The sequence below is a fragment of the Lithobates pipiens genome, unplaced genomic scaffold, assembly GCF_037356315.1.
Source record: "Lithobates pipiens isolate NorthernLeopardFrog02 unplaced genomic scaffold, aLitPip1_a1.2 Scaffold_23, whole genome shotgun sequence".
Lineage (NCBI taxonomy): Eukaryota > Metazoa > Chordata > Amphibia > Anura > Ranidae > Lithobates > Lithobates pipiens.
Genome location: NW_027507785.1, coordinates 296949806 through 297093984, shown reverse-complemented (window position 1 = coordinate 297093984; position 144179 = coordinate 296949806).

Genomic DNA, 144179 nt, shown 5'->3' with positions numbered 1-144179 from the left:
ATGACTCAAAATATGGACTCGCTGGAGGTATACAACAAATGTAATTAAATTTACATTTTAGCTACCTTTAAAGATTAATTAGAAAAATATCAATTTTCAGAGTGTTCAAAATACCTGACAATGTATTGGTTTAGCCATGACTATTATTTTGTCAATTTAAGTCAAAGCGTGATGTGTATTTTCAGGAAGCTGGATTGATAAAGCTGACTTAATAGGCTGTCTGGCAGTATTTGAGTGATGCCATCCCTGCACTAGGTGGATTTCATTGGCATTTGTGCTTGTTGGGGTTAGCGGATTTTCCAATGCAATGGCGGGAGCTGCTAATCATAACTCAGTGGCCAACAACAGATTAATGTGTCATTTAGCACTCAGTAAACACACCTGCTCACGCCTGGCATAGTCACCAAGTTATTTAGGATTCAGCAGTGACTCGTAAAGTCATTATTGGCTTGAAGGCCTTTGTCTGCTTTTTCCCTGGACCTATATTCCTTTGTCCATTTACTGCTACTTCCCTTCTAGTTCTCTAAAGTACTCTCCTGCACTTTAACTGACCCCTGGTCTATGATATTCCCGTGGTCCAAGACCATCGCTAAATCTTCTAGGCCAGTGGTCCTCAAACTGTGGATCGTGAGCCAACTGCAGCCCATTGCGTCCCCTTATCCAGCCCTTGGATCCTCCCAATGAAACTAAGGATGGGACACTATTTTTCTTACTGACACTATTAAAGGGGCACTATTTCCCTCGCTGACACCAAGGATGGGGCATCATCCCTTCCACCGACACCAACAATGAGGCACAATACCTCTCACTGATACCAACAATAGGGAACTGTCCCTCCCACTGACACCAAGAATGGAGAACTATTCTTCCTACCAAAACCAAGGAAGGGAATCTATTCCTCCTACTGACACCAATGATAGGGAACTATTTCTCCCACTGATACCAACACTGGGGAACTGTTCTTCCCACTGAAACCAAAGAAAGACGATCTATTCCTCCTACTATTACCAAAGATGGGGGAACTATTCCTCCCACTGATACCAACAATAGGGCACAATTGATACCACACTGATATCAATAATAGCTAATTATTCTTCCCACTGAAACCAAGGAATGGGATCTATTCCTCCTACTGACACCAACATTGGGCAATATTCCTCCCACTGGTACTAACAATGGGGCACAATTCCTCCCACTTATACCAACAATGGGGAACTATCAAGGATGGGGCACTGTTCATTTTGACATCGACAATGACGAATATTCCTCTCAATGACCACAGACACTATGTGGCATTTTCGACTACCACTCACAACAGTGCTCTTAGACCCCTTTCACACCAGGGCGTTTTGCAGGCGCTATAGCGTTAGAAATAGTGCCTGCAATCCGCCCTAAAGAAGCTGCACCATTGTGTGCAGTGTGAAAGCCCTGAGGGCTTTCACACTACAGCGGTGCGCTGGCAGGACGTCAGAAAAAAAGTCCTGCCAGCAGCTTCTTTGGAGCGGTGAAGGAGCGGTGTGTTTTTTTAAATCAATGGGGCAGCGCTGTAATGCCGCCGGCAAAACGCCGCTATTGCGGCGTATTGCCGGTGGTTTTAACCCTTTTACCCCCCGCTAGCGGCCGAAATGTGCCGCAAATCCGCCGCAAATCCGGTGGTAAAACGCCGCTAAAAATAGCGGCGTTTTACCGCCGGTGCTATCAGCGGCATGGTGTGAAAGGGGTCTTAAAGTCTGAGGGACAGTTAAATGGCCCTTTGTTTATAAAGATTGTGGGCCCCTGCTTAAGGCATACAAGCTTTGCCACCCATAGAAACACCCCTCTTCTAGGATCACCCATTTTGCCCAGAGCTTTTTCTTGTTTAAATGGACCTGGTTTAGAAGAGTGTGACAATGCATTAATCAGCTTTTATGAGATATTTTAAATTATGGCTTAGGATGAGGGAAATGTGTGGCCAATAATTTTATAAGAAAAACACTTTGGTGTTGATTTACTAAAACTGGAGAGTCCAAAATCTGGTGCAGCTGTGCATAAAAAAACAACCAGCTTCCATGTTTTTTGTCGAAGCTTAATTGAACAAGCTGAAGTTGGAAGCTGGATGGCTACCATCAGGGGCGGACTGACCATTGGGCCCGTCGGGCACTGCCCGAGGGCCCCATGCCACTAGGGGGCCCCATCAGGGTTGCCAGCTTCAGAAAACCAGGGACAGTATGTAAAAATGTGTGTTTTGTTTTTACATCTGTCTCTGAAATGTCCCTACCGACATCCTTTTGGTCTAAAAATCCTGAGATTATAGCTGCCCCATCTCTCCAGTACCTTCTCATCCAATAGAAACATGTCTGTGTATACTGTGTGATTGTATACTGTGTGTATGTGTTTGTTTCTACTGTGTGGACCCATAATCTCTGATTGCCTGGGGGCCCCATAATCTCCTATTGGGGCCCTATGAGTTGTCAGTCCGCCCCTGGCTACCATGTAGAGCTGCACCGGATTTTGCACTCTCCAGTTTTAGTAAATCAAACCCTTTCCCTCTCCTGTCTAAATACATAGGCGCACTGTGCCTAGTGGATAATCTGGCCCTGACCTAAGCAATTCTATTGGTCAATGGAAAGCCTGATGACATCTACTGTGTCTATCTGTTAGGATGCTACAGTCTTGTCAGAAGCAGATGCATGCTGCTGTTGAAAGAATTGAGCTAAGTAAAGTTGACTTCCTAATTTTAATTGAGGTGCCCTCAATCCTGGGTGGTATAAGCAGTTTCCATAAATTTTTGCCTAAAGTTGCTCCTTACATCCCTACATTTTCTTTTACTTCGTGTTAGAATGTCTGTCTCTGAGCAACCTATATGAGTATAACCCACAGCAAAGCTGACAACTGAAAAGGCCCAGCGAGGACTCTGTGTCTTTAAGAGTGAGCTGTGATGGAAAGAAGGGGAATAATCATTAAATCTGTTGTAGCAGTTGGGTTCTTATTTGTCATAAACAGAAAATTTGAGAAGCCGCAGAAAGTCGAGAGGCCTCCAGCTGTTAAAATTAACCACGCTCACTGATATGAACACACGTACTTAAGCCAAATGGCACCAGCTGTGTGGCCTGGCCAAGCTCTGCTCAAGGCAGCCACTGCTCCTATTGTTCATCTCTTTAGCTCTGATTGTATAGAAACCAGGAGTACCCATAACAGCGTAATGCAGGAGCATCACATAATAACTATAATAAGGAATATATAACAGTCATTCATTAAAACAAAGAACAAAACAAAAGAACTCAAATCAACCACGCAGGTTTTACCTTTTACTGATATGTCTAGTAAGCAAAAATTTGATTTGCTGCTATGGTTATACACACCATCTTTTATTTTGATTTTTTTTACCACAATGGACCTTTGGTATCTTCTAGAGCAGCCTTTTTCAACCAGGGTGTCACAACATTCTGAGGGTACTGTCTAGGTCAGCCTTTCTCAACCTTTTCAACATGGAGGAACCCTTGAAATAGTTCTCCGGTCTTAGGGAACCCCTGCTAAAAATTAGAAATCTACAACTCATGATACATTAGTGTGATGGTCAGTGGGAAGAATGGTCCTTACACTTGTGGTCATTGGGAATACTTACCTCCTTATAGATAGTTAAAAAGATCAGTGGTGTCAGTGGGAACTTATCTGAGAGGCAGAAATTGCCCAATGCTAAAGGAACCCTTAGCAAACTCTGGAGGAACCCTGGTTGAGAATCACTGGTCTAGGTGCTTGAAGGGTGCCATGGCAGAATGCTTAAAAGCATCTTAAACTGCCCAAAAATTGTCAACAAGCCAGCAGATGGATCAATCCTGCCTTTTTTGCTACACAAAGCCACAGGTTTTTTGCTGCATTACAAATTTGAGCAGCATGTGGACCAGCCACCAATGTCTCAACAAGCAATGATGTCATCGGTTGACAAGGAGAACAATGGGGGCCAGCACAGCATCCTTGTTTGCCCCTCCCCTCCATCTCTCCATCAGCCGTGAGGTCATGTTATCTGTGTGCTTCAAAGAAACTGAGGCATAAGAGAAACAATGGCATACTAGTCAGTACTGGGTGCCAAGGTATGCTTGCATTGTAAAAGTAAAACCCTTCTATGTGGGGTTTCCTATGTGTTTGGGTGCTATAGTGTTATATAAAATTATTAGTTTAGTTCTTAATATTTTTTAATGGGGTGCCTCAAGATTGTTCATAATTTTAAAGGGGTGCCTTGACTGAAAAAAAAAGGTTGAGAAACACGGTTCTAGAGCATCCCACACACTCTTATTCTGAGACACTCTTATATAGAAAGAGTGACAGCCACTAGGAAGTTCTCACGTGTTTCTACTGCCTTCCATAACTCCATATTGGCCCATCAATGCAACAAGCAATGTCAATGATGGGACTCAAGGGAGGAAGGAGGAAATGGAGTCAAACACTGTTAAAGCGGAACTAAACTTAAAACGGAGCTCCCGGCTACTGCTCTACTGCGCATTGTGTCAATAGGGGAGAGATTGATGTCAGTAGGGCAGTGGACAGTGTCAGTAGTAGTCATAGGAGAGGAGGGAAGTTGTCAGTGTTACCTGTTTAGACAGAGGGGGCCAGGCAGCAGGGGGAATCTGTGCCACACAAAGTGATTAGGGTGTGCCCAGGCACACGCCGCACACCCCGTGCACACAACTTTGGCAGCCCACCTCTTGTCTAAATGCTACCTATGTGGATATAAATGCTGCAGTATCTTCCTGACACTCATTAAAAGTAGTGGCTTGGACAATCTATAAAACATCTAGTACAGATTATCTTAAATGAGGCTGAAAACGGCAATGGATGGAAGGTAGAGGACGTTGGCTGCCGGAGAATCAAATATAATGACTTCCTCTTGCAAGGAACGTCACGTAGGATTTTCTATTTTTTTTTTCCAGAGATTGGCAGGGTCCCTTTGGAGTATGAGGCTGTACGTTGAACAACCAAGCCTATAAACCTACAAATTCAAGCAACATAAATTCAGCCTTGACCTTTGCCCAAGAACAGATCTTAAGTCTCCATAATTCTGTCCATGTTCCATGTCAGCAGAATCTCCCTTTAATCAAGACAACCGGACGCAACTGGTATGAATTTACTAATAAATATTTTCTTTCGCAGCCTCAGCCAGGCATAAAACACAATGCACATTGTACAAGCATAAAAACGTAATTATGCAGGCAGGGAAGGAAAAGAAAGGACTCTGCTTCTTTACATGTGGTTAGGACTATTCTTGTCTTTTCATGAATCAATGGCACAGCTTTTATGACGATCACTTGGAAAAAAGTCAAATGCGCTATTTTTGTTTAATCCACTACTTGAGAAACTGGTCGTACTGTGAGAATTGTAAAAAATCTTTGTTTTCCGGCCTCTTCTCTCATTTCTCTTTCGAGTGTTGCCAGTTTGTGTTGCCATAGCGATGCAATTTGTGTATCTTGACATTGTGCAGGAGATGCAGGCTGCAAACACACACAGGTGCGCGGGGTACGGAGCCGGGACGGGTTCTTTTTGAAGGAATTCTCTGGGAGATGGAGAACAAATTCTGAATATTTTATATTATGATTATATAATGGAGATCTTTTCACAGACAGATGTATGTACAAGGTTTCGTTTGATGGATAATTCTTTATAACTATGAAATGTTAGAGAGCAAAGGGTGACACTTTGCGGTTGATTTACTAAAACTGGGGAGTGCAAAATCTGATGCAGCTTAGCTTCCAGGGTTGCCACTGTTATTTTTTTTTTTATATTTTTTACGATGCATATCTTTTGTTTCGAAGGCTTATTTATAGCACACACATTTGTGTGCTTAATCGGCGCTTGATTGCCGATTTCATAGAGGAGTATATCTTATATTCCTCTTTCCTTGCAGTTTCCGTAGTGCTTGCGGGCAGGGTCAGGACAAGGGGTGGGCAGGAGGGGTGGCTGCCCTGGGCACAGTGGTTTCATGGGCGGTGGGGGGGCACCCCAAGGAAATAGGGGGAGGGGATTTGTGTTGGAAAGGGGAATTGGGGGGGGGGGGGCAGCAGGGAGTAAGTATTGTTCTAGGAGGGGAAATTTGGGGGGGGTGCTAAAATTTAGGGGGAGAAAGAATGGGGGGAGAAGATTTTTTCTAGGAAGGATTGATTGATTGGGCGCTTTGTGCTGGAAGGGGGGGATTTGCAGTGGGGTTATTGGGAGGGGTAATCTTAGGGGTAGATAATTTGTGCTAGGAGTGATTTTTTGGGGGGCACTTGAATTGGGGGGGTAAGATTTGTGCTGGGAAGGGGGATTTCAGCTGGGTAACATATTTGCACTGGGAGGAGGGGGAATTTATGCTTAGGGGGGTGAAAAAGATTAGTGCTCAGTTTTTTGTTGGGGAGGGGGATTTTTGATGATGCATAATGCACATACACCTTGGGGACGGGGTGGGGCAGTTTGGCATGTTTGCCCTGGGCTCTGGATGACCTTGTCCCAGCACTGCTTGTGGGCATTTGAAGCCCGCAAACACTATCTTCCGGGCTCTGGTGCAGCTGAGCGACCAGCATGCACCGCCTGGTCTTGCGCATGCGCCGCATGTATGACACAGCGCCGTAAACGTCTGACATTGCCACCACAACGGGCTGCGGTGGCGGAAGTGCCTGCCCCCGTTGTGATGGCAACGAAGCCCTTGGTGCTGCCCAGTGACTCCTGTGAAATGATGACAGACATCTCCCAGGAGCACTAGTGAGCACGGGCAGAATGAAATGACGTCAGGCGCCTTGGAGAGGAAGAGGCAGATTACGAGGGACCACCTAGCAACAGACCTAAAAAGGTGAGTAAAAAAAATAAATAAATTCCAAAGGTTGTTATTTTTATTTAATGCAGCTGAATAATGTAAAAAAAAAAAATATGACTGTATCTCTGCTTGAAGTTAGCAGCTCGCACAGTTGCACCAGATTTTGCACTCAGTTTTAGTAAATCAACTCCTTTGTATTACTCTGCAACATGGATGGTCACTCATCACATGCAGGCATACCCCACTTTTAAGTACACAATGGGGTTTATTTACTAAAGCTGGAAAGTGCAAAATCAGGCTCACTTCTGCATAGAAACCAATGAGCCTCTAACCTCAGCTTGTTCAATTAAGCTTTGGTAATAAAACCTGGAAGCTCATTGGTTTCTACGCAGAAGTGAGACTGATTTTGCACTTTCCAGCTTTAGTAAATAAACCCCATTGTGTACTTAAAAGTGGGATATGCCTATACAGTATATTTTCACCAGAATGTCTACATAGAAACCAGAAATTCTTGTAATCCTCCATATTGGTTCTCTTTCAATTTGTTTTAGTTGAAGAGGCTGTAAAGCCAGTTTGGGATAAAGTAGGGTAGGGTTGGAACTTACTTAGGGAATTGTCGGATCTGGCACGGGAATGCTGGTTTTTAGTTTCTGCTACCAGCTTGTCGCTGACCCTTCTCAGTTCTCCGGCTTTCCAATAGTGAACACAAGGCAGAGGACGCAGCAAGGTCACTCTGAGCCGGCGTCACAGCCTAGTGTCATTTAGAGTCACTTTAGTTGTATATTCTTCACTGCTTGTAAGGGTGTGTTGGCAGCACATTCATTTTGAATAGACAATGCATATCACATGTGATATATCGCTAGTTAACACACTGAAAATATGTAAATGGACCCCTAATAGATGTGAATGTTCTACCCTATGCTGTCACGCGAAAAATATGCGTCATTCAGGTGTGGATGCAGCCTAATGTAAACTTTTCTCACCCATAGTTCTGTGGAATTCTAGGGTTCTTCCAGGGTTTTCTTGAGGAGTTAGCAATTTCTGTTCCTTAGATAAGTAACCACTGACACCAATCCTATCTGTAAAGAGGGATTTTTCCCACTAATTATTAACATTAGTGGCATTTTCCCAGTGGCAACCAATGTAAGGAGTACTCTTCCCACTGACCACCAATGTAAGGCACAATCTTCTCCATTGATCACCAATGTAAGGGGACAGTCTTCCAACTGACCACCAATATAAGAGGACATTCTTCCTCTAGTCACCAATGTAAGAGGACATTCTTCCCACTGGTCACCAATGTAAGAGGACATTGTTCCAACCGACCACCAATGTAAGAGGACATTCTTCCCACTGGTCTCCAATGTAAGAGGACATTCTTCCCACTGGTCACCAATGTAAGAGGACATTCTTCCCACTGGTCACCAATGTAAGAGGACATTCTTCCCACTGGTCACCAATGTAAGAGGACATTCTTCCCACTGGTCACCAATGTAAGAGGACATGCTTCCCACTGGTCTCCAATGTAAGAGGACATTCTTTCCACTGGTCTCCAAAGTAAGAGGACATTCTTCCAACTGGTCACCAATGTAAGAGGACATTCTTCCCACTGGTCACCAATGTAAGAGGACATTCTTCCCACTGGTCTCCAATGTAAGAGGACATTCTTTCCATTGGTCTCCAATGTAAGAGGGCATTCTTCCCACTGGTCTCCAATGTAAGAGGACATCCTTCCCAATTTTTCTTTATTAAAAGTCTTGCAATCATTAAGCATAAAATCACAATATATAAATATACATAAACATATACATATTTACATAAATTAAAATAAATATAGCAAAACTGCTCTCAAACCAAAAAAAAAAAAATACTTTACAGCAATAACATAAATCCTATTACGACTCACACCATTACACCAGACATCAAACTTGTGAGGTTAAGAAACAATCCCGCACCTATTATGCATGCAGCCCTTCTTCAAAAAGAAGATACTAACCAACAAAAGCTAAGGGAGTGAAAGAACCAGAAAAAGAAAAGAGCTCCTCACCCAGAGATGGGCAGTTCACCAAAGGCAAGTCTGATATTCCTCCACGCCCTTATCCAGACTGCCCGAGGCTCCCTGCCCTTCTCAAGACCCCGAATTTTCCCAACCTCACCCAGAATATCGTGCACCACCACCTCAACAGAGAGGACTTTCTTCCGCAGGGTAATCTGGCACCGTGCATTCCATGTGAAGTAACGGACAACTATACTAACTAAAAACAGTGTATCCAAATCAAAATCCCAGTGAGTCGGGAATGCCCCATACACCCACTCTGCATAACTCATGCGATAGAAAAAGGGGATGCCTAGAGCCCTCCCCACCCTTTTATACACCTCTATGTTAAAGGGACACTGGAGCAAAAAGTGGTCCATAGACTCCACTTTACCAACACACTCCGCTCTAGGACAATCCCGATCATCCACAGGGCGATGCTTCAAGTTCCCTCTCACATAGAGCCTTCCATGGAAGACGAGCCAGGCTTGATCCCTAAACTTCAAGGGGATTCTTTCTAAATTGATTAAACGCAACCCCTCCCTCATTACAGAGCCTGGGCAATCCCTTAAGGCCAGTGACACACTGAAAGCAGAGCCCAAAATCCTCTTCTCCAGAAGCTTCCTGGGGAGGGACTTGATATCCTCCACTGTCACCTGCCACTGCCGAAGTATTTTCAGACACGGGGCAACATAAGCCGGGAGCTTGCCATGTCGGACTCTCAGACTTTTCACTGGCCCGCCATCTTCCCAGCATCGCAGAAAAGGCCTAAAACAAGATTGAAAAATACCCACCCATCCAGGCGGGTTCTCTGCTAGCATGTTACCAAGATTATACTTTAAAAACAGCAGAGAAAAGAAAACTATTGGGTTGACCATTCCTAGGCCACCCTCCCGCCTAGACAGGTAAGTTACATTGCGTTTGATCAGGTTCAGCCTACTTCCCCATAACAGTTGGAAAAAGCAGCTGTACACCCTTGCATAGAGAGATACTGGCAAGATACAGACGAAGCTGACATATAAAAAAATTGGGACCAGGTACGTTTTGATCAAGTCAACCCTCTCCCTCAATGAAAGCTTCCATTTCTTCCAGCTTGCTACTTTGGCATTGGCACACACCAACCTGCTTTCCCAATTTCGATGACCATAGTCACCAGGACCAAATTTGATGCCCAACACTTTAATTTCCTGCTGGGGCTCTGGGAAGGCATCCGGAAGTTCGAAGCTTTCACCTTCCTCACCCATCCAGAAAACTTCACTCTTTTCATGGTTGACTTTAGAACCAGAAGCCTCCGTGTACTGCTCTATCATAGAGACCACCTCCTGCGCCTCCTCCGTTCCAGAGACAATAACAGACACATCATCGGCATAGGCCACGACCTTCAAAGGTGGCACACCAGCAATGCCCAAAGGCACCCCGCACAAAGATCCACTCTCTAGCCTTCTTATGAAGGGGTCGATTGCGAATACATATAACAGGGGGCTCAGAGGACATCCCTGGCGCACACCAGAGCCAACCTCAAAAGGCCGTCCAACCCAACCATTAACCAGTGGGAAGCTCTCAGCCCCTTTATATAATGTCTTCAGCCAATCTATAAACCTCCCCTGCAGGCCGTATCTACCAAGTAGCAAATACAGGTACTCGTGATTGACTCTATCAAAAGCCTTTGCCTGATCCAATGCCAGCAAGTACTTTCTCCATCCAGCAGCCCTGCATCGCTCCAAAGCCTCCCGGACAGCTAAAACCGCTGAAAAGGTACTTCTACCTTGGACCGAGCAGTGCTGATGACTGGACAACAAATCGCCTGCCACTGACGACAAGCGCCAAAAAAGAATCTTCGCCAAGATCTTTCTATCAACATTGAGAAGACTGATGGGGCGCCAGTTCTCAATCATTGAGGGGTCTTTACCTTTTGACAGAAGAATCACAGCTGATTGCCTCATGGAGGGAGGGAGCGAACCCTCTTCTAGACAGCTGTTATAAACCTCCGCTAAAAAGGGAGCCAGAATGGACTTAAAACACTTGTAGAATTCAGCTGTCAACCCATCTGGCCCAGGCGATTTTTTGGTAGCCAGCTTCTCTATAGCATGAACTACCTCATCCACTGAAATTGGTTCTGTCAAATCCATCAAAGGCAATGTACCATTTCCCAATCCTGGAGTAGAATCCAGAAAGCTTTCCATCTTGTCCCGACAAAGGTCCTTTCTTCCTAGAAGGTCTGCATAATATGATCTGAAGATCTCCAGGATCCCTGATCTAGACTTCACCAGGGAACCCGTACTATCCCTCAGGCCTATGACCGTCTTAACTGCTATGCCTTGCTTACAGTTCTGGTAAGGATCAGGCGAGTGATATTTTCCATAATCCCTCTCCAGAACCAAGGAGGCATGCCGGTCGTATTGACACTTTCTAAGAAGAAACTTCACCTCAGAGATCTCCCCTGGATCTCCTCTATACGAGACAAGACGATCAAGCTTCCTCCGCAAATGCTGGTAGGCAATGTACATACCAAGCTGCTTCTTCTTACTTATGGCCTTGAAAAGTCCAATCGCCCTTTGTTTCACAAGTTCCCACCACTCTGACTTAGTGCTGCAAAAGTCCACAATAGAAACCTGTGCCTGGAAAAAATCCTCAAAGGATTGTCTTACCTCTACGTCTTCCAGGAGAGCCGAATTCAGTTTCCAGGTACCCCTTCCCCTGGGTGGAGTGTCCGAGGCATTCAGAGTCACAGACAGCATACAGTGGTCAGAGAACTCCACCGCCCTCAACTCAGGAGCCGAGAAAGCAGAGTTCTCCTTTAAAAAAAACCTATCTATCCTACTCTGACTATTCCCTCTCTGAAATGTGAATCCCGTGCTGCCAGGGCAGTGCTTAATATGCACATCTACCAGGCCTGCTTGTCTCACCATATCTCTAAGAAAAACGCTATCGTACGCCAGCCTGTCTATGGAGCCTCTCCTGTCTTCAGGCCTAATTATGGTGTTAAAATCACCTCCAAAGACAACCTGCTGGGACGTAAAAAGGAAGGGCTTGATCTCTGTGAGGAGGCATTTCCTGCCCCATATTGACTGCGGTCCATAGATATTAATCAGGCGCAAGTCCTGCCCCCTAACAGAGACGTCCAAGACCATGCATCTCCCAATCTCTACCTCAATTACCCGCCGGCACGTTACCATATCGGTTTTAAAAAGGACCGCAACTCCGCTGCAGGGCTCTGCCGCAAGAGACCAAAAGGAGGGACCGCATCTCCACTCCCTTTTTGCTAGATGGACATCGGCCAAAGTATTGAGCCAGGTCTCCTGCAAAAATAAAATCTCGGCATCAAACTCGCTGAGCAAAAATAAGGCAATATCACGAGCTCTTGCAGATTTCATGCTGGCGACATTAATGGTCGCCACCTTTATCGGAGTGGGAACTGCCATCAGGATGATTGGGGTAGTCGTTTCTTAACCTTTGCCACACTCTCATCACCAGAAACAGCTCTCTTCAAACTATGTGACTCCCCCTCATCCATGGATGATAAAGAAAAAGATAAATCAGACATCCCATCACCTGACAAAACTGAAAAAGGGTTACCAGGAGGATCCCCTCCTGGGTCCGACTCTGAGGAAGAAATTACCACCTTATTTGTCTTCCTCTTCTTCTTTTTCTTCCTCCTAAACGTCTCCCACCCCTCATCATCCGAATCCCCCCCAACAGAGGGTGAGACATGGGATATGGACACCCTTCCATCAGCCCCACCCCCATCCAGCACCCCCACATTCCCCTGACCACGTTTGCGCTGCCGAGGGACAGGCACTGGAGGCTGAGAAGGAAGATCCGCTAAACCTGCCCCCCCAGCAGCTTCCGCTAGTCTGAAGGACCTACGTACAGCAGGAATAGGGACCACCACATGGGGGACAGACTTAGGGACCACATCACTAGAGGGAACAGAATCTGAAACAACAGAAGGAACTGACACAGGAGGGACAGACTCAGGGACCACATTACCAAGGGAAACAGAACCTGAAACAGATGGAACAGACACAGGAGGGACAGACTCAGGGACCACATTACCAGGGGAAACAGAACCTGAAACAGATGGAACAGACACAGGAGGGACAACAACAGTTACAGCGGCCTCATCCTCCTTATCCAGCCTCTGCAGCTCAGCCTCCAATCCTGGCAAGTTATGTAAAGCCTCTGGACACTTACTGTAAGGATGGCCAAGCTGTTGGCACAGATTGCACCGAATTTGGGTACAATCCTTTGCCAAATGGTCCAGACCCTGGCATAGCGAACACTTTTTACGCGTGCAGGTAGAGGCAAAATGGCCCTTTTCACCACATTTATTGCAGACTTTGGGCTGTCCCTGGTAAAATATAGTCAGCCGATCTCTTCCCAGAAAAGCTGAGCAGGGCAGATGTTGGACTACATTGCCCAGCACCCCCAGTTTTAGTGACACCGTCCAGGCCCCTGTCCATATCCCATGTTCATCCAGGACCTTCCGCAGTGGAGTGAGGACCTCACCATATCGGCGTAGCCATACTATCAAATCAGCCTCTGGTATGGATTCATTACGCACCAGGATGGTCACCGATTTTATCAGCGGCTGCCTGGAAATCACTTTTGGCACCAAACCACTCCACTGCGAAAGGCTCCGGCACCTCCTATGTCGCTCCCAAAATAAATCCAACCCCTCAGGTTTTACAAAAGATAAATCAAACTCATAACTTCCCACTGGGCAAATTAAAGCAAAAACATCCACAGCTTTAAACCCCATTTCCAAAATCAACTCAGCCACCCTCCCCCTCACTGGTGGGGTCCCCTCCCCCTCCCACTTGAACTGAACCACATTCCTCCTCCTATACCCACCACCAATCCCACCACCAAACCCCCCTATATTGTGACCACCAATATTTACAGCATTCCCCCCACCCTCCTTGGTGCGACTCCCCACAACAGACGCATAACTCCCCATATTCCTCCCAGCAGAAGAGGCATTTGTTTGTTTGGAGCCTTCTGACACATTTCTAGCAGATATCGATTGTACAGATTTGGCCTGTACAATCGATGAGTCTTTCTTCTGCTGAGCAGAAAGAGAAATGTCATTTTTATCTTGGTCAGCAATATTAACCCCTCCACCACCACCCACCACATTCACTGCCTTATCAATAATATTACTGTCATTATTTCCTGGCACATTCATAGTTCCTGCCGTGTCCTCAGTCACTGCTGTCCCCTTACACACTTCACCTCCCGGCCGACTCTTCTCCTCCATCAGGACAGGACCATCAGCTGAGCCAGGTGAATGTTGTCCTAATACAGCAACAGGTGAATCACTGCAGGAGACTTCCATGGCAGTCTCCACTTCACATGCTGCACTGTGCTGATCCCCTCCCCCACCTGCATCAATCAGCCCAGGTGAAGGAGAAACAGTCTCTCTGGAGCTGGCAGCCATCTTGCTTGTGGAACTACAAGTCTCAGCATTATCCGCAAAATCCAGGCGTGGGGTGCATGATGGAGATCCATCCACATTGCTCTGGTGGGCTGATGACACCTCTGCCAGGGGCTCTCCCTCCATGTCTGCAGAGGGTTTCCCTGTAGCAGGCATCTCCTTCCCTCTCTGTTCCTCAGCCGGGACACCATCCACTACAGCAGGTGGGGCAGACATGTTGGATGAAGGCTGTACAGCGCACTGGGATCCCTCCACCAGTGCTGGCTCTGCCGGTCTGCAATCCCTCTGCTCATCCTCAGGGACCTCCGATGGCTCACCAACAGACCTGTCTGCCCTCAGGGGTGACTCCATCTGTTGGATGAACTGCAGGGTGCCATGTTGACTCTCAACCCCCTGGCTGGTTGCCGCTGGCGATTCCCCAGCCTGACATGGGGGGAGAGGTGCAGAGACAGATGAAGCCGGGTTGTCTGTTACCTGCTGATCCGTAGAACTCACCGATGTCTGGCTGGAAAATCTCCTCTCATTTTTAAACTTTTCAGCAAAAGCTCCGCTTCTGTCCTTCAATTTATTCAAAAATAAAGATTGTTTCTTTACCTTCTCCTCCATCTGCTGCAACTCTGGCTTCATGGCCAAACGTTTCTTACTCCAGGCCTGGAAATACTTGGTCTTGAAGTTTTTATGTTCAGCTTTTAAAGATTTAAGTTTCTCCTCAGCCCTTCCGATTGCCCGAAAACGGTCAACAATCTTCTGTCTGTAGGCATCCACGTTCTCAGCAGGGCCTGGACCCACAGACAGATCCTCCACCTCCTCCTCCTCACTAGGCCCCGTATCATCAGGGGAATCCATCCCAGGGCCTCCCCCAGGATCAGGCATTATTCCTGGGCTGAGCTAGCAGGCAAAGCCCAGGCTTGAAAAAAGGTGTGGTTCTCAGAGAGCTCCTTGGGTGTGTCCTCCTCCTCCTTCCCACTGGTCTCCAATGTAAGAGGATATTCTTTCCACTGGTCTCCAATGTAAGAGGACATTCTTCCCACTGGTCACCAATGTAAGAGGACATTCTTCCCACTTGTCACCAATGTAAGAGGGCATTCTTCCCACTGGTCACCAATGTAAGAGGACATTCTTCCCACTGGTCACCAATGTAAGAGGACATCCTTCCCACTGGTCTCCAATGTAAGAGGACATTCTTTCCACTGGTCTCCAAAGTAAGAGGACATCCTTCCCACTGGTCACCAATGTAAGAGGACATTCTCCCCACTGGTCACCAATGTAAGAGGACATCCTTCCCACTGGTCTCCAATGTAAGAGGACATCCTTCCCACTGGTCACCAATGTAAGAGGACATTCTCCCCACTGGTCACCAATGTAAGAGGACATCCTTCCCACTGGTCACCAATGTAAGAGGACATTCTTCCCACTGGTCTCCAATGTAGGAGGACATTCTTTCCACTGGTCTCCAATGTAAGAGGACATTCTTCCCACTGGTCACCAATGTAAGAGGACATTCTTCCCACTGATCACCAATGTAAGAGGACATTCTTTCCACTGGTCTCCAATGTAAGAGGACATTCTTCCCACTGGTCACCAATGTAAGAGGGCATTCTTCCCACTGGTCTCCAATGTAAGAGGACATTCTTCTCACTGGTCTCCAATGTAAGAGGACATTCTTCCCACTGGTCTCCAATGTAAGAAGACATTCTTCCTACTGACCACCAATATAAGAGGACATTTCTCCCACTGGTCTCCAATGTAAGAGGGCATTTCTCCCACTGGTCATCAATATAAGAGGACATTCTTCCCACTGGTCACCAATGTAAAAGAACATTCTTCTGACTGACGGGGACTCTTCTCACATTGACCTCCGGTTTATGAGGGCCATTCTTCCACTGACAATCAACACTTTCCACCAATGTAAGGGAGCACTTCATAGATCAACAATTTAGGAGAGCACGTCACCACTGCCCACTACAATTTTCACCCCATAATTCTTTTCTGGCAATTAATATTATCATTCTTTTTATTTCATTTTTTTTCCTGGAAAAATGTCATATAGAAGAGTCCCAGGTGTTAATTACATCACATTCCTTATTTTTTCATATAGATACTGTATATGTATTAACTCAGTATTCACATACCGTATATACTCGAGTATAGGCCGACCCGAATATAAGCCGAGGCCCCCAATTTACCACAAAAAAAACTGGGAAACTTATTGACTCGTGTATAAGCCGAGGGTGAAACATGCCTGTCCATCCCTGTGTGTCCGTCCATCCCTGTGTGTGCAGCCTTGTGTGTCCAGCCTACCTGTGTCCCAAGCCTGCGTCCCGAGCCTGTGTGCTTCTGCCATGCCAGGATCGCCGCTCTTCTCGTCTGACAGGCGGCGGCGGCGGCGCCTCGGCGGCCATTCCACTGTTCAAAAGCCGCGCCTCCGTCTGTGATAGGCAGAACACTCAATTTCCCAGCAGTCTGTGTTCCGCCTATCACGGACATCCTCTCATCCTCGTCCGTAGTATGAGGATGAGCGGATGTCCGTGATAGGCGGAACACTGACTGCTGGGAAATTGAGTGTTCTGCCTATCACAGACAGGGAGGCGCGGCTTTTGAATAGTAGAATGGCCGCCGTCTGTCTGCTCGACACGCTGATCGGGCAGGCAGACGGCAATGACTCGAGTATAAGCCGAGGGGGGCACTTTCAGCCTCAAAAAAGAGGCTGAAAATCTCGGCTTATACTTGAGTATATACGGTAAATGCACTGCGAGCAGTAGAGATAGTAATTATTAGCAAGGATTCCCATAAGCTGGCCATATATTGTGATTTGTTTTTCTTTCAGCAGGCAGTTGCTGATCAATGGAAAAATGTTCAGCATGTCCCTTCGAAAAAAAAAGTTGATTAAACAGTCGACTTCTATTGAGTGATGGAGCCCACATGCTAATCTAAATTCGTCTGATTGCTGCCAAACCAGGTGAATTTCAATTGATGTGTGGCCAACTTTACAACTTAAAGTTATTTCATGGTTTCCTCTGTGTTAAAAATGGTACAGAAAGGGTACATTAATGTAAGACCCCTTTCACACTGGGGCGCTTTGCAGGCGCTACATCGCTTAAAATAGCGCCTGCAAAGCGCCCTGAAACAGCCACTGCTGTGTCTCCAATGTGAAAGCCCCGAGGGCATTCACACTGGAGCGGTGCACTGGCAGGACGGTAAAAAAAAGTCCTGTTAGCAGCATCTTTGGAGCGGTGAAGGAGCGGTGTATACACCACTCCTTCACCGCTCCTGCCCATTGAAACCAATGAGGCAGCGCGGCTATACCGCCGGCAAAGTGCTGCTGCAGCAGCGCTTTGCAGTGGTTTTAACCCTTTCTCGGCTGCTAGCAGGGAGGTTAAACCCTCCTGCTAGTGGCCGAATACCACCGCTAAAATGACAGTAAAGGGGCACTAAAAATTTACCGCTGATGCCCCCCGGGGCTCGCTGTGAAAGGGCTCTAAATGCAAGGCAGGAACTGTGGGAGGGGGGAGACATGGGAGCTGAATTGCTGAGTCACTGCTGGGGGAAGGTGGAGCAGGGATGATCTGAGCTGCTGCTGATGAGTCACTGCTGGGGGAGGGGGGGAGAGTAGGGAGAGCTGATCTGCTGAGCCACTGCTGGGAGGATAGAGCAGAGTGAGCTGAGCTTCTGAGCCTCAGCTGGGAGGGGGGAGCCAGGGGAGCTGAGGTAGTGAGCCACTGCTGGGAGGGGGGAGCAGGGAGAGTGCTGCTGAGTCACTGCTGGGAAGGTGAACAAAGACAGATGAGCTGCTGAAAGAATGGCTTAGACGGCTTTAGCACATCTGCTGCAAACTTTAAAGTTGAATGGCTTCAGCCAGCAGCTCCAGAGGCAAGGCCTTGTTTTAAAGCTTATTGTGGGTTTTGTTAACCACTTCAATACCAGACACTTAAACACCTTCCTTTGAATGACAATTGCACGGTCATGCTACAATGTACCCAAATGAAATTTTTATCATTTTTTTTTCTTTTGGTGGTATTTGATCACCTCTACGGTTTTTATTTTTTGCTAAACAAATAAAAAAAGACTGAAAATTTTGAAAAAAAAAAATTTTTTTTGTTTCAGTTTCAAAACTTTGTAAATAAGTATGTTTTCTCCTTCACTGATGGGCACTGATGGAGCTGCACTGACGGGCACTGTTAAGGCGGCACTGATGAGCACCGATGAGGTGGTACCAATGAAGTGGCACTGATGAGGTGGCTTGATGGGCACTGATATGTGGCACTGATAGGTGGCACTGATGGGCACTGATAGGTGGCACTGATGGGTGACACGGATGGGCACTGATATGTGGCACAAATTGACACTGATAGCTGGCATGGATTGGCATGGATAGGTGGCATGGATGGGCATGGATAGGCAGCACGGATGAGCATGGATGGGTACTGATAGGTGGCACGGATGGGAACTGATAGGTGGCATGGATGGGCACTGATAGGTGGCACAGATGGGCACTGATAGGCAGCATTGTATTGTATTATATTGTACTGATGGATGCCAATCAGTGGCAAACAATAATGCATGCCAATCAGTAATGCCCATTGTGGGCACTGATTAGCATCCATTGTGGGCACTGACTGGCATCCCTGTTGGTCTAGGGTGGCATACCTGGTGCTGGGCATCCCTGATGATCTGGTGGCGTCCCTGGTGGTCCAGTGTGGGCATCCTCGGGGGGGGGGGGGGCTGCGCTGATAATCGATCAGCACAGACCCCCCCCTGTAAGAGGAGAAGCCGATCGGCTCTCCTCTACTCGCGTCTGACAGACGTGAGTGAGGAAAAGCCGATCAACGGCTCTTCCTATTTACACTGTGATCAGCCGTGATTGGACACGGCTGATGAGGTTGTAAAGAGTCTCCGTCTGAGACTCTTTACAGAGATCGTAGTTGCCGGGTGTCAGACTGACACTCCGCAACAACGATCGCTGCGATGCGCACCCCCGGGGGCGTGCAGCGGCTTAATATCCTGATCACATCATATGACGTCCGGTCAGGATATTACAACCACTTTGCCGCCGTCATTTTGCTATATGGCGGGCGGCAAGTGGTTAAGAATATGAAAACACAAAATTATAATCACACACATGGGTTGGACTTGATGGACTTGTGTCTTTTTTTCAACCTCATCTACTATGTAACTATTAATGCCCATAGCTTGGCCATGGTCCACTTTAGAAGGTGAAATTCAGATCTGATTTGCTGGGCTTAATCCTCATTTTTCACCATATACAAATGAGGATCTTAGGCAAAAATCATTTGCAGGGTGTAAAATCGAGTGGGATCAATCGCTGTAACTGAAGTCGTAACATTCAGCGCAATGTGTCACTGTCATAGAGAACTGACTTTCCGGCTAAATAAGACTCCAATCCGATGATATGTTGAGGGACTTTATTGCACAATATTTCTTTTTTTTTTAAAAAGCGGATATCTGTCCATGTATGACCAGCCTTTACATAATAGTCCAATTAATTCTGTACGTGGGCCAAAGGCTCCTCATCATTTCTATTACCTATGTGTACGGTCTTCCCAGATATTATTAATCTTGTCGCTCAGCACTCGAAGCTCAATATTTTTCAGCCAACATGTCAGATTAAAGCATGTCTGACAATACAGGAAGCCTGCCGAATGGAATTTGTAAGTATTCAGCCTGAGATCCTGCTTCAATCATTATACGGAGGTACCGGCATGTTGTACAGCTCGCTGCCTATCATACAGCTACAATGTTTCCTCTACCAAGGCTTTTCCAATTACTGTACTGTTACAATTTCGGGATCATAAAGAGAGATGTTCCCTCTGGACCTACTACATACTAGAAAATACTTCAGTGCATAAAATCTCAGCAATGGTCATTCAGACCATGAGAAAGCATGTTTCTCTCCTCAAGGTCACGGCATGATCAAAAAACATAAAAAAATCAGGTGTTTATAGTGTGATGGATCCAGCGGGAACTCTGTTACGAGAGGGTTGGGATTATCTCCGAAGCAAAGCCACACATGCAGATTGAAAGATAAATAGATAAATATTGCCAGAAAAAAATTGTGAACAGAACAAGCAAATTGCTCACTCAAATAGGTTGGTACCCCCTAGGTCAGTGGCATGACAAGCCGTGTCGGGACAAGGTCATCTAGAGCCCAGGGTGAACATGCCAAATTTCCACCCACTAAGATGTATGATTACAGTGGAACCTTGGATTACAAGCATAATCCGTTCCAGGGGAATGCTTGTAATCCAAAGCACTCGTATATCAAAGCGAGCTTCCCAATAGAAGTCAATGAAAACGATGATAATTTGTTCCGCATTGACCTCTATTGCATGCAATACTGCATGTGGCCAGAGGTGGGAGGGGGGCACCGGAGAGCCTCGGAAATACTCAGGGACAGCTCGGCTGAGCTTGGAAAGGCTCGGAAACATTTGAGAACGCAGTATTTCCAAGTGATTCAGAGTATTTATGAACGACTCTGAACCATTCCGAGTGTGTCCCCAAACCTCTGGCCGAATGTGGTACTGGCCAATTCTGCTCGTTTTGTGAGACAACACTCGCATACCGTAAATAAAAGTTTCCTGTCTTCCAAAATGCTCGTTGACCGCGTTACTCGTAAACCAAGGTTCCACTCCCCCCCCCCCCATCTAGCATTAATCTACATGCTTAGCATCTAAGCATAAATCCCCCTTTCTCCCTGTATAAACCCGCCCCTTGTTGAAATACCTCCCCTGGCACTAAACTTTGCCCCCCTTAAAATCTGCCCAGCTCAATCCCTCTCTCTCCCCATATGCCCCAGCTCAATCCCTCTCTCTCCCCACTCCAAATCTCCCCATCTAGCACAAATCCCCCCCCCCCCTATTTTTTCTCCTAGCAACAAATACAGACAATCATTCCTAATAGCACACATCCCGCCCTCCAAAAAAAATTCTGATCTTAGCACAAATCCCCCCCCCCCCAATTTTCTCTCCTAGCAACAAATACTGACAATCATCCCTACTAGCACACAGCCCCCCCCCCCCCCAAAAAAAATGTGTTTACTTTTTTTGCACAAACAAACCCCCCCAAGTTTCCCCTCCTGGCACAAATCATCCGTAACTATTCCCTCTCCGAAACACAAATGCCCCCCAATCACCACTCCTAGCACACCTCCCCAAATTTCCTCTCCTAGAACAATTTTTACCCCCTGCCACCCCCCCAATTCCCTCCCCCAACACAAATCCCCCCAATCTCCTTATGGTGCCTCTTATCTCACATGATACCACAATGGCAAGGGCAGCCACCCCTCCTGCCCACCCCTTGTCTCAGCCCTGATAAGGAGGCGAGGAGCAATGGTGATGAGCAATAAGGTTATAAGTCCAATAGTAAAGTCTCTAGTGGAGTAGCCCCAAGAACACCCACCATACTTATGGCCACCGCTGACTCACAAGTAGAAGCAGACTCTGTAAATGTAGCAGGAAGGAAGAGAGGGAAAGTGCCTTTTAAGTGTAGCAGAAAGGCAGATTTATTGACCAAAAAAAAAAATTGTCAACGCACATGTATAAAAAGAATTCACTCTTCGTATAAAAACCACTGGCATCTGTGTGTGGTGTCCATCTCCCTGCTGTGTAATTGGTACAGAGGACCCGGGGCCGGAACCTGGCTGGTCTCTATTCTACATTCGGAACCACGCTGGAATACAGCGGTATGTCAAGTAAGGGTGATGTCTCAGAGGGAGGGCGTAGCTACGCATTTCTGAGCATGCACACTGGGGTGGCACAGTGGTGTAGTGGTTAGCACTCTCACCTAGCAGTAAAAAAGGCATCGCTGGTTCAAATCCCAACCACAACACTACCTGCCTGGAGTTTGCATGTTCTCCCTGTGCCTGCGTGGGTTTCCTCCAGTTTCCTTCCACAATCCAAAAACATGCAGGTAGGTTAATTGGCTTCTGTCCAAATTTGGCCCTAGTATATGAATGGGGACCTTAGATTGTGAGCTCCTTGAATGCAGGGACCAATGTGAGTGTGCAATGGATAGGGATAATTGTAGACACTCACTCATGATGGACTGGTGTCTTTATTTAACCTTACTAACTATGAAACTCCTTTGTCTTGCCTATTTTTGCTTTTTTGGTATATATCGGATCTGAAGCCAGATCCAGTTTGGAGTGCACTAAACAACTATATACATACAAACAAACAGGGTTCTACTTGCTTTAGATAATTTGTTTAGTTAGGGTCCTTTCAGACAGCGGTAAGCTAACCTTTCTCTGATATATGTAATGTGGTGGATTGCTTTTCAGAGGGCAGTATAGAAGCAGCTAGCAGGCATTTAGGAGCTTCTATTGCTGGCTCCTTATGGCTGTTTTTTTTTTTCCTTTTTTTTTTTCTTTGCAGAATGGCAAAGCCAAGTGTTTAGCTCATTTAGCTGGTAGTTGAAATATACTTTCTATTGATCTCAAGTTTGATAGGCAGTGCCAAATTCTGTAGCCATGTCAGGTTGTAATGTTAGAACTCAGGTGGGTGGTCGGTAAAACCGCAGCTCAGTTTCCTGTTTTTATGTCGTCCCCCCACCAACTGAGTGAAAGAACACTTATGCCACGTACACACGATCGGATTTCTCATCGGAAAAAGATATGACGGCTTTTCCGACGGGATTCCACTCAAGCTTGCCTTGCATACACGCGGTCACGCAAAAGTTCCCTGAAATTACGACCTTAAAGAACACGGTGACTTACAACACTACAACAAGCTGAGAAAATGATGTCAAAATGCTTCCGAGCATGCGTCTAATTGTTTCCGAGCATGCGTAGGAATTTTGCACGTTGGAATTGCCACAGACGATTGCATATTTGGATAGGAACTTTTCCCAACCAAAAAATTGAGAGCATGCTCTCAGTCTTTTGTTGGCTGGAATTCTGCCAGCAAAAGACCGATGGAGCGTACACATGGTTGCATTTTCCGATGAAAAACTCTCATCGGTCTTTTGCGGGCCGAAATTCCGATTGTGTGCATTAGGGATTGATTTACTAAAGGTAAATAGACAGTGCACCCTGCAAGTGCAGTTGCTCCAGAGCTTAGTAAATGAGGTAAGGCTTCATTTTGCAAAAAATAGCCAATCACATGCAAGGAAAAAAAAATGCATATTTTCTTGCACATGATTGGATGATGGAAGTCAGAAGAGCCTCTGCTCATTTAGAGCTCTTTCACACCGAGCCGCTTAGGGCATCAGCGGTAAAGCGGCGCTATTTAAAAAAAAAAATTCTGTTTAGCGTCGTTTTTAGGGGCGCTATTCAGCCACTTGCTAGCGGGGCAGTTTTAACCCCCCTGCTAGCGGTCGAAAAGGGGTTTAATCCGCCTGCAAAATGCCACCGGAGCGGTGTTTTGCCAGCGGTATCGCAGCTCTTCCCAATTGATTTCAATGGGGAGCAGCGGTGGAGGAGCGGTGGAAGAGCGGTGGAGGAGCGGTGGAGGAGCGGTGGAGGAGCGGTGGAAGAGCGGTGGAGGAGCGGTGGAAGAGCGGTGGAGGAGCGGTGGAGGAGCGGTGGAGGAGCGGTGGAGGAGCGGTGGAGGAGCGGTGGAAGAGCGGTCAAGGAGCGGTGGAAGAGCGGTGGAGGAGCGGTGGAGGAGCGGTGGAGGAGCGGTGGAAGAGCGGTGGAGGAGCGGTGCGTTCACCGCTCAGAAGAAGCTGCTGGCAGTACTTTTTCTGGCGCCCTGCCAGCGCACCACTCCAGTGTGAAAGCCCTCGGGCTTTCACACTGGAGTGCATGGAGCAGCTGTTTTAGGGCATTTGGCAGGCACTATTTTTAACGCTATAGAGCCTGCAAAACGCCCTCGGTGTGAAAGGGGTCTTACTAAGCTCTGGAGCAACTACTCTTGCAGTGTGCACAGTCTATTTGCCTTTAGTGAATCAACCCCTCAGACTAAGTATATATATATATATATCTTTTTTTTATTTTTTATTTTTTTATAGAGAAAAAGAAAGAGACGAGTGTTGGTCGAGTGATACTGGCACGCAGCCAAAAGGGTGGATGAAACCTGATGCACTCAAGAATTATCTATACATCCAGGAAAATCAGACACTCCTCCAGTTTTTTCAGGTGCAAAGTAGACAATAGTGGGTTTTATTCTATCAGTGGGAATAAAAGCAACTATTGTTCACTTTGCATTTGAAAATTCAGGAGTGCATTATTTTCCCATATACAGTATATAGTATATATAGATCTGTATATATGTCGTAGGCACACAACACCTCAATGATCTATCTTTACTGTTTGAGAGATAGTTCCAAAAGTACTAATACCACAATGGACAACAGCTTCAAACATGTGCTCCAAAACTGAGCTCCATACAACAAAAGTGAAGCAGAGCAGATCCTCTGCTAAATCAGAGCTGAATATCACTTTTTTGGCATCCGTGTTTATTCAGTGCTTAAAGTGGTTGTAAACCCTTACAACACACTTTCACCTACAGGTAAGCCTATATTAAGGCTTACCTGTAGGTGCTGTAAATATCTCCTAAACCTACATGGTTTAGGAGATATTTACAATGCCCCGTACGAGGATTCCTTCTGCGCATGCACCGATGTATTCGGAGCATGCACACTTTAGAAGGGTCATGGCGCGCCGTTTTCATTAAAGGACATGCCGTGACTGGCGGCTCCCACACGTACGAACAGTCACAGAGCCTCGGAAGGAAGATGGATGCTTCTAGCCGGCGAGAAAATCAGGGACATTGCAGGCTCCTGTGTCAGGTAAGTGACACATAATGGGCTACTATGCAATGTATAGTAGCCCATTATGCTTTGCCTTTGCAGGGAAACAAAGAGGAAGTAAACCAATCAGGGTTTACTTCCGCTTTAATGCTCGGAACCTAATGCTGAAGTTTAGGTATGGTAAATGTGATCTCACATCCAGCTTGGACCAATGTAATTCTGCATGTGTCATACCTGTGGGATCCCCATGGCAGTAGTAGGCACCGCTATTACAGTGATCTCTACTTGCTCCCCAGTGCTGTGCTCATCGGCAGTCCTGCTGCTCACTGAACACAGGAGGTCACCTGCTGGCAGGGCCAGTGTTACCACTAGGCAAACTAGGCAGCTGCCTAGGGCGCACTGCTGCCTAGGTCGCCCGGCCACTGGTGTTCCTACTCTCTTCTCTCTGCAGCAAGCAATTAAGTCTCGGCAGGCAGCCGCCGCTCTGTTCGCACATAGGGGGTTATTTACGAAAGGCAAATCCACTTTGCACTGCAATTGCACTTGAAATTGCACTTGGAAGTGCAGTCACTCTAAATCTAAGGGTTAGATCTGAAATGAGGGGAAGCTCTGCTGATTTTATCATCCAATCATGTGCAAGCTAAAATGCTGTTTTTTATTTTCCTTGCATGTCCCCCTCGGATCTACAGTGACTTTACTACCAAGTGCAATTGCAGTGGAAAGTGGACTTGCCTTTTGTAAATAACCCCCATAGTGTCAGAGGCGCAGCTAAGGTGGAGGACTGTGTCTGTGTCCCGACTCCCAAATGAATGGAAGCAAGCAAACATTCATTGATGGGCACTGGTAGGCTGCGTTAATGGGCGCTGGTGAGGCTGCATTAATGGGCGCTGATGAGGCTGCAGTGATGAGCGTTGGTGAGGCTGCATTAATGGGCGCTGGTGAGGCTGAATTTGATGGGCGCTGGTGAGGCTGGATTTGATGCGTGCTTCATTAAAAAAGTACATGGGCAGGGCAAAGGGGGTGGAGTCATGGGTGGAGTCAGCGGGGGGGGCGGCAAAATGAGGTTTCGCCTAGGGTGTCAAAAATCCTTTCAACAGCCCTGCCTGCTGGTACAGGCATGTGATTGGGTATTCTTTGCAAAGTTAAACTTCTACTCATTTACTAAGCTCTGGAGCAACTGCACTTGCAGAGTGAAACTGCACTTTGCAAAGTGCACAGTCTATTTGCCTTTAGTAAATCAACCATTCATCAAGCCAATGCTGCAGCTGTCCCCTGCTAGCGTTACACTGAGAACAGAGCGATCAAAGACTACTGATCACTCAGTTCTCAGTCTTTAATGAGAAGAGAGACAGTAGCTAACTGTCAGTCACAGGTTCTCCCGCCAGTGCTCACTGGAGCACACAGCTGTGGAGGGGGCAGGAGCAGCTGGCTCAGGTGCTGAGAGGCTGAGCCAACTGCCAGTCAGGCATCTGGGCAGATCCCTACATTATTGTCAGGATCCCTGTAGAACTTGGAACGGCAGAGCCTGGATTGGCTCTGTGATGTCAGTGGACAGTAGGCCTTAGTCTGCTGTTGGCTGAATCTGGGACACAGGAGTGCAGAATGAAATGCACTACTGTTATCCCCAGGAGAAGTATGGCCAAACTTTGAATATATTTCTCCTTTAACCACTTGCCTACTGGGCCATTTCACCCCCTTCCTGTCCAGGCCAATTTTCAGTTTAGCTCTGTCACAATGTGAATGACAATTGCAAATAAGTTATTTCCCTCCTTCACGGATGTGCACTGATGAGGCTGCACCGATGGGCACTGATAGGCTGCACTGATATGCAGCACTGATGAGGAGGCACTGATGAGGAGGCACTGATGAGGAGGCACTGATGAGGAGACACTGATGAGTAGGGATGAGCTTCGAGTTCAAAACAAACTCATGTTTGACTTGAACATTGCCTGTTTGCCTGTTCACCGAACAGTGAACAATTTGGGGTGTTTGCGGCAAATTCGAAAAGCTGCGGAACACCCTATACAAGTCTATGGGAGAAATCTAAGGTGCTAATTTGAAAGGCTAATATGAAAGTTATTGCCATAAAAAGCATTTGGGGACCTGGGTCCTGCCCCAGGGGACATGGATCAATGCAAAAAAAAGTTTTTTCAGGAGCAGTGATTTTAATAATGCTTAAAGTGAAACAATAAAAGTGTAATATTCCTTTAAATTTCTTACCTGGGGGGTGTCTATAGTATGCCTGTGAAGGGGCGCATGTTTCCCATGTTTAGAACTGTCCCTGCACAAAGTGTCATTTCTGCAGGAAAAAAAAGTAATTTAAAATCACTCGCGGCTATAATGAATTGTCGGCTCCCATAATGCAGAGAACACTCATTGAAAGTTATTGATAAAATGTTTTTTTTTAAATGCGTGGGGTTCCCCCCTAATTCAAGTACCAGGCCCTTCAGGTCTGGTATGGATATTAAGGGGAACCCCGCATCAAATTTAAAAAAACTATTACGTGGGATTCCCCCCAAATATCCATATCAGACCCTTCACTGATGAGAAGACACTGAGGAGGAGACACTGATGAGGAAGCACTGGCGAGGAGACACTGATGAGGAGACACTGATGAGGAAGCACTGTCGAGGAGACACTGATGAGGAAGCACTGTCGAGGAGACACTGATGAGGAAGAGACACTGATGAGGAGGCACTGTCGAGGAGGCACTGATGAGGAGGCACTGATGAGGAGACACTGATGAGGAAGCACTGTCGAGAAGACACTGATGAGGAGGCACTGATGAGGAAGAGACACTGATGAGGAAGCACTGTTGAGGGTACACTGATGAGGAGGCACTGATGAGGAGGCACTGATGAGGAGACACTGATGAGGAAGCACTGTCGAGGGGACACTGATGAGGAGGCACTGATGAGGAGGCACTGATGAGGAGGCACTGACGAGGAGACACTGATGAGGAGGCACTTATGAGGAGGCACTGATGAGGAGACACTAATGAGGAGGCACTTATGAGGAGACACTGATGAGGAGGCACTGTCGAGGAGACACTGATGAGGAGGCACTGTCGAGGAGACACTGATAAGGCTGCACTGATATGCAGCACTGACGGCCACTGATTGGCAGAACTGATAGGCACTAGTTGACACTGTTCGGGCTGCACTGATAATCAGGATACTGTTGATCTGTGCCCTGATTACCAGTGTACATGTCCTCTGTCACGCTTGCGGGTTACCGGCTCTCCTCTCCTCACACTGTGATAGCACATGAGGAAAGGAATGCGAATAACTGGCAAGTGTGTTTTCATTGAGATCAGCTGTGATTGGACACAGCTAATCACATGGTAAAGGGCATTTGTGATTGGCCCTTTACCCTGATCACAGAGTGCGCCAGGGGTGTGGGTCTGGGAGGATGGCAATAGACACCCTCCCAGAACTGGACGACCGCGCTGGAGCCGTCATTCGGGTATAGCACAGCCGGCAAGTGGTTAAGGTTTAGAATGCAATACCTGAGTGTGATTGTCAGGGGAAGTGAATAAAAGAAGGGATGTGACCACTCAGGTGTGCTGGGAAATAAATTTGTAATGTAATGGGAAAAAAAAAATGAAAATGTCATTAGATGTTGTTGAAGAGGGAGGGAGGGACCAGAGAAGGCATAATATAAACCGATTAAACTTCAGCTTTAAATGTTATTCAGTTAGTGTTTTACATTACAACTGTCTAATTAATATGCATGTTCAGATAAAGCATGCTGATCCTCATAGAGCATTCTACTATTTTCCTAGGCTGAGTCCTAATGCACTGAATTATTATAGCAGATAGCTGCAGATTACAATGGAACCATATCAGCTCCCATGGCTCTCCGCATAACACCAACAACAACCATAAGAATACATTTGAAATAAACCATCAGAAATTGTTTTGTCCGCAGAATACGCGTCGATTGCGGTTAATCACTAAAAACTGTTTCACATCAATAAGAGATGCTAAAGAGAGGGCGGCCGACCAACATGTGTAGATTGAACCCAGGAGCGAATTTCATGGTCTGTTGATTCACCGGGTAATATAGAAAGTCTCGTTACATGGAAAAATATACCTCTTACAGATGTAAAATTAATTCTCCCTCCGTAAAACAACAGAACTGGGATTGTGTTTTCAGATAATCATTTTTTTTTCTTTTTTTCTTCCCGAGAAGAAGCACCAGCCTCGAACTCGGAGCTCATCTGGAGTGTTGAACGCAGAACGGCAAAAGTAGAAATTATTCACAGTTCATTTGCCACAGGTTTGTGTTGCTGCCACAGCTGAGGATATCGGTCAAGGGGAACAAAAAAAAAATACAAGTAAGGATAGGCAAGAAATAAGATTATTAACGTGGAACTGAACTTACAAAGTGAAGATTTGCTGTGTTGTACGAAACATCTAGAAATGGGAATTATGGGCAAACAGTACCCTGAAAAATATACCCTTTGTCAGGATTTCCTCCTGAAAAATAGCAGTGCGCTCTCTATTGTGCACATATGCCTAGACCAGCCATTCTCAGCAAGGGTTCCGTGGAACCATGGGGTTCCTCCAGAGGTTGCTAGGGGTTCCTTGAGCTGTGGCTGATGAACCAACTATTTGATGACGTCTACAGAGTTCAAGGTTCAGCACCACTTAGCAAAGCCAACAGTGTGACACAAAATATTTTTTTAGCTGTCTTTAATGGGGGCATTCTGAACACCACTTTAAGGGGGACATTCCGGGTTCAATCCCCGGCATCTCCAGCCTTCGCTTTAAAAAGAGATCAGTTGGGGAGATTGCAACTAATTTCAAAAACCCTGCTGACAGCTTTGCTGGGTACTGTCAAAATGAGTGGCTGTAGTAAGGAACAATCAGCAAGGAAGGCTTTTAGGGGATGTAGCTCAGTGATAGAGCGTACGCTTTGCATGTGTGAGGCCCTGAGTTGAATCCCTGGCATCTCCAGCCTTCGCTTTAAACAGAGATCAGTTGGGGTGATTGCAACTAACGGGGACGTTCTTCTTATTGACTTCCAATGTAAGTAGCATGTTCCTATTGAGCCCTGATGATTTGGTTTAAGGAAGGGTTCCTGGAGACATGAGAACTCTTTTTGGGGTTCCTCTAGGGTTAAAAGGTTGAGAAAGCCTGGCCTAGACAGATAAAATATTATAGCCAAGGCTTTTTTTCAGCGGGAACGTGGAGGAACACAGTTTGGCCACCTCTACCACTGAATGCCTGTAATGGCAAGAGGTGCTGGAGCATGCATGTTGGTCTATTGTTACTAGACATGTGCTATTCGCGTTGTATCGAATTAGTTTTTTAACTAATTTCAACAAATGTTTTGAATTCGGATTCATCTGAATTACGAAAAACCCCGTTTAACCATTTTTTTCTGAATAGTCATAAGCCCAAAAATTCGCAAATTGAAAAATTCAGAAATTCAGAATTTGAAAATCTCGAAACATCTGAAATAATAACTAACTATTAAATTATAGGTATTGGAATTTCCTTTTAAATTTGGCTGTTAGGATACTGATGATCAGTGTACATGTCCCCTGTCACACTTGACGGTTACCGGCTCTCCTCTCCTCACGCTGTGACAGCACATGAGGAGAGGAATGCAAATAACTGGCAAGTGTGTTTTTATTGAGATCAGCTGTGATTGGACACAGGTGATTACAGGGTAAAAGGCTGCTGTGATTGGCCCTTTACCCTGATCACAGAGTGTGCCAGGGGTGTGGTTCTGGGAGGATGTCAATAGAGGGGGGAAATGTAAAGGCTAAAAGAAAACTAAAAAAAAAAATTAAAAAAAAATGCATTTTCCTAAAAATACAAATAAATAAATAAAAAGAGAGTAAAGCACATTACTTTAGGTTTTTATTGAGCAAAATTGAGAGCTTTCAATCTGGTGAAATTTTGCTGATGGCGAAATTAGTAATTGCTTGGCGAACTCATCCCAGATACAGAGGGAAATATGTACAAAATGACTGGACATCCCCTCTAAATATGAGTCCCGATTGGCACGCAGCAGCCTCAATTTTTCTATATTTTTCCCTTCAGTTACTATAAACTAGTCCTAAAGCGCCTCTTGGCCGCAACATGCAGTACGGTATATATAGGCACTTTTGTCATGCGATGGAGGTTTTCATTTGCATAATGATTATGTGCGAAGAATGTCACGTAGTAGAATTTCCATAAACAGTTATGTAATGTATTCCTCCTACACATCTTTACATCCAGAAACAATAAAGCAACAAAGGAAACACAATCTTAATATTGGGCTATTTTTTTATTTTTTTTTCCATTTTGGCAGGAGGAGACGGAGCGTGGTTTCCTTTGTGTATGAGCAAAGCTGTTCTCGAAGCGTACCCAGCCCAATAATAAACTCTCACAAGCTCTAGAAGTGTCAGAAGGAGAAGTTAAAGCCAGAGGGCTCCGGTGCAAGATCTGAACAAGGGCCACCTCATATCTCATAGAACAACGTATGACTGTCCTATTCAGCCCCTGGGATGGTAATTTTTAATAAAATGAGGCTGTTTCTTCTTCAGTAAACCTAATATGTCTTCTAGAAACTCAACAGAGTATGACAAAATGGCAAAAAAAAAAAAAAAGGAAAGACAAGAACTGCTTGATTCAGTTTAAAATGTAATATCAGCACACAGCTGGTTATTAAAGAGAACACCGGTGCCCCAAATATGTCCAAGTGGCCTCTCTGCATGCTGTAAATAGACACATGCTGTAGATTTTCTTATTAATCGCAATTTGGATCAAAATTTTGTTATTCAGAGAATCGGGTGAATCTATAGCAACAAATTTCAAGAAATACAAAATAAATTATAAACAACAAAGTTCAATTGTTTCATACAGATGTTTGAAGCATCCAAAGTAACCAATGATTTGTGAATAGCTGATGTTAAGAAGTGGGCAGCCGCTGCGTCCTTAACAGCTAAGACTTATCTGCTGTCATCAGGGTTCCCCGCTGACAGCGGAATGTAAACAAAAGAAGAGCCAGTGTTAGAAAATGAAAAAAATATAAAAACAGCGTACAACCCCCCCCCCCCCCATCCATACCTGGTATGGATTTTAAGGGGGACTGCACGGCAAAAAAATGGCATGCCCCCCCTAAAAAAAAAAATCCATACCAGGCCCTTATCTGGGCATGCAGCTTGGCAAGCCAGGAAAGGGAGGGATGAGCGAGTGTCCTCCCTGGACTATATCAGGCCACATGCCCTCACCCCCCCCCCCAATGGGGTTGCTTTTTGGGGGGGCAACCTCTTTTCTGCAACCCTGGCCCATTGGTTGTGGGGGTACTCTCTCTGTCTCTCTCTCTCTGTCTCTATCTCTGTCTCTTTCTGTCTCTCTCTCTCCCTCTGTCTTTATCTATCTCTCTCAATCTCTGTCACTCTCTTTCTGTCTGTCTCCCTCTATCTCTGTCTCTTTTCCTCGCTCTCTCTGTCTCTTTCTGTCTGTGTATCTCTCTCTCTCTCTCTCTGTCTCTATCTCTCTGTCTGTCTCTCTCTTTCTATCTATCACTGTCTGTCTCAATCGCTCTCTCAGTCTCTCTCTGTCTGTGTATCTCTCTATCTCTCTGTCTGTCTCTCTCTTTCTATCTATCACTGTCTGTCTCAATCGCTCTCTCAGTCTCTCTCTGTCTGTGTATCTCTCTATCTCTCTGTCTGTCTCTCTCTTTCTATCTATCTCTGTCTGTCTCAATCACTCTCTCAGTCTTTCTCTGTCTGTGTATCTCTCTTTCGCTCTCTGTCTCTCTCTATCTCTCTACATCTCTCTCTCTCTGTCTTTCTTTCTATCTATCTCTGTCTCTTTTTCTCTCTCTCTCTCTGTCTCTCTCTATCTCTGTCTCTTTCTGTCTCTCTCTCTGTCTTTATCTATCTCTTTCTCTCTCAATCTCTGTCTCTCTCTTTCTGTCTGTCTCTCTCTGTCTCTCTTCCTCTCTCTCTCTCTCTCTCTCTCTCTCTCTCTCTCTCTCTGTCTCTTTCTGTCTGTGTATCTCTCTTTCTCTTTCTGTCTCTCTCTATCTCTCTCCATCTCTCTCTCTCTGTCTCTCTCTATCTCTGCCATGTCTCAATCACTCTCTCGGTCTTTCTCTGTCTGTGTATCTCTCTTTCTCTCTCTGTCTCTCTCTTTTTATTTATCTGTGTCTCTCTCTCTCTCTGTCTCAGTCTCTCTCTCTCTCTCTCTCGCTCTGTCTCTCTGTCTCTCTCTCTCTCTCTCTCTCTCTCTCTCTCTCTTCCCTCCCTGTCTCTCTCTCTCCCTGACTCTCTCTCTCTCTGTCTCTCTCCCTGGCTCTGTCTCTCTATCTCTGTCTCTCTCTTTGTCTCCCCCTCTCTCTCTCTCGCTCTCTCTCTCTCTCTCCCTCTCTCTGTCTCTCTCTCTCCCTGTCTCTGTCTCTCCCTGGCTCTGGCTCTCTCTCTCTTTCTCTCTCTCTCTCGCTCTCTCTCCCTCTCTATCTCTCAGTCTATTTGCCTCTAGTCAATCTACCCCATTGCCTTCTTACACTTCAAAAGTTTGGAAAATCATCCTGTACTGCTTTTAGCTGAAATTGTGTTGGAGTTTGCAAAGAGTACCCAATCACATGCAAGAAAAATAGTTAGGGTTTACATCTATATTTCATGCAAGATTCCTTTTCAGTAGACTTCCTTCCTACAGGTAGATCCTTGAAACATAAGTGCTTGATATAAGATTGTACATGCTGCAAAGTTAAGAGCAGAGAAGCAGCGCTTAGCAGACGTGGCCCTAGCAGCGGAAACACACAAACCATCACATGATAAGTATTTTATTGGGAATGTCTCTGTATGATCCCATTGACAGCTGCCCCGGTGACAGCTGTAGCCGGACACGGGTTAAACAAAGCCCATTGATTATCATGGTGACAGTCATGCTGCTTGACCCGAGGTTTTATAAAACATTTACACTGATTTTTTCTATTTAATTATTCACCATTGGGCCAAACATGGATACTGATCCATGGTATTGAAAGTCCACTTTGCATCAGGTTGGGCTTCTAAACATGTTTCATCTCTGCTGGAAAAAAAAAAGGATATTTGAAACTAATGATCGCACCTACTAAACAAACTAAGCTGACCACTTAATTCAGCTGCTTGGCTGTCATGATCATCCTTGGGATTCCGTTTCTGAGTTACCAAGTATGCAGATCAGGACTTGTGACTCCACGCTGACATTTTTGATCTGCACACCTATTCCAAGTCAGGGACTTTGGAAATATTGAAGCCAGAGGCAGCCAGAAAACTAGTATTTTTACATTCATTTCGGCATTTTCTATATATTTACCATCCAAGTAGAAGACAGTTTAATGCTAATAATGATAGATAGATAGATAGATAGATAGATAGATAGATAGATAGATAGATAGATAGATAGATAGATAGATAGATAGATGGAATAGAGAGATGTCAATATTTTGTGTGGCCACCATTATTTTCCAGCACTGCCTTGGGCATGGAGTCCCCCAGGTTGCCACTGGAGTCCTCTTCCACTCCTCCATGATGACATCACAGAGCTGGTAGGTGTTAGAGACCTTGCGCTCCACCACCTTCTGTTTGAGGATGCCCCATAGACAGGGCCGATCCTAGGGTCACAGGTGCCTGGGTGCAGAAATATTTCTGGCGCCCCCACATGGGTGTGGTCATCTTACTAACTCCTCCCCTTTACAAATGTTTCTATGGCAACGACTCAAACACAGTGATGCTCCAATAAGGAGTCTTCATTACCCTGGAATGCTCCCATGATCGCTTAACAATAAACAGAAACAGGAAGAGAAGCAAAGTACTCTATTGGGACTGCAATGTAATGCATACTAGCACATTATGCCATTACCTTACAGTTTTTTTGTTTTGTTTTTTTATTAAGTGCTGTGGTTTTCTACTGCTTTAGGCTGGATTCACACTGAATGCCGATGCGGCTCACAGCAGGGGCCTGGTGCGTTCTGGTTCACCGCTCCAGGTCTGATTTCAGCCCGAATTTTGGGCTGAATCTGGACCTGAAATGGACCAAAAGACGCATAGGGCTCCTGTGCAAATGCGCACTGGAGCCGCTGCGGAGATATGTGAACCAGCTCCATAGAGATAGGTGGGGAGGCAATCCAGCTGGTAATGAGAGAGACAGTGCAGGGTCCCAGTGTGAGGAATTCATTCCCACGCATCAGCAGCCACTGAAAACAGAACTAAAAGAACCCTTGCTAGACGGGCTGCCTTATACACGCACTGGTGTTGTGGACACACAAAGAGAGAATGAGAGATGGGAGAACTCAGGCGCTCCCACCTCTGAGGCACCTGGGTGCGGTACACCCCATGGACCCTTCCAGGATCGTCCCCGCCCACAGATTCTCAAGAGAGTGAAGGTCAGGAGACATGCTTGGCCACTGCTAGTCCATCACCTTTACCCTCAGCTTCTTTAGCAAGGCAGTGGTCATCTTGGAGGTGTGTTTGGGGTCGTTATCATGTTGGAATACTGCCCGGAGGCCCAGTTTCTGAAGGGAGGGGATCATGCTCTCCTTCATTATGTCACAGTACATGTTGGCATTCATGGTTCCTTCAATGAACTGTAGCTCCCCCATGCCAGCAGCACACATGCAGCCCCAGACAATGACACTCCCACCACCATGCTTGACTGTTGTCTTTGTACTCCTCACCTGGTTGCCACCACACACGCTTGACACCATCTGAACCAAATACGTTCATCTTGGTCTCATCAGACCACAGGACATGGTTCCCGTAATCCATGTCCTTAGTCTGCTTGTCTTCAGAAAACCATTTGTGGGCTTTCTTGTGCATCATCTTTAGAAGAGGCTTCCTTCTGGAATGACAGCCATGCACACCAATTTCATTGAAGTGTGCGGTGTATGGTCTGAGCACTGACAGGCTGACCCGCACCCCTTCAACCTCTGCAGCAACGCTGGCAGCACTCATATGTCCATTTCCCAAAGACAACCTCTGACTATAATGCTGAGCACGTGCACTCAGCTTCTTTGGTTGGCCATGGCGAGGCCTGTTCTGAGTGAAACCTGTCCTGTTAAACCGCTGTATGGTTTTGGCCACCGTGCAGCAGCTTAGTTCCAGGGTCTTGGCAATCTTCTTATAGCCTAGGCCAGTGATGGCGAACCTTGGCACCCCAGATGTTTTGGAACTACATTTCCCATGATGCTCCACTATACTGCAGAGTGCATGAGCATCATGGGAAATGTAGTTCCAAAACATCTGGGGTGCCAAGGTTCACCATCACTGGCCTAGGCCATCTTTAGATTGAGCAACAGTTCTTATTTTCAGATCCTCATAGAGTTTTTTGCCATGAGGTGCCATGTCGAACTTCCAGTGACCGGTATGAGACAGTGTCCTCACTGTTGTTGCCAGCAGTTTAGACAAGGCTGTGTGTTGAGTTATTTTGAGGGGACAGGAAATTTACACTGTTATACAAGCTGTATACTCACTACTTTACATTGTAGCAAAGTGTAATTTCTTCAGTGTTGTCACATGAAAATATATAATAAAATATTTACAAAAATGTGAGGGGTGTACTCACTTTAGTGATATACTGTATATAGATAGGTTAACAGATAGGTAAAATAGGTAAGTTAGGTAATTAGCAAAAGGAATGATAGAAACAGAATGACAGAAAAAGAGAGAAAATTATACATACAGTAGATAGATAGATAGATAGATAGATAGATAGATAGATAGATAGATAGATAGATAGATAGATAGATAGATAGATAGATTCAAGTATATGTACAATTAAAGTGGTTGTAAACCACTTTAATTGTAGTTGTAAAAAAAAAAAAAAATTAACTGTAGTTTAGTTGTAAAAAAAAAAAACAACCTGTGTCGCATACTAGCTCATTATGAAATACTTACCTTAGATAGATGCTGTTGCAGCAGTCCCCGCACACCGATGTGACCGGTGTCATGTCTCCCAGAGTTATTTCCGGGTTCTCGAGCTCTGGCAATGTGATTGGCTAGAACCGCAAGGACGTCACCCCTGCGCATGCGTGCGGGTGCTGCCCATGATGGCACAGCTACTGAAGAAACGGCATGAGCGAGTCATTTCTTCAGTGTGTATGTGCTGATGATGCCGGCACATGCAGATATAGTGAATATCTCCTAAATGGTGCAAGCTTATTATAGGCTTACCTGTGGGTAAAAGTGTTAGTAAAGGGTTTACAACCATTTTGATAGACAATATATTGATACTGAATGAATAGAGAGAACCATAAGGATGGATAGATTTATAGATAGATAGATACATACATACATACTGTAGATGAAATTAATAGACAAATAATTAATTAAAGGAAAATAGAGAGAGGGGGGGAGAGAGAGAGAGAGATAGAGAGAGAGAGAGAAAGAGAGAGAGAGAGAGAGAGAGAGAGAGAGAGAGAGAAATTATAAATACAAGTGATAATGGGATTTTTATATACAGCTTACCTGTAAAATCCTTTTCTTGAGAGTACATCACGGGACACAGAAGCTTCATTACATAGTGGGTTATATAGGCACCTCCTCCCCTATATAACCCCTCCCATCTGGGAGGCACCTCAGTTTTGTAGCAAAGCAATAAGAAACCACGTAAAACCCAAGAGGGGCGGGAGCCCTGTGTCCCGTGATGTACTCTCAAGAAAAGGATTTTACAGGTAAGCTGTATATAAAAATCCCATTTTCTTGATCATACATCACGGGACACAGGAGCTTCATTACATAGTGGGATGTCCCATAGCAATGCTCAGATTGAGGGGAGGGAGACACAGATCATAAATATAGGCCACCAGGGACCGGAGGACCTAAACTGCAGCCTGCAGTACACTGCGCCCGAAGGCGGTATCCTCTTGCCCTCTGACATCCACCTGATAGAATCTGGTGAATGTGTGGACTAATGACCAAGTCGCAGCCTTACAGATCTGAGCCAGGGAGGCCTGGTGATGCACTGCCCAAGAAGCACTAACAGTCCTAGTAGAGTGCTCTTTCACCCGAAAAGGAAGAATCTTCCCCTTTAAACCATAGGCCTGAGAGATAACTTGCCTGATCCACCTTGAGAGAGTGGATTTTGACGCCGCCTGGCCCTTTCTAGGGCCTTCCGGCAGAATAAATAAACAATCAGTTTTCCTTATCTGAGAAGTTGCTTGAAGATAACTACTGATTGCTCTAACCACATCTAAAGTGTGTAAAGATTCTTCTTCTGTGGACTGAGGATACGGAAAAAAGGATGGTAGGATTACATCCTGATTCAAATGGAAACCCGAAACCACCTTAGGTAGAAAGGACCTGTTGGGACGCATGACCACCCGGTCCTTATGGATAATTAAATACGACTCCTTACTGGAAAGAGCTGCCAACTCTGATACTCTTCTAGCCGTAGATATGGCTACTAAGAAGACCAGCTTTTTAGTCAGGAGAGCTAAAGAAGCCAGGTGCAAAGGTTCAAATGGTTGCCCCTGTAAGGCCAAGAGAACCAAATTCAGATCCCATGGGCATACCGGAGGTTTAACTGGCGGTTTTGTCCACATAGCCCCCTGGATAAAAGCCCGTACTAAGGAATGTGATGCAAGCGGTTTTTGAAAAAATACCGACAGGGCCGAAATCTGCACTTTGATAGTGCTTATGGCCAAATTCATTTCTAGGCCTGACTGGAGAAAGGCCAAGATTCTGTTAATGACATACTTTCTAGGATGCCATTTCCTGAGTTCACACCAGGAAACATATGTCCTCCAGATCTTGTAATAAACAAGTCTGGAGGCCGGCTTTCTGGCATTGACCAGAGTAGAAAGGACTGGCCCCGAAAGGCCACGGTCTCTCAGAATGTGGGTCTCAGCAGCCAAACCGTCAAATTCAGACTGCGTAAAGCAGGATGGTAGATTGGACCTTGTGAGAGCAGATCTGGCCGGAGAGGGAGAGGCCTACTGCCAACTTCATGATTTCTGCGTACCATGGTCGCCTGGGCCAAGCCGAGGCCACCAAAATGACCGACTTTGTCTCCCTCTTGACCCTTCCCAGGAACCGCGACAGAAGCGGGCTCGGGGGGAAGGCATAGATCAGATTGTACTGATCCCAGGGAACTGTCAGAGCATCTGACCCCTGAGCAAGTGCATCTCTTGTCCTTGACACAAACTTGTCCAGCTTCCTGTTGAACCTGGAAGCAAACAGATCTAGGTCTGGAGTACCCCACTTGTGACATATGTTCTGAAACACGTCGGGGTGCAGAGCCCATTCTCCTGGGCACAACTGCTGGTGGCTGAGAAAATCCGCCTGCCAATTCTCCACTCCTGGGATGAAGACTGCAGAAAGACACGGAACATGCTTTTCTGCCCAGACAAGTATGCGATTCACCTCTTTTTGGGCCACCAGACTTCTGGTACCGCCCTGGTGATTGATATAAGCCACTGCGGTGGCATTGTCGGACTGAACCCGAACTGGGAAACCTCGCAGCCTGTAAGACCACTCTATGAGTGCCATGTAAACTGCCCGGATCTCTAAGATATTTATGGGCAGTAGATTCTCGGTTGCAGACCATTTCCCCTGCGAGCATGTTTCCTCCAATACAGCTCCCCAGCCTGTCAGGCTGGCATCTGTTGTGATAATCTTCCATGAGAGAGGAAGAAAGGTTTTGCCCTTCAGCAAATTCTTGGTTTGTAACCACCAGACAAGACTCTTGCGTGTCCCTGGGGATAGACGCATAGGAAGATCCAGAGATTGGGGCTTCCTGTTCCAAGCCGCAAGGATGCATCCTTGTAGAGGCCTTGAATGGAACTGGGCGAATGGGACGGCCTCGAAGGAGGCGACCATCTTCCCTAACAGTCTCATGCACAACCGAATGGAGGAAGATCTTCTGCCCAGAATCAGGCGCACCAGATCCCCAATGGCCAAGGCTTTTAGCCTTGGAAGAAACACCCTGCCCTGAGCGGTGTCGATGATCATACCTAGGTATTCCAACCTGGTAGTCGGTTGTAGGGACGATTTTTCTAGGTTTATAATCCAACCTAGGCGTTCTAGGTGTTCTAGCGTTTTGGTGACGCTGCGACTTAGGAACGCTGCAGTTTTCTCCATGAGAAGCAAGTCGTCTAGATAAGCCATGACGGCTATGCCCTGAGCTCTTAAGATTGCTAAGAGAGGGTCTAGAATCTTTGTGAAGACTCGAGGGGCTGTAGCAAGCCCGAACGGCAAGGCCACAAATTGAAAATGGCGCCGCTCTACCGCGAACCTTAGAAAATTTTGGTGTGCGGGAAAAATTGGCACATGGAGATATGCATCCTTGATATCTATTGATGCCATTAATTCTCCTCCTTGCAGGGAGGAGACCACAGTGCGGATTGACTGCATTCGGAAGGACCGGATGTGTAAAAACCGGTTCAGGTCTTTCAGATCCAAGATAAGTCTGACACTTCCATTTGGTTTTGGAACGGTGAAGAGATTTGAGTAAAAACCCGAACCCTGATCTTTCGGGTTCACTTCTACTATCACACCCTGGGATAGTAACTGATCTAAGGCCAGAAATAGCGGTTTTTGCTTTACTGGATCCCTGGGGATCCTTGACCTTAGGAAACGAGAAGGTGGAATCTCCTGAAACTCTAGCTTGTAGCGCAGAGATACTGAAGAGATCACCCACTTGTCCTGGATCTCTTCCCGCCAGGCGCCTGCAAACTGCAGGAGCCTTCCCCCCACTCTGCCGAGCGGGGGCGCCCCTTCACAAGGAAGTTTTTGGGCTCTGCTTGGCAGGCTTTCGCCCCCAAGTCTTTTTCTGTCCCTGGGCTCGGCCTTGAGCCTTTCTAGTAGAGGAGGACTGAAAAGGCCGTCGCCACTGTTTAGAGCTTGATGCTTCGGGAGAGAGAGCACGCCTGAATGAAGGACGCTTGCTCTTTTTGACTGGAAGGAGAGTAGATTTTCCTCCTGAAATATTTTGGACGAACTTATCTAGTTCTTCTCCAAACAAACGCTCCCCTTTAAACGGGAACCCAGTCAAATGCTTCTTGCATGACAGCTCAGCTGCCCAATTCTTTAGCCATAGGGCCCTTCGCATGTGAACCAACATGAGAGACAAACGTGATGCTTGTTGGACGGAATCCAAAATCGCATCAATTATGAAACACAGAATGTGAGGCAATTCTGTTTAATTTTCTACTTCCTCACTGGGAAGGAGCCCAAGCATCTGTTTAACCTGTTCCTTGAGGAACTGACACAACCCCACGGCTGCGACTGTAGGTTGCACCACAGTGCCAGCCATGGAAAAGGAGGCTTTTAATAAGGTTTCCAGCTTTTTATCAGTTGGATCCTTGAATACCTGCGCATTATCCAAAGGACAAGTTAGGTTCTTATTCACACAAGAAACAGCCGCATTGACAGATGGGACCCCCCACTTCTTGGTGAAACTTTCCTCCACAGGATAATGCATAGAAAACCTTTTAGGAGGAGCAAACAGTTTATCGGGATGTCCCCAATCCTCATACATCAATTTATCCATTAAAGGATGAATTGGGAAGGAATAGGCAGTCTGTGGGGCTTTCCTGACTCCCAGGGAAGAAACAGAGGACGTAGCGACTTCAGCAGCAGGCATTCTGAATGTGGTACGCACCAATTCAGTATAATACTGCACCTGTTTTCTGAGCGCCTGGGAGGAGGGGACTATCTCCTCTTCCTCTGACTCATCCGACTGCTCATGATCCCTATCCAAAGATAGGAATCCCTCCTCATTTTCAGAAGAATCATCTGAGAGAGGGATATCAGAAGAGGGAGGGGATCTACCCCTTTTCCTGCTATCTTTTAGGGAAGCAGAAATAAAATTCATGATTCTCCCTTCAAAACCCTCCAATGTAGCCCTAAGGGATTCCTCAGTGACATAAACCGGGGCTGCGACATTAGGAGAGGCTGCAAAACCCGACAGGGGCACTGACTCGTCTTGAGAGGCTGGCTCCAGTCTTGCAGGGGGGGATGGTAATTTACAGGCACTTTTGGAACCCCTGGACCTAGGCGGTGATTTACCAGTGCCCTTATTACCTCCCCCTGAGACCCTCTTACGAGGAGACATAGTACTAGGCTACAAAGCAGAGGTACTAGTACAAGTGCAATCACTGTTGTGCTTAAAGTCTCACAATAATATATATGCTTAAATTGCACAACCTGATGCTGAGTAGGTGTCTAAGGTTTGCCTGGATCCAATCCCCACGGATGCTTACTGCCCACAGCTCCTGTGTCTCCAATTACAGCCCCCTGACGCTCTGGGCTTTTAAAACTGCCGCCTGGTGCCTGCGCAGTACAGCGCCGTGCACACTGACGTGCACGGCTCGCAACCACACCCCCCTCCTCCATTAGGCCGGGAGCGCGCCCGGCGCGCGTGCACGCGCCCGCGCGCGTGCACGAGGACCGCGGAATCCAGGGGGGGAAGGAGAACCCAAAAACGGAGCTGCGTGGGACCCCTGAACTGTTTACCTTATTTGTGGCAGGGACTGCAATGGAGACGTGAGTTAGCTGGAGAATCAGGCTTTCACTGAGCGTGTGTATCGAAAAGGCATGTAAGTATGCATCAGGCTGCTCTTACTCCCTCTAGTGGTGGAAACCAGGTAAGACATACAACTACTCACAATGAAGAAATCCATTCATATAATTAAATATACAGGATAACTTCCCTTACCTGTCCCCGCCGCAGGAATTGCTGAACCAGACAAATTCCAGCCTTCACCCATCACGGCGGGTATTGTTAGCCAACCTTCAGGTATATCTGGGGTTCCTTCTCGGAAGAACCTCCCACCTGGGCCATGTAGAAAGCTCTGCCAGAAACTTTCGTGCGCTCTGTATAAACAGTACACCAAGTCTGGTTTTCCCAGAGCCCAGTCTTCCAATGGAGAGGACTTACAGGCAAAACCTCGCTTCTTCAGCTGACGAGGCCCGGTTACCATACCATCTTGGGAGTCAAATATCGGCCCGAGGTATGGATCCGGTTTATTGTAGCCCTTAGGCCCTCGCAGGGACCTTCATAGAGCTAAAGTTTTACGTGACCATCACCATAGACACTGGCGAAAAAACTGAGGTGCCTCCCAGATGGGAGGGGTTATATAGGGGAGGAATTCTCCTTAATTGGGGTCAACCAGTGTCCAATCACCAGAGGTGCCTATATAACCCACTATGTATTGAAGCTCCTGTGTCCCGTGATGTATGATCAAGAAAGATAGATAGATAGATAGATAGATAGATAGATAGATAGATAGATAGATAGATAGATAGATAGATAGAATAGTTAGAAAAATAATGAAAGGAAATATTCAGAGAGAGAGAGAAAGACAACAATTTAAAAAGATGAATATAAGATAGTTAGATAGATAGATATATACTGTAGATTGATATGTAGCACTGATCCCCGAAGGAGCTGCTGGTTTATTGGGCTTACCGTTACCTTCTTGACCTCTTCTCCGTCTAGGGATTCCCGTGGTAGATGGCCCAAAGAAATGCGGAAACTGACACTGAATCTTCTTTTGGGTTATTTATTTCAAACAGAAACAGAGTGTCTCAGTTTAGGGTAGAGAGTTAGGAGTAAGCTCAGGTACTTTAGACTGCAAAAGTGGAAAGTCGCTTATAGGAAAAATTCAGAGAATAGCAACCGCTTCACAGCTGGATTTTACAACCCCCGGATAGACCTCCTCTCACTAGGCCTAGCAGCCGGTAGGGTGTTGAGTAAAGTCTCTGCCACAGACTTGAGTGTAGAATATCTGAAAAAGTCTCTGCCATGGACTTGAGCATACTGAGGGACATAGACAAATTTAAAGAACTATCATACGGTACCAGTATCTCTCAGCCGATCCGGCGATACCGTATGACTGTAGATCCATGTAGTGTCCTTCAACTAAGCCTCCAGGCTCCTTCAGAGAAGCCAGACTTGCGCACGGCCTTCTCCTGAAGAGTCCTCCCCTGGGGTTTCTCCAGTTGCTGGGCCTCTCCCTTAGATGAGATGGCACCTTTGGATCAATAGGCCCCGAAATCCATTCAGGCCTGTTCCTGCAGTTGTGTTAACCCGGGCCAGCCAGCCCGAGACTCGGGATGCATGGTTCCGCACCCCAGGCCAGGAGGGCCATGGGGCTGGTTAGGAGGACCACAACCAAACAGGCAGACAATATTCTCTGGACAGAACACGTGATGTCGGTACCTTAAATACCACCTCCCAGAATACACAGCAGGAGAACCCTCTCACTGGGCTGGTTCCGAAAGAACAGTGGCATTCAATACACCCAGCTAGACTGTGTTATCACTCTTGCCGGTGGTGACAGTGAAACCTGCGGTCAAGGAGAACCCAGTGCAACCCAGCTAGACTGGCACTGAAACCATGAATCTCGAAAATTAGCCCCAAAACCCAACTGTGGTTTCAGGAAAATTTACTTTGAAAAAAACATAGCGCCTGCTCATCAGGAACCAGTGCTACAGATAGATAGATAGATATTTGATAGATAGATAAATAGATAGATGATATAGTAGATAATATGATGATAAATGGAAGTGAAGGAAGATAATAGCTGGATGAAAGGATAGAGACATACAGTAGATATATAGAAAGAAAGATATATATATATATATAAGACACAGAGACCAATCAGATCCTTAGCTCCATTAATCAACCTGGCATGGGCGGCTCTGACATTTTTCCTTTACTCCACCCTAGCATAATTTTCCTATAAAATGTGAGCTGTGGCTCGGCATGAAAGGAAGTTCATTCATCCTCCATGTGTCCTTTTCCAATATACTCGCTGCTAAAAGAAATATGACTGGCTAATGAAATCGCTGTGTATCACCTTGTCAACAAGTCTCTAATGAGTGTTTTACGGAAGCTCGGGCTTCTCCACAGCAAGTTTACCAAATTCCGGCTCATATTTAATAGGAACGTCGTGCTTGGTCACATGACCAGCGTCTGGAGTCGGAGTGCTCCTCATCCATTAGCTCCTTTCGCCGGTTCGATGCCCTTTAGGACTTGAAAGCACTTGACAGCAGAATATTTCTTGGCAGCGGCTGCCCTATCTCACTAATGTCATTCTTTGCTAAATGTTTATAATATTTTTTTTTTTTTTTTTCCTGGAAACAAAATCATAATTAAATGCTGAGTAATAGTTTCGGACAGTTTATTCTTTTTCAAGGGTAATTAGACACAAACAGACACCTGTGATCGCATGGCTGGACCCTATGCCAAGCACGTTAGGCTCAAATAAAACACAGCGCTTCATTGTGTACCATCACCTAAAAAGAGGTCTGCCGAAGGACAGGGTGATCCAGTTCTTACAAATGTTCCAGCCGTTAGGAAATTTGTATACTTTTTTTTTTAATTCCAATGAACAATTTTTACCAGTTGATTCGATTTGATTATTTTGACAAAGGTAACACAAATCTAAAGTCCTGAAACCAGTGTTGCAACTTTGGTATTTGTTAGTAAAACTGTTCATATCATTGCAACTACTATTTTTTTAATATTTAAAAATTTTTGTAATTCTTGCCATTACCATGACCCAAAACAAATTCTCTTAGCCCTTGTACACACGGTCTATCGGACCGTGTTGTCGGATAATCCGACTGTGTGTGGTATGCATCGGACTGATTCCGTCGGAATATCCGTTGAACCCAATTTTCCAACTTGTTGGAAATATTTCCCGACCAACTGGGCCGATCGGACATACTCCGATCATGTGTAGAGAATTTTGATCGGACCAAGTGCCATGCATGCTCAGATCAAATTCCTACATCAAAGCTATTGGCTACTAGCCTGAATGTAGTCCCATCGTAACGAAATTATGTCATCATGTTCTGAAAGATCGGATTTTTCGCCAACTTTGTTCGACCCTGTGTATGCAACAGTTTCGGACAAGATCCGATGGACAAAATCCGATGGGCAAAATCCGACGGATTTGGTTGTCGAAATCTCCGACCATGTGTACAGGGGCTTACTCCTTAACGATTGCATCTATACCAAATATGTGTATTTGTCCTTTGTATCCACAGTAACAATAGCAAACATTCAGCATTTTCTTATCCTACCTAAAGCACATTGATACTGATATTATATAGAAAAGTTCTTTAAACGATTGCCGACCAGCTGCCGCAGTTGTAAAGTGGCAACATGGCTCGGCTGCGCCGTCATGTTACGTTGCTTCTAGATTTGGCCACTAGGGTGCGCACACGCGCGCCCCCTGCTCACCCACGGAGCTGATGCAAGTGCCTGGCGGTTCCGATCACCCGCTGGCTCCCACGATCGCTCGGGGGCACACAGAGAACCGGGATCTGTGTGTGTAAACACACAATTTCCGGTTCTCTGAAGGGAGAACAGATCATCTGTTCATACAGTATGAACAAGGATCTGTCATCTCCCCTACACAGTCCCCTCCCCCCTTGAGTTATAACACACAATAGGGAACACTTTAACCCCTTGATCGCCCCTAGTGGTTAACCCCTTCACTGCCAGTGAAATTTTTACTGTAATCAGTGCATTTTATAGCACTGATCGCCAGTGGTCCCAAAAATGTGTCAAAATTGTCCGACGTGTCCGCCATAATGTCGCAGTCCCGATAAAAATCTCAGATCGCTGCTATTACTAATAGAAAAAAATAGATATAATAAAAATGCCATAAAACTATCCCCTATTTTGTAGACGCTATAACTTTTGCGCAAACCAATCAATATATGCTTATTGTGATTTCTTTTACGAAAACTATGTAGAAGAATACATATTGGCCTAAACTGAGGCAAACATTTTTTTTTATATATTTATGGGGGATATTTATTATAGCAAAAAGTTAAAAATATTGAGTTTTTTTTCAAACTTTACTCTCATTTTTTGTTTATAGCGCAAAAAATAAAAACCGCAGAGGTGATCAAATACCACCAAAAGAACGCTCTATTTGTGGGAAAAAAAGGACGTGAATTTTGTTTGGGTGCAATGTCACAGGACCACGCAATTGTCAGTTAAACAACGCAGTGCCGAATTGCAAAAAGTACTCTGGTCAGAAAGGGAGTAAAATCTTCCGGGGCTGAAGCTTTTAAGGTTAGGTTCACATCTCTGGTGGATGCGGCGCACAGCAGGGGGTCAGGTGCGTACCTGTTCTACGTTTCAGGGACAAATCAGGGCCAGATTTTTCCCTTATTTCGGACCCGAAACTGAGCCAAAGACGCACAGGGATCCTGTGCAATCCGCTCCGCAGTCGCCATGGAGATATGTGAATTGGCTCCATAGAGAGGCAGTCACAATTTCCTGTCATGTGAATTGAATGCGGGTAATCCCGCATCCAATTAGCACAAATGTGAACCAAGCCTTAAAGGGGTTGTAAACCCTCGTGTTTTTTCACCTTAATGCATCCTATGCATTAAGGGGAAAAAACACCTGGCAGTGACCGGTCCCCCAAACCCCCTGTTTTACTTACCTGAGCCCTGGAACTTGACCCTCCGGGTACGTTCTGTTGCTCTGCCCTGGGATTTCAGCTCTTGATTGGCGGGGCCGAGTCATATATTCGGTGGCTATGGATGCCGAATGTTGGACTCGGGAGCACGCCTACAAGGTAACCCCCCCAGAGAGCGCTTCTCCTAGGGGGGTTATCTGATGCTGGGAGTAGCTGCGAGAGCCGCCGGAGGACCCCAGGAGACGATGTTCGGGGCCACTCTGTGCAAAACGAGCGGCACAGTGGAGGTAAGTATGACATGTTTGTTATTTAAAAAAAAAAAATGAACCCTTACAATCTCTTTTATCCTACCTAAAACTCTCCGGCCCTGACCATGACCCCTCCCTTTGTACATCATCTTTCTTCTGACATTGACCTACTGTAGATTAAACCCAGGTCTAGCTAATTTATTTTATCTTACTTTATTATTTTTTTTACACAACTTTTTTTCATATACTTCTCCTCTAGCAAGGAGAAAAAATATACTTTTTTTTCTCCATTCAAGAGGAGAAAGAACGTAGGGGTAGGCTGTACATTTACTGATCATTATGATAGCCAATCACAGCGATCACGTGTCTTCCTGGCTTCCTGTCTTTAGTACCTAAAGTCATGGTTGGTGACAGCTTGGTCTCCATGATGGGAGCATTCTGTGCTTCTAGCACAAATAGAGGTATGTACATATGTGGCCCCATGGAACACACATTTCAGTGAGGTCACATATGTGCATACAGTATGCTCAGTAAAAGGAGGCTAATGAACCTTGTGTAATAATAAAGCCTAACTTTTGTTCCCCCGATTACTGCTTTCCTCTCTGAAGCCACACTGTCACTATTATTTTAATCTCTTATAATATGCATTTGTCTGGTTTATTCAATAACTCAGTTCTTACATCTTGTTCTTTGGTTGTGGAGGGTATCTCTTGCTCCTGGACAAACTGACACTAATAAATGACATGTGAGCGTCATTCTTTCCTAGAGTTCTATGAACCTAGGCCAACACACTGATGCGCACCTTGGGGGCGGGTCCATGAGAGCCAGGGCTCACAGAAAGTAGGTTGGACAAGTTCTGGATCCCATAGTGGGGATAGTTCCAGTAAGTGGGTCATGCTTTTTTATTTTTAGTGTTGGTGGAGTTGAACTCAAACCTTACTGTAGTTACATTTAAAATGAACTTTACAGGAAACCTGTACCAAGAAAATATGAAGCATCACATCATCAGAGTTGACCTATCAAGATAAAAATGCCTGGCTTCATGCTGACCCAAAAACATTAATGCAAATGCAAATAAGAAGATCTGACTTTCACCAACTGACATTGGCAAGCAGGAGGGCCAGGCAACTAACACGTTCATTTACTGGCAGGATCCATATTACTCTTAAATTTTTTGTACTCAGGTGACCGCATTAGAGCAGCAGACAAAGCTATATAAGTTGGGAGTGGTACCCTCCCCCACTGCTGCCTCTTATCTTGTGTCTTATAACAAATGACAATGTATGCATTATTTAATTCATTATTTTTGGGTTACATGTTAAGAATTCATGTGGTGAGAGGATAAAGCATTTCCACAGCCAAAACATTTTATTTTTTTTTAATTTAGAAAGAGTTGGCAAGGGTTGACAACCCCGTTGGGCTTTTCTGCTATTTGTAACCCATCAGGGAGATAAACTTTCCTTCGCTTCCTGTACCAGAGACACAATACAAAGTAAGAGGAAATCTCTCCTAAGCAAGGGCTAGCCAAAAAACAGCTGTCCCCACTGGAAGACTTTCCTTCACCTCCCTTCATGTGACAATTTAAACATTTTTGGATCTCCCATTCCTTTCTGTTCCATTGACAATTTCACCGGGATGATTAGAAAGGGCAAATCTCCCAAAGTAAGAGCACAGACAGCAATAAAAACTCAACATTAGTTTTAATACATACTCACGCCATCCCAAACTAAATTTAAAAAAAAGTTGAACCCATTCCTACCGAACCTCGGTGTCCCTTTAAGTGGATTTCTCGATCATATGACCACTGTGATTGGCTGTAACAGTCATTGCATCATTAGGAGCCTATCCCGCCAGCTCCTAATCGCAACGAGAGACTGGGAGTGTACTATAGCTTGGTTACTGTGCTGTAAGTGCTCACAGCACAGAAACATTGGCTGTCCATGGATGCACTTGCTGCCATGGATAAGAACTTGGTGGGCAGCATGAGGCTTAGTTTTATGGCTGGGTTTTGTGTTGGGGTTCTTAAATGTTGTGTATTTCAAGAAAAAAATAAATAAATAAATAAATAAATATATATATATATATATATATATATATATATATATATATATATATATATATATATATATATATAATGAAATAAATGTAGGGTGGTTTTGGATCCCCCCCTATTTAATATAAATATGTATTAACTTGTCTATTCCTATAGTTAGATAGTCTATCAAAGCTCTGATAAAGTTAATGGTGATGGTAAAATAACAAGGTTAGCTATAAAAATAAACACACTGCTTAAATAATGAAGGATCTAATTTATTTCCCAATAAAGTAGGAATGCTAACATAAAACTCTAAAAAGAATGTTATAGAGCATATAAAACAAAATAACATAGATGATACTTTACATCAGGGCGTCCTCTGTGTTTGGTATCTTGGCTGGGCTCAATGGGAAAGAGACAAGAGCAAAGAGGAAGTACTTTACCTTTTAAAGCCCACCCATCTTTTAGACACCACCCACACAAACCCACTGTCCGCCTATCTATCCTTTGAAACATCCATAAGAGGCAGTCCTTTCTAATCTCTTATTCTGCCCATCCTCCACAAAGCATGCTGTAGTGTCCACTAGGGGCAGCATTCGTCCATGTATCACTGTTATTTGGCCCAGGTCATCCTTCAGTGACAGCTGGCATTTGATGTTCTGTAACTCAGGACATTTAAATTCACAACTCTTCAGGGGGTCTTATCTGTTGCTCTTCTACCCCATACCTCACATCAGGAGGCCTAGGCGAGAACATTCTGTTAGGATATGAATTCCCAATTATGACTCCTTGTTTTGAACACCCTGCTGGGTCAACTTGCAAATTCCAACTTGATACTGGCTGTATCAACCAGGCAGTAAAACTCCAGAAATATGATATCAACCAGGCAGTAAAACTCCAGAAATATGATATTAAACCATGTTGCTGTCCAACATAGGTCGCTTTGTGCCCGAAGGGCACATATCACCCTTCATCAGAAACAGCTCCTATGGAACAGTCCATAACTGTCTTAACGTGTTGTCCTTCCCAACATATGCCGATTTGCCAAAATATTAAGAGAGTTGTGCTCTAAAACCAAAACTAATAAGTGACAAATTGTAACAATGGGGAAATATAACAAAGTCAACACTTTGGGTTGTTGAGTCCCAATAAAAGAGTAAGCAACATAAACAAAAATGTGCTTAGGAATATTGCTATAAACAATAGACAAACATCAAGTGTTTGGAGTCCTCCTCATGAAAAAAATTCACACCAACATGCAAAGTGTATCCTCCACCACATAAAGTGCACACTTACCAGTGATCACAAGCTGGATCTCGTGTGGCTTATACCCAGCCAGGGTTTTTTCTCCTGAAGTGACAAGCAGCGACTCTGACTGGAACAGTCTCAAAACACCACTTGTAGGCAAGTGGGGAGTGTTAACACAGAAACTCAAAAGGGTCCAGAGTCCTCAATTCTCATGGTCACAGTAACCCACCACTCCACAAGTGAATTCTTTGCAATTTGGTTGCAATAAATTACATGGAAATCAGATTATGACTAACTGACTTTCTTGGTTAGCATGGTTACAGTTCTTGCAAGATCATTAGCAGCTTGTCAATTGGCTTCACGTATTCAGGACCATGGAAGCAGTCAGTCTCAGCCTCCCACACAGTGCATTTGTGGCTCTGCCTCTCCTTCACTGGACAGCAGTAGCGGCCAGCTTCCTGTTAGAGGGTGGCTATGCTCATTCTCCATCGTGAACTTAACCACCTTGAATTGCTCGCTCTCAGGATGGACTATAGACTATGGGATTTGTAGTGTGCATAGAGCACCACAACTAACACGCACTGCTCCTTCCAAACCGAAAAGTAAGGAGGAAAAAGAGGAGTTTGAAAACTCATGGAGGACGCTACAAGGAAGCAAAAAGAAAGCAGTAAGAAAATTTAGGAAATATAGATGACAGGACCATTGAGTAACAAATAGTGTATGGATTATCTTTGGAGGATGAGTATATTGTTTAGTGTCATTTTAAAGGAGAATTAAATTTTCACAATTTTTTGACAATAATAGAAAAATTTGTTTCTGAAGGCAGCACAAAAATCCACAGCCAACTCAGAAAGTCCCCCCCCCCCACCAATTTTGGAGAAATTACTATCCGAAAGTGAGTGGCAGTTTAGTCTGGGATGGGCAAGGCTTTCTGCAGGAGAGGGTTGGTCTGCTAGGACACTTTGACAGCTGTCAAATTATGTTCACTCTGTAATAGCTGCACATCAGAATATCCAGGTTTTTCCCAGATAATTACAGGAAGCGCCAAAGACAGCCTGTAATGGGGGGGTTGTATTATGTAACTGCAGAGGACATCAGGGACAGGTGGCAGTAAGCTTACGGTTTTATTTTCATGTATCGCACAATGGCTGCATAATGGTGTGTAACTACTCAGTGCAAGTCTATTCAGTCATACAAAGACACGTATGTTTTTTTGGTTTATTTTTCTTGATTTTTTTTGGTTTTATTTTATTATGCTATATTATCATCCATGCAAATGAAGAAAAAAAAATCTATGCTATTTGCATGTAAATCGATTTTATTATTATTTTTTTTCTGTGGTAATGACATTGAACGCAAGTGGAATACATTTCAGCGTGTTATACATCTTATACTTTCAGCTTAATAGAAAATTCCTCTCAATTTCAGCAGTGAGTGATATTAATTGTCACATGTAGCCCAATTCACTATGTCAGTGCAAATGACATGGAGTTTAAATGAAAGTACAAGTATTACGAGGCGTGCAGAACATGCAAATGGGTTTTATTGGGTGACCAAGATTAGGTGCTTCCACCCTATAAACTCACTACCTTTTAATCACAGTGGATTTAAAGAGTCTGATTTACTAAAAGACTTGAAAGTGTTTACTCCAAAAATTGTCTAAATAATCACTTCAGTTATCCACTTATATAAAAAGCCCACCCCTGTTTGTAACATCCTCCTAGTTAGGTTACTAACAGGATTAGGTACATTTCGTTTTTTGTTTTTTTTAATTCTCGGTAGCCAATGGAGCAAGTTTTGATTGCCTTTGGCTGTTCTGGGTTCTGCTGGTTGTAGGTTCAGCCTTCCCCCCCCTGTATTCTGGTAAGTTCTGGAACAAAGTGTGTTGGAAGTGGCAAACCCTCACCTTTGGTGTCAATTTGGGAACTCCAATAAAGGATTTTTGAATTAGCTGTGGCGGGCAGCTATTTCTTCTAAGACTGAATATTCATGCAGCCTCAGCCAATCTTTGGTCAAGAGAGGGACCAGCAGGGGGCTGAGGTGTGCATAAATAGCATGGGGCCCAGAACAGAAAGGTGGAGAGAGATCCAGCCTGGAGGGGCTGCCTGCCATCTAGGGCTACTTAGCTGGAGACTACAGAAGGTTAACCACAAGATTTACCCCCCTTCCTGACCAGGCCATTTTTTGTTATATGGCACTGCGTTACTTTAACCACTTCAATACCAGGCACTTAGACACCTTCCTGCCCAAGACAATTTTCAGCTTTCAGCTCTGTAGCAATTTGAATGACAATTGCGCGGTCATACAAAATTATACCCAAACAATTTTTTTATCATTTTGTTCCCATGAATAGAGCTTTTTTTTGGTGGTATTAGATCACGTCTGCGATTTTTATTTTTTGTGCAACAAATAAAAAAAGACGGAAAATTTTCAAAAAAATATGTTTTTCTTTGTTTCTGTTAAAATTTTTTGTAAATAAGTACGTTTTCTTCTTCAATGACGGGCACTGATATGGCAGCATTGATGGGCACCGATGAGGTGGCACCAATGAGGTGGCACTGATGGGCACTGATGATGTGCACTGATAGGCTGCACTGATGGGCACTGATAGGTGGCACTGATGGGCACTGATAGGTGGCACTGGTATGTAGCACTGATGGGCACTCATAGGTGGCACCGATGGGCACTCATAGGCGGCACTGATGGGCACTAATAGCTGGCACTGATGGGTACTTTTGGGTGGCACTGATGGGTACTTATGGGTGGCACTAATAGGTGGCACAGGTGGTCACTGATGGGCACTGATAGGTGGGCACTGATGAGCACGGATAGGTGGCACTGCTGGACACTGATGGGTGGAACTGATGGGTGGTATTGCTGGTATAACTGTTTTTATTTTGGTACATGATGGTGCCAGTCAGTGCCCATTTGTGGGCACTGACTGGCACAGATTGGGCATCATTTGCACATGTGGATGGCCATGGGGTACATATATGGCCATCCACATGTTGCCCACTTCCCTAGGGGTCCAGGTGTCTTCCCTGGTGGTCTAGTGGGGGCATCGGAGGGGAGGCTGCGCTGATAAACAATCAGCGCAAACCCCCCCTGTCAGGAGAGCAACCGATCAGCTTTCCTCTACTTGCGTCTGTCAGACGCGAGTGAGGAAACGCCGATCACAGGCTTTTCCTGTTTACATCGTGATCAGCCATGATTGATTTCAAACAGTCGAATCCCATAGACTTTAATAGGGTTCTAAAGTTCATACGAATTTTTGGTCCGTTCGAAGGGTCAGGTGCGAACTGAACCGGGGGGTGTTTGGCTCATCCCTAATGCTGAGACAAAGAGAGGACACAGTGCATATGTATGGGTTTTGAGCACACTAGATCTTGTGCATGAAACGTTGAGAACATCCTGCCATCTAGGGTGTCGCCCACCTTAAGAGTTTTTTGGACAAACATGGAAGGGCAGGGACTGGAGGCATTGGAATGCATGGGCAGTTTCATTGTAAAAGAGAAAGAGAAAAAGAAAGAGAACCACTCCTCCATATAAAGATGGAGCTTTTTAGCCCAGGAGGTGGCCTGTAGCCTGTGGCCTGTAGACAGAGTGTATCTGGATTTTGCAAAAGCATTTGACACAGTTCACAGCCGGTGGTCTCAGCGGGGGGGGCATCGATAGTTTCAAGAAACTATTAGATAAGCACCTGAACGACCGCAACATACAGGGATATACAATGTAATACTGACATATAATCACACACATAGGTTGGACTTGATAGACTTGTGTCTTTTTGCAACCTCACCTCACCTACTATGTAACTGTTTAGGATTTCATTGCAATAGAGGCACTGTGTTGTCAGCCCAAATATGAAGTTAGAAGTACACTGGAGCAACAGTTATGTTTCTGTATTTGCAGTGTTTTTACAGGGATAAAACATATGAAATATATTTGTATTGCAGAGACCTACTGAGCATGTTTCTGTTTTTCCCTAATTTTTTGCCTTAGGGAACTCTGATAATAGTGTAGACTGAATATTACTGTATATGTGTCCATTCTACAGCTGTTCCTTCCTTCCTTTCCACTAATCCAACTTGAGATAAGGAACTTAATTGATGTTTGTCAAAGCTGCAGTTATAGGACTAAACAATTAACCCTAAAGCGGCAAAAGAAGCTTTTTAAGAAGACTATTTTTTGTGTAATTGCAAATATTTTCTCATCTTTGCAGTAACACCACACCTCCAGACTGTCCTGCATACAGTGGTGTGAAAAAGTGTTTGCCCCCTTCCTCATTTCCTGTTCCTTTGCATGTTTGTCACACTTAAGTGTTTCGGAACATCAAACCAATTTAAACAATAGTCAAGGACAACACAAGTAAACACAAAATGCAATTTGTAAATGAAGGTGTTTATTATTAAAGGTGAAAAAAAATCCAAACCATCATGGCCCTGTGTGAAAAAGTGATTGCCCCCTAAACCTAATAACTGGTTGGGCCACCCTTAGCAGCAACAACTGCAACCAAGCGTTTGCGATAACGTGCAATGAGGCTTTTACAGCGTCCTGGAGGAATTTTGGCCCACTCATCTTTGCACAATTGTCCTAATTCAGTTACATTAGAGGGCTTTCGAGCATGAACGGCCTTTTTAAGGTCATACCACAACATCTCAATAGGATTCAGGTCAGGACTTTGGCTAGGCCACTCCAAAGTCTTCATTTTGTTTTTCTTCAGCCATTCGGTGGTGGACTTGCTGGTGTGTTTAGGATCATTGTCCTGCTGCAGAACCCAAGTTCGTTTCAGCTTGAGTACACGAACAGATGGTCGGACATTCTCCTTCAGGATCTCTTGGTAGACAGCAGAATTCATAGTTCCTTTTATCACGGCAAGTCTTCCAGGTCCTGAAGCAGCAAAACAGCCCCAGACCATCACACTACCACCACCATATTTTACTGTTGGTATAATGTTCTTTTTATGAAATGCAGTGTTCCTTCTACGCCAGATATACTTGGACACACACCTTCCAAAGAGTTCCACTTTTGTCTCATCGCTCCACAGAATGTTGTCCCAAAAGTCTTGGGGATCATCAAGATGTGTTGTGGAGAAATTGAGACGAGCTTTGATGTTCTTTTTGCTCAGCAGTGGTTTTCTCCTTGGAACTCTGCCATGCAGGCCATTTTTGCCCAGTCTTTTCCTGATGGTGGAGGCATGAACGCTGACCTTAACTGAGGCAAGTGAGGCCTGCAGTTCCTTGGACGTTGTTGTGGGGTCTTTTGTGACCTCTTGGATGAGTCGTCGCTGCGCTCTTGGGGTAATTTTGGGCGGCCGGCCACTCCTGGGAAGGTTCACCACTGTTCCATGTCTTCGCCATTTGTGGATAATGGCTCTCACTGTGGTTTTCTGGATTCCCAAAGCTTTGGAAATGGCTTTATAACCCTTTCCAGACTGATAGATCTCAATTACTTTCTTTCTCAATTGTTCCTGAATTTCTTTGGGTCTCAGCATGATGTGTAGCTTTTAAGGATCTTCTGGTGGACCTTACTGTGTCAAGCAGCTCCTATTTAAGTGATGCCTTGATTGTGAACAGGTGTGGCAATAATCAGGCCTGGGTGTGGCTAGAGAAATTGAACTCAGGTGTGGACAACCACAGTTATAGTATGTTTTAACAAGGGGGGCAATCACTTTTTCACACAGGGCCATGATGGTTTGGATTTTTTTTTCACCTTTAATAATAAACACCTTCATTTACAAATTGCATTTTGTGTTTACCTGTGTTGTCCTTGACTATTGTTTAAATTGGTTTGATGTTCCGAAACACTTAAGTGGGACAAACATGCAAAGGAACAGGAAATGAGGAAGGGGGCAAACACTTTTTCACACCACTGTATGGAGGGACTGCCCCTCTGTTGGAACCAAATCTTTCCCCCCAAAAAGTCCCTGTTTTAGCTCTGATGAAATGATCGGTATTATTATTTAAAGAGGAGATGCACCTTTAAAAAAAATATATTAAAAGCCAGCAGCTACAAATACTGCAGCTGCTGACTTTTAATAAATGGACACTTACCTGTTCCAGGGTCCAGCGATGTCAGCGGCTGATGGCGAGCAATCGTTTGTCTCTCCTCTGCCCCCGCCGCCATCCTCTGTCAGGGAATTGGGAAGTAAAGCGTTGCGGCTTCACTGCCCGGTTCCCTACTGCACACGCGCGAGTCACGATGCGCATCTCGACTGGTCCCCACTGTGTCCTGGGAACTGTGTGTTTCCCAGGCCACAACTGGGGGGGGGGGGGGGGGGGGGGCATCTGCGGCGGTCTTTTCCCGGAAGTGGGTGCAGAAACGTGGATTATCCAGGTATCTGCACCCCCCTGAAAGGTGCCAATTGTGGCACTGGAGGGGGGGGGGGGGATCAGATGAGCGGACCTTCCACTTTAGGGCGGAGGTCCGCTTTAAGGTACTTATATAGTGCCATCAATTTATGCAGCACTTTACATATACATTGTACATTGTACATTCACATTGGTCCCTACCCTCAAGGAGCTTACAATCTGAGGTCCCTAACTCACATTCATATACTAAGGCTAAATTAGACAGAAGTCAATTAACTTACCAGCATATCTTTGGAGTGTGGGAGGAAACTGGAGTACCCAGAGGAAACCCACACAGGTACAGGGAGAACATGCAAACTCCAGGCTGGTTCGAACCAGCCAACCTTTTTACTGCTGGGTGAGAGTGCTACCCACTATACCACTGTGCCAGTAGAAATAAATAGAATATTTAACTGCGAAAACTGTTCACATTACGCTCAACTTTTCACCCATCCTTCTAAATGGTTTTATGAAGGATTAGTAGAGGTAATACTCCAACTGGTTTATATTATCATTCCTGCTCCTTAGTTAATCATGCACCCCCCGTGATTAGGTGTGTGGCAGGGGTGTGTCTATTACCATAGCATTCTGTGCTGAAGGGTGTTGCTTTTTCCCATCTCAGAAGGTTAGAACCGGTTACACTACAGACTGAAAGGGAAGGGAAGGTCTCCATTTATTATCAGACACTATTGAGGTCATATAGGCAGAGCTAGATATCCATCACTGGAGCTTATAGACTCACCAGCTTTGGCATTGATCACTCTGCTAGGATCACCTCTTTTTCTTGTAATGCTGATTGTAACCTGTTTTAAAACTATAACATCGTTGAATAATTATAATAATAAATGTAAAAGTTTTGTTTATATTATACAGTAAAACTTTGGTTTTGGATATACAAGCAATGTCCTGATATATAAGCAGCGTCATTTCACATCTGAGTATAAAAGAGAAGAGAGGCGCCTATAAGTGTAGTAATATACTTACATTTAATGAAGGTGCAACATTTAGCAACTCGCACGGTTGATGATTAAAAGAGGCCCATCTAAGTATTCAGGCATCCGGGGTGAAGCTGTCCACATAGACCGTGCTTCTCACCGCCATCAACATCATCCATTCCACGCTGCGTTCCATGAGCGGTTCAAGCCACACTTTCAGATCGCTCTGCTGCAGGGTAGTCTTCCCAGTGACGATTGCATTCTGACAACGGTGAGAGCCGGTGGTGCGGAGGACGGTCTATGTGGACATCTTTACCCCGGATGCCTGCATACTTAGATGTGCCTCTTTTAATCATCAACCATGTGAGTTGCTAAATTTTGTACCTTCATTAAATGTAAACATATTACTACACTTAGAGGCACCTCTCTTCTCTTTTATACTCTGGAGCTCCTGCTGGATTTTGCTTCTGATCCTCTTGTGGAGGCTTCCATTTGTGGATGGACATTTTTATGGATACAAAACCCATCACATTGCTATAATCTTTTAATATGGACTTAAAACTAAAGGACCTCTGAATAAATGATTGTGGAACGAATCATTTGAGTTTCCATTATTTCTTATGGGGAAATTTGCTTTGATATACAAGTGCTTTGGATTACAAGCATAATTCTGGAACAAATTATGCTTGCAATCCAAGGTTTTACTGTATAAGGTTGATAAGTGTGGGGACGTGCAGTGTGCTACGGCAGCAGTAATTTCTAGGCACCTAACCGGGACCACTCATGGCAAGTAACAGCAACGTGTAGCAGAGCAGGCACAAATAGGGAGGTCTCCAGGCAGGATGGCATGTCCCTAACTTTACCTTCTTGTCAGGAACCTCTTCCTGCTGCTAATCACTGTCCCTGTCAGACAGGTAACTTGTCCCTACACTAGGGTTGCCACCTCATTCCTTTAAACCCGAACACATATTAAACACACAGCTCTGTGGCTGATTAAGGTGATATTTAAAATCACTTGGGGCCTCACTTATCTGCATTAAATTAACGTCAGAACCTGTGTAATACATGTGTTTGGGTTTAAAGGGATGAGGTGGCAACCTGACCCTACACTGCCTACACATGAAATGCTAACCTAAGCCTGAAAGTCAGGGCCTTAAACAGGCTCTACATGACCCAAAATGGCTTCTAGAGTAACACAGGGTGGGATAATCCAATTGGATAGCTTCCCCAGTGACCCAGGAAACCATAGAGGAACCATATTCCTCTCAACTTCCTCTCCCATGCAGTGCCGCTGTGGGTGAGTGCCGCCTGTAGTGGAGAAAGTAGACTGCCCCTGCCTACAATAAGTAGACAAGAAAAAGTTGCCTCGAAAAATAAGGGCATTCATGGCTATTTATTTTTTTATCTGCAGTAGGGATTAGATTAAGGTGTGGTTTCAACACAAGTCCAGACCCAACCTTGGATTTTTTGGTGTCATATAGGGATGAGCCGAAACATCCCCCGGTTCAGTTCGCACCAGAACCTTCGAACGGACCAAAAATTCGTACGAACTTTAGAACCCTATTAAAGTCTATGGGACTCAAACTTTTCGAAATCAAAAGTGCTAATTTTAAAGGCTAATATGCAAGATATGCAACAGACAACACCAGCAATAAGGGGTATCTTCAGGTGTATACTGTGCTGGAGGCACACCCACTTTAACTCCTGCAGATGCCTGTATTAGAGAACACCAGCAATAAAGGGTAGATACAGGTGTATACTGTGCAGTGCTGGAGGCACACAACACCCACCAACTCCTGCAGATGCCTGTGTTAGAGAACACCAGCAAAAAAGGGTAGATACAGGTGTATACTGTGCTGGAGGCACACAACACCCACTTTAACTCCTGCAGATGCCTGAGAAAAGAACACTGTCCCTGCCTATCTTGCTCTTTCCCTGCACACCGGAACACACTACACAAGGCTGCCCCGCTGGCGGCCTTATATAGTGTGGGGCGTGTACTAAACCCCCTGAGCTAGGATGCCTGTGGCCAATTATGGCTCTCCTCGCTGCCGGCGCTGTGATTGGCCAAGCATGTGGGGTGGCAGTGCATGCTTGGCCAATCATGAGCCAGCAATGCACTGCGATGGCGTAGTGCATTGTGGGCCGTTCGTGCCACACAAATTTGGTGTGAACAGTCCACAAAGTTCTGAATTCGCCAAACAGACGAACGCCCAATGTTCGAGTCGAACACCGAGCTCATCCCTAGGTGTCATACAACTTCACGCTGTCAATAGTTGTTAAGGACACCAGGGGGTATAGGCACCACCAAGCCCTTAAAATTCAGTAAAATCATCGGTTCTGTTTACTTATATGACCAGATCTTCTTTGCCATGTAATTGAAAGAGTTGGGGATAGTTAAAAAATGGGCATGGGGTTTCTCCCATAAATCAAACTAGACCCTATACATCTGGAATTCATTTTAAGGGGGAAATTAAAAATAAACAAAAAAATGGCATGAGGTACCCCCAAAATTTTATATCAGTTTCAAAAGTCTGTGGGTGTCCTCCACAGACCATTAGATAAGCACCTGGTATATGTGAATGGAATCCCCATCTGCTTTGTTTACAGAAAGAACAAAGTGGCCGGGAGATGTCATTTTGCTGCCAATTTAAATGCTTTTTTTTAAATGTCATGTAAATGTCAATTTTCTGTAGTTTGTTGTATACATCGCCCAGATGTGCCACTTCACAGGCAGGGTCAGGGCATCCCCTGACTTTGTATTTTTATTGTTTCACTTAAATGAGTGCACCTCATGTAGGAGCCACTGGTGAATAGGGATCCCCCACCCTGTATAGCCAGGCATACCGAATTTTCACAGGCACACTTAGAGTCAGTAAATAGTCCAGCACTTCGTTTTTTGTATTTATTGAGGGATAAACCTTAGATACGGATTGGGAAAATTATGGAATGCCCACTTGACATCAGAAACTTCAGGGATAACTTTTCCTATATATAGCTATGTACACTCCTCCTTCTACAGCACTCACTTTCTTGCAGGAAACAAAGACCTAACTGGGACACTTTAGTAAATCTGGCAAAAATCACTCAACCTGATAAGCAAAAGCCCTTTACAGGCAGGGACCGCGGGCCCTTTTGGTGTGTAGAGAAAAGTCCAGTGTCCAGCTACATCATTGTGGCTACTGATCCCAGCACCACCTCTTCAGGCACTGATAACCCACCTGGCTGCAGCTGCCTCTCTCACTAGTCTTCTGGAGATCTTCTGGACTTACTGACTCTCTCCTGCTGTCCTCACACCTGCTCCTGAGCAGGACTCTTCCGTGAGTTGTAAGATGATACCTCCAGTACCTGAGCCCTAGGCCCAAGGACACCCCTCCTCAGGCTAGGGGGAGCCCTCAAGGGCCACTGACAGCCTCTAAGCACTCCATCTCCAGCTTCCATCCAATTTCCTCTAGCTGGCGTGACTCCGAGCATTTAGGCGGTGCCCACTCCCTCACAGCCCACTTTCTGGGGATTGCCTGGGGCCCTTCTCAACACCCTTCTCCTAACCTTCCACCCATTCTTCTGGAAGCTTTCCCAAGGTTCCAGCAAGTAGGGGGAGGTACCAGAGGTGCTGCCTGATGAGTCAGCCAGCCTCCTTGAGTCACTCAACCCTGACCCAGATTCAACACAGGCTTGGCTGCCAGCCAAGCCAAGTTTACCTACACTAGCAGAAAAACGTATTTGCACTAGCACCTAGATAGAGGGAGCTACATAAGCATACTCAGTGTTCCCAGCCAAACAGAATTTAAACATTTTTTTTATTTGTTGCATGTCCCCCAGGGCAGTTTCAAGACACTCATGCCATTTTATTGACAGCCCCTTGCCTGTTAGACTAGAAAATGTCTATTATTTTTTTTTTTTTAACATATTATCTTCTATGGGGTTCCAATTCAGGACCCAAACGTTAGTAATGTTCACCGAAATGCCAAAATCAAGTATGTTCAGCTCATCACTATTCTGCAGTACTCCCTTAAAGTGGTTGTAAACCCTTACAAACCACTTTGACCTGACCTGTAGGTCCAAGAAATATCTCCTAAACCTACACAGTTTAGGAGATATTTGCCGAAAGACAGGCACCGCTGTCTACGGCGCATGCACTGTAGACAGCGGCGCGCAGGCACGCTGAGCGCGCCGCAGTTAACAGCGATATGCCGCGAGTGGCGGTTCCCGTGCGCATGCGCAGGAGTGATGTCATCGTGGCTTGGCTCTAACGAATGACAGCGCTGGAGCAGCGAGACTCACCAAGAAGATGGAGGCTCCGGACTACAGGGGACAGCGGTGACTTCGCTGGCTCCTGTGTCAGGTAAGTGACACATAATGGACTACTATGAGATGTATAGTAGTCCATTATGCTTTACCTTTGCAGGGAAACAAAGAGGAAGTAAACCCATCAGGGTTTACTTCCTCTTTAACAATATGGAAAAGGGAACTCCTATCCTATATGTGCTGACTTTTAAACTGTTAAAAAAAGTATTTCATGGATAAGGGAAAACTGGGAACCATTGGCCTGGGGGACAAACACAATCAAGTGTCCTTTTAATGTTAGGCACAATTTGCTGGGTAACCAAGTGGGTGGTCCTAAAAATTATGATATATTATGACTTTTTACATCTCCCAGCTTCCTTTGGAGTTCTCAGCATTACTACTTGCTATCCCCATTTTTTGCCAGCCCTACCTGTTCTAGGACTTGTGTAGGTGGAAAAATACAACATGCTTGTAAGTACATTCAACTTGCCTTTGGAATCAGTTTGAGATGCTTTTGTGGTGCTTGCTTATGTTGCCCATAAGTTATATTTGAGATTTAATATCTCTCAAATATGATTTGGGTTTAATGAGAGTTCTTTGACCACAAGTGAAAGCTTTAACGCAATAACAAAAATGTATTGGCATATAGTAAGGAAGCCTAAACTTAATACACACAAATCTATCCATTGTACAGGAAAAGGGTAAAAATCGCAGATTACATGAAGGAATACAGAGTATAATACTCCAAACATGAATCTACAAAACAACATGGCAGAAAAGTCATAAGACTATACAATTACAAGGGAGATTTCCCATGCTACTGCCCACCAAGGTTCAATTCTGGTGACTGCTCCACCATATGGTGTGTGCTCTTCCCTCCCATCTAGTCTATCTATATCATTACAGGCCAATGTCTCATAGGTTGGCATGGCGTGGCTCTGATTGGTGGGCCTCTCTATTCCTGGTTAAGGATTGGCTACATCTCCAATCCCTATACTTTGCATAAGTCAGCCCCCTTTGCGAATCCTTGGCACAGACTATTTTGATATTTTGAGTGGGAGATTTAACTTGACCTCTCCAGGGAAGTTAAGTATTGATGATGGGCTGGCCACCTTCATTGCATATCTAAACAAGGGATCTTTTGAAGTGAATATTTGTAAAACAAAGAGGTTTGGGTCCCATTGTTTAGATACACAAGCTTAGGCACCGAATTATCTCTATAACAAGGCTTTCTGGGAAGCTATGTTACACACCTACATAGATACAAATCTAAATGAAATATAGTCATAATTACAACAATTTTACAACTATTAGAGACAACTAATAGAGATTTCACATAAACTCATAAGCAACAATTAGAACCCCTTAATGGCCTTCCAAGCCGCTATGACGATTGGTGAGTATAGCCTCATGTATTAATGAATAATGGATAGTATAGAGGTACCATCATCCAAATTAATATATGAAAGATTGGGGAGGTGGAAGTGTGGGGGCAGTTGCTGATGCTGACCCATACACGTAACCACCTGAAATGGTTTATGGACTATCTCCGTACTGATGCAATGACAACTAAATTGTAATAAAATTCAAATTTTTAATACATATAAAAAGAACATACAAAACGTATTAAGAAATACACCACAATTAACTAGCTACTAACGGGTTCCCCTGTAGAGTTTCTGTTGAAGTGGAGTATACGTTGTTTCCTCTACTGGTTTCGCTGCAAAAAACGCTTCTTCAGGAGGAATGGTCTGTGGAGCAAATAATACATTTAAACAAAGCATAATTGCAAAGCAGAATCAATTTTACCAAAAAATTACATTCAATGTTAAAGCAAGAAGACCCGCTCACCCATTTGGACGAAACCAGCTAGCGACAGGGCCCGACAAATTCCCCCTGCGGCCAATAGGGGGATTGTAATTGACAGTCTCTAATTGGAAGGTAATATTGGAATTATAATATAAAAGATCTTTCTACACACAAGGGTGTGGTGAAGTGGTAAGGGGTTTGGTTTGGTCCCCTTTGGCATCAGTACCGAGATAGTCCATAAACCATTTCAGGTGGTTATGTGTACGGGTCAGCGTCAGCAACTTCCCCCACACTTCCACCTTCCTAATCTATCAAGCTGCTATGAGCTGCTTTTGCAATCCTATTGAAGGGGTAAAAAAGCAATTCTGTCAGAAAAAAAAAACATGTTATTGTACATAAACCCTTATAGGAAAAATAAAAGGCAACCTAGAAAAAAAAAGCTTAATAAAAGTTAAATGGTCAACAAACAGTAACACAAACGTTGCTTTATCTAAAACCTACCACCACCCTTCCATTTTTCTATGGGCGCAGCATCCTTTTAGCCATTGTTACCGCACAAGAAGGAAAAAAAGCAACAGAAACACATTTTTTTTAAAATTTTCCATCCCTTTGTATAGACAGCTCCAGTATACAGCAAAATGCCCAATTTAAGTCAGCAGTAGCCAGAATTACATGTTGTATGAAGTGCTCATATCAAGTACAACACTCTATAGCCTACAGGGATTTCTTAGAGTCGGGAAAAAAAAAATATCTACTTGACCCACAAAGCCCACGGTGTAGCTAGGCACGGTATGCCATTATTATGCAGAATTCGGATGGTGTAAATATGCTTGTTTGTGCTGATTATGATATTACGGGATTTTAAAGAAAGTGGAATGTAAACGAGTGACCAGCTGCGGGGATTCTGTTAATGTGAGATTACCTTCTGCCGAGCTCTGACAGTGTCTAACATGTGCTAGCCTTGATATTTCTTCACAGTAAAACCCCGGGGGACTGCGGCATGAGGCCACTGCATGAATTCCTAATACAGGCACGGCCAGGGTGCATGATTTTTCATGTTAAAGAGCCCCGTTCTTTTCTTAACAGATCGCAGCTCAGAGAGGAAGCCTATTTTTGAACAAGTGATTAAAAAAAGGATTGCCATTGCCAGACACGATTGTTTAAGATTAGGTTCATAGGGCTGTTAAAAGGGAGCGCTGGGCACACGTTTCCAACTCCTGCCAAGTGACCCTCAACCATCAGATCTGAGAGAGAGTAATGAGTAAAATTCGCAATGTTTGGGTTGCGTCTGGCCATGGATCTACACTGCTTGGCCCGGGGGAAAGTGTCATAGATGCTGAGAGAAGACCACCTGGACAAGGGATTCTGAATGACGTTCCTCATCCAGCTCCCCAGAGAACACAACATAAATAAACTATTGTAAAGGTGCACCTAATCTTGGGAGATCAAGGCCATGTAGACCCTAATGTAGAATGCAAATCTTACCTTTTCTATCAAAATTAAAAATTTTAATAAATCTAAATCCAGAACTTGTTTTCCATAACAATAAAAAATCTTCAAAGCCCCTGTCTTTTTCTTTTTTTACCCTTAATATTCTGAAGATGTAACAGATAGTGAGATGAAATCTCTGCAAAGTGAGGGAAAAGCCCTCTTAAGCCGGCTATAGATGGAGTGATTTTCTTTCCTGCATCCACAGGTTGCAGGAAAGTAAATTGCTTGATTCCCCCTTGATTCCACACTGAATGCCCTATCAACACTGACTGATGGGATCCCTCCTGCAGAGCCATTATGGTTTCTCAGCAGGCAGGGCCGGATTAAGAGCATCATGTGCTTGGTGCTGAGGATTTTGGTGGGCCTTTTAGGGGGCACCCTTCTGTGTTTCTAAGAGCCTGTGTTGGCATGAGCCCAAACTCTAAAGGGCACATGCAAACAAGGGAAGCCTGGCATTTGATTTGCCAGGTTGCCGTAAGGGCAGTGCATTGGCGTGCACTCTGAGCTAAAGGGGGCAGCCGAGCAGGCCTAACACTATGGAAGTCCCAGATTTCTGCAAGAGCCCTGCATTGGCGTGCACCAGGCTTCCGTTAGGAGGTGCCCATTATCAATCCCACTACCCTGCCCAGGCGGTGCATGCATAATGCAGGGCCCGTCAGGGGAGAACTCTGTTGGCCCATTGCTTTTCATGAGCAGTGTGTTATTTTTGGGTGGCTGGGCCTATATTAAGGTAGGGGCCTGGAGCTGCAGCTCCAATAGCCCCTACGTTAATCTAGCCCTGTCAGCGGGGGGAAGCCGTCCACGCCAGGAGAACACATAGATTACTAGTATAGCCTCTCGCAATAAAGCCACATAAAATCCATCAGGCTGGTTGTACTTAGGTTGGTTGATCTATCAACTTGAGTACATTTAGCCTACCCATACATGGTTTGAATGTTGACTGAGATTGAACAGGCTGAAATCCAAATCGCTTATGGCTGGCTTTAGACAGTTGACTTTTGGGGCTGATGTCCACATTGGAAGACTTTCTGTTCTGGTGACAGCTCAAAACAGGGTCTCAGATAGGAATACTGCTGTGTCTCAGCCAATTAGGAAGAAGCTGATTTTTACATACTGTCCCTGCTTTTACTGAGGCTGGCAACCCTTAGTAAAAGCTGCTTCCCTATTACACTGAATCCCCAGCTAGGAACACATTTAACTCTTTGATCACCCCTGATGTTAACCCCTTCCCTGCCAGTGTCACTAGGACAGTGACAGTGCATATTTTTGGCATTGATCACTGTATTCATGTCACTGGTCCCCAAAAAGTGTCAGTTAGGGGTCGGATTTGCCTGCCACAATAGCAAAGTCACGCTACAAATTTCTGATCACTGCCATTACTAGTACAAAAAAATAAAATAAATAAAAATTCCATAAAGATATCCAATAGTTTGTAGACGCTATAACTTTTGCGTGAACCAATCAATATACGCTTATTGGGATTTTTGTTTGTAGCAGAATACATACTAAATTGATGAAGAAATGCGAAAAATAAAAAAAATATTGGACGTGTTTTATAGCAGAAAGTAAGAAATATTGTTTTTTTTTTTTCAAAATTGTCGGCCTTTTTTTCTTTATAGCGCAAAAAAAAAAAAAAAAAAGGCCAAATCAAATACCACCAAAAGAAATCTCTATTTGTGGGAAAAAAAGGACATAAGTTTTGTTTGGGTACTATGTTGCAGGACCGTGTAATTCCATAAAAATATCCAGTAGTTTGTAGACGCTATAACTTTTGCGCAAACCAATCATTATACGCTTCTTGGGATTTTTGTTTACGAGAAATATGGAGCAGAATACATATTGGCTGAAATTGATGAAGAAGTGCGATTAAAAAAAAAAAAAAAAGACATTATTGGATGTGTTTTATAGCAGAGAGTAAGAAATATATATATATATATATATATATATATATATATATATATATATATACATATATATATATATATATATTATTATTTATTTTTATTTTTTTATATATACGCTTATTGGGATTCTTGTTTGCGAAAAATATGTAGCAGAATACATACTAAATTGATGAAGAAATGCGAAAAAAAAATTATTGGACGTGTTTTATAGCAGAAAGTAAGAAATATTTTTTTTTTTTTTAAATTGGCGGCCTTTTTTTGTTTATAGCGCAAAAAAAAAAAAACACCAAATCAAATACCACCAAAAGAAAGCTCTATATGAGGCAAAAAAAGGACATATGTTTTGTTTGGCTACAATGTCACACAACCGCGCAATTCCATAAAAACATCCAATAGTTTCTAGACGCTATAACTTTTGCGCAAACCAATCAATATACGCTTATTGGGATTTTTGTTTTGAAGAAATGTGATTTTAAAAAAAAATAATATTGGATGTGTTTTATAGCAGAGTGCAAGAAATATCGTTTTTTTTTTTTTTTCAAAATTGTCGGCCTTTTTATGTTTATATCGCAAAAAAAAAAAAAAAACACCAAATCAAATACCACCAAAAGAAAGCTCTATTTGTGGGGAAAAAAAAAAATACATACGTTTTGTTTGGGTAGAATGCCGCACGACCGTGCAATCGTCAGTTAAAATAACGCAGTGCCGTATCATAAAAAAATTCGCCTGGTCATAAAAGGGGGGTAAGCCTTCCGGAGGGGAAGTGGTTAAAAAAAAAAAAAAAGAAGATCCTTGATTTTAAGGCAGTCTCAACACAATATTCAACACTTCTAATAAAGCGCACAGATTGCGGCCTCTTTTGCCGCAGACTTTACTTCCAACCTATAAGGCGATGGTGTATTTTCCCTCTAAAACCAGCGGCGTTGTATCAAATCATTTAATTGAGATGGTTTTCAGTTGTGATTGCGACCTTCCTGCAGTGGAATTCAATCGTAATAAAATATCCAGGCTGATTATATTTTGCTGATTAGTATTATTTTCTTGCCCTTTATTACAGCTATCTGCCACGGCACTCTGGGTTCTTGGCAGGGCGACGGCTGAACGCTCGACAGGAGCTGCTTATGATCAGTATTTGATTCTATATTTCCTTGTCTGTGTTTTTTTTTTTATGTAGCCGTGGCGCGGGCGTGCCGGCTCTTTCCGATATCTAGCCAAGGCAAATCAAGTCTTTCGCTGCTAAAGTGACACCAGTCTCTGGAGAGGACTCATTAGCGGTGTCGTTTTCTGCCATTTTTACCTTGACAGGCCAGGCACCTGGCTCGAGGCCTTTCGAGGACATCACCGTGCAGATGATAGCTGTCCTTCCTCATTTCTATTAACCTCGCTTCATCGTTATTTCATTACATGCCCCTTTATTAAACGTGGGCTCACCTGTAACTTCAATGTTTCTTTAGTACGATGCCCTAACGCCATTTAACCACTCCAGCCCCGGAAAGGTTTTTCCAGCAGACTAATGCCCTTTACACACGGTCGGAAATTCCCCCGGAAAAGGTCTGATCGGATTATGTCGTCGGAAAATCCGATCGTGTGGGGGCTCTATCGGACTTTTTTCCGTCGGAAATCCAGACGGAAAAAGTTTGACCCCTTGTACACACGGTCGGAAATTCAGACGGAAAAGGTCAGATCGGATTATATTGTCGGAAAATCCAATCGTGTGTTGGCTCTATCGGACTTTTTTCTGTCGGAAATTCTGACGGAAAAAGTTTGAGAGCAGGATCTCAAATTTTCCGACAAAAAAATCTGATTGTTTGTAGAGAATTACGATCGGACAAAGTGCCACGCATTCTCAGATCAAATGACGAGACCAAAGCTATTGGCTACTAGCCTCATAACGAACGGACGCCATCACGTTCCGAACGATCGTATTTTCCGACAACTTTGTCCGACCGTGTGTATGCAACACTAGTTTAGGACAAAATCCATCAGAAAAATTCTGACGGATTTTGTGGTTGGAATGTCCGACCGTGTGTACAGGGCATAAGTCTGATGGTCTTCCTGAGGCATGAGATCTGGATCTTAAATTTTACGACAACAAAATCCGATCGGACTTTTTCCAATTGTTTGTAGAGTATTCCAACGGACAAAGTGGCACGCATGCTCAGATTAAATTACGAGACCAAAGCTATTGGCTACTAGCCACTACGTAGTCCTGTCGTACGCAACGAACGTCACCCCGTTCAGAATTATCGGATTTTCCGACACCTTTGTCCAACCGTGTGTATGCAACACAATTTTCAGCCAAAATCTGACGGAAAAAATCCAATGCCCAACCGTGTGTACAGGGCATAAGTCCGACGGTCTTCCTGATGGACTTTTCAGTGGAGTTCCGATGGACTTTCCGAATGAACGGACTTGCCCACACACCAACGGACTAAGTCCGTTCGAAAGTCTGTTAGTTTTGAACTTGATGACGTAAGACGGGCCAAAAAAAGGAAGTTCAATAGCCAGTAGCCAATAGCTTTCCTTGCGTCGTATTTGGTCCATCCGACCAGCATACAGACGAACGGTTTTCCCGATAGGAATTGAGTCCATCGGACAAATTTGAAACATGTTCTATTTCTAGGTCCGTCTTTTTTTTAAAAGGAAAAACGTTCGGATTAGCCCACACTCAATCGGATTGTCAGACGGACTGATTCCATCAGACCTAGTCTGCCGGAAAGTCCAGTCGTGTGTACGCGGCATAAGGCTCAGCAGTTACAGTATGTATGCCCTTTAAAGCGGGAGTCCGCCGGGAGTTCCGCCATTTTTTTTTTTTTAAAAGCCAGCAGCTACAAATACTGCAGCTGCTGACTTTTAAAATAATGACACTTACCCGTCCAGCGCGCCCGCGATGTCGGCACCCGAAGCCGATCTCTCGATCGTCTCTCGGGTGCTGCCGCCGCCATCTTGGGTTTGGGAATCAGGAAGTGGAGCCTTTCGGCTTCATTTCCCAGTTCCCTACTGTGCATGCGCGAGTCGCGCTGCGCAATAAGGATGGTCCCCGCTGCCTCTGGGATCCGTGTGTTTCTTAGCAGGCAGCGGGGGACTTTCGGAAAGAGGCGTAGATTCTGCAGAAAGGGGCGTACCTTCTGCAGAATCTACGCCGGAAGTGGGTGCAGATACCTGTACTGAACAGGTACCTGCACCCCCCTCCCCCCTGAAAGGTTCCAATTGTGGCGCTGGAGGGGGGGAGGATTCCAATGAGCGGAAGGTCCACTTTAGGGTGGACCTCCGCTTTAAGGCATTAGAAGTCCTCATCTACATCCCCATAGAATGCATGAACATAAAAAACCTTGTGCATTTACAACCACTTTAAGTCATTTTATTAGTTCAGTATATACTGTATTGGTGGTATATAAACCCTATTGTTATGCATGATTTGTAATTATATACTGCATATATTCACTTACCTTAAAGAGGACCTGAACTCTGGAAGGCAGGCTGAAGGCAGGCTGAAGGAAAAGGGCTTGCTTCCCCATTACCGACTTACTGTGTCTCTATGTCTCTATGTCGGCCACCTTGGTAGAGCAGGGCTTTGCTTCCTCATAACAGATCCTCCAGCATGGAGAACAGTGAGCAGACCAGTAGTGACATCACCAAATCTCAATCTAAATCTCCTGAGACTTAAGCCTCGTACACATGATCAATTGATGGCCAACAAAACCGTGTTTTTTTGTCCGAAGGTCGTTGGCCCAAACTTGTCTTGCATACACACGGCACACAATTGTTGGCCAACAATTACGAACATAGTGATGTACTATGTGGTTTTTCAGCTCTTTAGCGCCACCCTTTGGGCTCCTTCTGCTAATTTCATGTTAGTAGAAGTTTGGTGAGTGTTTTTGTTCTTTTATTTTCGCGCTTTTCATTTAGCACTTTTCAGTTTGCGCTTTTCAGTTCGTTTCTGAGCGGCCGTTCATAAACCAGACTTGTTGTGGAATTGGAGGAGATAACGTGTTATTTATTATTGGCCTTGGAGTTATTGCTTTGACATTATTTTTTTGGTTGAATAATGATTTTATTTGGTATATTTTCTATATTTTTGGATGCATAGAATGCACTTTTTGGTGAACTTCTATTGGCAGATAGCATGTCTGATTTTATTTGTTTTCTTTTTTTAATGCACAGGGGGCCCTGATAAATGGGAAGTCAAGTGGAACAAAAAGGTAATAGCTGTGGGGGGATGATCAGATAGAGAAAAAGAAAATACAGTGAACTTTAATGGCATCCCAGTCTTAGTCTGTAGGGTTCAATATTGGGTTGGCCCAAACTGTGCAACTATAACAGCTTCAACTCTTCTGGGAAGACTGTCCACAAGGTTTAGAAGTGGGTCTATGGGAATGTTGGACCATTCTTCCAGAAGTTCATTTGTGAGGTCAGGCATTGACGTGAATGAGAAGGCCTGGCTCACAGTCTCCTCTCTAATTCCTCCCAAAGATGGTCTATCAGGTTGAGGTCAGGACTCTGTGCAGGCCAGTCAAGTTCCTCCACCTCAAACTCACTCATCCATATCTTTATGGACCTTGATTTGTGCACTGGTACAAATCATTTGGTGGAGGGGGGATTGCCCCTTCTTGTTCCAATATGGCTGCACACCAGCGCACAAAGCAAGGTCCATAAAGACATGGATGAGCGAAAAGAAAGCTCTACAGGCATACCTCACTTTTAAGTACACATTGGGGTTTATTTGCTAAAGCTAGAAAGTGAAAAATCAGGCTCACTTCTGTATAGAAACCAATCAGCTTCCAGGTTTTATTACCAAAAATCTTAATCAAACAATCTGGGGTTAGAAGCTGATTGGTTTCTATGCAGAAGTGAGCCTGATTTTGCACTTTCTAGCTTTAGTAAATAAACCCTATTGCATACTTAAAAGTGGGGTATGCCTGTATGTGTGGGAAAAAATCAACGTCAATCTTGTTTGGGTTCAACATCACGCAATTGTCAGTTAAAGCGACGCAGTGCCGGATCGCACAAAGTGCTCTGGTCAGGAAGGGGGTAAAATCTTCTGGGGCTGAAGCCTTTAATGTCCCACCTCCTGACATACCAATTGGTTTAATGTATTGATCATTTCCTGGGGATGGGTGCTGATGTATTGCCGCCGTTACTTTATGCCGAGCTGCGCATGCATGGCTCAGTGTAACATTACCACTGACACGCAGGGGAAAGCATTTATGCCAGAAAATTCCAATACGGTTTCTTCTATCATAAAAACCCGGCGTGCATTTAATTTTTATTTTATTTTTTAAACATTATTTTTCGTTCAATTCTACCGTAAAAGCAGATCTTCATGGGGCCTTTACTGAGGATCACAAACATCGTTTATTCAGCGTAAAGAAGCTCCGCGATTTTTGTTCGTTTTTCTGTATTCTATGACTTAATAACAGAAGGTCTGTTTAGGGTAGGCAGATCTTTTTTTTTTTTTCCCTGTCTGAAGCATTTAAGCAAGTCCGTGGACCTTGACCAACTTTGACCCGTTGCTGCTCATTAAACAGCTGCAAAATTACATACATACAGCGGTAATTATCCCAAACTGCAAATTCTGTACTTTTTATTATATCCTCATCTCGGCAAAGCAGGACACATCCAATCAATGGCTCGAGCAGAAAGACGGCAGCCGAGGCAGGGAAATGAGCGCTTTCATTTGTCCCTCTTGTTCTTGCACCAGACTTTGAATTTAAAAATAACACCTGACCTACGCAGATGTTATTCCAAAGACAACTTTTTATACCATCAGCAAATAGTCTATAAAGAGATTTGAATTTGAATAGTTCTACAGCACTTGGTAGAATATATTCCAACTTTTCAAGAGAACTTTCTTTCGTAAGAGTATTATTTTTTTTTTTCCGGGTGTATTAACCGCTTCAGCCCCGGAAGAATTCACCCCCCTTAATGACCAGGCCATTTTTTTTCTTCTGCGTCAATTTAACTGACAATTGCACGCAGGGCCGGGACAAGGGGTGGGCAGGAGGGGACGGCTGCCCTGGGCACAATGGTTTATTGCAGGGACTAAACCCTAAAAAGAAAGGGGAGAGGGGGGCGCAGTTTGGCATCTGCTGCCCTGGGCACTGGATGATCTTGTCCCTGCACTGATTGCGCAGTCTGTCCCCAAACAAAATTGATGTCCTTTTTTTCTATATATGTATATATCTTGTTTTAAATTGTTTTTATTACATTTTTACACATTTAAAAAAAATCTTACATACTTTGCAAACTATTCGTAAAAATACAAAACATTCTCAAAGTACACATGAATACATAAAAAAAATACATTAGGTACATGAATGGATCTATCCTCTAACATAAACTTAAATACATAAATAAATAAATCTATCGTATACTCTTAAAGCTGGCCATACACCATACAATTTTCTTATTCAATTTCCTTTAGATTTACCTTCAACTGTGTAGTACAAGGGCTTTCCTGATTGCACACAAACAGAAAGTGTTTAGATTTGACCTCATATTATATGGTTTTGGTAAATCTAAAGAAAATCTATAGAAGAAAATTGTATAATGTATGGCCAGCCTTAATTACCAACAATAAAAAGGAAAAAAAAAAAAAAAGAAGGGAGAAGCCTGGGAGCAGGCCCATTCCCCTATCTCCGCCCCTATAAAAAAAAAGGGGGGTTTTCAAAATCAGTATCCCCACGTAACTCGTGTCTATTTATTTTTACTTCCGGGGGAGGAGAGAATCCAATCTCTCTATCCCCAGTATTATCCACTTACAAATTGTGCAAAAAAATAAATAAAGTTTAAACCTTGTGAGCTGCAAAAACTTTAAAAAAACAAAAAAATTAAAAATAAAACCTCAAAACCCTAAAAATAAAAAATAAAAATACTAGGAAATGGTTGCCAGCACTCACCACTTCCTCAAAATGTGACAATGTGAACATATATACCCAATGTGTGGCTCTAAAAATTATGCAATATACTAAACCTCTAAAAATGATAATATATGATAAATAAACAGATAATAAGATAGTGCAAGTGCTCAATAGTAGATGAATAAAGCGTGTATATACACAGTCCTCAATATTGATAAACATATCAAAGAAAAAAGTGAAACAAATGGGGGTTAATTTACTAAAGGCAAATAGACTGTGCACTTTGCAAAGTGCAATTGCCCTCTGCAAGTGCAGCTGCTCCAGAGCTTAGTAAACGAGGTAAAGCTTCACTTTGCAAAGAATACCCAATCACGTGCAAGGAAAATGTAAAAAAAAACCAGCCTTTTTGCTTGCATATGATTGGATGATGGAATTCAGCAGAGCTTTTCCTCATTTGCTAAGCTCTGGAGCAACTGCTCTCGCAGAGTGCCACTGCACTTTGCAAAGTGCACAGCCTGTTTTCCTTTAGTAAATCAACCCCATGGTGTCTCCATGCAATGTGCACTCTCCCCCTTCAGGTGTGGCTTCACCTTAAAGCGGGGTTCACATTTAAAACATTTTTTTTTAAAAGTCAGCAGCTACAAATACTGCAGCTGCTGACCTTTAATAATCGGACACTTACCTGTCCCAGGGTCCAGCGATGCGGGGGGATCGAAGCCTCGCTCCTCACTCGCTTCATTTGGCGGAGCCGGCATTGTAACTGTGGGCGCCTGGCTGTGGCTTCACAGCCGGGCACCCACTGCGCATACGCGTGCGGCGCGGTGCGCTGTGATTGGCCGCGTAATCATCTGGGACCTGTCACGTGTCCCAGATTGACAAGAGGGATGGGGCAGAGCTGAGCCCTTTCTGCGCCAAGGGGAAGTGATGTCAAGAGCCCGGGCACTGAAGGAGGCAGACTACGAGGGACCCCCTAGCAACAGCCATTTAGAGTTGAGGTAAAAAATTATTTTTTTTTTCTTTTTTTCTTTTTTTTTTAGGGTGGAACACCACTTTAAGGGCTTTAAAAACAAGCCTGTAGTAAATGGTAACAGCTGAAGCCCCATACACACTATCAGATTTTCTGCAGATTTTTTCCTTACCAAAACCATATAATATGAGGTCAAACCTTAAGAGTTTCAATGTGTATGCAATCAGGCCGGCCCTTCTACTACATGGTTTTAGTAAATCTGAAGGAAAAAAATCAGCAGAAAATCTGATAGTGTGTGTGAGGTTTAGATGGCCATCATCCATAGATAGTGGCTGGTTAATTGTAAACACAGATCCCATATTCACGCCACCTTCTGGTAAGAATGGAATTTTTAGCGCTGCACATTGTGTATATATGACGTCCTTTTTTCCCCACAATAGAGCTTTCTTTTGGTGGTATTTGATCACCCCCCTCATTTTTTTTTTTTTGCGCTATAAACAAAAAAAGCAATAATTTTTACTTTTTGCTATAATAAATATCCCCCAAAAAATATATAAACAAACAAATTTCTTCCTCAGTTTAAGCCAATTTCGAAAAAAAAAAACAATATTTTTTATTTTTTGCTATAATAAATATCCCCATCCCCCCCAAAAAAAATTCTTCATCAGTTTAGGTCAATATGTATTCTTCTACATATTTTTGGTAAAAAAAAAACCCCAGCAAAAGGCATATATTGATTGGTTTGAGCAAAATGTATAGTGTCTAAAAAAAATAGGGGATAGATTTATTGAATTTTTATTATTCTTCTTTTTTTTTTTTTACTAGTAATGGCAGTGATTAGCGTTTTTTTTTTAGCGGGACTGTGACAGATCGGACACTTTTGATACTTTTTTGCGATGAGTGACATTTATACAGCGATCAGTGTTATAAAAATGCACTGATTACTGTATAAATGTCATTGGCAGGGAAGGGGTTAAACACTAGGGGCGATCAAGGGGTTAAGTGTGTTCTAGGGAGGTGTTTCTAACTGTGACAGCGATCATTACTCCCGATGACAGAGAGCAGTGGATCCCTGTCATGTCACAAGGCAGAACAGGGAAATGCCTTGTTTACATATCCCCGTTCTGCCTCTTTTCACCGCAACCTTAGATTGTAAGCTCCTTGAGGCCAGGGACTGATGTGAATGTAATATATATATATATATATATATATATATATATTTATTTAAATTGTTGGTTCTATACAAATACATGTAATAACAATACATATTCTTTAACTTTTTCATCCATGGACCCAAAAAAGAAAATTGTTATGGTGCGGGAAAACCAGAAGAAAATTATTATGAAAATGTCAGCAAAGCCATCAGTATCAATTCCCATTCAAGTATAGTTGTCAAACGAACAATAGTAAAATGGGAAAGTGAAAAGCTATCATATTGTTAATAAGACAAAAATGATAATGCAAACCACAGAATTCATTCTTAAGTGTCAGTTAAATATTAATACTAATATAAAAAATATATATTTTAAAGAGTGAGTAAACCCTGATGGGTTTACTTCCTCTTTCATTTCCTGCAAAGGTAAAGCATAATGCACTACTCTGCATTGCATAGTAGCCCATTATGTGTCACTTACCTGACACAGGAGCCAGCGAAGTCACCGCTGTCCCCTGTAGTCCGGAGCCTCCATCTTCTCGGTGGGTCTCGCTGCTCCGCCGCTGTCATTCGACGAAGCTGCGATGACGTCACTTCCGCGCATGCGCATGGGAGCCGCCACGCGCGGCATATCAACGTTGACGGCGGCGTACTCAGTGCGCCTGCGCGCCGCTGTCTACGGCGCATGCGCCGTAGACAGCGGTGCCTGTATTTCGGCAAATATCTCCTAAACGTGTAGGTTTAGGAGATATTTCTTGGACCTACAGGTAAGCCTTATGCCCCGTACACACGAGAGGACTTATGTCCGACAGACTTCCAAAGGAGTTCCGCCGGAGTTCCGCCGGAGTTCCGACGGAGTTCTGACAGACTTTTCGGCCGAACGGACTTGGCCACACACGATCACACTAAACTCCGACGGATTCGAACGTGATGACGTACGACCCGACTCGAATAAGGAAGTTCATAGCCAGTAGCCAATAGCTGCCCTAGCGTCGGTTTTAGTCCGTCGGAGTAGCATACACACGAGCGGAGTTTTCGAAGGGGACCGGGTCCGGCGGAGTTCCTTCGGGAAAATTTGAAGCATGCTTCATTTCTAAAGTCCGTCAGACTTTGGCGAATCAAAAGTCCGTTGCAGCCCACACACGATCGGATAGTCTGACGGACTCGGTCCTTCGGACTTTGAATGTTGAAAAGTCCGCTCGTGTGTACGGGGCATAAATCTAGGCTTACCTGTAGGCCAAAGTGTGTTGTAAGGGTTTACAACCACTTTAAATGTCAGTAGGGGGTGATGGTGTCGTAGGCAGGAATGTTTTTTTTTCCCCCCCATAAAAATGAATGCTGGCTTTGATAAATTCACTGGATTTTTCATAGGCTATGAGGTTTATTTACTAAAGACAGATTAGCCCTTCACTTTTCTGTTTCAATAAAGTTTTATTGAAGAATTTTCAAGAAAATACATAACATACAACAACATGGCATGGATATACAGAGCAGTCCAATGGTATGACATCGGTGTAGGCAGCAATGCATATAACCAAAAAGAACAACCAGTGTAACATGCAATAATCCAGTGGCGGTGCATCCATAAGGGCGCATGGGTGCCGCCCCCTCTCTCCTTCCACCCCACTTTAGCACCAATAGATAGATTCATGGATTGCATGAATCTGTGGTCGCCGCTGCCACCCCCTTTACAGCGGCGGGGGGGGGGGGGGGTGGTTTTGAAGCACCTGATTAGAATCATAGGCTCTAATAGGCATCAAAAAAGGTGACCTGGGAGCACCATGCTGGGCGCTGGCAGATCACTCAGCTGTGTTAGAAAAGCGAATGAATATTCGCTTTCCTAACACTAAACCACCTCTCCGCCAATCAGGTGCTCGGATCTGTTACCTGTTACCTGATTGGCTGAAATGACTGGCGCTGTGATTGGACACCAGGTGTTCAATCATAGCAGAGGATGGGTGGAGAGGAAGGGGGAAGACATCGAGGCGCTGTCCCACCGAGACAGGTAAGTGCAGATGGTGGGCCAGCAGCAGGGGGAGGGGCACACTGGCACATTTGATTTGGCACAGTGGCTGTGTTTGATGGCACAGTGGCTGTGTTTGATGGCACAGTGGCTGTGTTTGATGGAACAGTGGTAGCAATTGATGGGCCTGGTTTCTATGCAGATCTGCACCAGATTTTGCACTCTAGCTTTAGTAAATCAGCCTATATTAAAGTATGGTTTGTTTATAGCAAACTTAAGATCATATAGTTAGGGGTTTCATCTACTTTAATGATTACACTTACAGACTTACTTTAACCACTTACAGACCGGACCATTTTGCTAGTCAAAGACCAGACCACTTTTTGCGATTCGGCACTGCGTCACTTTAACTGACAATTGCGCGGTCGTGCGACGTGGCTCCCAAACAAAATTGACGTCCTTTTTTTTCCACAAATAGAGCTTTCTTTTGGTGGTATTTGATCACCCCTGCGGTTTTTATTTTTTGCGCTATAAACAAAAATAGAGCGACAATTTTGAAAAAAAGCATTATTTTTTACTTTTTGTTATAATAAATATCCCCCAAAAATATATAATTTTTCCCTCAGTTTAGGCCGATACGTATTCTTCTACATATTTTTGGTAAAAAAAATCGCAATAAGCGATTATTGATTGGTTTGCGCAAAAGTTATAGCGTTTACAAAATAGGGATAGTTTTATAGCATTTTTATTATTTTTTTTATTATTATTTTTTTACTAGTAATGGCGGCGATCAGCGATTTTTATTGTGACTGCGACATTGTGGGCGACCCATCGGACATTTTTGACACATTTTTGGGACCATTGTCATTTATACAGTAATCACTGCTATATAAATGCAGTGATTCCTGTGTAAATGACACTGGCAGTGAAGGGGTTAACCAGTGGGTGGCAGTGTAGGGGTTAAGTGTTCCTAGGGGTGTGTTACTAACTGTGGGGGGGGTTGGGCTTTCATTTGAACACTGATCTCTGCTCCAATCACATGGAGCAGAGATCAGCGTCACTAGTTGCTAGGCAGAATGGAGAAACGCTGTTTACACGGCATTTCCTCCATTCAGCCATCCCGTGAGACGATCGCGGGTATGCCCGCGGCGATCGAGTCCGCGGGTCCCGCGACTGGACTCACGGGGGTCCCGACCAGCGCGGGAGCGCGCCGCAGGTGGCTCGCTCCCGATGGCAGGGCGGCATTGAAGATTGGACGTACATGTACGCCAATATGCCTGCCTGTGCCATTCTGTCGACGTACATCGCCGTGCGCTGGTCGGGAACCGGTTAAAGGGATTGTAAAGTTAATTATTATTTTTTTTTAATTAACAAACATGTTATACTTACCTCCACTGTGCAGCTCCTTTTGCACAGAGTGACCCCGAACCTGCTCTTCTGAGGTCTCTCGACGGCTGTCTCGGCTTCCTCCCGCAGGTACTTCTCACGTTCATGCGAGCTCCCTCCCTGTATCACAGGGCCCCACCCCCCGGCACTCCGCTTCAGTGGATGTGATTGACAGCAGCGCAAGCCAATGGCTGCGCTGCTTTCCATCCATCCACTCCAGCCCAATTTTCAAGGGGTGAGGTAAGTAAAACGGGGGGACTGGGGGCGCAGGCACTGTCAGAAACATTTACCTTTACAACCCCTTTAATGATTACACTTACAGAGACTTTTGTAGATTGAAACCTTTCCGGGGGCTGGTGACCAGCAGCAGCAGAAGTTGACATTTGTAAGACACCAACATTGGTATCTGATCAACAGTCGGTAATGATGTTAAAAGAAAACCTTAACATTAAAGCATTCCGACACATAGACAGTAAGATCATTAATATTAGGACTGTTGACACAACAGGTGTTGGGTTGCTGGAATTTCAAACCTCTAATGTGACCTAATGCTTGGTAACCCCTTCCCTCGACATTCTATCAGCCAGGAAAGGAGGTATGCTTTCCTACAATGACAAATAATACCAGGGCTGCACTGAAAGAAATGCAAATGTGGGAATAACTTTTTTATTGACTTCAGGTCATCCAAATTTCACATGCTGGTGGAGTAACTTTTCCCTATAGTAACTCTTCTTCTTTTTCATTGCAGTTAAACAATCAATTCTAAGCAGAAGAGAAGTGCCCTTGTTGAGTTCTTACATCCGACATCCACAAAACAGAATGTTTAATGAGAGGACACTATTGACAAAGGCAATGTGCACAGATGGATGAAAAAGTTGAAATGGTGTCATCTCTGTAAACATTCTGTAAGAAGACGAGTTACTACACAGGAACACCACCCTCCCCCCGGACTGACAATGCTGCTGTCTGCTGTGCCCCCTGTGCTACTTCAACCAGTGTGTAGGTGATAGAGAAATTGCATGTTTCATATTCCTTATTGAGGTTGGCAACACACATATCTAATAAAGCCTCTAATATCCCGGTTAAGGAGGCCATATAAGGACATAAGCATAGCTTTACCTTATACAAAAAGAATGTCATTGTTAACTGACCAAGTCCTTGAGGGGTCATATTGCGAAGGCCGTTGGCTTGGGGGTTGTCTATTCCTCATACAGGGGGTCTCCTACTTACAAGCATCCAACTTACAAACGACTCCTACTTACGAACGGAGGGAGATAACAGGAAGTAAGAGGAAATCTACCTCTAGGAAGGGAAATTCTCTCCTGTAAGTGTTAATATGGGAAAAAGTTGTCTCCACTGATGCTTTATCACCAATCCTTGTTTCCCTAACAGCCCAAAATTTTCAAGATCCAATTATCAATGGGACAGAAAGTGAGGTGAAATCTTCTGTACAGGGACACAGACAGCTAAACAAATGTTACAGGGGTGATAACCCTTCTCTATGTTATCCAAAAAGCTTAAAAATTGATTTTTTTGGCTGGAGCTACGCTTAAAAAATGTACCTGTTCCGACTTACAAACAGATTCAACTTAAGAACAAACCTACAGTCCCTATCTTGTTTGTAACCCGGGGACCCCCTGTACAAGTTTAAATACTACCATCATCACATGGAACATTTAGTCTCATCCAGAGCTACCATTAGGCATGTATCTGTCCAATTACCTGGCCATGCTGTATGAAAATCAGGGGGACTCCATGGCGGAAACAGCATCTTTAGTTAAGTATTCTTGTCATATTTTTTTTATCTTTATCTGTATTACTTTTAATAAATGTTATACTTTTAGGTATTTGTGTGATCTCTCTTTGTACATATTGAACACAACCCCAAAAATGTGACAAAACAGTAGGCATACTGTTACAGGAAACTTTTGTGTTACTAGCCAGATCACCATGTGAGGGGAAAAAATCCTAGAAAAGAAAAGCCACCACATCTAATAATTGGTAACTTGCAATATATTCAGTTTTTGGTTTTGGATTTAACCTCCCTAGCAGTATTCCCTAGTGAGGCTCAGGGTGAATTTTCATTACCAAAAGGGATAACCCCAAGGCACACTCGGGATCGCATCGTAGGATCCAGGCAAAGTTACTTACCTTGTCCCCGGGATCCTGTGATGTTCTCCAGCTGTGTCCGTAGGCTGTGTCCTCTGTCCGATGTATTGTGTGCCGGGCTCTGTTCCCTGCGAGCATTGCAACGCATGGGGGCGGAGCTGGTGGCAAAATTCAAAAAGTGAAAAACACATAACACATACAGTACTCTGTAATCTTACAGATTACATTACTGTATCAAATCATTTCACATCCCTTTTGTTCCTAGTTATTTGTCCATTCCCCTGCATGCACTTTTATATTATATATACTGTTCTTTCTGCCTGGAAACTTGAGAATGTCCATGGCATCCAAAAAGTGTCCCTTTATGTCAAAAGTGTTTTTTGACCAGCTAGAAAACAGTGATAGTAAATTGCAGAAATGAGCGATAGTGATTCATGGGGAAATCTGTCATCAGACACTGAAAAAGATGACCGCAATAATCCTGCGACTGAGCAAATTTCAGTGTTTTTGATTTGATTACATTATTGAATAAATGTTATTAATATTATATTATTATTTTTGATAATTATTAATAGTTATTTATTATATTATAATTAATGATTTCATGTTTCAAACTTGATCATACCCGGGATGTCTACTAGACTCTTGTTTGGACAGCTTTAAGTGAGCTATTCCTAAGAATTACAGGTCTACAATATACAACGCCAAATTTCTATGCAAAAACAATGTACCGCTTTGAGACGCAAAAATCTGACATAATCATGCCGCCAGGGAGGTTAATACTGCTTTAAAAATATATACTTTATATTATATATATTTTATTGTATATATTATAGTGATTACTCTTATATTTTTATTTCATTTTTATTTTCAGAAATAAAGCAGGTTTTATCTCAAAAAGTAAAGATGTTTCAATAGAACATGCAGACAACAGTTAATGATGTTGCTGTTATTATATTTTTTTAAGCTAATTGATGATCGTTACTCTTCATGTCTTAGGCCAATGTCCTGCCCTGTATTACAGAAGAGACATAATGAATGTTGAGATGCATTTTGAAAACATGCAACCTTTCATCCCATAATCCTTCTGGAATGTGAGCTGGACTTTGTTTGGGTATTTTCTCTGCTCCAGGGATATCGCCACAGTTCACGTAACTTTGCTGTCAGTGCCAACATATTTTTGCTTTTCTGGATACCTTTATCTAATCCTATTCTATTCACATTGGATTGGCTGTATGCTGTGACTTGCCATCCATGTACTAATAGTTTTCTTGAAGTTTAATTGCACGTTGGCTCATGTTACTTGAGTTACCAGCCCAAATATAGTTTTACAAATCATTATCTCAATGCTTAGAGCGGCAACCCGTGCAAAATTGCCACATGGCATTCTAAATCACCAGGGACACAGTAGACTAACCAGATGCAATGTGATTTCACAAAACCTAAATCCGACAGAAGTTTTATTGTTATACTCTTCTTGTTCCTATTAGCGTACACCAAAAGTAGAATATTTCTACAATTATTTTATTTAAAAAGAAAAACACTGTCTGACCTTTTGAGGAAGAGCTAACATCTATTGATTGGTTGCTTCTAGTATCTCTTAATTCCCGTACTTTGATTTTCTTGCAAATTTTTATCTTATATTTTCATCCACAATCTGACAGCCCAGCAGGCAACTTTGTACTTGATGACCCAGCCAAATCAACTATTAAAGAATTTATCTCTCAGTGGAGCTGTGATATAAACATGATAATCTGTTTGGCATTCCTGATGAGGCACTATGAATAAATCATAGGAATCCAGTTTTCGAGATGAAAAGTTTACTATTTATTACATAGGGATACTCCCAAAAGGCCCTGCCTTTTTTAAATCCTACTCTCCAGCCTCCCATAGAACTCAGGGAAGCATTTTTTTTTTTAGGTGCAGCTCCAATTGGCATGTCTTAAACTTTATAGGGTCTTAAAACAAGAATTTGCGACAGCTGTTGCCTAATTGGTTTCCAGGGCAACCATTTTGCACATCAACGGGATGCGTTTTATAGCGGATACAATGTACTATTGTTTCGAACTTTTAATTGATTAAAAATACATTAATATTGTTGGTCATGAAAAGATGCTTACATTTTAAACCATGTTTCCGTGACTAATCTTGAATCTTGGCAAAAGAACATGAACAAAAACGTCCATAGTTAAACTGTATAACGCATATACAGGGAAATTATTATTTTTGGAATAGTAATATTTTATTTATCAATTTTGCCTTTGTCCCAAGAAATATTTGTTTCTTAGAAGTGAGTTCAGGTTGAAAAAGACACAAGACTATTTAGATCAGCCAACAGAAGAAAACAACAAAATAAACAAATAAAAACCTCAATATACACAATCTGATACCCACAGTTAAATCAGAAGATGGCAAAAAAAAACAAAAAACAATAAAGCATGATCCGATTTCTCCAAAAATTCCTTCTTGATCCCCCAGGAGGCATTCAGATCATATTTTTGGATCAAGTTATAAAGTTTTAAAACAGGTTTTTGCTGCAGTCCAATACATTCAGCACTTTAACATATTCTCAGGGGTGAGCAGCTAATGGTAATACCATATTATTACAATTACAACTCATAAAAGAAATAGCCAGTACGTCAAAAACTAACCTCAAAAATCCAAAGTGTTTTTGAAATTCAATCATAAAGTGCAAAGAAGAACGTTGATGTTTTGGGGTCATATCGGACTACTTTTTCCCCTCTCTATTTTTCCTGTTGACCACTGTCTCCCGTGTAGAAACTTTTAGTGAATCCAAAATGTTAAAGTTGATTTAGTGGTTTAACAGTTCTATAATAAAACAAATATATAAAAGTCTTGTTTGGGAACGTTCCCTTGGATATATTTTAGGCGCTTATAGCTAATGTTGATACAATAATGGGTGCCTATTTGGTTTGTTGAGTCTCAAAACATTTCTAAAAAGATATATTTTGTGGAATGTTTAAGGAATATAGAAAAAAGGGGAAGGGAAATCTTCATATTGGGGCAAATTTTCCAGTGGCAGCTGTCTAACGAGGGATTGCCCCTCATTTGGAGAGATTTCCTTACTTGATATAGTGAATCAGCCTCTGTGTCTCTGATACAGGAAGCCACAGGAAATCTTCCAGATGTGGTATGAACAGCAAAAAAACTAAAATGAAAAAAACAAAAAAAAAAACAAACAGTTGCAAATCAAAATGAAATGTGCTCATGAGCACTTCATTTTGATTTGCAGCTGCTTTTTTTTTTTTTTTCATTTTTGTTTTTTTGCTGTTTATGATTCTGAAATATATAGATAGATTCTGTGATCAACAGTTCCAAATGAATTAAAGGGAAATAATTATATTGTTTCTAATGCTGGCCATACACGGTTTGAATTTCGAAATAATTTTCTTTCAAAAATCGTATCTAAGAATTTTTGTATGAATTTCGCACCATTAGTGGGCTGCAGCAACAGCCGATTTTCATGCGGAAATCAAATTTGAGGAATCGGACATGTTGTTAATTTTTGGAAAAACGAACGATATTCTAATCAATGATGGGAGAATCGTGCGAGAAATGTAATAAGAAAAGAAAATTTATGGAGAGAAAAGAAGATTCCCGGCCATGAAAATTCTTTTCTGTAGCAACATGAGGTGAAATTGAAGGCTTGGTCGGCTGAATTTCGAAAATCAATGGTGGCACCATCGGATCACAAAAAAAAAAACGTTCTGATTTTGAAAAGAAAATTTGTTTGATATTCGACCATGTATGGCCTGCATAAGCCTTCTTTACCCAAAAATATAATTAAACAGTTTTTAATGCTACTCTTTATTTCTTCATGTAACATATTTTTATGAACATATTATATGGAACTTATACATATCATTAACCTCCCTGGCGGTAATCCTGAGTCTGGCTCGGTTTGGGAATTTACTAGCAGGAGCGGTAACCCTGAGCCAGACTCGGGATCGCATCGCTGGATGCAGGGGAGGACACAGGGAGACTTACTTACCTTGTCCCCTGGATCCAGCGATGTCCCCCACGCTGTGTGATCGAGCCGTCCTCCGCTCGATTCACAGTGCCGAGTGCCGCCGAGCTCCATTCCCTGCGACGTTACGGCGCACAGGAGCGGAGAACGGCGGCAAATTCAAAAAAGTAAAAACGCACAAAACACACACAGCACAGTAATCTTACAGATTACAGTACTGTATTAAAAATTACACACCCCCTTTGTCCCTAGTGGTCTGTGCAATGCCCTGCATGCACTTTTATATTATAAATACAGTTTTTTCTGCCTGGAATTTGGAGATTATCCATAGCAACCAAAAAGTGTCCCCTTTTCAGTGTTTTAGGATTTGATTAAATTATTGAATAATTTTTATTATTCTTTATTATATTATAAACTTTATCATACCCGGGATGTCTGCTAGACTCTGGTTTGAAGAGATTTAAGAGCGTTATTCCTAAGAATTACAGGACTACAAAATAAAACGCCAGATTTCCATGCAAAATAATTGTACTGCTTTCAGCACCTAATTCCAGACTGAATCATACCGCCAGGGAGGTTAAAGATGATCCCCTGAATTCATAGTACATATAAGTGCTGTCCTTCCCATCCAGGCAGGGTATTGTGCATGTACCTAGCTCTCTCTGATTAGTAATTAAAAATATGTTTTTGCTTGTTTCTGCAGGGCCAGGATATGGGTGGCCAATGGCTAAAAAAACAAAACAATAAAGCATGATCTGATTTCTCCAAAAATTCATTCTTGATCCCCCAGGAGGCATTTGGATCAAGTTATAAAGTTTTAAAAGAGGTTTTTGCTGCAGTCCAATCCATTCATCACCCTACCATATTCTCAGGGGTGAACAACTAATGGTGATACCATATTATTACAACTCATAAAAGAATTAACCAGTACGCCAAAAATGAACCTCAAAAAATGTTTTTGCGATTCAATCATAAAGTGCAAAGAAGTACGTTGATGTTTTGGGGTCATAACGGACTCCTTTTTCCCCCCTCTCTGTTTTTCTTATTGACCACTGTCTCCCATGTAGAAACTTTTAGTGAATCCAAAATGTTAAAGTTGATTTAGTGGTTTAATAGTTCTATAATAAAACAAATATATGTGTTGTTTGGAAACGTTCATGTTCATGTGCATGTGCCTAGCTCTCTCTGATTAGTAATTAAAGAGAAGCTTTTGCTTGTTTCTGCAGCACCAGTATATGGGTGGCCAATGGCTAGTGACTGACATTGAAGCCGTTATCTTCAAGGCCCAGCCGATACCTGCCACAGAGACCGCCATTCATGAACGCTGAGGACCCTGCAAACATTCCACAGCTGGAGTGCACAGAAGAAGGGCAACAGGTCCACAACCTGTTACCCTACTACAGGAAGCGTCCAGAGACCCCCAACACCGGAAGCTGTCACCAGATCATTATTATGCTTTCACTACCAACAACAATAAAAGGCATTCATTATGGCATGTAAATGCTAACAATGGAGCTATTAACCTCCCTGGCGGTACGATTATTTCGGATTTTAGGTGCTAAAAGCGGTACCATTATTTTGCATGAAAATTTGGCGTTTTATATTGTAGTCCTGCAATTCTTAGGAATAACTCTCTTAAATCTGTTCAAACCAGAGTCTAGCAGACATCCCGGGTATGATAAAGTTTGAAAAATTTAATCATAAATTATAATATAATAAATAACTATAAATAATTATACCAAATAATAATATAACAATAATAAAAATTATTCAATAATGTAATCAAATCAAAAACACTGAAATTTGCTCAGTTGCAGAATTGTCACTGTCATTACTTTTCAGTATTTGATGATGGATCTCCCCACAAATCGCTATCGCTTAATTCTGCGACTGATTACAATTTATTATCGCTGTTTTCTAGCTGGTCTAAAATAATTTTTGATGTAAAGTGACAGTTTTGGTTGCTATGGACAATCTCCAGTTTCCAGGCAAAAAGAACAGTTTTTATAAGATAAAACTACATGCAGGACACTGGGCAGACCACTAGGGACAAAGGGGATGTGTAATAATTACATACAGCAATGTAATCTGTAAGATTACATTATACTGTATGTATACTGTGTGTTTTACTTTTTGAATTTGGCGCCATTCTCCATCCCCGTGCGTCACAAAGCTCGCAGGGAACGGAGATCGGCTCCGTGATGAATCGAGCGGAGGACGAGCAGCACGTACAGCGGGGAGACATCGCTGGATCCAGGGGAGAAGGTAAGTAATCTCCTCCTGCATTCAGCAATGCGGTCCCGAGTCTGGCTCGGAGTTACCGCTTTTGGTACAAAACTTTCACCCCGAGCCAGACTCGGGAATACCGCCAGGGGGGTTAATGGATAATTATTTGAGGGTTTACAAACACTTTAAGATTTGTAACAGATTTCACCAGTTAACAGTCAACAGATATCCAAGGATATTATTCGAAATGCTAATATAGAAAAATAGAAGACTGGCGGCAGAAAAAAGACAAAGTGGTCCATCGAGCCTGCCCCAATTATTTTTAGATATTTGATTTTTTTTGCTTTTGTTTGTTTTTTGCTTTTAGTCTTTTTTTTATTATTTATTTTACTGTTTTGCCTTAGTATAGCTCTACCTTTGTCCCAAGCATGTGGGTATCCACTTACTGTTGACTGCCTTACTAATACTTTTTCTATTTACTTTTGAAAAATTGTATTGTACCTTTTTTATAGAAGAATTAGGAAAATCAGTTGTATGCCTCTTCCCCGGTGTCCAGTATACTATGTACACAACATTTGATGTTATTTTTCCTAATGACTTTGTGGGGGGGGGGGGGGGGGGGCAGGTTCTGTACATTGTAGAACTGTTAGGCACTGTGGGCAGCAGGGGAGTGCAGTACTTAGTTTCTTCTCTGCTTCTCTGCAGGGTAGAGTTTTATTCTGGGATTGATTTTTGAGACAGAGCCACTTTACACGCTTTTTGCACCATAGGGAACGAGAAAATAATTTAGTGGACAACTGTACTACCGGTTTACTTAGAAAGAGGTAGCAACTAAACTGCCCCCAAACCATTGCAGTTTTCAGCTAATTCAGATCCCTATAATCTCCAATACAGGCATATCCCACTTTTAAGTACACAATGGGGTTTATTTACTAAAACTAGAAAGTGCAAAATCCGGCTCACTTCTACATAGAAACCAATGAGCTTCCAGGTTTTATTATCAAAGCTTAATTGAATAAGCTGGGGTTAGAAGTTCATTGGTTTCTATGCAGAAGTGAGCCTGATTTTGCACTTTCCAAATTTAGTAAATAAACCCCATTGCGTACTTAAAAGTAGGGTATGCCTGTAGAGCAGATTCAATACAGCAGTCCATTCACTCTTAGTCAACACCCTTGATGAATGACTCCTGTGAGAATGTAATTTCCAATATAATCCTCTCTTGAGTGTAGATTGTCTTCAGTGAAGTCTATGGACAACGTTCCATGCATAGACTTCCAAGTGAAATAAAAGGAGCAGTAAAGTAAAAATCATTGCACTCCACCACGAAACGAACAACAAACAGTGACCTATGAAATATATTAAATACAGTTTCACTAAGTGTATTAAAAGTTAATCCAAATTGCATTTATTAAAACTGAGCTCAGGCAGACATTACAAAAAAAAAAACAACAACAACAAAAAAAGCAATTTAGTTCCTATTTCCTAAAACCTAGCACAGGAATCTATCCCTATATTAGCTTACTGTAATTATTTACACAGCAGAACTCAGGCTAGAAGATACTCTATTGCTTTCAGCAGTGCTGTCAGTCTAACACTGGGGCTTGCTGTCAGAATGAGAGAGTAGAGTGAGCTAATTGTTGACCAAGGTTCCGCTGCTCCTTCAATGACCAATCAGCAGGCTTGGGGGTGTATTGTTTAAAAAGGAACTACATCACCACAAACCAAAAAACACTATTTAATTAATTTTTAATATTCAAAGCAACTTACCCATCCATCCATGTCTCCATGCTCTATTTGGCATTTATATTGAAAAATACCCTCCCAACCGACCGTGGCCATCTTAACCAAGGGCAGATGATTCATGTAGCATTTACTTTGCAGCATATATCTGTGCTTAAGTGATTGTTATATTTAAAAAAAAACAAAAAAAACAAACATGTTATACTTACCTCCTCTATGCAGTTGGTTTTGCACAGAGAGGCCCCGATCCTCCTCTTCTCTGTTCCCTCTTTGCTGCTCCTAGTTCCTCCTTCCTTTGAGTGCCTCTCAGCCAGCAGCTTGCTACAGGGGGCACCCAAGCTGGGTCAAAGCTCTGTGTATCCATTCAGACATGGAGCCCTGGCCTGGCCACGCCCCCTCTCTCCCCTGATTGGCTGACTGACTTTGATTGACAGCCGCTGGAGACAATGGCTCCGCTGCTTTGTCTCAGCCAATCAGGAGGAGTGCCCTGGATGGCTGAGGGGATCGTGGACATCACTGGAGAGAGAAAGGGCTCAGGTAGGTAATTAGGGGAGGCGGTGGGGGCAGAACGTTTTATTTATCTAAATGCATAGAATGCATTCAGATTTAAAAAAAAAAAAACTCTGCCTTTACAACCCCTTTAGCTCAGGCATGCAGGCGGGATGGTGAGCTTATCTGAGAAAACCTCTCCTCTGGCCCTGAAGACTCCTGGGATGCATGACATCATTTGCCTAGGTTAACCACTTGCAGACCGGACCATTTTGCTGGTCAAAGACCAGACCACTTTTTGCGATTCGGCACTGCGTCGCTTTAACTGACAGTTGCGCGGTCGTGTGACGTGGCTCCCAAACAAAATTGATGTCCTTTTTTTCCCACAAATAGAGCTTTCTTTTGGTGGTATTTGATCACCCCTGTGGTTTTTATTTTTTGCGCTATAAACAAAAATAGAGCGATAATTTTGAAAAAAACGCATTATTTTTTACTTTTTGTTATAATAAATATCCCCCAAAAATATATAAAAAAACATTTTTTTCCCTCAGTTTAGGCCGATACGTATTCTTCTACATATTTTTGGTAAAAAAAATTGCAATAAGCGATTATTGATTGGTTTGCGCAAAAGTTATAGCGTTTACAAAATAGGGATAGTTTTATAGCATTTTTATTAATAATTTTTTATTATTTTTTTTTACTAGTAATGGCGGCGATCAGCGATTTTTATTGTGACTGCAACATTGTGGGGTACCCATCGGACATTTTTGACACATTTTTGGGACCATTGTCATTTATACAGTAATCACTGCTATATAAATGCAGTGATTCCTGTGTAAATGACACTGGCAGTGAAAGGGTTAACCAGTGGGTGGCAGTGTAGGGGTTAAGTGTTCCTAGGGATGTGTTACTAACTGTGGGGGGGTTGGGCTTTCATTTAGTGAACACTGATCTCTGCTCCAATCACATGGAGCAGAGATCAGCGTCACTAGTTGCTAGGCAGAATGGAGAAATGTTGTTTACACAGCATTTCCTCCATTCGGCCGCTCCGTGAGACGATCGCGGAGATGTCCGCGGCGATCGAGTCCACGGGTCCCGCGACTGGACTCACGGGGGTCCCGACCAGCGCGGGAGCGCGCCGCAGGCGGCGCGCTCCCGATGGCAGGGCGGCATTGAATATTGGACGTACCTGTACGCCAATATGCCTGCCCGTGCCATTCTGTCGACGTACATCGTCGTGCGCTGGTCGGGAACTGGTTAACTGAAGAAATGTAAAAACAATAAGAAAAGTAAATATGATATGACTTTCCTATATATTTACTAATGCTAACTGCATAAGAACGGCAGCTCCCATGCCTGCGTGGGAGTGAAGACATTGTGACTCTGGCCCATTACAGAACTGGATCCTATGAACCTAGAAGAAGCTCCTGGAAAGATGTTGGCTATGACAGTGGTGTGCGGGGACCATGGCAACAGCTTAATTTACAGATAAGTATTTTATAATGAGCTAGTATGCAATGCATACTAGCTCATTCATGTCTTTGTCTTGCAGGTTTTTCTTTTTCTTTTTTTGAGGGGGATTTTCTTCAGAGGTTTACAAACTATTTAAATTAGAATTTTAAGATAATAATCTTTAAGTTTTGTCTTTTAATCTCAGAATTCAGATTTTTTACTAAGCCAGAATTTTGTGATAATAAAGTTTAAATTCTGACATTTAATTTCAGAATCTTGACTTTTAGAGCTTGATATACTTATTATTTTATTTATTACAGGTACTTATATAGCGCCATCAATTTACGCAGTGCTTTACATATACATTCACATCAGTCCCTGCCCTCAGGGAGCTTACAATTTAAGGTCCCTAATTGTCTAAACTGGCCCTAGAATGTGTATGTAAGAATGTATACTAAAATCTGTTTCAGCTGTGCATGGTAGCCAATCAGCTTCTAACTTCAGTTTATTCAATTAAGCTTTGACCAAAAAACCTGGAAGCTGATTGGTTTTTGTTACGGTTGCACTGATACCTTTTTTTAACAGGCGATACTTTTGGCCCAGTACTTGCCGATACCAAGTACCGCGATAACCTTTCGGTGAAGTCACTATGACAAGCCTGGGTTCCCACAGGAGCAGTGCAGGAAACCACATGCAATTTGGACAGGAATCACTCCGCATTCCTGTTCAAATCACATGCGATTCTTTGCAAAGCGATTTGAGGCCATTCATTTTACATAGTTAGTCAGGTTGAAAAAAGACACAAGTCCATCTAGTTCAACCAAATAAATAAATAAATAAAAATAAATCATACAATCCCATATACACAATCCTATACCCACAGTTGATCCAGAGGAAGGCGAAGAACCCCAAGCTTAGCATGATCTAATTTGCTCCAGCAGGGGAAAAAATTCCTTCCTGATCCCCCGAGAGGCAATCAGATTTTCCCTGGATCAACTTTATCTATAAATGTCAGTACTCAATTATATTATGTACATTTAGGAAAGAATCCAGGCTTTTCTTAAAGCAATCTACTGAGCTGGCCAGAACCACCTCTGCATGGAGTCTATTTCACATTTTCACAGCTCTTACTGTGAAGAAAGCTTTCCGTATTTGGAGATTAAATTTATTTTCCTCTAAACGTAAAGAGTGCTCCCTTGTCCCCTGTGATGACCTTAAAGTGAATAACTTAACACCAAGTTCACTATATGGGTCAGGGACTGCCGGTTTGTTCTTAACCACTACAATACAGGGCACTTTCGCCCCCTTCCTTCCCAGCCCAATTTTCAGCTTTCATCGCTCTAGCGCTTTCAGTGACAATTGCGTGGTCATGCTACACTGTACCCAAATGAAATTTTTATCATTTTGTTCGCACAAATAGAAATTTATTTTGGTGGTATTTATTCACGACTCCGTTTTTTATTTTTTGCGATATAAGCGCAAAAAAGCGGAAATTTTGAAAAAAAACAATATTTTCTTTTTTCTATTTTAAAAGAAATCCAATAAAATCAAATTTTTTCATAAATTTAAGCCAAAATGTATTCTGCTACATGTTTTTGGTAAAAAAAATTCCGTTAAGTGTATAATAATTGGTTTGTGTGATCACGGGCATATGTACGCAAATGATCATGTACATATGTGTGCACATAATCATTGGGACAAGTGATTTTTGTGGGACATATGTGGGGGACATGTTTTTATTATTAGGGACATGTGTTTTTATTTTTTGGGGACATGTATGTTTTGGGGACATGTGTGTTATGGGGACATATGTGGGGACTGTGTTTACACTGTGTGGTGTGTTGTGTGTTTACACTAGACTGAAGATCAGTGAGTAAAAAGCTGTAAAAAACAGCTCATACTCACTGATCATCAGCCGGCTGCAGCAATCTGCTCTCCTCTCCTCAGCGATGACTTCTGTGTGAGGAGAGGAGGAGCCGATTGCCTAGCAACCGGCTGTTTGTTTACATCACATGACGGCCGTGATTGGACACGGCCATCATGTGATCAGGAGGGCCAATCACAGAGCCCTCCTGCCGATCTGAGATGCGCCGTGTCCCGGTGACACGGGCGCATCGGGATCGCGCCGCTGCGCGGGCACGCGCGCGCGCGATCCCGCTCCTCCTGATGGACGTTCCTGAACATCCTATCAGGAGTAGACGGCTCCCACCCGGCCATATATATGTGCATTGGCCGGGTGGGAAGTGGTTAAGTTGGATTTGTTGGTAAGTCGGAAGTTCACACGTAGAACGGCAGAGACGACATTTTCCGATGTTCTGTCAAGTAGCTGTGCATGCGCAAACGCGGTTTTCTGATGTTTTCCTCTGTTTTACAATGTTTTCTGATGTTTTCCGATGTGCCCGCCACCGTTGGTAAGTAGAAGTCGTTCGCAAGTCGGCGGTTCGTAACTTGGGGACCTCCTGTGTAAATAATAATAAAAAATAATATAATAATAATAAAATGTTTTCAGTAATGTAATCAAATCAAAAACACTGAAATGTGTTCAGTTGCAGAATTGTCGTGTGGCGTCACTTTCAGTGTTTGATGATGAATCGCTCAATTCTGCAAGTGATTCTAATTTACTATCGCTGTTTTCTAGCTGGTCCGAAAACTGCTTTGGACGTAAAAGGGACACTTTTTGGTTGCTATGGACAATCTCAAGTTTCCAGGCAGAAAGAACAGTATATATAATATAAAACTGCATGCAGGGCACTGGGCAAAGCACTGGGGACAAAAGGGATGTGAAATGATTTGATACAGTAATGTAATCTGTCAGATTACAGTGTACCATATGTATTATATGTTTTTCTATTTAGAATTTACTGCCGGACTCCACCCCCACGTGTCACAATGCTCACAGGGAACGGAGCCCCGAACAGTAATACATTGGGCAGAGGATCAGGCGGAGGACACAGCAGGGGGACATTGCAGTTTGCAGAATCCTGGGGACAAAGTATGTAACATGTACCAGGATACTGCGATGCAATCCCGAGTGTGGCTCGGGGTTACCGCTTTTGGTACTAAAAATTCACCCCGAGCCACACTCGGGAATACCACCAGGGAGGTTAATGCAAGAAAGGACTTTGCTCGTATAGGCTCTACTTGCACCGCAAAGGTTATCGGTTTTGGGTATCAGTGCATTTTGCACGAGTACAAATATTTGTGCAAATACTCAGGCTCGGGGTGAATTTGCAGTGCCAAAAGCGGTAGCCCCGAGCCACACTCGGGATCGCATCGCAGGATCCTGGGAAAGTTACTTACCTTGTCCCCAGGATCCTGCGATGTCCTCCTGATGTGTGTACAAGTCGTGTCCTCCTCTCGATTCATCATCAAGCTCCATTCCCTGCGAGCGCTGCGATGCACAGGGACGGAGCACGGGGCCAAATTAATTCTTTCTAATTATTTCACATCCCCTTTGTCCCTAGTGCTTTGACCAGTGCTCTGCATGCAGTTTTCTATTAAGCCCCATACACACGGTCGGACTTGTACAAACTTTTCCGTGGACTTTTGTACAAAGTGTGTTGTCCACAAGTTTGTATTGCATACACACGGTCGGACTTTTTGACAACAAACACGAACGTGGTGACGTCACAACGTACTGACGCCGCTTCAAAAGAGGACGTTCAATGACTCCAGCGCCACCTTTGGTCAACTTCTGTATTGTAGTCTGATCGTTTGCAATGGTTCTGAGCATGCGTGTTTGTACCTTGTACAAAAGTCCGATGCTTTTGCATACACACGGTAGGACTTTGCTCCATCGGACTTCTGTTGTCAAAAAGTTTGTCCGTTCGCAGAGCCAACAAAAGTCCGATGAAAACAGAAAAAGTTTGTCCGATGGAGCGTACACACAGTCGGATGTTGCTCCAAAACAGCTAATTTGCATGTTTGTTGTCAAAAAGTCCGACCGTGTGTACGGGCCTTTATATATACTGTTCTTTCTGCTTGGAAACTGGAGATTGTCCATAGCAACCAAAAAGCGTTCCTTTACATCAAAAGTGGTTTTAGACCAACTAGAAAACAGCGATAATAAATTATAATTACTTGCAGAATTGAGCGATAGCGATTAGTGGGGAAATTTGTCATCAAACACTGAAAGTAATAACAGCGACAATTCTATAACTGAGCACATTTCAGTGTTTTTTATTACATTATTAATTATTATTATTATATTATTATTTGTTATAATAATTTATAGTTATTTATTATATTATAATTTATGATTTTGTGTTTAAAACTTTATCATACCCGGGATGTCTACTGGACTCTTGTTTGGACAGATTTAAATGTGTTATTCCTTATGCCCCATACACACAAAAAACTTGGATGGTTTTTCCAACAGAATTCCACTCAAGCTTGTCTTGCATACACACGGTCACACAAAAGTTCTCTGAACTTTCGACCGCCAAAAACACGGTGACACACAACACTACAACTAGCCGAGAAAATTAAGTTCGATGCTTCCGTGCATGCGTCAAATTTTTTCAGACGATGCGTAGGATTTTCGCGTGTCGGAATTTTTACAGACGATCGGAATTTCCGGTCGGAAGTTTTTTTCCGACCGAAAAATAGAGAACCTGCTTTCAAGCTTTTGCTGGCTGGATTTCTGCCAACAAAAGTCCGATGGACTTCTGACCAAAAGCTCACATTCGACTTTTGCTGGCGGAATTTCTGATTGTGTGTATGGGGCTTAAGAATTACAGACCTACAATATAAAACGCCAAATTTCCATGCAAAACATTGTACTGCTCTGAGCATCAAACATTTGGCATAATCATACCGCCAGGGAGGTTAAGCAGAGCTGGACCAGATTTAGCACTCTTTACGGTTTTAGTAAATCAACCCCTTATGGTTAGAATTCAGACTTAGCCCTTGTACACACGGTCGGACATTCCGACAACAAAATCCGTCGGATTTTGTCTGACGGATTTTGTCCGAAACTGATGTTGCATACACACAGTTGGACAAAGTTGTCGGAAAATCCGATCGTTCGTAACGTGACGACGTTATTTCGTTACGACAGGACTACGTTCAGGCTAGTAGCCAATAGCTTTGGTCTTGTAATTTGATCTGAGCATGCGTGACACTTTGTCCGATCGGAATTCTCTACAAATGATCAGACAAAGGCAGATCGGATCATGTTGTCGGAAAATTTTATAGCCCAGATCTAAAACTTTGTCGGTCGGATATTCCGACGGAAACAGTCTGACGGAGCCCACACACGGTTGGATTATCCAACAACACGGTCCGATGGAACATTTTCTGTTGGAATGTCCGACCGTGTGTACAAGGGCTAATGCCGCGTACACATCCGTCGGAATGCGTCTTATCGGACCGTGTCGTCAGATAATCCGACTGTGTGTGGTATGCATCGGACTGATTCCTTCCGAATCTCCGTCGAACCCAATTTTCCAACATGTTGGAAATATTTCCCCACCAACTGGGCCGGTCAGACGTAATCCGATCATGTGTAGCGAATTTTGATCGGACCAAGTGCCACGCATGCTCAGATCAAATTCCTACATCAAAGCTATTGGCTACTAGCCTGAATGTAGTCCCATCGTAACGAAATTACGTCATCACGTTCTGAATAATCTGATTTTTCGACAACTTAGTCTGACCGTGTGTATGCAACAATCCGTCAGACTAAATCTGACGGACAAAATCCGACAGATTTGGTTGGCAGAATCTCCGACCGTGTGTACAGGGGCTAAGAGTTAAATGGTTAGAGTTCAGATTTTAAACACACATATCTGACTTTAAAAGTCAGAATTTTTGTTTTCTACATTTCTTTTTTAGCGCTCTTCCGTAAGCCTTGAATAGGCACCCACTAGAATCTTGTTAACTTCATCTAACAGAAGATCGCTGGATAGCTCTTTGAACGATTCGTAATGCAGCAATAAAAGCGAAAGCTTGTTGTCCCGAAAGAACAGGAAAACTGTGATTAATTGCAGGAGTAATGGTTGGTAATCACATGCGTAGCAAAGCACAGAGGTAAAATCTATTGTTAGCCCAATGCAGGATCTGGGGGTGAACGCAACTCTCGAGCAGCACTCCAACGTGACCTTTGCGAGATCACAGGAGGACAATTGTTTTCCTAAATCAGGTTTGTTTTTAGAGGCTGCTCATTAAAAAATTGCTGAATAGGCACTCCCCTCTTGAAATACGTCCATTTATGTATCAGCTGCGGCTATTAACGCACTAATTATATTCTTCCATTCAACTCGCTTGTGATCGGCGAAGACCCAGTACTATAACATACCAAATTTAATAAAGCCTGTTTTGTTTTGCCGTGTGCCACAGCTGCCGTTGGCCTGAAGATTCCAACGGGGACTGTTCCCCATCCATCATCGGAGGGCCGTTTACATTGATTCTATGTAATGCAATAATTCTAGACAGCCATCACGGTTCAACAGTTGTCAAAATTTCCACGCAGTTCTGTTTGTGAACTGATATACACTAATTGGCATTGATACTTTGATAGAACAACATGAACACCGTAATAACATCTACATTTTGCCGACACTCACTGACACAGCAATTAGACCTACCACTGCGATTATTTTCACATATTTTGTGAATTTGTGTTAGATGTCTCATTACGAGGTTTTTCAGGATGTTCCCGTTTGTTATCTTACAAAGAACCACCAATTATGGCTGATGAGAAAGTAAAAAAAAAAAAACCTGCACATATTACCTTTGCTTCGTAGAAGCACATCCTATCTTCTATTTTTCAATAACCGGTGAATTATTTAGAATCCCATTTTTTTTTCTTGTTTACTTCCGCAGAGAGCTTCTGTCATGTCGTTATTTAAAGGTATGCAATTGTAAGTCGTATTTTTTATCATTAGACTTCGCTGGAAAACATCTAAGGAAAAAGGAAGCACCGCTTTTTTTTTTTTTATGATTTCTTAACGTCTCACTGAAGTCACAGAGTTCTAAAATTAGCCAAAGATTGCAGGTCTTTTTATCACTGAAGCAGGCTTACGCTCACTCTTGCGCAGTTGTACACTCCTCTCTACTATACTGGAATAGCTTGGCTCGGAGCTTCTCACAGTGTGCGTTAGAAGCTGCAGCAAGTCAAATAGAGTCTGTCTCATGTTCCTGGTGCCCAACCTGTGGCCTTCTGGCACTTTGTGTGTGGCTTTCATGGCCCCCTGTGTTTCCCTATTGCAATGTTATATCAGTGATCAAGCAGTCTCCTGTAATGTGTCCCCAGTCTATGACTGTATTGCAAGTTACCAGTCACCAACAGTTCCTATATCATGTTCACACTTGACTGTATCCTTTATCATGCCCACAGTCTCTGACTATCTCTTGTATCATGTCTGAAATCTCTGACCATCTCTAGTATCATGTCTGTAGTCTGACATTTTCTTGTATCATGTCTGCAGTCTCTTACTATCTCCCATATCATGTCATCAGACTATTACCATCTCTTGGACAATGTCTGCAGTCTCTGGCCATCCCTTGTATCATGTCTGCAGGCTCTTACTATCTCCCATATCATGTCATCAGTCTCTGACCATCTCTTGGACAATGTCTTCAGTCTCTGGCCATCCCTTGTATCATGTCTGTAGGCTCTATATATCTCATATACCATGTCATCAGTCTTTGACCATCTCTTGTATCTTGTCTGCAGTCTGTTACTTGTATCATGTCTGCAGGCTCTGACTATCTCTGGTATCATGCCTGCAGTCTCTGACCAGCCCTTGTATCATGTCTGCAGTCTCTGACCATCTCTTGATTCATGTCTGCAGTCTCTGACCGATTTTTTGTATCATTTCTGCAGTCTCCGACCATCTCTTGTATCATGTCATAAGTCTCTGACCAATTCTTGTATCATGTCTGCAGTCTCTTGTTATCTCCTATATCATGTCATAAGTCTCTGACCATCTCTTGGACCATGTCTGCAGTCTCTGACCATCTATTGAACCATGTCTGCAGTCTCTGACCATCTCTTGTATCTTGTCTGCACTCTCTGACCATCTCTTGTCTGCAGTCTGACATTTTCTTGTATCATGTCTGCAGTCTATGACCATCCCTTGTATCATGTATGCAGTCTTTGACCATCTCTTGTATCATGTCCCCAGTCTCTGACCATCTCTTGTATCATGTCTGCAGTCTGACATTTTCTTGTATCGTGTCTGCAGTCTCTTACTATCTCCCATATCATGTCATCAGACTATGACCATCTCTTGGACAATGTCTGCAGTCTCTGGCCATCCCTTGTATCATGTCTGCAGGCTCTTACTATCTCCCATATCATGTCATCAGTCTCTGACCATCTCTTGGACAATGTCTTCAGTCTCTGGCCATCCCTTGTATCATGTCTGCAAGTCTCTATATATCTCATATGCCATGTCATCAGTCTTTGACCATCTCTTGTATCTTGTCTGCAGTCTGTTACTTGTATCATGTCTGCAGACTCTGACTATCTCTGGTTTCATGTCTGCAGTCTCTGACCAGCCCTTATATCATGTCTGCAGTCTCTGACCATCTCTTGTATCATGTCTGCAGTCTCTGACCAATTTTTTGTATCATTTCTGCAATCTATGACCATCTCTTGTATCATGTCTGCAGTCTCTGACCAATTCTTGTATCATGTCTGCAGTGTCTGGTTATCTCCTATATCATGTCATAAGTCTTTGACCATCTCTTGTATCATGTCCCCAGTCTCTGACCATCTCTTATATCATGTCCCCAGTCTCTGACCAATTCTTTTATCATGTCTGCAGTCTTTGACCATCTATTGTATCATGTCTGTAGTCTCTGGTTATCTCCTATACCATGTCATCAATATTTTGCCATCTCTTGGACCATGTCTGCAGTCTCTGACCCTCTCTTGTATCATGCCTGCAGTCTCTGACCATCTCTTGTATCATATCTGCAGTCTCTGGCCATCTCTTGTATCATGTCTGCAGTCCCTGATCATCTCTTGTATCATGTCTGCAGTCTCTGACCATCTCTTGTATCATGTCTGCAGTCTCTGACTATCTCTAATATCATATCTGTAATTTATGACCATCTTTTGTACCATATATAAAAAAAAGACAACTGTGCTGTATACTAATAACTCCTAAATAGCAGCAGACTCTGCTGTGAGATATACACATGGGGAAATACTGTTTAAAAAATAGAGTTGTGCTCTAACACCTGAAAATAAAGAATAGGAAACAAATTGCTTACTAACATATGCACTTATGACGAATAATGACAAAAGAGACCCACCATAGTATAAAACCAGACTTTACATTTAATAGATAAAAAAGTGTTGCACTTATATCAACATAGATGATAAAAAGCAGATTGTTATAAAAGTCGGTCGCACTTCAATTGGTATCAGGAGACGCGATGCCATTTTATGGTACCCACCAAGGAACACCATTTTCTAGTCCCACCAAATCTCCATGGACATTTAGTATTATTGATGTATAAGTGGCTCATCATTATCTATTACTATCTCCCATATCATGTCATCAGTCTCTGACCATCTTTTGGACAATGTCTTCAGTCTCTGGCCATCCCTTGTATCATGTCTGTAGTCTCTATATATCTCATATACCATGTCATCAGTCTTTGACCATCTCTTGTATCTTGTCTGCAGTCTGTTACTTGTATCATGTCTGCAGGCTCTGACTATCTCTGGTTTCATGCCTGCAGTCTCTGACCAGCCCTTGTATCATGTCTGCAGTCTCTGACCATCTCTTGTATCATGTCTGCAGTCTCTGACCAATTTTTTGTATCATTTCTGCAGTCTCCGACCATCTCTTGTATCATGTCTGCAGTCTCTGACCAATTCTTGTATCATGTCTGCAGTCTCTTGTTATCTCCTATATCATGTCATAAGTCTCTGACCATCTCTTGGACCATGTCTGCAGTCTCTGACCATCTATTGAACCATGTCTGCAGTCTCTGACCATCTCTTGTATCTTGTCTGCACTCTCTGACCATCTCTTGTATCTTGTCTGCAGTCTGACATTTTCTTGTATCATGTCTGCAGTCTATGACCATCCCTTGTATCATGTCTGCAGTCTTTGACCATCTCTTGTATCATGTCCCCAGTCTCTGACCATCTCTTGTATCATGTCTGCAGTCTGACATTTTCTTGTATCGTGTCTGCAGTCTCTTACTATCTCCCATATCATGTCATCAGACTATGACCATCTCTTGGACAATGTCTTCAGTCTCTGGCCATCCCTTGTATCATGTCTGCAAGTCTCTATATATCTCATATACCATGTTATCAGTCTTTGACCATCTCTTGTATCTTGTCTGCAGTCTGTTACTTGTATCATGTCTGCAGACTCTGACTATCTCTGGTTTCATGTCTGCAGTCTCTGACCAGCCCTTATATCATGTCTGCAGTCTCTGACCATCTCTTGTATCATGTCTGCAGTCTCTGACCAATTTTTTGTATCATTTCTGCAGTCTACAACCATCTCTTGTATCATGTCTGCAGTCTCTGACCAATTATTGTATCATGTCTGCAGTGTCTGGTTATCTCCTATATCATGTCATAAGTCTTTGACCATCTCTTGTATCATGTCTGCAGTCTCTGGTTATCTCCTATACCATGTCATCAATATTTTGCCATCTCTTGGACCATGTCTGCAGTCTCTGACCCTCTCTTGTATCATGCCTGCAGTCTCTGACCATCTCTTGTATCATATCTGCAGTCTCTGGCCATCTCTTGTATCATGTCTGCAGTCCCTGACCATCTCTTGTATCATGTCTGCAGTCTCTGACCATCTCTTGTATCATGTCTGCAGTCTCTGACTATCTCTAATATCATATCTGTAATTTATGACCATCTTTTGTACCATATATAAAAAAAAGACAACTGTGCTGTATACTAATAACTCCTAAATAGCAGCAGACTCTGCTGTGAGATATACACATGGGGAAATACTGTTTAAAAAATAGAGTTGTGCTCTAACACCTGAAAATAAAGAATAGGAAACAAATTGCTTACTAACATATGCACTTATGACGAATAATGACAAAAGAGACCCACCATAGTATAAAACCAGACTTTACATTTAATAGATAAAAAAGTGTTGCACTTATATCAACATAGATGATAAAAAGCAGATTGTTATAAAAGTCGGTCGCACTTCAATTGGTATCAGGAGACGCGATGCCATTTTATGGTACCCACCAAGGAACACCATTTTCTAGTCCCACCAAATCTCCATGGACATTTAGTATTATTGATGTATAAGTGGCTCATCATTATCTATTACTATCTCCCATATCATGTCATCAGTCTCTGACCATCTTTTGGACAATGTCTTCAGTCTCTGGCCATCCCTTGTATCATGTCTGTAGTCTCTATATATCTCATATACCATGTCATCAGTCTTTGACCATCTCTTGTATCTTGTCTGCAGTCTGTTACTTGTATCATGTCTGCAGGCTCTGACTATCTCTGGTTTCATGCCTGCAGTCTCTGACCAGCCCTTGTATCATGTCTGCAGTCTCTGACCATCTCTTGTATCATGTCTGCAGTCTCTGACCAATTTTTTGTATCATTTCTGCAGTCTCCGACCATCTCTTGTATCATGTCTGCAGTCTCTGACCAATTCTTGTATCATGTCTGCAGTCTCTTGTTATCTCCTATATCATGTCATAAGTCTCTGACCATCTCTTGGACCATGTCTGCAGTCTCTGACCATCTATTGAACCATGTCTGCAGTCTCTGACCATCTCTTGTATCTTGTCTGCACTCTCTGACCATCTCTTGTATCTTGTCTGCAGTCTGACATTTTCTTGTATCATGTCTGCAGTCTATGACCATCCCTTGTATCATGTCTGCAGTCTTTGACCATCTCTTGTATCATGTCCCCAGTCTCTGACCATCTCTTGTATCATGTCTGCAGTCTGACATTTTCTTGTATCGTGTCTGCAGTCTCTTACTATCTCCCATATCATGTCATCAGACTATGACCATCTCTTGGACAATGTCTTCAGTCTCTGGCCATCCCTTGTATCATGTCTGCAAGTCTCTATATATCTCATATACCATGTTATCAGTCTTTGACCATCTCTTGTATCTTGTCTGCAGTCTGTTACTTGTATCATGTCTGCAGACTCTGACTATCTCTGGTTTCATGTCTGCAGTCTCTGACCAGCCCTTATATCATGTCTGCAGTCTCTGACCATCTCTTGTATCATGTCTGCAGTCTCTGACCAATTTTTTGTATCATTTCTGCAGTCTACAACCATCTCTTGTATCATGTCTGCAGTCTCTGACCAATTATTGTATCATGTCTGCAGTGTCTGGTTATCTCCTATATCATGTCATAAGTCTTTGACCATCTCTTGTATCATGTCTGCAGTCTCTGGTTATCTCCTATACCATGTCATCAATATTTTGCCATCTCTTGGACCATGTCTGCAGTCTCTGACCCTCTCTTGTATCATGCCTGCAGTCTCTGACCATCTCTTGTATCATATCTGCAGTCTCTGGCCATCTCTTGTATCATGTCTGCAGTCCCTGACCATCTCTTGTATCATGTCTGCAGTCTCTGACCATCTCTTGTATCATGTCTGCAGTCTCTGACTATCTCTAATATCATATCTGTAATTTATGACCATCTTTTGTACCATATATAAAAAAAAGACAACTGTGCTGTATACTAATAACTCCTAAATAGCAGCAGACTCTGCTGTGAGATATACACATGGGGAAATACTGTTTAAAAAATAGAGTTGTGCTCTAACACCTGAAAATAAAGAATAGGAAACAAATTGCTTACTAACATATGCACTTATGACGAATAATGACAAAAGAGACCCACCATAGTATAAAACCAGACTTTACATTTAATAGATAAAAAAGTGTTGCACTTATATCAACATAGATGATAAAAAGCAGATTGTTATAAAAGTCGGTCGCACTTCAATTGGTATCAGGAGACGCAATGCCATTTTATGGTACCCACCAAGGAACACCATTTTCTAGTCCCACCAAATCTCCATGGACATTTAGTATTATTGATGTATAAGTGGCTCATCATTATCTATTACTATCTCCCATATCATGTCATCAGTCTCTGACCATCTCTTGGACAATGTCTTCAGTCTCTGGCCATCCCTTGTATCATGTCTGTAGTCTCTATATATCTCATATACCATGTCATCAGTCTTTGACCATCTCTTGTATCTTGTCTGCAGTCTGTTACTTGTATCATGTCTGCAGGCTCTGACTATCTTTGGTTTCATGCCTGCAGTCTCTGACCAGCCCTTGTATCATGTCTGCAGTCTCTGACCATCTCTTATATCATGTCTGCAGTCTCTGACCAATTTTTTGTATCATTTCTGCAGTCTCCGACCATCTCTTGTATCATGTCTGCAGTCTCTGACCAATTCTTGTATCATGTCTGCAGTCTCTTGTTATCTCCTATATCATGTCATAAGTCTCTGACCATCTCTTGGACCATGTCTGCAGTCTCTGACCATCTATTGAACCATGTCTGCAGTCTCTGACCATCTCTTGTATCTTGTCTGCACTCTCTGACCATCTCTTGTATCTTGTCTGCAGTCTGACATTTTCTTGTATCATGTCTGCAGTCTATGACCATCCCTTGTATCATGTCTGCAGTCTTTGACCATCTCTTGTATCATGTCCCCAGTCTCTGACCATCTCTTGTATCATGTCTGCAGTCTGACATTTTCTTGTATCGTGTCTGCAGTCTCTTACTATCTCCCATATCATGTCATCAGACTATGACCATCTCTTGGACAATGTCTTCAGTCTCTGGCCATCCCTTGTATCATGTCTGCAAGTCTCTATATATCTCATATACCATGTCATCAGTCTTTGACCATCTCTTGTATCTTGTCTGCAGTCTGTTACTTGTATCATGTCTGCAGACTCTGACTATCTCTGGTTTCATGTCTGCAGTCTCTGACCAGCCCTTATATCATGTCTGCAGTCTCTGACCATCTCTTGTATCATGTCTGCAGTCTCTGACCAATTTTTTGTATCATTTCTGCAGTCTACAACCATCTCTTGTATCATGTCTGCAGTCTCTGACCAATTCTTGTATCATGTCTGCAGTGTCTGGTTATCTCCTATATCATGTCATAAGTCTTTGACCATCTCTTATATCATGTCTGCAGTCTCTGGTTATCTCCTATACCATGTCATCAATATGTTGCCATCTCTTGGACCATGTCTGCAGTCTCTGACCATCTCTTGTATCATGTATGCAGTCTTTGACCATCTCTTGTATCATATCTGCAGTCTCTGGTTATCTCCTATACCATGTCATCAATATGTTGCCATCTCTTGGACCATGTCTGCAGTCTCTGACCCTCTCTTGTATCATGTCTGCAGTCTCTGACCATCTCTTGTATCATATCTGCAGTCTCTGACCATCTCTTGTATCATGTCTGCAGTCCCTGACCATCTCTTGTATCATGTCTGCAGTCTCTGACCATCTCTTGTATCATGTCTGCAGTCTCTGACTATCTTTAATATCATATCTGTAATTTATGACCATCTTTTGTACCATATAAAAAAAAAAAACTGTGCTGTATACTAATAACTCCTAAATAGCAGCAGACTCTGCTGTGAGATATACACAGGGGGAAATACTGTTTAAAAAATAGAGTTGCGCTCTAACACCTGAAAAGAAAAACTAGGAAACAAATTGCTTAATAACATATGCACTTATGACGAATAATGACAAAAGAGACCCACCATAGTATAAAACCAACTTTACATTTAATAGATAAAAAAGTGTTGCACTTATATCAACATAGATGATAAAAAGCAGATTGTTATAAAAGTCGGTCGCACCTCAATTTGTATCAGGAGATGTGATGCCATTTTATGGTACCCACCAAGGAACACCATTTTCTAGTCCCACCAAATCTCCATGGACATTTAGTATTATTGATGTATAAGTGGCTCATCATTATCTATTGTCATTATTCATTATACATTTATATGTTAGTAAGCAATTTGCTTCCTATTTTTTATTTTCAGATGTTAGAGTGCAACTCTGTTTTTTAAACACCACATCTTTTGTATCATGTCTGCAGTCTCTGTCCATCTCTAATATCATCAATTCAGCCTCTGACCATCTCTTATATCAAGTCCATGGTCTTTGACTACATCCTGTTTTGTGTCTGCTGTCTCTTATAATGAATATTTACTGAATTTCATGTGCTGCCCATCAGTGATGGCTGGTGCTCAAAGTGTTTGGGGGGGGGGCGCAAACAAACTGAAAAAAAAAACATCAATTGCAGCAACGGTACCCAACAAACACAGCCACTGTGCCCATCAAACCCAGCCACTGTGCCATCAAACGCAGCCACTGTACCCATCAATTGCTGTCAGTGTGCCCATCAATTGCTGCCTCTGTGCCCATCAATTGCCGCTATTGTGCCCCACCAATTGCTGCCAGTGTGCCCATCAATTGCTGCTACTGTGCCCCATCAATTGCAGCCACTGTGCCCATCAAACCCAGCCACTGTGCCATCAAACGCAGCCAATGTACCCATAAATTGCCGCCACTGTGCCATAAAACGCAGCTACTGTACCCATAAATTGCTGCCAGTGTGCCCATCAATTTCTTCCACTGTGCCCATCAATTGCCGCTACTGTGCCCCATCATATACTGCCAGTATTCACATTGCACAGGAGTCGGGACTTACCTGTCTCGCAGCGGGTTACGGTGGCGTCCTCCACGTCCACGCTCCTTGATGTTTTCGGTCCTCTCTATCAGGCGTCCAATCACAACGCCAGTTGTTTCAGCCAATCAGGTGACAGGTAACCAAACCCGAGCACCTGATTGGCTGAGAGGTGGGTCAGTGTTAGGAAAGTGATTTATTCGCTTTCCTAACACAACACTGAGTAAACAGTGAATGCACAGCATTGTGCCCGCTGTTTACCATTTTGGAACCTATTAGAGCCTACGGCTCTTATCAGGTGCTTCCAAAAAAAAACACGCCGCTGTAATTCAGGTGCCCGTCAAGGGATCGGGCACCTGAATAGTGGGCGGCAGCGGGGACCATAGATAGATTCATGCAATGCATGAATCTATCTATGGTGAGAGATAGGTGACAGGAGAGAGGCGGCGGCGCTCCTGCACCCTTTATGGATGCACCACCACTGCTGCCCATACTAAGAAAGAAGACCACCATGGATATAATTCTTTCCTCCCCACCCATACTGTCCCATGGCCACCACTTTCATTAATTCGATTTCCGTTTTTTCAATCGTGGTGGTTTAGTATCACAGGTTGGGATTGCCTTGGGGTTGTCTGCATGCAAATACCATCTGTCTAGAAATCCCCACTGATCCAGGCTGATATCAGCTCATCAATGCAATCAAAGTAGCCATACCCAATTTAACCTCTCTGGCGGTATTCCCGAGTACGGCTCGGGGTGAATTTTCAACACCAAAAGCGGTAACCCCAAGCCACGCTTGGGATCGCATCGCAGGATCTTGGGAAAGTTACTTACCTTGTCACCAGGATCCTGAGATGTCTCCCCACTGTGTCCGCAGGCTGTGTACTCCGCTCGCTCAGCGCCAAATTCAAAAAGTTAAAAACACACAATACATACAGTACACAGTATTCTTCCAGATTACATTACTGTATCTCATTATTTCCCCTCCTTTTTTGTCCCTTGTGCTTTGTCCAGTGCCCTGCATGCAGTTTATATTATATATACTGTTCTTTCTGCCTGGAAACTGGAGATTGTCCATACCAACCAAAAAGGGTCCTTTTTACATCAAAAGCGTTTTTAGACCAGCTAGAAAACAGCGATAGTAAATTAGAATCAATATAAAAAATAAAGTTGCGCTAATGAATATGTGAAAAGCACAATGTGAATAATAAAAAATGCAAATACAAACAAATCAAAAAACAGATCAACCAATTGAATTGTCCTTTTGTTTAACGTGCAATAAACCCAAAAATGATTAGTGAATCAAATGTCCTTAATATAAACACTGCTGATGGAAACAGTATACAGGTGAACTTTGGCAGCAATGATCAACAGGAACCAAATCCTTCCAATGTTAGTATCTGAGGGTCCTTACCGGATCCGTTGGACTCCCGTATGAGCGGAGTCAACTGGGCAAGCAGACACAGTCCTCTGCGGGGACACTGGGAGCTTCTAGAGACACAGAATCCGCTAACGAACTCCGTAAATGTACGAGGAGACACGAGCGGTGGTGGGTGGTGCACTGAGTGATAGACAAGCGGACTCACAAATCGCTGCTCCGATCCAACATGGTGCTCCAGGAAACGATCCGAATTATTTCGCCTGGACAAAAAACAGCTTGTCAGCTGATAGGTCAGCTTGATCTGAGAAGGAAAAACAAACGCACACACTCGGACCAGCCGGCCACGAGTGTGGGTAGAAAGGGAAAAAAAAAGGAAAACGGACTCCAATGGTGAATTACCGTTGATGCCAAAAAGAATATTTAATAATAAAAAAATAAATAAAAAAAAAGACCAATGGTATAACCCACTAGCTGTCACAATACATTATTCCGCAAAAAGCATATATATTAAAAAAACGGTTATACAATAAAATCAAGCAAAAATAAAACATATAACACACATGCATGAGGGTCATATGTAGCGTGATGGAATCAACATTCAAGCGTTATATGTTGATTCCATCACGCTACATGTGACCCTCATGCATGGGTGTTATATGTTTTATTTTTGCTTGATTTTATTGTACAACCGTTTTTTTAATATATATGCTTTTTGCAGAATAATGTATTGTGATCGCTAGTGGGTTATACCATCAGTCTTTTTTTTATTTTTTATTATTAAATATTCTTTTTGGCATTAACGGTAATTCACCATTGGAGTCCGTTTTACTTTTTTTCCCCCTTTCTACCCACACTCGTGGCCGGCTGGTCCAAGTGTGTGCGTTTGTTTTTCCTTCTCAGATCAAGCTGGGGGTCCGTCATCCGGAGATAATTCCAAATAACATCTGAATTATTCTCCTGGAGCTCCCGCAGAAAAGGCATATGACATAATTGGTCACGATTAATAAAGCAACCAATTTTTGGTCCAATAACTTTTCCTCCTCCTGTTCCTGGACTGGGCTTGGATCAAAGCAATAACTCCAAAGCCAATAATAAATAAAACGTTATCTCCTCTGTTTCCGCAACATGTCTGGAAGACGAATGGCAGAAATGGCAGAAACGAACTGAAAAGCGTGAAATGAAAAGCGCAAAATGAAAAGCGTAAACCAATACTCATCAAACTTCTACTAACACAAAATTAGCAGGAGTCCAAAGGGTGGCGTTAAAGATCTGAAAAACCACGTAGTACATCACTATGTCCGTGATTGTTGGCCAACAATTGTGTGCCATGTGTATGCAAGGCAAGTTTCAGCCATCGCCCTTCGGACAAAAGTCCACGGGTTTGTTAGCCAACAACCCGATCGTGTGTAGGAGGCTTTCGTTTTTCTCCCTCATTCAACTAATGCAACCCCAACGCTGATGTAATAGGGCTAGGGGAGGGTCAAACAAGGATGCTGTCATCCTTCATATCAACTGATGATGCCATTGGATGATGCCAGCAGCTAGAAGGTTGGAAATGGTGTACAATGAAAACCGGTGGCTTTGTGTAACTAATGCTGCGTACACGCGACTGGACTTTCCAACAGACTAGGTCCGACGGAATCAGTCCGTCGGACAATCCGATCACGTGTGGGCTAGTCCGACCGTTTTTTATAATAAAAATCCGATGGACCTAGAAATAGAATGGGTTTCAATTCTATCAGACGGACTCAAGTCCGACGGACTAAAAATCGGGAAAAACGCTAGTCCGATGGACCAAATACGGCAAGGGCAGCTATTGGCAGCTATTGGCTACTGGCTATTGAACTTCCTTGTTTAGTCCCGTTTACGTCACCACGTTCAAAATGAACAGACTTTCGAACGGACTTAGTCCGTTCATGTGTGGCCAAGTCCGTTCGTTCAGAAAGTCCGTCGGACCTCTGCTGAAAGTCCATCGGGACAACTGTCGGACCTAGTCCATTGAAAAGTCTGTTCGTGTGTACGCGGCATAAAAGGCAGGCTTCATCCATCCATTGTATACAGTTTTTGGGCAATTTTCAGGCCAAATTTTACCAAGACACCCTGAAGAAACCTTTAAGGTGGGCACCCTGGTCGAAAAAGGCTGCCCTACTCTATTCAACATTTAAAAAAAATGTGTACATGCACTTTAATTTCTCTAAAAAGCCAAGGTAAACTGGGAGGGAAAATACTGGACAAATCTGGGTTTCTAAAGACTGAATTAAATGAGATACTAGGATGATGGGAATTAGGGATAATACCTAGTTGCAGAAATAAATTGCATACCTGATTTAAAAAATTGTAACATATAAGCCGTAATAAATTTCACTAACAACCATAGTCCGGGCCGTTAGCCAAACTGCATCTGTCGGATCCCGTTCACTTTGTGGGTTTTTTGACAGTTAAATGTATCTACAATGTTAAATCTTTAGTCATCAAAACCATGTGACTAAAAATATGTTGGAGCCATCAGCATTAGATGACAGTTTCTATTCGGTGCTCTGCATTGATTGGGAGAGCAGCCAAATATTGGATCCAATCAATCACGTATTGGATGAAAGATTTGTTATGTAGGCCAAATAGAGGGATTAAAGGGGAATGCCGGGCAATGCATAAAACATCATTTAGTTAATCCCTCCATTCGGTTGAAATGAATATACTACAGCTCAGCCAATGTAACTATCGTAAAGGTGAACTCCAGGTATTTAAATCCACCGATGAATGAATTAAACATAAGGGAGCTGTTTTACCTGCCAAAGGATTTGTATTTCTGTCCAACCGGTCCTGAGATTTAACCAGATTTGTCACACAGCACCGTCCTGTCTGGCGGAGCAGGAGACCTTCTTTTTATCTGCTGCAGTTAGGTTATACATTTACAGGTCCTTCCCCTCCCCCAGGCTGTGTCTGGACCAGAGGCGGACTGACCATTGGGCCACTCGGGCACTGCCTGAGGGCCCCCGAGCCACTAGGGGGCCCCATCAGGGTTGCCAGCCTCCGTAAAACCAGGAACAGTATGTAAAAAACTGTGTTTTTTTTTACACCTGTCTCTGAAATGTCCCTTACCGACATCCTTTTGGTCTAAAAATCCCAAGATTATAGCTGCCCCACCTCTTCAGTACCTTCTCAGCCAATAGAAACATGTCTGTGTATACTGTTGTACATGTATGTGTATCCTGTGTGTGTATATACTGTGTGGACCCATAATCTCGGATTGCCTGGGGGTCCCATATTCTCCTTGAGTTGTCAGTCCACCCCTGGTCTGGACAGTGAATGGAGAAGCAGTTTATCTCGGTGTCACTCTGCTCTCTCCCTCTATGAGCATGCTCCTGAGGCTGCTGCAAAAATGGTTGGCTTCTTGTGCTGCGCTCAGTCTGAGCTCTGCTATAAAGGCACTGCAAGTGGCTGAAACCAAGCCGAATTTAGGTACTTGCCCTTCTAGCAGTTAAAAGAAAAAGCACTTTTTTATGGTATGTAATAATGAATTTAGAACAGTATTAAAGTGGTGGTAAAGCATTAAGGTATGTATTTGACCACCACAGTTTTTTTGTTTTTTTTTTTGCACTTTAAATGTAAAAAAACTGACAATTTGGAAAAAAAAATATATATATTTTTTTTACTTTCTGTTATAAAACATATCCCATAAAAATATTTAAAAAAATTAATAAAATTTTGGCCAAAATGTATTCTGCTACCAAGTCTTTGGTAAAAAAAATAAATCTCAATCAGTGTAAATTGTTTGCATGAAAGTTATATTGTCTACAAACTATGGGATATGTACTGGAATTTTTTATTTTTTATTTATTTTTTAACTATTAATGGCGGCGATCAGCAACTTATAGTGGCGCTGACGGTGTGCAATCTGACACTCTCCATCCAATCTGATAGAGCTTGAGCTATTTTGCAAAGAAGAATGGGCAAACATTTCACTCTCTAGATGTGCAAAGCTGGTAGAGACATCCCCAAAAAGACTTGCAGCTGTAATTGCAGAATAAGGGGGTTCTACAAAGTATTCACTCGAGAGGGGCTGAATACAAATGTACCCTACACTCTTCACATAGGCGTGCGCAGGGGGTGTGCCAGGTGTGCCTAGGCACACCCTAATCTGGGTGTTGGCAACTGGTACAGGTGCTTGTACTGATCGGCAGGTGATGGGTAGACCATAATCCTTCCTTGTCGACACCCGGAACCTGGACAGGAGAAACAATGGGAGGGCAACACTTAGCCCTTGTACACATGGTCGAAGATTCCGACAGAATGTGTCCGATCGGAGCGTTTTGTCGGATATTCCAACTGTGTGTGGTCTGCATCGGACTGTTTCCGTCGGAATATCCGTCGGACCAACTTTTCCAACTTGCCGGAAATATTTTCAGATAAAATGCTCCGATCGGACATACTCCGATCATGTGTAGAGAATTCCGATCAGACGAAGTGCCACGCATGCTCAGATCAAATTCCTACACCAAAGCTATTGGCTACTAGCCTGAACATAGTCCTTTCGTAATGAAATAACGTCATCACATCGGATTTTCCGACAACTTTGTCCGACCGTGTGTATACAATAGTTTCGGACAAAATCCGACGGATTTGGTTGTCGGAATCTCCGACCGTGTGTACAAGGGCTTACAGTATCTGATCTGTATATTCCTCCTGTAGCCACTGAAAGTCGGCTTCTCCTTCTCTCCCTCCTGATGGCATTCAGCAGCTGGAGGAGGAAAATACAGTGGATCTGTGCCAGTATATGCCATCGCCCCTACTGTCCATGTTACTCTTTTTTTATTCAATTACAATCACTCACTGTTTATACATAACAGAAACATGGTAAACTGTTTTCTATTTTTCAGTTGGTGAATGAATAGAAAGCCACTCAGCATTAGACATGTGCGATTAGTTTTGTATGAATTTCCATAAATTTGTACATTGGGGAGGATCCAAAATATGAATTGCTATGCTTCCGAATTTTGTACGAAGTGTGAAATTTCGTTTACGAATTTCGGATCCAAATTCCTCTACAACAGAAACGTGACTGGTGTTTTGTTGACCAATCAGAGGTTTTCTTCTGCTGCTGGGTGAGGGTTGGGAAAATTACCTTTTTAATATGGGAGTGGGAGACTGGTACTGGTAGTCAATGGGAGATTCAGAATCGGACAAAATAAGAATTTTCGCTAATTACGATTATTCGTTATGATGAAGTTAAAAACTCAGGAAGTCAGCACAGCACAGGGATGGTGGGAGCCCCTCATAATAAGCACAGCATAGGGATGGTGGGAGCCCCTCATAATGATAAATTCATCATAACGAACGCTCGTAATTGTTATGAAAAGTTAACGAACCTTCGTATTTCGTACGAATCCAAATAGAATTTCGGACACAAATTACAAAGTACGAATTAACGGCTAATACGAAACGGAACAGAACTAAACTAATTTATTGACAGTGCACAATGTCTACTCAGCACAGAGCACTTCCCATTCATTCACTGTCCAGTGCAGCTGAGACTGCAGAGAAAGGGACTGAGGAATCTTTGTCCTCAGTCCCTTTCTCTGTCTCAAAAGTGAGACATCATAGGTGACTATGTATATATATATATATATATATATATATTTATTATGGCTTTGGAAATTAAAGATTAATTCCTCGATTAATCGATTAATTTTTTTGATCAATCAAAATTCTTTTGGTTGGTACTCACCTCTCTGTTGGCTTCCGGGTCTTCAGGGAGTTCCGTCCCCCCTTCCCCAAGTGCCTCCGTCTGCTAACGAAGGGAAGGGGGGAAGAGACCGGTGATGTTGAAGTTCTGATTGAACGTAACGCGTACGGGGGAGGAGCTACGCATGATGTCACCCACTGCTTCCCTATAGACCTAACACGATTGTCGGCTTTACATGCTGTGTTTTTATCATCTTTATGTGAGTAGTTTGTGTTTGGACAGAAAAATGAAATCTTATACTTAAGCGGTGAGCACTTAGATCTTTTCTTTCTACCCATGACCTGGCGTCCTTGCTGAGATCTAAGGAGACGTGAGAGAAGTTTATGGGCCATGTTAACCCTTTTTATACGCGCTTGCATGACCACCTGTTTGCACAGGACTCCATGCCATAAGGTGAGAGTGATTAGTTAGATCGGAGGTGGCGGGATTGTCACGCTACTGTGGAAAAAAAAAATTACTCACATCAGTACTACAGTTTGAATTTAAAACGTATTTGTGTGAACTGTGAAGTTAAGTCATGGATTGTGGATTGTGGAAACTAACTAGTGTCGGGTGATTGTATATAGTATATACCACATTTACCACTGACTAATGCAGAGTTGCAATGCAAGGAGATCAGCTAAAAGTAATTGGCTCTGTATATGCATTATAGTTAATTGAAATGAGTTGATTTAAAAAAAAATCCATTCATCGAACACGAAAATCGTAATCATTAACAGCCCTATTAATATTTATTGCATATTTACTGCATCCCATATTATATCCCATATTTATTGGCAAAATAAAAAATAAATAAAATTAATATGTGCATTATAATTCATTGAAAATTAGTGGATTCATCGATTTAGTTAGTAGTTGGCTCTGTATGTGCATTATAATTCATCGAATTTAGTCAATTAATCGATTTTAAAAAAAAATCCATTAATCGAACATGAAAATTTTCATCATTAACAGCCCTATTAATATTTATTGCATATTTACTGCATCCCATATTATATTCCATATTTATTGGCAAAATAAAAAATAAATAAAATTATTATGTGTGTTATAATTAATTGAAAATTATAGGATTAATCGAATTAGTTAGTAGTTGGCTCTGTATGTGCATTATAATTCATCAAAATTAGTCAATTAATCGATTTAAAAAAAAATCCATTAATCGAGCATGAAAATTTTAATCATTAACAGCCCTATTAATATTTATTGCATATTTACTGCATCCCATATTATATCCCATATTTATTGTCAAAACAAAAAATAAATATAATGAATATGTGCTTATAATTAATCGAAAATGTGTGGATTAATCGATTTAGTTAGTAGTTGGCTCTGTATGTGCATTATAATTCATCGAAATTAGTCAATGAATCGATTTAAAAAAAATCCATGAATCGAACAGGAAAATTTTAATATATATATATATATATATATATATATATATATATATATATATATATATATATATATATATATATATATATATATATATATACGCACATTTCAGCTAGGGGGTGCACACCCTAATGCAATAGGCTGCGCACACCTATGACTCTTCACATATTTATTTGTAAAAAAAAATTTGAAAACTATTTATCATTTTCCTTCCACTTCACAATTATGTGCCACTTTGTGTTGGTCTATCACATACAATCACAATAAAATACATTCACGTTTTTGGTTGTAACGTGGCAAAATGTGGAAAATTTCAAGGGTATTAATACTTTTTCAAGGCACTGTAGCCATTCATTACTATGGATGTGTCTCCCAGGCAGGAAATTATGCCTGCAGTATACATCGTACAGCTCCACGGGGTCTAATGTAGCGATTACACATGTTACATTCATGTCTAACGAAAATGAAGTTTCCCTTTAATCTACAATCCTTCTTGCAGAATCAAGATGCCACTCTTTCCTTAGCTACAAAACAATGTATGAAGATCCTTTTTTCCCCTCCGTATATAATGAGCCATTTATGATTTCATTCACCGTGTCGCTCCCTTTGTGCACCAGATTTCAAAAGTTCCTATTTTCGTTTTCTATGTTCTATACGGCCATATGTAGGCAACATGATTCATGATCGCACATACTTGTGTTTACAGCACAGACTTTTCTCCGCTATAATTAAGTAAGGCACAACTTATGCTCATTATTTAGATGTATTTATAGTCTGAGGTAAACAACAGCATTTCATAAAAGGCTTCCATTGGCGTGCTTCGCCACAGATTGTAAGAATTATCCATACATGTTTAGTAAACAGCTGCAACCGCAGGGTCTTTTAAGGCTTTATTAGGCTCGGTTTTTGAGGATGGGCCCATTCAGCTGAAGGGGGTCGGCATCGGGCCTGCTTTTTTTTTTTTTTTTAAGTCTTCAGGATGACGGAAACAGAAGATAATAGCAAACGTGTATTGCATGACATAGTGTCGGTCACATAATACTCTACCGGTTGTGTCTTTGCTGAGCTAACTTTCTAAAGAGAAAAATGTCAAGGACTGCAGATTCATTCAGGCACAAGATAGGCTTATGGAATTCCAGGACAGACAAGGCCTAGGCTGACTGGTGCCAGCCAATAAGGATAATGCAAATGTAATTAGAGATAATGATGGGCACTGCATAGAATTTTAACATTCCAGTCCTATATTAGCCAGGCGGAGTAGATCAACTACAGTCACTTCTATATTGAGGAATTTTTGGTGTGGGATATGTGTTTAGGCTAGAGTCAAATCGGCAATTTGCTACTGGCCACCCACGGCTGGAAAGCCATTAACATAATGGGCTTTTTTTTTTTTTTACATAACTATAAACAATAAGTAATCATCTTTAGCATTTCCATTTTTTTTTTCTTTTGGACTTTTCAAGGCATATGTCTGGGCAAAATTAAGAACTGAATCCAGTAGATATATCCAAGGCCCCTTTCACATGGGCATTGTCGGTGCAGCAAAACCAGATGGTAGAGGTACAATTTTAAAGTGCCTCTGTCACCTGTCAAAATCCTGCAATGGCTGCCATTTGGCCCTCTACACATTGTTACAACCAGTAAGCTTTGCATTGTGAATGGCAGAAAAAGTAGGGCATAGTAGGACAAGCAATACTGCCTACCAACACACTCCATAGAAGCCCTGGGGCCATGCCCGGGGCTTTTTCATGCGGGAATTTAGAGGGGGGATGCATTTCTGGCATCTCCAGCACCAAATTTCATGAAATGGCAAGGGGTACTCGAGTGTCTATTGATTCTGGCTGCTGGGGCTCTATAAGTTGATGGGGAGGAATCTATTGTTGAGGGAGGGGTATATTGGGCCTCCTGTTTGAGGGTCTATTGATGTTGGCTGTTGGGAGTTTATTATTGCTGGGGTGAGGTGGGTTGCTGGGAGGCCATTGTTGCTGGGGGGTTCATTCTTGCTGGCTGTTGGAAGTCTATCGTTGCCTAGGGTGGATCTATTGTTGTGGGTGGTTCATTGTTGCTGGGTGAGTCTACTATTGCTGGCTGTTGGAAGTCTATTGTTGCTGAGGGATCTAATGTTGCTGGCTGTTGGGAGTCTATTATTGCTGAGTTGATCTATTTTTGCTGGGTGAATTTATTTTTGCTGGGAGGGATCCCTTGTTGATAAGGGTTCTATTGTGGCTGGCTGTTTGGAGTCTATTGTTGTTGGGGTAGATCTATCGTTGCTAGCTACTGGGGATCTATTTTACTGCTTTTCTTGTTATCATTAAGGACCTTTTACACAATCCGAGCGATTGGGTCTGCCTGTCCATTTTGTCAGGTGGACCCAATCAGGCCACCCATTGTCCTCTATGGGGAGGTGGATGGCACCTGCCTGGCATCGGATCTGACAAAATCTGCTAAAAATAGATGTACGTCCAGTGGGTCAGATCAGATGACAATCAGGAGGAAACGGACATGCAGTTAATTTCCAACTGACTGGCCTATAGAATAGAACAGGATCTGTCCTTTTCCACTCTGCTATGCAGACCTGTCATGTGCCTGCTCAGTGGGGATCAGCAAAGAGATTCCCCGCTGAGCAGGCGGGTTCGGGACGGGTCCACCCAGAGTGAAAGAGCCTAACAAATTGCCTGCAAATTATTAACAGTAGGTGCCGCCGATATTGTGTTTCCAGTGCCATGGGATCACGCTGGAAATCACTGCTGCGAGCTGTGCTTCTCACGCTCGCCGCCCCCCACGAGATGCCGCGCATCCATAGGAATGTATTGGGGTTGGCGAGCAGCAGGACTGACATAGCTTGGCGCTGGCTCCCGCGACGGGGGTCATGGGTGTCAATCTCGCCACTAACAGCAGCGAGATTGACACAATATTGGCAGCACCCACTGTAGCACCACAAAATGATATGTAGTGGCGGGTCCTGAAGAGCACGCGCTATGAGGTTTTTCTAAAGTTAAAGTTGCCTAAACTGCAGTTTGGTTTGGGTACAATTATCTAAATTGGCCCTCAGCATCAGTCTGACTGGACTATGAGATGTTAAGCCTGGCCACAGGGGGCACTGTCTCTTCTGGCAGGCATGGAACTATGGTCTGGTCAGGTGCTTACATTACTCTCTTTCGGAGCCCGCCCAGTGGGAGTGGCGCTCTCGCTGTGCTTTCTGGGAGAGGGTATTTAAGATGTGGACGTCACGTGGTTCGGGGTTCCGGTCCAGAATGATGTGCTTACTTCATGGTCCCGGTCCTCCTGACCAGCCCCCAGGAAGGCTATGGCCTGGGGTGCAAATCCACCTGACTTTAATTTCTCTGGACTGGCTATCCCGAGGCAGGGGAACTAAAGGAAGGAATCTGAGGTGGTTGGGTGCCGTCTCCGGAAAGACCCAGTGTACTTCAAGCATTCCAGGGGAGGAATCTTCAGAAGAACACCACATACATGCTGGTTTTCTTAGCAAGAGCCTGGAAGGGCTGAAGTAACCGAGAGAATCCGGTCTTGTGGATATAGCCAAGCAGGCTGAGAGATCCAGGTATCCAACAAGTGTTCTCAAGCTTAGTTTTCCTACGGATTCTACAACAATGTCTGTGGCAGAGACATTATCTTGTACGTTTCTACAACAACGTCTATGGCAGAGACCTGTTCCAGAGTAAGCACCAAGTTGGCTGCTAGGCCTTGTGAGAACCTGGATGAACCTGAGTGTTCATCCAGCTGCGAATGGCTATTCCCTGGATGCAGTCAATGTAAGCAAGTTCTTCAACATTTATTTGACTTTGACACTAAGAGTACCTGAACTTCCTTTCCAACCTTCTGATCCCAAGTTGAAAGACTGTTCAATTGTCTGAGTTTTGCAAATAAAATCCATTCAAGTGGATCTATTGTCAGTCTCAAGTTACTGGGCCATTTACCATGGGACATCCCCTAGACGTGCAACAAGGAGAACGGAAGGTAATAGTAAGCCCAAAAATAACCAGCGGCTCCTTCAGGGGTTAGTGCTACAGATACTTGGTTCTGTATTCTCTAAAAGGGGTGGTACTGGGAGGTGGGTTGGAAGTGGAACCAAGAAGCGGTGCTCGGAAATGGGTAGGCAGTTGAGACAAGGAGTGACTGGGAAGGGGGGAGTTCTTGCACCTATTCTCTGAGGAAAAAGAAAGCCCTGGTCATGCCACAATGTCAAATGAGGGGAAATGCCATGTGGAATTTGGTGTAAGCATGTTAGCGGCCAATCACCTCCTGATTGCATGCTAACTGTGGGCCAGCCCCTGCTGGTCATGAGTCAGCAGCTTTGATCATGTGAAAAAGGCCTTCTAAATTCAATTTTCACATATTGCTTAAAAGGAGAGATGTGGGGTTTAAAAAAATAAACATACATGCTCACCTCCGTGCTGCAGCAACTGCGTGATGCTGCAGCTGTCCCATGTTGGCTCTAAGACCGAGAACTGAGCAGTCACTTGACCACTGATTGCTCAGTTCTTGGTCTGCTCTGAGGAGAGAGCAGTGACTGTCAGACACCGTTCTTCCCTCTGCCCCTCCAACACTGAATGGCATGGGGGGGGGGCAGGAGCAGCTGTCAATCAGAGAGCAGGGTGGTTCCAATATTTTTGGAATGCTTCCCAAGCCTGAAGCAGCTGATAGCAGGCTCTGGGTCACTGGGTCACAGGAAGACAAAGGTGATTGTACTCCTGTAACCCACAAGAGATATATGGAAGCGTTGGTCATACTTCTGTTTTTTTAAATGATGAAAGTACAGAAAATGCCTCAGTCCCTGCTGAACTTATCTTTCTTATGTTATGTGAGAGTTGGGGGTGTTCTGTATTCCAGCAGATTAGAACTCAGAGCTGACAATACTGCTTGGAATTTCAAGGCAGCAGAGGCAGCATTGTCAGCTCAAACAGGAGGTATGCAGAACCTTGGATTTCTGGCAGGTAGTTTTCTGTACCTTTTTAATGATAATAATACATTTTATTTTAAATATTGCCTCTAAAGGTGGCTTCTCAGAGCGCTTTACAAAGAAAACACAAGAAATATACAGGATAACATAACATAAGCGAAAAGGGACAATTAAGCAAAAAGCTTGCCTAAAGAAAAACGTTTTTAGATTTGATTTGAATGAGTTTAGAGAAGACGACTCTCTGATGTTCTTTGGAAGTGAATTCCAGAGTTTTGGAGCATAGCAGGAGAAGGCTTTGTCTCCCACTGAGTGTAGGTGAGATGGGAGGACACCAGTGGCGGCCCGTGCATTGTGGCTGCCCCCCCCCCACACCTCTGATGCCCTCCCTATTCATGTGCCCTGCCCTTTTCAGGATGTCGGACACATGAAATACTATGGTGGGGATAGGCGGGGGTGTGTATTTTGAAGCACGTGATTAGAGCCAGAGGCTCTAATAGGCTTCAAAATAGGGTGGGCTAGGGGCACAGAGCACTACGTCCTGATCCCACCCTGTTTTTTGCCATAGTGAGTACATTTTCTCTATTTTCACACTAACTTTCCTCCCTGCCAATCAGATAAGTGCTGCTGACTGGCTGCGGAGGGGGGTTAGTGAGGTGACAGATGAGCCAAGGGACGCGCCTGCATTTGATGGGCACAAGTGGCGGCATATACTGGGCACAAGTGGCTGCATATGATGGGCACAAGTGGCTGCATTTGACGGGCACAAGTGGCTGCATATGATGGGGCACAGTGGCTGCCTATGATGGGCACAAGTGGCTGCATATGATGGGCACGAGTGGCTGCCTATGATGTGCACAAAGGGTGCATTTAATGGGCACAATGGCTGCATTTGATGGGCACAGTGAGGCTGCAATTTATGGGGGGTTCAGTATTTTTCAGCTTGTTTGCGCCCCCCCCCCCAAAAAAAAAATTTGGAGCAACAGCCACAGAAAAACAGAATTTGAGGAGCAGAGGTTATGAGGGGGGGGGGGAGTAATTTGAAAAAAGTTTGGAGAGATAATAGGATGCCATGACATGAAGAGCCTTGTAGGTGAGCAAGAGGATCCTCAAGTCTATGTGAAACCTGATAGATAGCCAGTGCAAGGATTCGGTCCTTGCACTGGCTACCTATCTAGGAGTCACTGTTAGGACTGGCCTTACATAATTGATGGGGGGTGCCAAGAAGCATGACTTCAGTCTTGTTACAGTTTAATTAAAGGAAATTTGGGGCCATCCAAGTTTTTTTATGTCACAGATACAGTTTGATAGGAGAGAAGCAGCCAAAGTAGAATCCGGTTTAGTGTGGATATACAGTGCCTTGCGAAAGTATTTGGCCCCCTTGAACTTTTCAACCTTTTGCCACATTTCAGGCTTCAAACATAAAGATATAAAATTTAAATTTTTTGTGAAGAATCACCAACAAGTGGGACACAATTGTGAAGTGGAACGAAATCTATTGGATAATTTAAACTTTTTTAGCAAATAAAAAAACTGAAAAGTGGTGCGTGCAAAATTATTCGGCCCCTTTACTTTCAGTGCAGCAAACTCACTCCAGAAGTTCAGCGAGGATCTCTGAATGATCCAATGTTGTCCTAAATGACTGATGGTGATAAATAGAATCCATCTGTGTGTAATCAAGTCTCTGTATAAATGCACCTGCTCTGTGATAGTCTCAGGGTTCTGTTGAAAGTGCAGAGAGCATCATGAAGACCAAGGAACACACCAGACAGGTCCGTAATACTGTTGTGGAGAAGTTTAAAGCCGGATTTGGATACAAAAAGATTTCCCAAGCTTTAAATATCCCAAGGAGCACTGTGCAAGCGATCATTTTGAAATGGAAGGAGTATCAGACCACTGCAAATCTACCAAGACCTGGCCGTCCCTCTAAACTTTCAGCTCAGACAAGGAGAAGACTGATCAGAGATGCAGCCAAGAGGCCCATGATCACTCTGGATGAACTGCAGAGAACTACAGCTGAGGTGGGAGAGTCTGTCATACACTGCACAAATCTGGCCTTTATGGAAGAGTGGCAAGAAGAAAGGCATTTCTCAAAGATATCCATAAAAAGTCTCATCTAAAGTTTGCCACAAGCCACCTGGGAGACACACCAAACATGTGGAAGAAGGTGCTCTGGTCAGATGACACCAAAATCGAACTTTTTGCCCACAATGCAAAACGATATGTTTGGCGTAAAAGCAACACAGCTCATCACCCTCAACACACCATCCCCACTGTCAGACATGGTGGTGGCAGCATCATGGTTTGGGCCTGCTTTTCTTCAGCAGGGACAGGGAAGATGGTTAAAATTGAGGGGAAGATGGATGCAGCCAAATACTGGACCATTCTGGATGAAAACCTGTTGGAGTCTGCAAAAGACCTGAAACTGGGATGGAGATTTATCTTCCAACAAGACAATGATCCCAAACATACAGCAAAATCTACAAAGGAATGGTTCACAAATAAACGTATCCAGGTGTTAGAATGGCCAAGTCAAAGTCCAGACCTGAATCCAATCGAGAATCTGTGGAAAGAGCTGAAAACTGCTGTTCACAAACGCTCTCCATCCAACCTCACTGAGCTCGAGCTGTTTTGCAAGGAAGAATGGGCAAGAATTTCAGTCTTTCAATGTGCAAAACTGATAGAGACATACCCCAAGCGACTTGCAGCTGTAATCGCAGCAAAAGGTGGCTCTACAAAGTATTAACGCAAGGGGGCTGAATAATTTTGCACACCCCACTTTTCATTTTTTTATTAGTTAAAAAAGTTTCAAAAATCCAATAGATTTCATTCCACTTCACAATTGTGTCCCACTTGTTGGTGATTCTTCACAAAAAATTAAAATTTTATCTTTATGTTTGAAGCCTGAAATGTGGCAAAAGGTTGAAAAGTTCAAGGGGGCCGAATACTTTCGCAAGGCACTGTATATCTGAGTGTCATCAGCATAGAAATGATAATTGAGCCTGTGTGATCCAAGCAGTTGGCCAAGTGGAAACATGTACATGCTAAAAAGTAAGGGACCAAAGATTAAGCCCTGAGGAACATCGTTGACTGGACCAACTTCAGACTGGAATCCACCAAGAGAAACAAAGTGACAGCTATCAGTGAGATATGACTTAATCGACTTAATAGCCAATTCTGAAACTCCAAGTACAGTTTCAAGGCGAGAGAGTAAATGATTGTGGTCTACATTATCAAAGGCAGAACTAAGATACAGTAGAATAAGAATAGTTAGTGACCCGGAATCAGAAGCTAACAGAAAGTCATTAGTGACTTTGACCAAGGCGTTGTCTGTGCTGTGCAGTTGCTGAAAACCAGATTGGAGGGGTTCAAATAGATTATTTAAAGTCAGTTTATTATGTAATTGAGATATCACAGCTCAAGGATCTTGACAAGGAAGGGTAAGATAGATATTGGACAAAAGTTGTTTAAATTGTCCAGAGCCATGTTGTTGTTTTTTTGGCACTGCGGTGATGGGCACCGTTTTGAGTATTGTTAGTACAAAACTGGTGCTTAGGGAGTTATGTATGATGTTGAGTATAATGGGGCATAGAGAACTAAAACAGGATTTTTATGAATGGGTAAAAGGGTTATAGCATGGGGAAATGTGCATGTACTATAGAGATGTACATAATATGTTTTTTTTGTTTTACCCTGACATAGCATTTGATATTCAGATTGTTATGTTTCTGATCTGTAGAGGGTCTCCATTGTTCTCAAGTGGAGAAGGGGCAGAATATGGAACATACCGTATTTTCTGGCGTATAAGACGACCTTTTACACTTAAAAAAACTGGCCAAAAATCGGGGGTCGTCTTATACGCTGGATCAGCCCCTCGGATGCCTGCTGAGGGTTCGGTAATACTGTATGTAGCTTCGGCTACATACAGTATATACCGCTGAGCCAATCCCGGTGAGCGTTGTATTCAAATGAATACAGAGCCTGCTCGGATTGGAGTAACAACCTCTGCCATTCCGAGCAGGCTACTCTGTAGCCAGCTCGGATTGGCTTTGAGAGTCAGAGAGGCACGGGCTGATGATGATACAGCCTCTGCCAATCCAAGCAGGCTTTGTATTCATTAATAGAATACATTGCTCGCCGTGATTGGTTCCAGCAAAAGCAGGAAGAAGGATATGGCTCCAGCTCCTGCTCCAGCAAGAAGAACGAAATATCAAGCGTCGGAAGCCTCGGAAGGGGGTCGTCTTATACAGTAAGTACAAAAAAAAATGCTTAAACAACTGTAAGATTAGGGGGTCATCTTATATGCCCGATCGTCTTATACACCGGCATATACGGTAGGTAGCTGAGTTCTGACCATGACACAACTCCACAGTACAAACTGGAAGAAAATACACTCGCAGGAACCAGAAGAAATAACCAAGGTCACATGTAACATATTTCATTATATAATCAGGCAGATGTCTCCAAGGACACAATGCCAGAAGTAGGAGCTTTAAATAGACTTCATTAGTAGATATTTAAAAAGAACCATAAGATTCAAGAACTAAAACCCTTGGCCTATAACCTTTTTACATGATAAGCCATTCTTGGTAAGGCACATAGGTTTTTTTTTTTTTACGAAAGGCAAATCCATTTTGCACTACAAGTGCCCTACAAGGGCACTTGAAAGTGCACTGAAAGTGCACTTAGAAGTGCAGTCACTCTAAATCTAAGGGGTAGATATGAAATGAGGGGAAGCTCTGCTGATTTTATCATCCAATCATGTGCAAGCTAAAATTCAGTTTTTTTATTTTCAGATCTACAGCGACTTTACTTTCAAGTGCACTTGTAGCGCACTTGTAGCGCACTTGTAGTGCAAAGTGGATTTGCCTTTAGTAAATAACCCCCATGGCCTCTTATAATCCTAGTCAGTCCTGGAAATAGTAGAACCTTTCCCAATTGGAGAATATTTTCATTCATGCATTACATTACTTTGTACAGAATACAAATGGTGCTTAGCAAACATTCCTACTTTAGAATGCAAACCACGTAAGGCATATTTCTTAAGAATACAGATTTTTTTCAGACCATTCAGTGATTTAGAGGTAAAGGGTATAGCGTAAATGGTTTATAAAATATTAGTTATCTTTAAAGTGGTTGTAAACCCTTACAAGCCACTTTTACCTACAGGTAAGCCTAGATTAAGGCTTACCTGTAGGTCCAAGAAATATCTCCTAAACCTATACGGTTTAGGAGATATTTACCTGGAGACAGCCACCGCTGTCTACGGTGCATGCGCCGTAGATAGCGGCGCGCAGGCGCACTGGGTAAGCCGCAGACCGCGGCGATATGCCGCTAGTGTCGGCTCCCATGCGCGGGAGTGACGTCATCACTGTTCCGGCGAATCACAGCACCGGAGCAGCAAGACCCATGAAGACCCACCAAGATGGACGCTCGGAACTACAGGGGACAGCGGTGACTTCGCTGGCTCCTGTGTCAGGTAAGTGACACATAATGGACGATACATAGTAGTCCATTATGCTTTACCTTTGCAGGGAATCAAAGAGGAAGTAAACCCATCAGGGTTTACTTCCTCTTTAAGACAGGTTACATTAAAACCCTGTTGCAAAATTCCATCCCACAAACCTTCATTTGCTAACATCCTCAAGCTGCTGTATTACTTTTGTCTTTAAAGGGTTACACAGTCAATGTTTTTGCATCTAGTTACCCTGGCTGACCCACATGACAAGGTGAATACTGTTGAGTTATTTATTGTTTTCTTTGGACCAGTTTCATACACTTTGGAAGTCTCTGAGAGATATAAAAAAAAAAAAAGTCAAATCTGGTCAACCAGCATCCACAGAAAATGAAAGATCTACTTTGGTTGACTGACCCTATAAATATATTTTATAGTTATGGATGTTCACAGGTAAATTGGTTAAAATCCCATCATATTATCTCCAAATATGCCAAACATGCTGCTTTGGTTGTCTACGAGAGCACCAACCCTTTCTGGTCTGTTGAAAGTGATTACTGAAATCAGGAGAATAGAATATCTCACTGCCGTCAATGGAGACACCTTACCCTTTTTTTATATATGTGGGAGCCTTTGGACCAGTCTCCATTTAGTTCCTCTCTTCCCCATACTCATAGTAGACAAAACACTATCTGACCTTCACGGCTAAAATCCCTTTTTTTTCTTTTTCTTCTACATTCCAGCTCCCCTATGTACCAATATAGCATTAATGTACTTCTTTTGCAAAAATAAAACCATTTTCCCTTTTTTCTACCCACACTTACCTCATTCCCTTCATGAATGTTTAAAAACCCTGCTCCATCACTTCTGCCTTACTTCCTGAACCGACTTTAGGTCATGACACAGGAAGGAGTTGACCAGCTGATCTCATTATCACACACCCTGCACCATCCACCCTCAGCTGGTCAACTCCTTCCGGTGGCAAGACCAAGTAACTCAGAAGTAATGGAGCAGGGTTTTTAAATATTCTATGAAAAGAGTGAGGTTACCATGGGTAGAATAAATGGAAAGCTGTTCTATTGTTGCAAAACAAGTATATTAATGTTATATGGGTACATAGGGGAGCTAGGATTTAGAAACAAAAAAAAGGTGAACTTAGCCTTTAAAGAGGAAGTAAACCCTGATGGGTTTACTTCCTCTTTTTTTCCCTGCAAAGGTAAAGCATAATGGACTACTATGCATCGCATAGTAGCTCATTATGTGTCACTTACCTGACACAGGAGCCAGCGAAGTCGCCGCTGATCCCTGTAGTCCGCCGCATCCATCTTGCTGGTGGCGTCTCGCAGCTCCGACCAATGACAGCGGCGAAGCCGCGATGACGTCACTCCCGCGCATGCGCACGGGAGTCGCGTCTCGCAGCCCCGCCGCTGCCATTCGGCGAAGCCGCGATGACGTCACTCCCGCGCATGCGCACGGGAGTCGACAAATTAGGCAAATCCATTCTTGGACTTGCCGCATTTAGTGCGCCTGCGCGCCGCTGTCTACGGCGCATGCGCCGTAGACAGCGGTGCCCATTTTCGGGCAAATATCTCCTAAACCATATAGGTTTAGGAGATATTGCTTGGACCTACAGGTAAGCCTTAATCTAGGCTTACCTGTAGGTCAAAGTGGTTTGAAGGGGTTTACTTCCTCTTTAAGTGACATGTTTTGTAGCTTGTACTTTCCACCAATAGGAGTCTTTTTTTCTTTGATCTTTACTATGATCTCTTAAAAGTTTTTTATTTTTTTGCTTACTTTACTGTATTTTCACAATTTTTTTTTAAGTTTGTGATTCCGCCTAATACTATGTTCTTGACAGGCACACTCACGGCTTACACTATTTGTAAGTGTTCATACTCTTGATGTTCCTTTATGGCTGTATTTTGTTCTATAATGTATCCAAGATTATTTCATAAATACCTTTACATATTTGAGATCTACTTTGTGATTTCATTGTGCCTTATGGCTTCTATATGGTATTTTTTGGACCTGTTTAAATCCTTTAATAAAAATACAATCATAAAAAAAATCCAATTAGATTATTCTGTATGTCTTTGTCCTGTTAAAGAGATTTTTCTACACTTCCTGTCTCTAAATATCCATTACATTTTAGTTGACTAAAACTCATTTTAGTCGTCTAAAATTGAATAGATTTAATTAAATTGTAATGCATTAGATAACATTTCTCTACAATTTCCAAACTCATTATATACTGCTGGAGTGAAAAATCTAACATGTTATTTATTATGGCATTGAGGTATGAACATGCACTACAGACCAGTGTTAATTTTGAAGTCAAATTTCAATTTAGTTTTAGTCTTAGCCCTTGTACAATGTTGGATGGAAACGGTCCGATCAGATTATATTGTTGGAAAATCCGATCGTGTGGGCTCAATCAGGACTTTTTCCGATCGTTTGTAGAGAATTCCAATCGGACAAAGTGCCACGCATGCTCAGATCAAAGTACGAGAGCAAAGCTATTGGCTACTAGCCTGAATGTAGTCCCGTCTGAATGAACGGACGTCATCACGTTCCGAACGATCTGATTTTCCAACAACTTTGTCCGACCATGTGTATGCAACACCGGTTTCGGACAAAATCCATCGAACAAAATCCGACGGATTTTGTGGTCGGAATTTCCGACCGTGTGTACAAGGGCTTAGTCTTTTGACTAAAATTATATTTTAGTTTTAGTCATATTTTAGTCATCTCAGTTGTTTTAGTTTTATGCCCCATACACACGGTCGGACATTCCGACCACAAAATCCATCAGATTTTTTCAGACGGATTTTGGCCGAAACTTGCCTTGCATACACACGTTCGCACAAAGTTGTCGTAAAATCCGATCGTTCGGAACGAGGTGACGTTATACACGTATGACGGCACTACGTAGAGGCCAGTAGCCAATAGTTTTCGCCTCCAAATTTTTCCTGAGCATGCGTGGCACTTTGTGCGTCGGAATTCTCTACACACAATCGGAAAAAGTCCTATCGGATTTTGTTGTTGGAAAATTTTAGATCCAGCTCTCAAACTTTTTCAGTCGGAAATTCCAACAGAAAAATGTCAGATAGAGCCCACACACGATCAGATTTTCCGACAACATAATCCAATCAGACTTGGTCGGAAATCTGAATTTCCGACCGTGTGTATGGGACATTAGTCTTTTGACTAAAATTGCATTTTAGTTTTAGACCCATTTTAGTCTTTTGACTGAAATTACATTTTAGTTTTAGTCGTATTTTAGTCATCTCAGTTGTTTTAGTTTTAGACGTATTTTAGTCGACTAAAATAATATTAATTTAGTCGACTAAAATGTTTTAGTCGACAAAATTAACACTGGTCATGTGACTGTAATGATACATGTGGGGCATTGCCGTGTACGTGATGGGTTGTGTTGATTTCCTGGCGCCCCATTTTTGTTAATTCATATATCTACACCTTCACTACTTCATCCAAAACAAAACAAATAATTTTTGCTCTTATAAACACTTTATTGCCACACAGATGAAAGATACAAAGCAGGGGAGAATCAAAGTTGCCGATGTAGATCTACTAAATAAAGGGCTAGGAGAACATTAGCACAAGAGAAGGTCTGGGCTCCATATGAGTTCATTTTAATTTTCTATTCTATGGCCATATACAGTCAACAAATGAATGCTAATTGCAATGATGAAGGGCAAAGTACAGGAATACTGTACTGCATCAAGGAATGTTTGCTGCACCCCATCATCAGATCTCTGGAGCATGAAGATTGTGGTTAGTCAAGTTAGATGAGACGTTGAAAATGAAGTGTGAATTTTTGAAGTCCTTTCCTTCAGGCCGCGTACACACGCGGGGACTGTTCGCTCAACTTTGTCCGCTGAACAGTGTTTCAGCGGACAGTCCGCTCGTGTGTGGGCTTCAGCGGACAGTTTCAGCGGACAGTTTGACGAACAAAGTTTTTCAGAAATCCCGAAAAACTGTCCGCTGAAACTTGGTTTTAGCGGACAGTCCGCTCGTGTGTAGGCTTGTTCATCAAACAAAGTTCCGCGCATGCTCAGGAAGAATTTATACGCCGAAGGTTGCATTGCAGTGTATAGGACGTCATTTTCTAGTCCCGTCGTACGTGCCGTTCACGTCATTGCGCACGGTTTCAGCGGACTGTTCGTTCGTCGTGTGTGGCCATGTCCGTCCATGCTAATTTTGAGCGGACTGTCCACTGAAACTGTTTGAGGAACAAAGTTGAGCGAACAGTCCCCGCGTGTGTACGCGGCCTCAGAGAAATACCGAAGGTTGCCATTGCTTAAAATAATAGATACCCAGCTGTCTCTTGCTTCAATACTGTCTGAGTTGCATTGGAACCATGATGACCACCAGAAAAGTGAGGGTGAAGTCAGAAATCCTCTTCTGCACACCTTTCTTTCTAGTTAAGTGACTTATAAAGTGTTTTAGCCATTGGATCAGCATGATAGCCAGGAAAGTTGTATTTTTAGAAGAGGTCAGCCATATACTTTCTATGTTCAGCCTTCCTTTAAACTGCATGCTCATGGGCACAAATTGAAGAGTCATTGAAACAGGCCATGTGAGCTGGAAATGTGTAAACTTTAAAAGGACTCTAGAGGCGATTCAGTTCGCATTGTGCGCTATACAAGTATTTCATTCATTCATTCAACCTGCCCACTCATGGCCAAGTGACAGTGTAATAATCCCGCAACCAGCATGGTTTACTCACTGACCTGTACTCTGTTGCCTTTCCTTCCAGCTCTGTTGGGACTCTTGTTAAGTTGCTCTAGTGGAGTGGGGTTTCCAAGTATAGAAGAACATGTGAGTGCCCCCCCCCCCCCCCATGTTACAGCGTTAAACCTGATCAGCCTGTCATGGGCCCAAACATTGTCCGGTGGGGGGTGACAATGACATAATCTACACAGGTAAACTGCAAAGCCATCTGATACCAGGCCACTTGGCAGGAGTGGAAAAATATGATGGGGAGGCAGTAAACGATGGGTGAGTATAGATTGCTAGGGGGGGTGGAGGTGTCAATGGCACTTTCACTTTGCCCAGTTATAGCATCCCTTTAAAAGCTTAGGAATTTCTTGGTGCCTAGGGGAGGGAACCTCTGTTTGTTTGTTTTTTTGTTTTTTTTCCTAAAGTGATATTAATGTCTTGGGTTTTTTTTTGTTTAAAAATAGCATACATATTATACATACCTGCTCTGTATAATGGTTTCCTCTTTTTGGGTTCCTTGCCGGTGCTCCTGGCCCCTCCCTCCTGTCGAGTGCCCCCACAGCAAGCAGCTTGCTATAGGGAAACGGACACAGAGCCATGGCTCGACCCCTCACCCTCTCTCCTTATTGGCTTATTGACTTTGATATTAACTGTGTCTTAGCCAATCAGGAGGGAGAGTCTCAGGCAGCCGAGGCTCTCATGCAACATCGCTAGATCGAGATGGGGCTCAGATAAGTATTAGAGGGGCTCAGAGGGGATGCTGCACACAGAAGGTTTTATCTTAATCTGTACAATACATTAACCGCTTCCCGACTGCCTCACGCAGATATACTGCAGCAGAAGGGCGCATACAGGCAGATTAATGTACCTGTACATTGCCCTTTAAGAAGCGGCTTGTGGGCGCACAAGCACTACAGAGAGCTCTGTAATGTGCGATGTTCGCAGGGATACCCACGATCATCTCATGGAGAGGAAGAACCAGGGGCGGATCCAGAGTCTAGTCTCGGGAGGGGCACTTCTATAAAATATGTTTTTTTGGGGGCAATTTATATGGGAAATGGCTGGTATTGGCACTTCAATCATTACGGCACCATGGTTGTTATGGTGTCAGGATGATTGAAGCACATTATTTCTATTAATACATTGTAATATAAAATTAAATGGTTCAACTCGCCATAATGCAGAATCAATGGGAGCCCTGAGGGTGTCTTTCGCCATGTCGCCTGCCACCAAATGCGGATTGTCACTTGCCACGTCACTTGTCACCAAATACGGATTGCTACTTGCCACGTAGCCTGCCACGCATTGCGGATTGTCACTTGCCACGTCACCTGCCACACATTGCGGATTGTCACTTGCCACATAGCCTGCCACACATTGCGGATTGCCACTTGCCCTGTAGTCTGCCACACATTGCGGATTCACGTCACCTGCCACACATTGCGGATTGTCACTTGCCACGTCGCCTGCCACACATTGCGGATTGCCACTTGCCACGTCACCTACCACACATTGCGGATTGTCACTTGCCACGTCACCTGCCACACATTGCGGATTAACACGTAGCCTGCCGCACATTGCGGATTGTCACTTGCCACGTCACCTGCCACACATTGCGGATTTTCACTTGCCACGTAGCCTTCCACACATTGCGGATCGTTACTTGCCAAGTCGCCTGCCTCACATTGCGGATTGCCACTTGCCACGTCACCTACCACACATTGCGGATTGTCACTTGCCACGTCACCTGCCACACATTGCGGATTGACACGTAGCCTGCCACACATTGCAGATTGCCACATAGCCTGCCACACATTGCGGATTGTCACTTGCCACGTCATCTGCCACACATTGCAGATTGTCACTTGCCACATAGCCTGCCACACATTGCGGATTGTCACTTGCCACATCGCCTGCCACACATTGCGGATTGCCACTTGCCACGTAGTCTGCCACACATTGCGGATTGTCACTTGCCACTTCACCTGCCACACATTGCTGATTGTCACTTGCCACGTCACCTGCCACACATTGCGGATTGCCACTTGCCACGTCACCTGCCACACATTGCGGATTGCCACATAGCCTGCCACACATTGCGGATTGCCACTTGCCACGTAGCCTGCCACACATTGCGGATTGTCACCTACTGTGTCACTTTTCTGCTAAGGTGTTCTTTTGTTGAGTTTAGAGTGAAGATAGGCAGCAGAGAGATGATGTAATCTCTCTGCTGCACACAGCTTCCTGCACAGTGAGGGCGGAACTGGAGGGATGCAGGGCAGTGAGAGATGATGTCATCTCTCTGCTCCCCTGCCCGCTGGCTTCCTGATTGGCCAGCAGCCCTCCTAATCCGCTCAGCTGCCCCCCCTCACCCGTCCACTCTGCACAGTCACCCGCGGAACCGGGCGCGCTGGCACCCGCGGAACCGGGTGCGGGTACCCGTGGAACCGGCCGCGCTGCTACCCGCGGAACCGGCCCGCGGGTACCCGCGGAACCGGCCCGCGGGTACCCGCGGAACCGGCCGCGGGTACCCGCGGTATCGGCCACGCTGGTACATGCGGAACCGGTCGCGATTGTACCCGCGGAAGCGGCCGCGGGTACCCGCGGAACCGGCCGCGCTGGCACCCGCTGGGCATATTCTCGGAGGGGGCAGTTGCCCCATTGCCCCCCCCTGGATCTGCCGCTGGGAAGAACGGAGAAATGCTAATGTAAACAAGCATTTCCCTATTATGCCTATTGATACTGACACTGATCAAAGCTTCCTGTGATCGGAAGCTGTGATCAGTGTTGTGTCACACACAGCCCCTCCCCCCCAGTTAGAATCTCTCCCTAGGACACACTTAAGCCCTACAGCACCACCTAGTAGTTAATCCCTTCACTGCCAGTCACATTTACCCACAAATCTGTGCATTTTTAATTGCACTGATTGCTGTATAAATGTGAATGGTCCCAAAATCACGCAAAAAGCGCCTGATGTGTCTGCCATAACGTTGCAGTCCTGATAAAAAGCGCTGATCGCCGCCATTACTAGTAAAAAAAAAAAATATTAAAAATGCCATAAAACTATCCCCTATTTTGTAGACGCTATAACTTTTGCGCAAACCATTCAATAATCGCTTATTGCGGGGTTTTTTTTACCAAAAATATGTAGAAGAATACGTATCGGCCTAAACTGAGGAAAAAAAAGGTTTTTTATATATTTTTGGGGGATATTTTTTAGAGCAAAAAGTCAAAAATAATGCGTTTTTTTTTCAAAATTGTTGCTTTTTTTTGTTTATAGCGCAAAAAATAAAAACCGCAGAGGTGATCAAATACCACCAAAAGAAAGCTTTATTTGTGGGGAAAAAAGGACGTCAATTTTGTTAGGGAGTGACGTCGCACGATCGCACAATTGTCAGTTAAAGCGACGCAGTCCCGAATTGCAAAAAGTTCTTTGGTCTTTGGTCAGCCAAATGGTCCGGAGCTTAAGTGGTCAACCTTCTGCCTTTAGAACCATTTTAGGGTGATTTCCCCTCACTTCCTGTCTGAAAATGCTCCCGTGTAGACTAAAACTATTTCATTCTTTACACTTTAGGTTGGGATCAGAACTTTTGTTAGGTTCTTACTGGCTGCGACTTATTGTGCCTGGGGTAAATATTATGATAGATCTGAGTATTTTCATGGATATGAAATCAGATTTTTCTACCTGAAGCTGGAGTGAGCAAAAGGTGCATTTTAGTGGAATTATCTAGAAGGAAAATACAGTAATAATAGAATAAAAATGAAATGCCATTACAAATAACCTTTAAAATGTTTTTCTTAAGATTAGTTCTCAAAAACAGATTTGTAAACTACAGTTTGCTTACATTTAAGCAAGAAAATATACTTTTGAGACAATATAAATAATGACAGTTCTACTTTTTTTTTTTTTTTTTTTTTTTTTAGTACCAAGAAAAAAAGTAATTGTACCGTAGTTTGAACCAACACAAAGAGCCTTTTAAAATGACAAAACAACATCATAATGAAAAGGTTATTTTTTTGTTTTTGCTTTTTATTTGTTATTCATTACTTTGTTAAAAAAAACAAGTTTTTGGTTTTAAGGATAATAGGTGATCCCTGAGCATTTTTTTTGGGGGTTTCACCGACTTTCACCTTCCCTGAGCCGATGCAGCAATTATCAGCTTAGCTGTAGACTAGGAATGAACAGAGTCATTTCAAGGAACCTGATTTTGCCATGAAATTGCTGATATTGAAGTCTAGAAAATGGGAAGACTCAGTTTCAGTCTTTGAGCTGGTCAGGCCAAATTTGCGTGAAAAAATATTCAGTTTTTTCCATGTATTTGCTTTTTGGGAAGTACCGGTATATTTAGGGTAGTTTATTTTATTTCATGTAGTGATTTTTGTATTTGTGTTTTTGTGTTGTTTATTGCTTTCTATGTACTGCTTTTATTCCCATTGTCTTTTTTTCTATGAAACAATATAAAATATTAAGAGCATTATATTTAGGGCAGTTTTGTTTATTTACTGCAGTGATTTTTGCATTTGTGTTTTTCCCCTATTGTTGTGTTGTATATTGCTTTCTATGTACTGTCATTTAAACAGTTATTTTTTTCTTTTTATTCCCATTGTTTTTTTTCTATGAAACAATATAAAATATTAAGAGCAGTATATTTAGGGCAGTTTTGTTTATTTACTGCAGTTATTTTTGCATTTGTGTTTTCCCCCTATTGTTGTGTTGTGTATTTATTTCTTTGTACTGTCATTTAAATATTTTTTTTACATTTTCTATTTACTTACACTGCCTTTTTTCTATGAAAAAAAAAATATATATATAATGGGGTTAATAAGGGGCAGTAATGTGGCAGAGTAACAAGTCATTTAAATAGTTATCTTTTCTTTTTATTCCTATTGTCTTTTTTTTCTGTGAAACAATAAAAAATATTAAAGACAGTATATTTAGGGCAGTTTTGTTTATTTACTGCAGTTATTTTTGCATTTGTGTTTTTATTCTATTTTTGTGTTGTTTATTGCTTTCTTTGTACTGTCATTTAAATATCTTTTTACATTTTCTATTTATTTATCCTTTATGTCTTTTTCCTATGAAAAAAAATATATAATGGGGTTAATAAGGCGCAATAATGTGGCAGAGTAACAAGTCCAGGATAGCTGAAACCCTCAGGAGCCATTTAACCACTTGACCTCCAGAAGATTTACCCCCCTTTCATGACCAGGCTATTTTTGCAATACGGCCCTGGCGTTACTTTTACTGACAATTGCACGGTCGCCAACACTGTACCCAAATAAAATGTATGTCCTTTTTTCCCCACAAATAGAGCTTTCTTTTGGTGGTATTTGATAACCTCTGTGGTTTTTATTTTTTTGTCTATAAACCAAAAATGAGCAACAATTTTGAAAAAAAAAAAACGATATTTTTTACTTTCTGCCTTTACAACATATCCAATAAAAAAAATGTAAAGAATTAAATCTCGTTATCAATTTAGGCCAATATGCATATGCAAATATACATATTTTTGGTAAGACAAAAAAAAATAAAAAATCCCAGTAAGCGTATATTGGTTGGTTTGCAGAAAAGGTATAGTGGCTACAAACTAAAAGATATAATACTGTATTTATGGAATTGTTATTATTATTATTTTTTTTTTAACAAGTAATGTTGGGGATCATAGACTTAGTGGGACTAACAATATTGCGGCAGACAAATCGCACACTAAATTACACTTTACAGACATCTACATCTACATTTACTAAGACATCTACATGTTATCTAATATTGAGTTAAGATAATTTCCCTACCTTTTTTATTAGATTCCATATTGTGAAGAGCCACTAGGAATACTGAGAGGTAGATTCATCTGTGTGTTATCCTTTGTAGCTCCTTTGTAGGACTTGTGTAGATGTCTGGTGACCCACCCAGTACAACAATGTCCTTGTGACATTAGTGGTGTATGACTGTGATGCAATTGCCGCCTTTTGTCCAGCACTGAACTTCCATGATGATCCTTTTGGGTATGCCTTTCATGCAATCTCTATGCTGTATATTCTTGTGTTGCAGCAACTGATGTAAATTATTGTAACTTTTATATTGTTATTTGTCAATTTATTTGATCTTTTATTGTACAGTGTGATTCCTTCCCGACTATTGCCCCCGACGATGGAACATTGCGTCCTGAAACGCGTCGGGCTGTCTGGATCTCCATGGGAATTTATCATCATTGTTATTAAATGTATTGGTTTGAAAATTCATATTTTGTATATTTGTACATTTTGTTTAAATAAAATATATTGTATTTTTGTATTTCATTGCCGTTAAAGTCCCAGTTACTATGGGGGGGTTTATCTCCTTTTCCTTTTCTTTTTTTGGTCAAAGCTTGATTGAACAAGCTGAATTTAGAAGCTGATCGGCTACCATGCACAGCTGCATCAGACTTTACACTCTCCAATTTTAGTAAATCAAACCCCACAGTTTGTTATTTATAGATAGCAGTCACAGAGTAGAAAAGCCTGTTCCTTGCCAGCATGCTGCAGAGAAGGATTTATCCTCTCTGCATGGAAACAATAGTCTCTCTGCAAAGGTCCCGTATGTTTGCTGCTTAGAAAGACCTATAACTCTTCCCAAACCTCATGCTCCCTGTCAATTGGAAAGCGCAAGCCATGACTCAGCAGGGGCATGTTAGACCTTTGCAGAGAGACCATTGGTTCCATTGACTTCAGTACATTTTACCTAAATGTTTTATTTATTTTTTAAATGTTATACTGTTGCTCTATATTGTAACATTTTAGCAATTTATTTATTTATGCAGACATGTGAAGTCTTCAAAAGGTCCATTTAACCAGTTCCCTCCTGCTCTATTGTATAATGAAGCCGCCGTGAACCTCTCATCGATTCGGGCAGACGTCATATGACGTCCTCCTGCATTGCACAGCAGTGCGATCTGTCACCGGCTGCGTCTACCGGATACAGCCGATGACTGATCAGGTCACATGACAGTTGTATGAATCAATTTCATTCAGTAAAATGCATGCTTATAGCAATGTAATACACTGCTATACGCAAACAAAATGTGTAAAAGAAAAAAAAATAATGCTTCACTTTCCCAGAGTAGTACAATGCTACTATGGTAACATTATATTGCTCTGGTCAAAGTGTGTAAAAAAAAAGAAAAGAGAAAAAAAAATTATAATAAAATAAATATATATAGATCTATATCTATATATAGATCTATAGATACATATATATATATATATATATATATATATATATATATATATATATAGATAGATCTATAGATACATATATATATATATATATATATATATATATATATATATATATATATATATATATATATATATATATATATATATATATATATATATATAATTTCATACTGTCACCAGTCAGTGTCCCTGATCACTGCCACACTCATTATATGATGACACTGTACTGCACTGGTGACAGTATGTAAAAAACTAAAACAAATGCAATTTCTTTAATTTTCCAAAAACCTATGACAAAAAATGATAACTTCAAAAAACTCACCATGACTCCTACTAAATACCTTGGACTGTCTACTGGTCAAAGTGTGTAAAAAAAATAAAAAAATAAAAGTGAAAAAAAGTATAATAAAAAAAATATATAGATATAGATATCTATCTATCTATCGGTCTATCTATCTATCTATCTATCTATCTATCTATCTATCTATCTATCTATCTATCCAGTATATATATATATATATATATATATATATATATATATATATATATATATATATATATATATATATATATATATATATATATATATAGAGCTATATATATATATATGTATATATATATATATATATATATATATATATATATATAGCTATATATATATATATGTATATATATATGTATGTATATATATATATATATATTTTTTTTTTTTTTTTTGTCATACTGTCACCTCAGTGTCCCTGATCACTGCCACACTCATTATATGATGACGCTGTACTGCTGTACTGCACTGGTGACAGTATGTAAAAAACAAAAACAAATGCAATTTCTTTCATTTTCCAAAAAAAAAATGATAACTTCAAAAAACTCTTCACGCTCCTACTAAATACCTTGGACTGTCTACTTTCCAAAAATGGGTCATTTGGGGGATTATCTGTACTGTCCTGCCATTTTTAGGCCTCTAGAAATGAGGCCATCAGAACATCGGGATTGATTCATTTTTCAGATAAATACCATAGTTTGGGGACGCTATAACTTTCCTACAGACTAAATAATATACATCGATTTGGGTTATTTACACCAAAGAAGTGTAGCAGAATACATTATGGCCTAAATTTATGAATAAAGATCATTTATTTGGGAAATTTTATAACAGAAACAAAGAAAAACATGTATTTATTTCAAATTTTTCATTTATTTCGTGAAAAAATAAAAAAAATAAAAACCCAGTGCTGATTAAATACCACCAAAAGGAAGCTCTATTTGTGTGAACAAAATAAGAAAATGTTTGTTTGGCTACAGTGTTGCATGACCGCACAATTGTCATTCAAAGTGTGACAGCGTTAAAAGCTGAAAATTGGCCTGGGCAGGAAGGGGGTGAAAGTGCCAAGTTTTGAAGTGGTTAAAGAGAAGAATCCAAGGGGGCATCTCGCTCCCTGTAACTTTTTGGATGACTGTCCCTTTCATTTAGGAGTCTCTATCTAGAAGTGGACAATGCAATGTTAAATGGTATCAAAGTTGGACCCAGCTCAGTGATGGACAGCCAGCTCTCAGGCTTCCATGTACAGTAGACCTAAGGGACACCAGCTGCTATTCTAGGAGTCCACGAAGTGTCACAGAAGCCTATTGCACGCTTGTACTGCACATGCCTCCCTGACCCCGGATCACAGGAGACCCTTTGTAACACACAGCTGCTCACATGAAGAAGGGACATGCCCATCAAACAGAAGCATCAAGGGATCAGCATTACAGGTCCGTGAACTTCCAAGACAATGTATTCAATGCCTAAAGAAATAGAACATCAGAAATATTAATTCAAGAAAACAACTTTGCGAAAAGTTCTTCTACGGAAGGACAAATTATTTATTACTTTCATCCCTCAAATTAATTTTTATACAATTTTATAAGTGTATTTTACGGCAATAAAATAAATGAGAAGCTCAAAATAACCAACTCTTTGCTCTAGATAAAAATGATTGTAACTTGAGCTAATTTGTGTACTGGGAAACTTACCGTACCAAGGTTGTCCAGGAAAATACAAACATTTATTACTTAGTCTCCTTTTTTTTTATTATTAATTTTTTTTTTAGCCTTTTGTTGACTGAATCGCTAAAGCCTCCTATTATCACACTATGCACATGTGTATATTTTATCCCTGTGCATATTTCTGTATAGTCGCTGAAGTAACAAAACCTGCGCCTTAAATCTCAGTCTTTTGTGTCATCAACATCTGTTGTGCCAGATACGTTTCTACTATGTGAATTAAAAATGTATGCGTTATATTTAGACATACGGCCATATATTTTCTGTTAAATATTTATTTCTTCTAAGCAGCATTCAACTAAAAAAAAAAAAAAATACATAAATAAAATAGGAAATCATAAAATACAGCACAAACCTTAATGTGACCACAAATGTGACTTTATGTGATCTACACATGCAGGCAAATTTCTGCAATAATCAACGCAACCTATCAACCTATCAGTATAATTACTGTCGGTGATCTGTTGCCTTGATCTAGGCACCTGTTTTTACAATCAGTAGCTGGTTAAAAGTAGTATAAATTGAAAAAAAACTAAAAACTTTGTATTGCAAGTATTAGATATAAAGTAGTGTTCTCAAAGCTGAAAAAATAAAATGCATGCAGTTGTGTAGTCCTTATTACTGATATAATAATAATAATAATAATAATAATAATACAAATGATGATTATTATTATTATTATTATTATTAATATTTGTATTATTATATCAGGTATAATATCAAGGACTACACAACTGCATACATTTTATTTTTTCAGCTTTGAGACCACTACCTTATATCTAATGCTTGAAATACAAAGGGTTTTTTTTTTTGCAATTTATACTACTGTTAACCAGCTACTGTAAAAACAGGTGCATAGATCAAGGCAACAGATAATAATAATAATAATACTAATAATAATAATGATGATAATAATAATAATAATAATAACAATACCAAAATATAATAATATTATTATTATTATTATTATTATTATTATTATAATAATGATGATGATAATAATAATAATAATAATAATAATAATAATAATAACAATAAAAATGTTATTATTATTATTATAAATGATCATAATAAATCATAAATCATAATAATAAATATTGTTATTATTTGTAAAGATATAACAGAAAATAACAGGTTTAAATAAAGAGTTGCCCATCCACTTTAGGCCTGGTTTATACTAGTGCTATTTCAGAGGCGACTTAAATCATACAGAATCGCATGAAAAGAGAAATCACATTATTTTCAATGGCACCCATTCACATCAATGCGACTCTGTACTGTGTAATTTGGGAAAAGGTCCCTGTGCTACTTTACTGTGACTTACAGTGAGATTTGGCTCCAAAATTCAACCACACCATCAAGGTTGCACTACATAATTGTATGCAAATTGGGTCAAAATCACATCAAAGCCATGTGACATGAGCCTTAGAGTGTTTACTTGTATTAGATGTTATGATGATTATTATAACTATTATTAATAATATTATTATTATTATTTTCATCACTATTACTAGTATTATTATTATTATTATTAGTAGTAGTATTATTATTAATATTATTAACAATAATAATAATAATAATAATAATAAATTCATACCCTCTAATGGATTATGGATAACTCATTATCTTTATTTGTCTCTGCCTGTCTAAAAACTGGCCATACACATAGCATTCTGGCTGCACAATCTCCGGATTTACCAATAATTAAACAGTGAAAGAGTTGGGCTGACTAGGCATTGGTCTAAGGATTGGTGTGGCTGGCCCTTTGCACCACCTAGTTTTTGCTTAATCCCATGGAGATACTGCACATGGCCCCATTCAATTATATCTAGACCAAAACTTTTTTTCAGTTTTTGATGCTTTAGGGAGCATTTAGTTAGAACCCCTGCCAGGTTTTATTGGCATCCCTGCTGGGGTAAAGGCGAGGGGACACCTTTTCTAGTGACACAATACTGCTCACTGAGATTTTATCTATTCCCTGGTCTAATCTAAAATGTAAAGAAAGTTTTGGCTTTTGATATACTTTCGGCCTGTCTGATTTCCTTCCTGTCTATATCTCAAGGAGACATATCTAGTCCCCTTCCGTACTATGACACCTTTAGGCTGTATTTACACTTAAGCATTGCATTTTTGGAAGTTTGTTTTTTTCGAGCATTTGTGTCTCACGTTTTTATACACTTTTTTTTTTTGGGGGGGGGGGGGGGGTTTATACAGTGTTTTTAAAGTGTTTTTGAGCTTTGTTTTTTTTTTTTTGTCAACGGAGAAAAATATAAAAATTTTCAGAATTTGTTGCTATGATTTTTTAGCTTTTTTATCAGCTTCATCTTCCTGGTGTTTATTTATTTATGTATTTATTATTATTTTTTTTGTTAGGGTTAGGTGTTAACCCTAACCCCAACCTCTAGCCCTAACAAAATAAATAAATAAAAGTAGCTCAAAAAACGTTTTTAAGCTTTGGGCATTTCGTTTCAGGAGACTTGAAGTGGAGATGTGCACCAACTCCATGGAGATGTATCGAATTTCTCTCCTCCAGTGCTTTGGAGCTTCAAGCTACAAAATGCAAAATCAGGTGTGAATGGAGCCTTAGGAAGAGGCCCTGCAAGGTTTTGACATGCTGGTATTCCCAGGCTACCCATAGATGGTTTGCTTTTTTGTTTTTTTAATCAGCCAGTTGGCTGATCGAAAAAACATTAAGCGCTTGTACACACGGTCGGAGAATCTGTCGGAATGAGTCTTATCGGACCGTGTCGTCAGATAATCCGACTGTGTGTGATATGCATCGGACTGATTCCGTCCGAATCTCCGTCCGACCCAATTTTCCAACATGTTGGAAATATTTCCCGACCAACTGGGCCGGACGGACCTAATCCAATCATGTGTAGAGCATTTTGATCGGACCAAGTGCCACGCATGCTCAGATCAAATTCCTACATCAAAGCTATTGGCTACTAGCCTGAATGTAGTCCCATCGTAACGAAATTACGTCATCACGTTCTGAAAGATCGTATTTTTCGCCAACTTGGCCCGACCGTGTGTATGAAACAGTTTCGGACACAATCCGTCGGACTAAATCCGACGGGCAAAATCCGACTGATTTGGTTGGCAAAATCTCCGACCGTGTGTACGTGGGCTAAGAGATTCTCCCATCCACACAAGTGAAGTGGATAGAGGAGTCCCTGAAACAGCCCCAAACAACCCCCCACCACCTCTTTGCCATTGTATTCTGACAGAGGGACTCCTCTGCTGTCTGAATACACTGAAGAGCACTGTAGCCGATTGGCTGCAAATGCTAATCGAAGCAAAGGTTTCCAACATCTTTTTTAACAAAAGTCAATCATTAGCTCGACTTCTATCAAGTGGGAACAGCCATAGATGGATCAAAATTCTGATCTCTGCTGAAACAGCCAAATTCAGATCCATCTATGCTCAGCTTTAGACTTATGTGACGTTGTCTTCACAATACGCATTTGATTGGAGTGCTGGTCATTTAGTATCGCCTTATCTGTATCTAGACCCTCCCCCTCTCTCTTTGTATCTCTCTCTCTCATGTCTTGTCTTTGTACCTCTCTCTCGTGTCTTCTCTTTGTATCTCTCTCTCTCTCGTGTCTTCTCTTTGTATCTCTCTCTCTCTCATGTCTTCTCTTTG